The sequence below is a fragment of the Lonchura striata genome, chromosome 4A, assembly GCF_050655825.1.
Source record: "Lonchura striata isolate lonStrDom1 chromosome 4A, ASM5065582v1, whole genome shotgun sequence".
NCBI classification, from domain to species: domain Eukaryota; kingdom Metazoa; phylum Chordata; class Aves; order Passeriformes; family Estrildidae; genus Lonchura; species Lonchura striata.
The window spans coordinates 15820764-15956425 of record NC_140742.1 but is presented as its reverse complement, the minus strand read 5'-3'; the positions used below and the strand labels follow the sequence as shown (position 1 = coordinate 15956425).

At 52.0% G+C, this 135662-nt stretch overlaps 10 protein-coding genes across 15 annotated transcripts; 5 read left to right on the top strand and 5 right to left on the bottom strand.

The window, feature by feature from the left end:
- Positions 1-10955: 10955 nt before the first annotated feature.
- On the bottom strand, positions 10956-25103 carry LOC146763298 (uncharacterized). Of its 2 annotated transcripts, XM_085570811.1 has the most exons (4): positions 19257-25103; positions 16982-17104; positions 14691-14780; positions 10956-11747 (listed from the first exon to the last, which is right to left on the bottom strand). In XM_085570811.1, exons 1-4 carry the CDS (start codon positions 19543-19545, stop codon positions 11233-11235), a joined length of 1017 nt encoding a protein of 338 aa, XP_085426937.1. In that variant the 5' UTR covers positions 19546-25103; the 3' UTR covers positions 10956-11232. The 2 variants fall into 2 exon arrangements, with proteins under 2 accessions (XP_085426937.1, XP_085426938.1); XM_085570812.1 differs by having other exon boundaries at positions 16982-25103.
- Positions 25104-27910: 2807 nt separating this feature from the next.
- On the bottom strand, positions 27911-32695 carry LOC110477982 (BTB/POZ domain-containing protein KCTD12). The gene is made up of 2 exons (XM_021544256.4): positions 32619-32695; positions 27911-30987 (listed from the first exon to the last, which is right to left on the bottom strand). The coding sequence occupies exon 2, from the start codon at positions 30963-30965 to the stop codon at positions 30117-30119; it is 849 nt and encodes a 282-aa protein (XP_021399931.1). The 5' UTR covers positions 30966-30987; positions 32619-32695; the 3' UTR covers positions 27911-30116.
- On the top strand, positions 32357-66541 carry LOC110477959 (exocyst complex component 1). The gene is given in 19 exon segments (XM_085571030.1): positions 32357-32439; positions 32799-32868; positions 49884-49959; positions 49962-50025; positions 50275-50293; positions 51161-51370; positions 53795-54022; positions 54690-54822; positions 55135-55244; positions 55937-56077; positions 56344-56437; positions 59826-59935; positions 60734-60847; positions 61329-61399; positions 61498-61738; positions 62148-62331; positions 63048-63247; positions 65221-65415; positions 65724-66541. Coding segments are annotated over 19 exon segments (2499 nt in total). The 3' UTR covers positions 65880-66541.
- Positions 66542-66901: 360 nt separating this feature from the next.
- GLOD5 (glyoxalase domain containing 5) lies at positions 66902-69852 on the top strand. Of its 2 annotated transcripts, XM_085570828.1 has the most exons (4): positions 66902-67037; positions 68142-68299; positions 68427-68582; positions 68769-69852. In XM_085570828.1, exons 2-4 carry the CDS (start codon positions 68159-68161, stop codon positions 68919-68921), a joined length of 450 nt encoding a protein of 149 aa, XP_085426954.1. In that variant the 5' UTR covers positions 66902-67037; positions 68142-68158; the 3' UTR covers positions 68922-69852. The 2 variants fall into 2 exon arrangements, with proteins under 2 accessions (XP_085426954.1, XP_031360672.2); XM_031504812.3 differs by lacking the exon at positions 66902-67037 and having other exon boundaries at positions 68135-68299.
- Positions 69853-71335: 1483 nt separating this feature from the next.
- On the bottom strand, positions 71336-79543 carry LOC110477957 (cis-aconitate decarboxylase). Its single transcript, XM_021544219.3, has 6 exons — positions 79208-79543; positions 78594-78648; positions 76136-76323; positions 74979-75071; positions 74293-74498; positions 71336-73523 (listed from the first exon to the last, which is right to left on the bottom strand). Exons 1-6 carry the CDS (start codon positions 79388-79390, stop codon positions 72605-72607), a joined length of 1644 nt encoding a protein of 547 aa, XP_021399894.3. The 5' UTR covers positions 79391-79543; the 3' UTR covers positions 71336-72604.
- LOC110477985 (uncharacterized) lies at positions 79532-92747 on the top strand. 2 transcript variants are annotated; one of them, XM_085570753.1, is made up of 11 exons: positions 79533-79695; positions 83091-83251; positions 83678-85132; positions 85933-86025; positions 86609-86713; positions 87295-87404; positions 88212-88406; positions 89602-89764; positions 91285-91450; positions 91591-91685; positions 92266-92747. In XM_085570753.1, exons 2-11 carry the CDS (start codon positions 83095-83097, stop codon positions 92349-92351), a joined length of 2625 nt encoding a protein of 874 aa, XP_085426879.1. In that variant the 5' UTR covers positions 79533-79695; positions 83091-83094; the 3' UTR covers positions 92352-92747. The 2 variants fall into 2 exon arrangements, with proteins under 2 accessions (XP_085426878.1, XP_085426879.1); XM_085570752.1 differs by having other exon boundaries at positions 79532-83251.
- Positions 92748-101526: 8779 nt separating this feature from the next.
- LOC110477955 (uncharacterized) lies at positions 101527-111253 on the bottom strand. The gene is made up of 9 exons (XM_085570754.1): positions 111010-111253; positions 110006-110119; positions 107241-108926; positions 106495-106594; positions 105749-105897; positions 105476-105588; positions 104883-104972; positions 103734-103856; positions 101527-103227 (listed from the first exon to the last, which is right to left on the bottom strand). Exons 1-9 carry the CDS (start codon positions 111056-111058, stop codon positions 103045-103047), a joined length of 2607 nt encoding a protein of 868 aa, XP_085426880.1. The 5' UTR covers positions 111059-111253; the 3' UTR covers positions 101527-103044.
- Positions 111254-114123: 2870 nt separating this feature from the next.
- Positions 114124-118246, top strand: LOC110477981 (putative glutamine amidotransferase-like class 1 domain-containing protein 3B, mitochondrial). The gene is made up of 4 exons (XM_021544255.4): positions 114124-114276; positions 115860-116031; positions 116273-116474; positions 117548-118246. The coding sequence occupies exons 1-4, from the start codon at positions 114169-114171 to the stop codon at positions 117738-117740; spliced, it is 675 nt and encodes a 224-aa protein (XP_021399930.1). The 5' UTR covers positions 114124-114168; the 3' UTR covers positions 117741-118246.
- A 675-nt stretch (positions 118247-118921) lies between these two features.
- CETN2 (centrin 2) lies at positions 118922-122451 on the bottom strand. Of its 2 annotated transcripts, none has more exons than XM_085570827.1 (5): positions 122317-122451; positions 121656-121833; positions 120838-120966; positions 120057-120194; positions 118922-119657 (listed from the first exon to the last, which is right to left on the bottom strand). In XM_085570827.1, exons 1-5 carry the CDS (start codon positions 122334-122336, stop codon positions 119568-119570), a joined length of 555 nt encoding a protein of 184 aa, XP_085426953.1. In that variant the 5' UTR covers positions 122337-122451; the 3' UTR covers positions 118922-119567. The 2 variants fall into 2 exon arrangements, with proteins under 2 accessions (XP_085426953.1, XP_021399929.1); XM_021544254.4 differs by having other exon boundaries at positions 121656-121853; positions 122423-122451.
- Positions 122452-122773: 322 nt separating this feature from the next.
- Positions 122774-132743, top strand: NSDHL (NAD(P) dependent 3-beta-hydroxysteroid dehydrogenase NSDHL). Of its 2 annotated transcripts, none has more exons than XM_021544252.2 (8): positions 122774-122802; positions 123406-123456; positions 126001-126162; positions 126877-127023; positions 128132-128260; positions 130142-130284; positions 130759-130861; positions 131468-132743. In XM_021544252.2, the coding sequence occupies exons 2-8, from the start codon at positions 123436-123438 to the stop codon at positions 131801-131803; spliced, it is 1041 nt and encodes a 346-aa protein (XP_021399927.1). In that variant the 5' UTR covers positions 122774-122802; positions 123406-123435; the 3' UTR covers positions 131804-132743. The 2 variants fall into 2 exon arrangements, with proteins under 2 accessions (XP_021399927.1, XP_021399926.1); XM_021544251.4 differs by having other exon boundaries at positions 122774-122855.
- The last annotated feature ends 2919 nt before the right edge of the window (positions 132744-135662 follow it).

The window sequence follows — 135662 nt, the reverse complement described above, 5'->3', positions numbered from 1 at the left end:
GGAAATCCCTGGACGTGAACTCCTTTGTTCCCTCACACTTGGCACAGCCCCCAGAAAGAAATTTTCCTGTTCCATCATCCCAAAGAAGGTCAGGAATCGTTCCCAGCCCCGGGATAATGCATTCCCTGGGCAGGCAGAGGCCATCCATCACGGCAGGAGCCGTTAGCAGCCGTTTGCTCTCCTTGGGAAGCTCATTTCCACCCAGAACTGCACCTGCTGCAATATTGTCCCAGCAGTGATGGCTCAACGCCTCGGCTCCAGGGAACAGGCCAAAAAAAGGGAGGGAATTGATTGATCTGGATCTGTTAATTTGGGAACACCAAGCCCTGGGGGAAGGACAAGAACAGCAGGATTACACAGGAACACACTGGGGAAAGCTGAGGAACATGGAGCTGCTCCAGTGTCGGAGTCCAGCACATCCCCCTGGCTGCCCTGGCAGGCTCCAGACCCTGGCAGGGGGCTCAGGGACCCTGGCATGAAGTCAAAAACATCTGTGGCTTCAATTTTAGCCAGTGAGAAAAACTGCCAATTTTATATGAGGTATTACAAGCCACAAGGGGTTTGGTAGTGTGATATTTGAACTAACACAGGGTGGAAAAATAGAATTTTGGGGTTGTCGGAATCTGAGGTATTGATGATTCTGAGATTGTAGAAAGTCTCTGTCTCTCAGCCCCGCTGCCAAAGCAGAAGCCATAATTGGTCTGTGCTGGTTTCCAGGTTGTTTATTCTGTTTATCTCTCACATGTTCTGCTGCCCTGCCCAGCTCTGTCCTGCAGGGCAGCGTGTGGGGCTCTGCCCTCAGTGGGATGTTACAAACATTAAATACCAGAAACTCCCTGGGCTGGATTTACAAGAACGTGCCAATATCTGTCACCTACGTTGGACAGTGTGTCCCCAGCCTGAACCAACAGAAAAATGCCAACACCACAGTGACACATGGAGGGCATGGAGAAAGAGAAAAAGGACAAGGCACACCCAATTTACTCCATCTTGTCCCCTTTGAACCCCTAATCTATAATCCTGAAATTTTACTTTTGCACCCGTGCCACACTTAATTATTACTTATATCAAACACTCAGAGCTTGTAATTGATCCTGTAAGATTGAAAACTCTTTTCCATGGACAGAGATCACAGCCAGTGTCTCTGGGGGCTCTGTCCAGGGGGGTTCCTGACCCCTGCCAGGGTCCCAGGGCAGCCAGAGGGAAGCTCTGGACTCCCACATGCAGTTTTCAAGCTAAGAGGTTCAGGGGACAAGATGGAGGGATTTGGGCATGTCCTGACCTTCTTCTTGTTCTTCTTGTCCTCCATGTCTTGCTGTGATAGTGGCAATATTCTATTGGTTTAAGGTAGGGACACACTGTCTAACATAAATGTTAGATATTGGTAATAAATTGTAAATACAGTATATGTAACTTTTGATATAAAAGGTAAGCACCACCAAACAGGGGAGGGCAGATGGCCATGGTGGACTTGCTAGGCAGATCTCTGCAGGTCAGAGAAAGAATGTTTAGACAAGAAGAAATAAACAACCTTGACAGCACAATTGGAAGCATTCCAGGTCCTTTCCTCAGCTGCGTTCAGGCTGGGGAAGCAAAGACTCTTTACGATCTCTCTTGGGGTCATCCTGACCTAGGAACCCCGAGAGAGAAATCCACATTCCAGAGGCACTGGAAAATCCCTCCCTGCTCACACACAAACTATTCCAGGTGCCTGACCACTTCTTCCACTGGGATAAGGTGGAAGAGGGGCTGGGAAGGCCCAGGGATCTTGGAGCATCTTCTGGGGAGGGTGGAGCCGCTCGGAGCCGTGCGGAGCCCGCAGGGATCCCAAGCTCCGAGCTGGGCACGTCCTCCAGGGATGTGTTCATCCAGAAAACACCTCCAGGGAGCCCTGTCCTGCTGCCAGCACTCTCTGGGCCCTCACAGAATCACAGAGTCACTGGGTTGGAAGAGATCTTCAAGATCATCGAGTCCACCCCAGCCCCAACACCTCAACTCAACCCCGGCACCCAGTGCCACATCCAGGCTTTGTTAAACACACCCAGGGATGGGGACTGCACCACCTCCCCAGGCAGGACATTCCACAACTTTATCACATTTCTGTAAAAACTTTTCCCTAATATCCCACCTGTATCTCCCTTGGTGCAGCTTCACACTGTGTCCTCTGTCAGTGCTGCCTGGAGGAAGAGCCCAGCCCCAGCTGAGCACAGCCACCTTTCAGGAGCTGTGGGGAGTGCTGAGGTCACCCTTGAGTCTCCTTTTCTCCAGGCTGAGCACCCCCAGCTCCCTCAGAGGTTCCTCACAGGGTTTGTGGAAGCAGGGGATGGAATGGGAGGGTTTGGGGCAGCCTGGGGACAGCTGAGTTATTCCTGAGCACAGCCAGAGCCTCATCCTGCCGGCTGGAAGGGGAATTCTGCCTCTGCTGCAGCTGCTGGTTCTGGGAAGCAGGGACAGGATCTCTGGGATGTGGGATCATGTCAACACTTCACCCCTAACTCGTGTTTATAAGGGAAAGGCAGAGTTTCCAGGCTGCTCCCACACCTTCCCCTTCTCCCTGCTCCCTGCTCAGGGCAGAGGTGTCACCCACGGATCTTCTCCCATCCTTCAGCGCCTGGATCTCTCTGAGATGGGCAGAGGGTGAGGGACATCCGTCTGCCACCCCCTGATGCCCTCTTCAGCCACCACGGAGCCGGGAATGCTCCTCAGGAGCTCCGGGATGCGCAGCTCTGGGAGCTGTTTGTCTCCGGCTTAGGGAAGCGTGAAATCTGAGGTGGCAGCTTGACATGGAGCAGCAGGAGGGAACGACCTCCCTCCTTCCCTCCCCTCCCTCCTTCCTTCCTTCCTCTCTCGTTCCTTTCCTCCTTTTCTGTCTCCCCTTCCCTTCCCTTCCCTTCCCTTCCCTTCCCTTCCCTTCCCTTCCCTTCCCTTCCCTTCCCTTCCCTTCCCTTCCCTTCCCTTCCCTTCCCTTCCCTTCCCTTCCCTTCCCTTCCCTTCCCTTCCCTTCCCTTCCCTTCCCTTCCCTTCCCTTCCCTTCCCTTCCCTTCCCTTCCCTTCCCTTCCCTTCCCTTCCCTTCCCTTCCCTTCCCCTCTCCCCAGGGATGGATTTTTCCAGGAAATCCGTTGAATTTCATGGAATTTCACGGAATTTCACACATCTCTGCCGCAGGAGCTGATCCTGCTGGAGCTGTCACCAGTGCCAGGAAAGCTCCTGGATTCCTTCGGGAGCCTCTGGAGCAGGGGAGGGTTCCCAGACGAGCTCAGCTTTGGGAAGCAGCAGCCAAGGGGCTCAGGGGGGTTTGTCCCGTCCGGGATCAGCTCCGGTCCCTGCGGGATGGGAGGAACTCTCTGCTCCCATTTGTACCGCCAGGAATAAACCCACGCAGGAAATGTCCCGGGAAAACCTCTGCCCTGCTCCAGCACGAAGCAGGATGCAGAGCAGCAGCCATGGGAGGTTTTCCCCTGGCTGGTGTGGGGTTTTGGGCAGAGGGAGATCCATGGATCCTTCTCTTCTCCAGGCTGAACAGTCTCAGCGCTCTGGTCCTGCCTCCACGGACACCTCGGAGCCCCTGCAGGGCCTGAGGGGCTCCAGGAGAGCTGGAGAGGGGCTGGGGACAGGGGATGGAGGGACAGGACACAGGGAATGGCTCCCACTGCCACAGGGCAGGGATGGATGGGATTTGGGAATTGGGAATTGTCTCCTGGGAGGGTGGGCAGCCCTGGCACACATTCCCAGAGCAGCTGGGGCTGCCCCTGGATCCCTGGCAGTGCCCAAGGCCAGGCTGGACACTGGGGCTGGAGCAGCCTGGGACAGGGGAAGGTGTCCCTGCCATGGCAGGGGTGGGATGGGATGAGCTCTAAAGCCCCTCCCAACCCAAACCATTCCATGATCCCATCACACCCCACCTCTGCCCCGTGGGGAGATTGATCCCATCTTTTGCAGCCCAAATATTCCCCTGCAGATCCTTCCAGAGTCCCCAGTGTGATGATCCAGGGCAGCTCCCAAGGCACTGCAGAGCTCTGCAACATTTGCAGGGAATGCTTTCCATGGATGATGAATGTCCCCGAGGTTTGTCTGCTCTGAAGGGCACCTAAGGAGCTGATAAAGGATTTAATAGAGGAATTTTATCTCTCCTGATAAAATTCCCAGCTGGGCTCAATGTTCTGGCAATTCCTTGTGTCCTTCCCATGCTGTGACTTTCCCAAAGACCAAAAGGTGGTGACACTTTCGGCTCTTTCATCCCAAATTCTTGTGCCCTGTCCCACTATCCTGGATGGTGGCATGGCCCCATTGCTGCCCCACATCTCCAGACACCCCAATCCCAAATCCATCCTCTCCAGGCATCCCAGCTGTGCTCCCCAGGGGCTGGGAGTCTGTGATTCCATCTACCAGGTTCACCCCAATCTCTGCAATATCAGCTTTGTCCCCACCCCGATCAGTTTTGTCTCTGTCTGGGTCACTCCTGAAATAAACCCCAACCTTTTTTTCTCCTGAAAATCCCCTCTGTGCCTTTTCCCTCCTGCCCAGAGGATTCTCTGTGGGGCTCCTCTCTTGTTCCTGCTCCCACCATCTGCTCCATGCCCTTGCCAGGGCAGCTTCCTGCTGGAAAGCCGAAGGATCTTGGCTCTGGATCCTTCCCTGGCACACTCAGGGCTCCTCGTTCAGGACCCAAGCTCAGACATTCCCTGTTCCTACATTTTCCTGCAGTGTTGGTTATGCAAAATGTTCAGAGATTTCCTATTTTATCTTAAAAAAAAAAAACCAAAAACGCAATAAAATGATTTTCATTTCCCAGGAGACTGAAATTACATCTTTTCTTCATCTTTGAGCCCCACTGTTTCAGGGATAATCCAGAGCTTGATGGGATTTTTTTGGGAGATGCTCCAGACTCCAGGTCCCAATTTTCCTGCCAAACAGAGTTCTTTATCACTTTTGCCTGGATTTTGATTTCTTTCCATCATGGGTTGAGTTTCTACCCCAGGAGCTTCCCCCTGAGCTGATTTCTGGTGCTGAAAACTTCCTGGCAAGTTTTCCATGGCTGCTCCAGAAATGCTTCCTCACCTTCTGAGCAAGCGTTATTTAATTGCTCTGCAGTGGGGCTGTCCCTGCATTTTAATGGCAGCTGGATCCCTCTGCGCCTCCCCATCCTGATTTTCCTGCTTTTTTTTCCTGTGGGAGATGTGGAATTGCTGCAGAATTACACAGCATTAAGCAGGAAAACAATCAGGTCCAACCAGGATCCAGGGTTCTGTCCCTCCTCAATGGCTCTTTCCCCTGCAGGGATTTTTCCAGCAAGGAGACTCCTGACGAGCAGCCATGGGAAACTTTGGGATGGGGCTCCAGTGAGGCCTTTTCCCCAGAGAAATGGGGACAGCAAGGAGCAGGAATAAGGGAAGAGCAGGAAACCCTCTGGAGAAGCAGAGGGAAGCTTTGGCCTTGGCTTGGGGAGGCAAATCCCAGGAAAACAGGGCTATTTAGCACTAATAAAAAACCTTGGAAAAGCTACCAAAACAGTTTCATTTCCCTGCAGATTTGAACAGGGAGCGGGTGGGGGTTCATTATAACCCATAATAAGTTTTCCTTATGTAGGCAAAGTCCCAGTGGATTTTCTGGGTGATAATAAAGCAGGAATGAAGTGATTCAGTCCCTTCCATGCAGACAACAAATCCCTCTCTCCTCTGTCCTGATGAGCTCCATCCATCATTCCCAGAGCTGCCTGGAGCCACAGGGACCCTGCTCCTGCTGGGCTTCCCCTCCTGCCTGCAGGTGCTGCTGAAAATTTGGGAATATTTGGGAAATTTCTGTTCCCTGTCCATTTCTATGGCCTGGGCTCACTGGGTTTTTCTTCCCCTCCTCTGAGCCTTTTCCTGTCTGTCCGCACCACATCCAGACTTTCCCCTTTAACACAAATTCTGCCCTTATTTAGAGTTCCCAGAAAATCCATTGGCCCTGATCTTCATCTCCCAGTAATTGGAAAAGAGACGTAAATCAAACTAATTGCAGACGAGTTCAAAATGGCTTTGTTTGCCATAGCTCAGGCTGCAGATCCCCTCTGGGAGGACCTTGGGATCAATGAAACCCCGGATGTGTGAAAGCAGAGCAGGGATCCTTTCCTCCTCCTGGCTGCCCCAGGAATGAGCCCGAGCCCATCCTCTGCTGGGACATGAGAATAAAAAGTTCCCAGGTGCTGGAACATTGCAGTGATTCCCTCCCAAACCATCCCTGCTGTGGCTGTGGCTCAGGTGGCACCGTGGAGAGGAAGCTTGGAATGGTTTGGGTTAAAAGGGACTTTAAATCCCACCCAGTGCCACCCCTGCCATGGCAGGGACACCTCCCACGGTCCCAGGCTGCTCCAGCCCCAGTGTCCAGCCTGGCCTTGGGCACTGCCAGGGATCCAGGGGCAGCCACAGCTGTGCCAGGCCTGCCCACCCTCCCAGGGAACAATTCCCAATTCCCAGTGTCCCATCCATCCCTGCCCTGTGGCAGTGGGAGCCATTCCCTGTGTCCTGTCCCTCCATCCCCTGTCCCCAGCCCCTCTCCAGCTCTCCTGGAGCCCCTCAGGCCCTGCAGGGCTCTGAGCTCTCCCTGGAGCTTCTCCTCTCCAGGCTGGACATCCCCAGCTCTCCCAGCCTGGCTCCTGAGCAGAGAAGGACCCAAACAAACCCAATTTTTCCCCTGTCACCTCCATCCCCCTGCCAGCCTGCTGCCTTGGGCTGATTCCAGGAGCCAGGGAGAAACATCCTTGAGGAGGAGTCAGAGTGGGACACAAGCTGTGAGCCCAAACCTGCCCTCCCCAAGCCCCAGCCCCAACTTTTCCTTTTGAGGGATGCATTTCCCTGGAGCTTGCTGGAGCCTGAAGTAGAGATGGGAATCCACAGGCAGCCCTAAAGCAGAGATAAGAGATAAGAGATAAGAGGCAGGCGTTTGGCTCTGATGGAGCTGTTTGGAAACAGAAATATTTATCCAGGGGGATCCTTCGGGAGGATCAGAATTCCTTTTCCTATTCCACGCGGCCGTGTCTCCCCTCCCTGGAGCTGCTCCAGCCTTTCCTGCCGGCTGAAAATAAAATTTAATCCATTTGCAATCCCCGCTCCCGGCCATCAGGGCTCTCCGAGCACGGTTATTATCGCGCTTGGCTGGCCGAGCATCCCGAAGGATTTAACTCCTGCCGGGCTGGGCGGGAGCACCCCGGGATCCTCGGAGCAGCTGCGGCCAAGAGACCCCAGGGATGTCCTGTCCCCTCTCCCAGCCTTGTCCCAGTGCTGCCGTGAGGGGAGAGCCTGCAAATGTGCTGCTTGCAGGGAGGTTTTGTCCCACAATGCCCAAAAAAGATGGGAAAATTGGGTTTTATTCCAGTTGGGAAAGTAGAGCTCCTAAATGGAACAGAGGATCCAGCCTGTGGTGGTTTGGGGGGATTTGTCCTAAACCAGGAGATGATTGGGAAGCTCAAATCTGCTCCTGAAATTCATTAAGATCAGGAAGAAACAAAAAAACTCTGTTTTCCTGCATGAAAATCCCACCGAATATTTCACAGCCAAGTGATGCAACCAGTTCTTTCCCCATGGAACATCCCAATTCCTTTGTGGAATCCTGTGAAAGCAGCTCTGGGCTGCTGGGACATCTTAGCTTGGAATCCACAGGTGATGCCAGAGGGAAGCAGCTGAGGCCATGCTTGGGAGCAAAACCCCTCCAGCTTTCCTGCAGGGATTTGCTTGGAAGGGTTTTCTCCCCCAGCAGATCCCAAGGGAAATAAAATCCTTCTTGTTTCCTTTGCTGGCCAATTCCTGCTCATTATTATTTGGGCCATGTTGAAATTATTCTGTCTGCAGCAGCTGATGGCATTTGCTCCGCGCCATGCAATGTTCCAGGTAATTAATTGGTGTTTAATTAATTAAGGGGTAATGACATTCAATTAAGGGAACACTGTCACTGGGTAATTAATGGTTTCCTGCTGCTCCAGGAAAGCCAAGGAATTTGTGGGAAAACAACCCAGGGGGAAGCCGAGGGGTTCGTTCATTCCCCTGGGAAGGAGCTGTGTCCTGGGGATCTCCAATTCCTGCCCTTTTGGAACTCAAAATGTCCCTCAGATGTTTTTGGAGGTTCCAAGCCCCAGTCAGAAGCATTTAAAACCCTGGCAGGCAGCTGAAAAGAGATGTAATTTTAAGTTTAAACCGTAAAATGATTTACCAACTTTACAAGAAGAACAAGAAGTCACAAAAGTTGAAATATTATAGTAGAAGTAGTTACAAAGTATAGGGAAGAATTTTTTAGTGTTGTACAGGGGGGTTTTAACACCTGTACGGGGGGGGGGGGGTTAATTTACACATAAAGATCAAAAATTTTAAGATAAAGGGATTTTTAGCCAGTCCTGTCCTTCCTCTTTCTTCTTCCTTACCTCCATGTTTTTAGTAATGTTAGCACTCACAAATTAGTTTAGAATAGAAAAACACCATTTAATATAGGTAGTAAGTATTAAGGAAAAACTATAAACATTTATCACGTAATGTACCATATAAAAAATAGCAGCAGCCAAAGGCAAAAGAGAGAAGAAGCAGTCGGGGTCAGAGAGGATGTCAGGGTGTGTGTGTGCCTCTGCCTGAGCTGGGAGCAAACCACAGCAACCCCAGAAGAAAATCTTTTAAATAACTTACAATAGATAAGAGAATTAATGTTTATCCCAGTGCTGCCGTGAGGGGACAGCCTGCAAATGTGCTGCTTGCAGGGAGGTTTTGTCCCACAATGCCCAAAAAAGATGGGAAAATTGGGTTTTATTCCAGTTGGGAAAGCAGAGCTCCTAAATGGAGCACAAGATCCAGCCTGTGGTGGTTTGGGGGGATTTCTCCTAAACCAGGACATGATTGGGAAGCTCAAATCTGCTGCTCCTGGAGAGCAGAGGATCATCCAAGAAAGATTCCAAATGATTCCACAACTCCTCTCCAAGTGCCAGCTGTGTTGGCTGGTGCCTAGTTAAGGAGTTGTTATTTTCATTTTAATTTTCGTTGAATTTTAAAACCAAACAACAAGAGGCTGCTGAGCCTTTCTTTGGAAGCTCGGGTTAGAGGAGGGAATTTTCCACCATGGGGAATCCCTGAACCAGGCCTGGGCTCCATCACTGCCCCTTCCCAGGACCAAATTCATGGCAGGAAACTCTGCAAGGACCTGTCAGGAGCTGCTCCCAAACCCCCAGCAGTGGGAAACACAAGGGGAAATCTCGTGGAATTAGGAAAAGACCTGGAGGTGTGTCCAGCATCACACAGAGCAGGAATTCCCAGCTCCAAATGCCCTGCCCAGGCTGTGCCCAGGGGCAGCCCGGCTCTGCCTGAACTCGGGATTTCTCCCCCTAAACTCGGGATTCCCTTCCCTAAACTCGGGATTCCTCTCCCTAAACTCGGGATTCCCCTCCCTAAACTCGGGATTCCTCTCCCTAAACTCGGGATTTCTCCCCCTAAACTCGGGATTCCCCTCCCTTAACTCGAGATTCCTCTCCCTAAATTCGGGATTCCCCTCCCTAAACTCGGGATTCCCCTTTCTAAACTCGGGATTCCTCTCTCTAAACTCGGGATTCCCCTTTCTAAACTCGGGATTCCTCTCCCTAAACTCGGGATTCCCCTTTCTAAACTCGGGATTCCTCTCCCTGATGTCCAGCACCAAAGCCTGGGATCAGATGAGGCTCTGTGTCCTGTTGGCTTTGGAAGAGAGCACTGGGAAAAGCGGAATTTCCTGAGATGTGAGGATAAATGACAATAAATTCCCCAAATCAGAGGGAGCTGAGCCCTGTGCTGAGCGAAGCAGGACAAATATTGAAGGATGAACAGGAAAGAGTCGCTTCCCAGCTGCTCCTGCCTGTGGAATGAGCCCTGGATGTGGGTGTGACCATTCCAGGCACCTCTGGCAGCATCTGGAGGGGCTGAAGCAGCACAGGGCCCTGAGGAGGGGCAGCCCGAGGGGATCCTGCTGCTCCTGGAGAGCAGAGGATCATCCAAGAAAGATTCCAAACTATTCCACAACTCCTCTCCAAGTGCCAGCTGTGTTGGCTGGTGCCTAGTCGAGGAGTTGTTATTTTAATTTTAATTTTCGTTGAATTTTTGCGGGCGTGCAGCTTTCAGATGGTAAAATGCTTTTGAGCTCAGCGTTTGCCACCCTCAGGCACCATGGGCAGCATCCGGGAAGGAATCAGAAGGAATTCCAAGGCCTTCTGCCAGGAACATCCTCCTCCTCCTCCATCCCAAAATCCAGCCTGCCCCTGCAGAGCTGCCCCTTGCAGCTGGAGGTGATGCAGGCAGGGAGAGCCTGGAGCGTGTCCTTGGGTGGGAGAAGCTGTAATTCCCAAACCCTGAGGAGAACAGGGCTGCCTGCAGGTGCCAGATCCAGCTGGGAATGTTTGCCAGCTCCTTTTGGCACGGGCAGTGTCTCTGCAGCTCGTTCTGCTGAGGAGCCTCCAGAGAGCTGTGGAGAGATTCCAGCTCCAACTGCAGCTCTGGCTCAGCCCCTGCCCTGCTCCCTGAGCTCTGCCTGTCTCCCGGGAATTTGGGATCCTGTGCAGGGAATGATGTGGGATTAGAGCCTTTTCCTGGCTGCCAGCTCTGCCCAGGGTCATCTCACACTGTAGTGCTCTCCATGTCCCTGTCAACACTTCCCTGAACAATTCCCCAAACATTTCCCTAAAAGCTTCCCCAAACATTTCCCCAAACATTTCCCTAAAAGCTTCCCCAAACATTTCCCCAAACATTTCCCTAAAAGTTTCCCCAAACATTTCCCTAAAAGCTTCCCCAGACATTTCCCCAAGCAGGTTACTGACCTGGCTCCATATAAAAGGAATAAAAATGTGGATCTGGTCGCCCCCTCCACAGCCCCAAAGCCCAAGCAATTCAGGGAACTCCATCTCCCAGCGACTTGTAGGGTTCTGAAGAGCCAAATTCCCACATCTGCTCCGAAGCCATGAGGAGACTGGAGCTCATTTCGGACACCAACTCGATTTTATTGTTTGAAATGCCAGGGAAATTCAGAAATGTGGGGATTCCTGCTGGCCCTGGACATCGTTCCTTGTCTTACCCCCTCCAGCTGTACCTGTCCCCTCCGTGACCGTGGTGGGGACAGGCTTGTGACCCTTCCAACATCTGCATGGGCTTCACGAGCCACCTCCGCTCCTTGTTTTGGGAGCATGGACAGCCCGTGCCACTGCTGGAACAGCCACCCACCAGCTCCTTCCGCGGGGTGGGAGCTGGGATCTGCTCTCAGAGCTGGTACTTCCTCAGCAGCTCGCTCTGCCACTGCCTCTTTTTGTTGGGAAAGGCGGCCGGGATCCTGATCCTGCGGAATTCCTCGATGCACTTGCCCAGCTCCGACTGCAGGGCCTGGCGCTCCTCGCTGCTGGCCGTGGCCGTGCTGGTGGCCCGAGTGGCCGTGCTGGTGGCCGTGCTGGTGGCCATGGTGGTGGCCGTGGCGGTGGCCGGGGTGGCGGTGGCCGGGGTGGTCTCCAGGCCATTCTCGGTGGCCGCTGCCCGGTCCGTGCCCCGCTGCTGCCCCTCCGGCAGCTTCCTTGGGGAGCTGTGCCAGCGCAGGGTGCTGGGCCGGGCCGGGCACTGCTCGGGAGCTTCTGGCCACGGTGGGGATTTGGGGGGGCTGGGGACCTCCCCGTCCCGAGCATCCCTGCTGGGGCTGGGCTCCTCAGGGCCGGCGGCCCCGGCAGCGTTCCCGGGGTCACCCCGGTCCTGCCGCATCCCGGGGCTCTGCCTCGGCTCCTGCAGGGCTGGGGAGGAAAGCAGAGAGGAGTGTGAGGAGCAGGACACGAGGGACCCGCTGGGAATTCTTTTAAAAATACACCTGGTGGCAGAGATACAAACAGGGAATGAGCTATTATGTGGCAAGCACGTTTCTCTCCCTCTCAGGATTTTTCATAGAGGTGCATAGAGAGAAATGAAAGAGAAAACAATTTCTATTTCTGCTCCTTGTTTTTCCTATGTGGAATGTGTTTGGAGAATTGTTTACCTGGAGTGAGTGCTTGGTTGGATTCTGGTGAGGATTGTTTGAGCCTGATGGCAAATCCAACCCACCTGGGGCTGGAGTCTCAGAGAGGGTCACGAGTTGTGTTAGAGATAGAGAAAGCAGTATGTAGTTTTAGTATCCTCCTTTTCTATAGTATATTAATGTATTTCAGCATAGTTATAATAAAGAAATAATTCAGCCTTCTGAATTGAGTCAGACATCGTAATTTCTTCCCATTGGGTTCGCCTGCATTTACAATACTATTCCTATTTAAAATCCCCCACCCTCCACTTTGCCTCCTGCACAGAAGCAGAAAATGTCAAGGGGGATCTTCTTTTTCCTTGAAAACTTCTGTAAGGACAGAGTCAGATTTTTTCCCCCTTTTCCTTCCTCTCTTTTTTTCCCCAGTTTGACATTTGCTGAACAGCTCCAGCTCGGCAGTTGCTGGAGGTGGGAAGCAGGGATGTCATCCATCAGCGAGCAGAACCCTTGAAGGATGGATTTTCTTTGGCAAATCTCTCTGGGAAGTTACAGGAATGAATCTTTGCCCCAAATTCTTTGAGTGACGGCATGAAGCCTCAAAGCTGCTTTAATCATCTTATCTGTGAACCTGGGAGCTGCTTCTGGGAAACGTGGAGCTGAGGCTGGGGAATTTAAGCACCCAAATTCCCAGAGGGAGCCTCTGGCTGAGCTGGGGAATGAATTCAAATCCTTCAGTTCCTCTCCAGCATCTCAGCTCCCAGAGCATCCCATGACTGTGGCTGCTTCAGGATAACATTTATTTTCCAAAGTTTTCAATTTTACATCCCATTATTTCCATCTGAGGCACTGCTCAGGTCACCAGGCTGAGAGCAAATCCAGGTTTCCAGGGAATGGCTCCTGAATATTCCTCCTACCCTGATGTCCTTTGGGTGGTCTGGCAGGGCTGGTGCCAGGCTACAAACTCACATCCCTACAACTTCCCTGCTCCTAATCGCAGAATCCCAGACTGGTTTGGGTTGGAAGGACCTGAAAGCCCCTCCAGTGTCACCCCTGCCATGGCAGGGACACCTCCCACTGTCCCAGGCTGCTCCAGCCCCAGTGTCCAGCCTGGCCTTGGACACTGCCAGGGATCCAGGGGCAGCCACAGCTGCTCTGGGCACCTGTGCCAGGGCTGCCCACCCTCCCAGGGGACAATTCCCAATTCCCAAATCCCATCTATCCCTGCCCTTTGGCAGTGGGAGCCATTCCCTGTGTCCTGTCCCTCCATCCCCTGTCCCCAGCCCCTCTCCAGCTCTCCTGGAGCCCCTCAGGCCCTGCAGGGCTCTGAGCTCTCCCTGGAGCTTCTCCTCTCCAGGGGAGCACCCCCAGCTCTCCCAGCCTGGAGCAGCTCCGTGGCCTCCTCTTTCCTGTGGCTTTGGACATCCCATTTAAGATCTTCCTCAGGTTTATCTTTCTCCCACTGCAGCCCATCTGGCATTTAGGGGGTGCGACCCTCGGCTGCTCCAAGGACACCCCACAATCCCAGCTGCCGCTCTGGCAGAAGGGACCAGCCTGGCTGATTTGTCTGATCTTTCCTCCCACACATTTTCCTTCCCCGGTGCCACTTGTGCTTTAGAGCCGCAATTAAATTCAGCAGCGGCGCTTCCGAGCAGCCCCGCGGAGCCGCTGGGATCCCGCTGGGGCAATTACCGGCTCCTGGCGGAGGTTTTGTGGGAAGCACACCCCGTCCCCACCCCGCGGCTCCACGAATCCAATTTGTTATTCCAGAGGCTGTGGCAGGGACGGGAGGTCGGGGCCAGGCTCCCAGCGCTGCCCTTGCTGCTCTCCCAGCGCTGCTTCCATCCCCAGGGATGTTGGAAGGTCCCGGCATGGATGGGGGGGAATAGAACATTCCTGGGTGATCCCAAATGAGGGGTCTTCAAATTCCTTCCAACCTCTTAAACTTGGGTGATGCGGGCAGAAAAAAGAGATGGATAAAAGTTTCCAAACGAGCACGCTGGGTTTGGGAAGTGTGGGAAAGGGGGTACCAGGGTGCATCCTCAACATCCCAAACAGCTGCTCCCGTGCCAGCTGCTGGAGCCCATCAATCTCAGGACTTGACTCTGCACAAATTGTTCTGTTTTATGGGATTAATCCAGCTGGGAACAGCATTGGGAGCTTCCCTGGCCAATGTGCTTTGGTGCCCTGGCACAGGTCCTGGCAGTGCCAGTGGTGCCAGCTGGATCACCAGGGAATCCTGATCCCTTGGCAGGGGGCACCAAGCTCAGGTGCAGAGAGTTGTTGGAGCCCCAAACTCGTGACACAAATGGCAGAAAACCCAACTCGACTATCTCTGGATTCTCCTTCTGTAATCCATTCCGGCTGCTGGAAAAGCTCAGCAAGAAGCTGGGGAAAAAAAATCCAAACAAAACAACAACAAAAAAACCAAAACCAAAACAAACAACAAAAAAAACACACACACAAAAAAATCATCCAAACAAACAAACAAAAAAAAAACCCAAACCAAACCAAACGAACAAAAAAAAATTAACAAAAAAAGCCACTTCCAAACAGCAAAAAGGCAGCTCCTGAACGACCTTGGAACCCTGGGAGGGTAATGCAGATTTTCCTCTGTCCCACAGGTGCTGCCAGGAGGAGGCAAGGTGGGGTCAGGGATTTCAGGGATTTTCCTGAGGGCTGAGTTTTGGGGAGGTTCCTGGGCTGGAGGGGAGGTGGACACTGGTACCTGCTGCTTCCGTGTGTTCCAGGGCTTGTCCACTCCCTGGAGGGTCCCGTGGTGGGCAGAAGCTCTGCTCCCCTGTTCCTCCCAGGTTCTCTGTGAGAACAAGAATTGCATAAATTGTGGAGATGTGCTCACAAACATCACCCTGTGGGTATGGAGCTCACAGTTCCACCTTCTGTAGGAATCTTGGGAGTCCTGGAATGATTTGGGTTGGGAGGGACCTTAAAGCTCATCCTGTTCCACCCCTGCCATGGCAGGGACACCTTCCACTGTCCCAGGCTGCTCCAAGCCCCATCCAGCCTGGCCTGGGACACTTCCAAGGATCCAGGGGCAGCCCCAGCTGCTCTGGGAATGTGTGCCAGTTTTATAAGGATGTTTGACTGCAGGATCTCAGTCCATGTTGGGATAATGTGATTGCAGGAAATGCCCTGGAGATCCTTTATCTAAATTAAATCAGCGTTTGCCGAGTGCTTGTGGATGTCCACAGGCTGTAGGAATGGCTGGAATGTGGGAATGCCTCCAGCCTGGAGTCCAGGGCTGCATTGCCTCATCCCTGGAGGAGTCCCAGGCCAGGCTGGACAGGGCCTGGAGCCCCCTGGGACAGTGGATGATGTCCCTGCCCATGGCAGGGGGGGTTAGGTGACCTTTAAAGTCCCTTCCAACCCAAGCCAGTCTGGGATTCTGTTCCAGGACTCCCGAGCATGGGATGCTGTACAATTCTGACCCTTTTAGCCTTTAAATCCGCGTGTCTGTCAGGACTGACAGATGGAGATCTAACTCCAGGCACCTTTTGTTACCCAGGACTTCAATCCCTCGGAGCTGGAACAAACCCGTCCGAGGTTTTTGTGCCTTTAATTCCCAGCCAGCTCCCGCCGGGATCTAAATCAGCCCTGGCCACTCCACCCCCTGAGCGAGCCGATATCCATCAGCACCTAATTACTGTTCCCGATCATCCCACGGCGCCTTTCATCTCCAATTCCTCCTGATTCTCCTGATTTCCTGCCCTCCCTGGAGCTGGCAGGGCCCACGCCCAAGAGCTGAGCGAGGGGAGCAGTGTTTGGGGCTGGAATTTTGGCTGCCCTCATCACAGTTGATTCCTGCAATTCAATCCGTCCCCTGTACAGCTGTTCTTGTTTCCAAAACATTCCCTTTTTTGTTTTTTTGGGAGCTCTGCTGTCGGTGTTAGGCTGTTTCCTGTGGATCTGTGCAGTCCAAGTATTTTTTTCCTGCTTATTTTTATCCATATTTATAAAATAGACCCATTTAGCAGTGGATATTCCCTGTCACTGCTTAATTTAACATCTGCTCTAATCTGCTCCAGTTCTGGCATTCCCAGGAAAACTGAGAAAAGAACAACAAATCCCCTCTCCAAAGGTCTCCCAAATTCCCTCTCCAAAGGTCTCCCAATTCCATGTCCAAAGGTCTCCCAAATTCTCTCTCCAAAGGTGTCCCAATCTCCTCTCCAAGGGTCTCCCAGCTCTCGCTGCCTTCTCTCCATGGGCAGAAGTTTTGCTTTTCCCAGAGCTGGGACGCTGCCGCTCCTCGCCAAATCCTTTGGGATAACATGGATGGGATGAGCAGGAGGAGCTGTGGGGCTCCCCTGGAAGTGCAGCCAGCTGAGGGGGAGTGAAGGACAGCAGCTGTCCCACAGCAGGACTTTGGGCGACTCCCAATCACTTTTCCAGAGCAGCCACTGCAGCTTTATGGCCGGGGTGGGAATTATGACGGATTCAGACACCAGAGGTCAAATTCCGGTGGCGGCGCAGAGGCCTGGGCTGATGGGAGCCAACGGAGCCATCCTGCTTTCCATCAGCACAACATCTGCCTGGGCTTGGGACCACGTGCAGCAAAAACAGCTTTCCCTCCTTGCCAAGCCCATCCATTTGGATAACCTTTTATTCCCCAAAAAGTTCTTCCAGGCCTGGCACAGCTGCCCAGGGCAGGACTTCCCATTCCTGGAGGGATTTAAAATCCCTGGGGATGGGCATTTGGGGTGTTGCCACACTTGGGAATGGCTGGGCTATGGTCTTAGGGGGTCTTTCCCCATATAAATAATTCCATGATTCTAAGACCTGCCTTTTTATTGGGATTAGTGATCTGTAGTGTGGATGGCAAAGATTGCCAAGAATTTTTCCAAGAGGAGCAGCTCCTAGTGAGCCTGAGCTGCATCCAACCTGGAATTGCTGATCTCCACTTGGAATTGTTGGTTCTCACCTGGAGGTGCTGATCCCCACCTGAAAGAGCTGTTTCCCACCTGGAATTGCTTATCCCCACCTGGAATTGTTGGTTCTCACCTGGAAGTGCTTCCACCGTGTCTCCCTTGAGGTCCAGGATGGGCTCGGAGGAGGACATGGGCTTTTTGGGGCTCTGCTCCGGTTCTGAAGGCTCAGGGACGGGAAGGCTGAGCCAGGAGCTTCCTAAAAATCAACACCCAAAGGAGAAAATCTGACAAGGGAAATGATGCACAGGGAATGTGGGAAGACTGGTGGATGGGAATAGAATCCAAAGCACCTCCCAGAGCACCACGCTGGGTTTCCAGGGTGAGAAATGATCAGGAAAACTCCCAGTGCCTCCCAAACCCTTCTTATGGTGATCCCAGAGCTTTGGGCAATGCCTGTAACCACATCCCACATTTTCCACCAGGAATTGCTGCCCCTTACTTTGGTCCTGCTCTCCTGCCTTTTCCCTAAACCTTTCTATCCCTGCCTTTCCATACATCGCCTCATTTCCATGGATTTACAAACAGGGAGGAATACAAAGTGTTTGTCCTACACTGGGATTAGTGCTTCAGCTTTCCATCGTTTTCTTCCCTGACATTTCCACACAGACGCTTCCATTTGCCACCAGCCCAGATGAGCCTTTGGATCCAGCTGCAGTTCCTGCCCCATCCAAGGGATTTTCCATTTTCCTCTCCATGAGTTGGAGCAGGATCATCCCATTGGCACAGAGAGCAGTAAATCCCCTGAACGCTCCAGTTCCACAGCTCCTCCCACCAGGCAGACAGGGAATCTTGGAATCATCACCCAGGAAGATCACCCAGGACACTTCCATTGTCCCAGGCTCTCCAAGCCCCATGTCCAGCCTGGCCTTGGACACTTCCAGGGATACAGGGACAGCCACAGGTTCTCTGGGCATCCTCCCAGCCAGGAATTCCTTCCCAATATCCCACCTAACCCTGCTCTTCCAGAGGAGGATGAAGACTTTCACCAAGGCCACCCTGATTTGGGATAAAGGCAATCCTGCTCCACCTGGCTATGGGAAGCAGGGGATGCTCCAGCTCCCCAGACATCCAGAGCTGAGCAGGATTCTGTGTTCAGTGGCTGCCAGAAACCAGGATAGCAGGAATTTGCCCAGACACAGCCTGGCCAGGCTGGACCTCCAGGGTCCACTATGATCCAGAAGAAGGAGCAGCCTCCAGGAGATGGCAGCAGGATCCCCTGTGCCCATGGCTTCCCTCATTAATTGTGGTTCCCGAGACAATTCCTGGCTCCTCCCAGGCATCCTGCTTCCCAGGACCACCAGCTTCATCCAGAGGCTCTGTGGTCACCACCAGTGCAGCTGGAAAGGTTCCATTCCCAATTCCAATTAATATCCCAGAGCAGCTGGCTTTGCATCCAGTTAAGTCCCAAAGTCCTGAGTTAAGTCCCAAAGTCCTGGAGGAGGGAATCTGAGCTGAGCTCCATTCCAGTGGAGCATTCCAAAGCCTTTTGGGCAGAACAGCACCTGGACAGGACACAGGGACGTGGCTTGGAGTGGAATTCCTGGCACAAAAGTGGAAGGGCAAAGGTTTTCTGTGGAGTAAGAACAGTTCTGAATTTCATTCATTTCATTCATTAAATTAATTTCATTTGCATGGCTGAGCTTCTCCAGGTGTTCCCAAACATTCCAGCAGAGCTCCAGGGCGCTGCATTCCCACTTCCACGTGCTGACCTGCAGCCCGTGCTTATGAAAGATTTAAAGGCCAAGCTGTCAGCGCTGCTCTGGGGATGGACTTTTCCTCTTATAGCTCTGTCCCTCTAATTCTAATAGGATTGGGAAGAGGAGGCGGAGGCTGGAGCAGCGCCAGGAGCCAAGGGAGGGTTTGTTCCTTCCAGAGGCTTTGCACTCTTTGCTGGAGCTTTCCAGAAGTTTGTTCCTCTTCCAGCGTCTCCCGTCATCTCTCTGGGATTTTGGGTTAATCCCTGGGACAGTGGGAGCAGAGGAGCTGCTCTGTCCTGGTTTTCCCTCATCCCAGGGATAACAAAATCCTCTCCATGTGCTGGCTGTCCGTGCTTGCTCTGCCAGAAAATCTGCATTAATCCCATTTTATTTCAGATTTCAGATGGGCACTCACTGCTTCCTGGAGTTTGGGAAGATTTCAAAGCCACCACTGGGAAGTGTTGGCTCAAATCCATGTTGTCCAACAAGCACCACGGCTTTGGGATATTCCGTGGATGTGGTGAAGGGATGGAAGTCACCAAGCGCTGGGACCCTCGGGAATCACAGTCACTGCTGAAACTCAAATGTTTGGGACTCTTCCTTCCCCCACTCCCAGGTTTTTTCCCAGGACAGCCTTTCCCATGGATTTACCTGGAAGGCTGCAGTGCCTGGAGAGCTGCCTGGAGAGTTGGCCTCGCACAACGGGACCTGGAAACAAAGGAGAAGGTTTGGATCTGGATCCATGCTCCAAGATCATGGAATTCTGGTGACCTCCCTCCACACTTACCCACCCACGTGTGGGTCTGGGTCCTGCTCCAAAATCAGGAATTCTGCTCTTCCACATCCACACCCCCACTGGAGAGGGATGCAAGGAAAATAAGCACTGTGGTTGTGTCCCGTGAAAAATCATTCCCTGGGATTTTCCCCTTGGATGTGCCATGAGCCCAGCCAGGTTTTATGGTGCTTTTCCAAAATATCTGGGCTCCTCCCAATTTTTCCTGCATTTTGGAAGCTGGGAGTAACCTGACCCCCCCCCCCCTTAATCCATGGGAAAGTTCTCCAGCTCAACCTCATCCCAATTTCAGCAAGAGTTGCCCCTGCATCAGCAAAAACCTGGAGGTTTTGGAAAGGGAATTTTGATCCCAGATATCCTGTAGGAGCAGGGCCAAAGCAGTGTCCTGGTGCATCCCCTTCCCCGGGATTTGGGATCAGATCAAGCCTGGGCATCGCAGCAGCCCAAGATTTTTCCACTGGAAAAAGGAAAGAGCCACCCTTGTGCTCCTTGGAAGCCTGAGGAATATTCCCTGCTCTCCATCCAAGAAATCCTCAGCTGTGAACTGGGATCAACAACTTGTTTTCCACTCTGAGGGAAGGAGGGGAAGTCTGGAGTCACTCCCAAATGCTTTATGAATTCCATGGCTTTTGCTGGAAGCAAAGGGGGCTGGAATGAGGCAACTCTGCCTGGCTGGAGCCAGTTACTATTGGAGTTTTCCCTGGAAACCCATTAACACAACCTGGAGAGGGAGGTGAAAATCACCCTTAATACCAAAATATTGTTGGAAAGGGGGAAATTGGGATATTCCATGTGGGAGCTGAAGGAATAAACACATTTTTGACCAAAAAAGGGATTTTCTGCACTGTTTCCAGCCCTTCCTGAGAAATTTGCACCTGGTTCTAATTAACCCTAAAGCTTCATTAATGATCAGTTTGGCACCAGTCATAATTAATACCAAATGTGCATTTCCCCATGGAATAAAAGGTTTACCTGAGCACATTTGCAAATTCCATTTAGGAATTGTGGCTGTGTGTTAATTAAACTGAAATCATAATTAAAAGCAGAATTAAAAGCCTTCTAATAAACGGGGGGTTGGGGGGGGGGAAATCCTTTGGTTTTATGTTCAGTCCACAAATGTGTGGATAATGGAGAGCAGTTATTCCATTTTCCTGAGGGCTCTTGGATAAAGGCCATCCAAGAGGCTTTTAAGGAAACTCTGAAGCCAAGGGGGGATTGTTGAACTTCCAGCATGGATTAAAAGCTTATTAAGGGAGAGAAAAAAGGGATGGAATCAAGATTTTTGCTCCCAACATATAAATAATGGAATAATGGAATGTTCCCAAGAGGCCATCTCGGGATGAAGGGCTTTTATTACCCAGGGAAGGGGGAAAGGGGAAAGAGCCAAGAGGAGAACAGAGGAAATGGAATCATGGAGTGGTGGAGGTTGGTGGGAAAGGACCTTGGGATCAGCTCTGATGGTGAATCTTCCATTGGGATGGATGGAACAACAAACAGGACACAGGAATGTGCCTTGGGAACGTCCCATAAACCTTGGTGGGGTTACGTCAACTTCAGAGACTCAGGAGAGAGCTGGGAATGTTCACCTGGGAAGGGAAGGGTCCAGGGAGAGCAGGGGCAAGGCCAGGAGGGGTTTTAGCCTTGGTGTTGTTTTTTTTTTTTTTTTAAGAATTAATCAGGAAATTGCAGCTTTAAGGTTGGAATTAAATCCCTTTCAATCAGTGGCTCCAAGCTCCTCCTATTATTTAAATAATGGATTGGGATTTTTGTTTGATTCTAGTCTTCAGGATAAAAAGAGAAAAAAGAAACTCCACAAACAAAATAAACCAACCAAAAGAAACCTCCATGGATCAGCACAAAGGAGCTGCTCTGAGCACACCCGAGGTGCTCCAGCTGTTCCCAGCCTCCTCCAATGCTTTCATCCAAGATCCAATTAATTATCACGGAGCTGAGATCTCATCTGGGACATCCACGAGCACGGGAGGTCGCAGTGACCACTCCGAGCCCCAGATGTTGGATAGTGGGAAGGAAATCCTGGCTGGGAAGGTGGGGAGGTGCTGGGATGGAATTCCCAGAGCAGCTGTGGCTGCCCTGGATCCCTGGCAGTGCCCAAGGCCAGGTTCAGGGGTTTGGAGCAGCCTGGCACAGTGGGAGGTGTCCCTGCCATGGCAGGGGTGGCACTGGAGGGGCTTTGAGGTCTCTCCCAATCCAAAACATTCCATAATTCCAGGCGTGCTGCTGCTGCAGGATCCTTGGGGGCACGAGCAGGGCAGGTGGGATCAGCCCCAGCTTGGAAGGGGCAGATCCCAGGGGGAGAAGGAGGGAAGGGAGGAAGGTTCCTCCCCCAGGAGGAGCCAGCCCCTCTGGGATATCTGCCAGCAAACCTGGGAACAGAGCTGGGAACAGAGCAGGGAATAAACCTGGGAACAAAGCTGGGAACAGAGATGGGAATAGAGCTGGGAACAGAGATGAGAACAGAGCTGGGAATAAACCCAGGAAGAAACCTGGGAATAGAGCTGGGAACAGAGCTGGGAATAAACCTGGGAACAGAGCTGGGAACAGAACTGGGAACAAACCTGGGAACAGAGATGGGAACAGAGATGAGAACAGAACTGGGAACAAACCTGGGAACAGCGCAGGGAATTGTTGGAAAGGATGAACAGCACAGCATTCCCTACAGGGAATAAACCTGGGAACAGAGCTGGGAACAAACCTGGGAGCAGAGCTGAGAATAAACCTGGGAACAGAGCTGGGGACAGAGTTGGGAATAAATCTGGGAACAATCCCAGGAACAGAGCTGGGAATAAACCTGGAAAAAACCCTAGGAACAAACCTGGGAATAAACCTGGGAACAAACCTGGGAACAAACCTGGGAACAGAACTGGGAACAAACCTGGGAACAGATCTGGGAACAAACCTGGGAACAGAGCTGGGAATAGAGCTGGGAACAGAGCTGGGAATAGAGCTGGGAACAGAACTGGGAACAAACCTGGGAACAAACCTGGGAACAAAAGTCATTCCCAAGCTGGGAACAGACCCGGGAACAAACCTGGGAACAAAAGTCATTCCCAAGCTGGGAGAGACCCGGGAGCACGCCTGGGAGCACGGGGAGGGTCCCTGGCCCTGCCAGGCTCGGTGGCAGCAGCCAGGACAGTTTGTCCTTCATTTCCCTGACACTGCTGGATGACCTCAGCTCCGGAGGGACAGGAACCGCTCACGGTGGAGATCCCTGGTGCCAAAACCTCATTCCTCATCCAAATACAAATGAATCCCGCTGGAAGGAAGCAGCTGCGCTTTCCAGCGGCAGCGGTTTGCCGGAGGGGGATTGAAACCACTGGGAAATGTCAGGAATTGGGAGGAGTGTTTAACATCAGCACCTCATCGCAGCCCCTCGTTGCCTGCTCCGCTTTCCAGCCTGCTGGAAGTGCTTTCCCGGCCCCTTTTGCTGGCTTTGGGAAGACCGGGAATCCTTCCAAACCAGGACCTGGGGATTTCAGTTCCCCCGGAGCCAAATTCCAGTCAAAAGCTGCGGAGTTAATTTTTTTTTTTTTTTTTTTTTTTTTCCCCTGGGGGTTGCGTTAAATCCCCTCCAGGCACGCAAAGGACAATGATAATTTGGGAATAAAATGGGAAGCGTTGGCTGCGCCCTCGCTTCCCTGGGATTTGGAGCTGCTCCGTTGAAGGGACCGAAGGCGGTGACAGGGACAGGGATGAGGAGCTGGGAAAGCAGCTGGGGATTTAAAAGGTGCAAGAGCCGCAGGAAAAATCGGGAGTCCCGAAGGTCAGGGAGGCTCTGCCTGCTCCGAAATCCCTGCTGGGATCTCTTGGAGCGATGGAAGCTGTGGCTCTGGGGGAGCAGCCGGGATCCCCTCCCCGGACAATGGCATTTTTAGGGTGCCAGGTTTGCTGCTGCACCCCCCAGACGCCAAGAGGATCCCGTGGGAGCCAAAGCATCCCAAGATCCAGGGAAAAACCCCTTTCCTGGGATGCCCTTGGGGTCTGTGGCGGCGGAGAGGAGCAGGGGAGGCTTTAGTGGAGGGAGGTTGCGAAACAATTTCCTGTTTACTTCTCTCTTTTCTCAGTTAAATGCAGAAATGCTCCCCAAGTGTCACTTGTGCCCTCTCCCCGTCCCCTGTCATCCCTTTCCTTCAGCCTCAAGCCCTGCTCTCCGCACCCATCCCAGCTCAGGATCCCTGCCCTGGAAAAGACCGCTCCCCCGGCTCCTCATGGCATTTAATCCTCGGAGTTGATTAAAGCGGGCCATTAAAAGCAAATTAGGGACTAATGGGAATAATGGCTGTGCTCAGGGAGCGATTCTGGGAGAGGGGACGGCACTGAGCGAGCTCTAATCCCATGTTCTGCCGGAGAGGGGAAGGATTTGGGTTTATCCTGGGATTTTTTGGAAGTCTCGTGTCTAAGGAGCTGATCCCCAGGTGGGGCCAAGCAGGGTTTGGTTTATCCTGCCCGGTGAAAAGCAGCTGGAGTGAGCCAGGGAAGTGTTGGGGGTGTTTGGAACACCTGGGATAGTGCCCATGGAACTGGATCAGCTCTCAGGTCCTTTCCAATCCAAACCATTCCATGACTGCAGGACAATATTCCATGGTTCTCTCAGTGCTTGGGGGTCCAGATGTGGGCAGGCTGTGCTTCACCAGAGCGAGGATTTCCCCACATCCCAGAGGGGAGGGAACTCCTGGAATATCCTTTCCACGGCTCCCAGCAGAGCTCTGCTCTCTGGGACACCCAATGAGGACCTCAAAGGACCCATTTCCTCACACTGTGCCTGGGGAAACTGAGGCAGGACAGGCTGGGCGAGGCACAAGCCCCAGTCTGAGGTTGTTTTGTTGTCTCTTTGGGTTGTCCAGGTCCCCAAAGCTTCCTGTGCACTCCTCATCTGATCCCAAGAAATGTTCCCTGTCCGGCCAATCCCACAGCTCAGGGCTGGCCTAAGGAAAACTTGATTTTTTTTCCACTTTCTTTTATTTATTCTTTTCATCTTTGAGCCTTAAACATTTGGGCTTTGTTTGGGTTTTCGGGGCTGGGCCCTCCCTAGTCCCAGAAAGGGCCCCAAACCAAAGCCAAACAAACCTCAATCCCTGCAGGGGCCATTCCTGAGAAGTTGGGCTGGATGATCCCCGTGGGTCCTTTCCAATCTGGAATATTCCATGGTTCTAACTGGATGGGAACTCAAAAGCTGAATTTTGAGGGAAAAATCTGATTTTTTCAGGCAGTTTTCCTTGTGAAATGGCCCCAAAATCTGCAGCCCCTCATGCCTGCTCCTGGTGGGAAGGGGCCGTTGCTCCCTGGGAAGAACATTCCAGAGATTTTATTCCAGGGAACAATCTGCTCCTCCTGCCTGCTTCCCACAGGGATCTTTGGAATGATGGCACAGATCCATGACAAGGCCAGGCTCCATCTCCCTTCAGAATTCCAGATCCCAGAATCCCAGACTGGTTTGGGTGGGAAGGGACCTTAAATTTATCCCTGATGGGAGTTTTTAGGGGTGTGGGGGTGAAGGAAGGATTCATCCTTTAGGATGCTGGTGGCTCTGCATGCCAGTGGGTTTATCCCACTGGGATTTATCCCGGAGAAGGGAAAGGAGGGACAGCAAACATTTGGGATGCAGAGGTTGTGCTTTGGCTCCAAAGAGATTCAGCTGGGATCTGGTTTAGGTTCCTTGAAGGAACATCTTTCCCTCAGATCCTGCCCAGCTCTCCTGGAGCAGGAGGGGAAAATTCCCAGCCATCCATCACCCGGAATGAAGGAAAACATTTTGGACTGCCAGAGCCTTTGAAGGAAACCACCTGGACATCCCCAAGTCCAGCCTGCTTAAACTCAGCACAAACTGTCAGTGCAGGTTGAACGAGATTTATTTGGCAAATTCTCCGGCACTCACCAGAATCCAACACATCCAACGGCTCCCAAAACTTCCAAGAGACCCAGACACTCCTCTGCCTTCCCCCTCCTGCTCCTCACAGCCCTGGGAAGGAGGCCCAGAGGTCTCTCTGTGGTCAGCAGCTGCTAAACTGAGCCCAAACCCTTGCTTAGTTAAACCCCTCCTAAACAAAGCATCCAGGCTGCAGTTTCTGCACCTGGAATTGAGAAATCCCCCCACTCTCCGGTGGTTTTTCCCTGTGCTGGATGCCCTTGTTGTTAAAGGGAGTTTTTGGGGGTTTGTTTTTAAAATAAATAATATTTTGGTCAGGATAGGGGGAGCTTGGAGCAGCCTGGGATGGTGGAAGTTGGTCCTTTCCAAGGCAAACCATTGCCTGGTTATTTGGAAGAGGAAGAGGTTGGTTCCAACTTCCAGCTGCTCCTCCCCTCTCTGTGCTCCTCCATCACCAAATCCTTTCTATTTCAACATTCCATCAAATCCCTTGGATTTTTGTGGCAGGATGGGATTTCAGGACTGGGACTGGGATTTCTGTGTCCCCCTCTAAGCCCCACAGGATCCTCCTTGTCCTCTTTCCCACCCCATGGGATTGAGCTGCTCCACGAGGATGGGGGAGCTCAGCTTTGGGACTCCTCTGCCTCCCAAGGGTGCCCCTGGAGAGGGGCTGGAGCCAGGCCGAGCACACAAAGTGTTTCCAGATGTTCTCCAGGAGTGGCAGAAGTGCCTGATGGAGACAGATGGGATTTGGCTTTTCCTTAAGTTCAGTTTTTGTGAAGAGCAACCGGCAATTTGTGGGCAGGTGCCTGCCTGGGAAGGCAGAGCCAGCCCCAGCTCCTGCTCTGCCTCCCTCCCACCAGGGTTTTATTTTGGGATGGAAGATTTTCCAGGAATCTCGAAAGGAGAGGCTGGGTTGTGCTCCCCCTGGGAGGGAAGCACCCTTGGGAAGCCGGGAGCTCTTTAGGGGAGCGTTCCTTCCTCGGTGTGTGCTGAGCTCTGCACTGAGGGACCCACATGGGATCTGCTGCCTGGACACCCCTGGGACCTCACTACCTTAAAACCCATCCCAAACCCATCCCAAACTCATCCCAAACCCATCCCAAACCCATCCCAAACCCCATCCCAAACTCATCCCAAACCCATCCCAAACCCCATCCCAAACCCCATCCCAAACTCATCCCAAACCCATCCCAAACCCCATCCCAAACTCATCCCAAACTCATCCCAAACCCCATCCCAAACCCATCCCAAACCCATCCCAAACCCCATCCCAAACTCATCCCAAACTCATCCCAAACCCATCCCAGACCCATCCCAAACCCATCCCAAACCCATCCCAAACCCATCCCAAACCCCATCCCACACCCATCCCAAACCCATCCCAAACCCATCCCAAACCCCATCCCAAACCCATTCCAGCCCTCAGCTCTCATTCCCAGCAGGATGAGAAAAGCTGCTGAGTTTTGAAATCCAATAATCCCAGGAATCCCTCCCGGCCCCGGTTTTCCCACCAAGGTGGATAATCCCCCCTGGCACATGCCAGCCATCCCTGCCCCAGGTGTGCTCTGCCCACGTGCCCACCCTCGGGCTGCCAGCATTCCCAGGGATGAGCTGGGGCATCCCAAACCTCTTCCCAGCCCTGGAAATGCAGTGGGTGGGATCTCGGGATGGAGCTCCTGGAAAAGAGCAGGATGCTGCCACGGCACCTCCAGCAGCACCTGGAGCTTGGCTTAACCCAGCTTGCCCTGGCAGAAAGCTGAGGAGCAGCATCCCATCCTCTTGGTGGGGAGGAAGAACCACCTCCAAGTCCAAATCCAGCAGGGAAGGAGCTGGACAAGGCTGGAGTTTCCCTAGGGACAGCCTGGGGGTGGGAGGTGCTGGGGGGAGCACAAGGCCAGAAGCAGTAGAGCAGCTCTGGGTGGTTTGGACAAGCCCAAGGGATGGCCCAGCAGGAGCTCAGGGTCTGGGAATCACAGAAATATGGGAATATTCCCAGGAAACCCAGGCAGCATCAGGGAATTGGTTCTCCACTGTCCCCCTGAGGCCCTGAGAGCTCCCAGCTCACTCCAATCATTCCCTGCCTGGTTCTTCCCAGCTTGCCAGGATTGTTCAGAGGAGGAGACCTCCCTGAGATGCTTTTCCATGCCACCATTTCCCAGCAAATTTGATCTGTTTGATCCAAGATCTTTCCTGGGGATCAAATGAGCCAGGTTCTCCTCCCATGACAAGGACACTTTTCCTATAAATAAATACATGCAAGGAAAAGAAACAACCCCAAAGCGTGTGCATTTTTGTGGAGATGGATCTCAACCAAAGGATTTTTTCATGAAGTCTCAGTTTCCAGGAAAACCATTAGGCTCTGGAAGGATTCAGGAATAACTCCTGCTCGTGTTTCCTGTGGGGGTCAGCCCCGATCCCAGAACCTGCCACATCAAAACCCCCGGAATGGTGACTCTGCCATTCTGGTTTCTCCCTCAGGCAAAAATTTCTCCTCCCAAGAGATCAATTTTTCAGCCCAGTTCCAGTGGGGATAAACATCAAAAGAGCCCCATTTCCCACAAGGCAGCAATTTCTTTTCCCAATCCTACTTAGGAAAACCTTGAGTTCAAAAAGATAAAGCAAATATGGAATGCAGCTCCCCTCCCCCTTTATTGAAAGGTTTTCTTTGTGTGCACACAGAGCTCAAGTTCCTTTTTCTTGTCTTTTTTAAAGCCTGTTGTCATTTCCTCTTCCAGAGGTTGTTGGAATGAGGAACAGGACCATGAAAAATGTCAAAATACCGTTTTTTTGCCTTCCCCTCCTTCAGGAGAGAGGGAGAACCTGGTTTGAAACTTCTGCTGGCCCCAGAGCCCTCCCTCCTCTCCAGGAACAAGCTGCAAACCTTCCTCCCACATGAATGCCAAGCAGGAGCAGCCCCTTGGAGGCTGTCCAGCCGGGGAGGAGATCTGCAGTTCCCACTCCAGGAGCTTCACAGGGGCTGGGGTGGGTGGTGGAGGAGCAGGGATGGAGGGTGGGAACAGGAATGGAGGGTGGGAGCAGGGATGGAGGATGGAGGAGCAGGGATGGAGGGTGGAGGAGCAGGGATGGGTGGTGGAGCAGGGATGGGTGGAGGAGGAGCAGGGATGGAGGGTGGGAACAGGGATAGAGGGTGGAAGAGCAGGGATGGGTGGTGGAGGAGCAGAAATTGGTGGTGGGAGCAGGGATGGAGGATGGAGGAGCAGGGATGGAGGAGCAGGGATGGGTGATGGGAGCAGGGATCGGTGGTGGGAGCAGGGATGGAGGAGCAGGGATGGGTGGTGGGAGCAGGGATGGAGGATGGAGGAGCAGGGATGGAGGAGCAGGGATGGGTGATGGGAGCAGGGATGGGTGGTGGGAGCAGGGATGGGTGGAGGAGGAGCAAGGATGGAGGAGCAGGGATGGGTGGTGGGAGCAGGAATGGAGGGTGGAGGAGCAGGGTGGATGGTGGAAGAGCAGGGATGGGTGGAGGAGGAGCAGGGATGGGTGGTAGGTGCCTTAGGTGAATGGTGGATGTCAGGAATGGGTGGCAGAGAACCAGAGGACAGGCACAGGCAGCAGACAGGGACATCAGGGACATCAGGCTCACCTCCCCTGCGGGCTGAGGCCATGTGCCAGAGCTGGGGCTGGGCATCACCCAGCGCTGGGCTTGGGGATGTGCTGCCCTGGGATCCTGCCCAGCAAGGACAGGAGGGGCACAGCAGTTCACAGAGGCTCTGGTAACTTTGTGTTCCTTCCTTCCATCTCCCCTTGGAGCCCCCTCAGCAAACCTCCCCTGTCCTGTGCCAGCTGGACATGTGGACACACGGTCACTCCGGGCTGTCCCTTTATTCCGCATCAGCCAGTGGGGGAGAGCAGCAGCAGCTCCAGCCCCAGGTGGGCCTGGAGGGCTGAGATTGGAGACACCTCATGGGAGATCACCAAAATGGCCAAAATTCCCTTTGCTGGGTGAAGCTGTGGCCTGGACACCACTGGAGCATTCCAACCTCATCCCCGTGATTCCCATTGTCCTCCCCAGAAAAACATGAAGGGACTTTTTGGCTGATAAGACTCCAAGGAGTTGGAGAGCTGTATAAGCATTTTACACCCCCAAGAACATCAAGCCTTCCCTGCTCCCCCCCACCTCCTTCACAGAACATCTGGCCCTCCCACCCTCCCCAAAATCCCCCCCAAAATCCCGCCCGAAGCATCCCGGAGCCGCGGCCATGTCTCAGCTCAGAGCTGCGAGCACAGGGGGAGCCTCTCCCCTTCCCAAGCGCTGCCAGTCTCCGGCTAAGCTGCTTACAGAGCTCCTGCCAATCCAGCCGTGCTGCCAGGCTGCCACTTCCCAACCCCCACCCCCTCCCCGGCTCTGCTTCCCACCTTTCCCATGTCTTTATCCCAACGATTCCTCTCCGAACCCCCTTGGCAGGTCCCAGTGTGTGCAGCAGGATCCCGTGGAGCTGCACGGGACAGAGAGCCCAGTCCAGTGTCCGAGCCCATCCATGAGCAGGAATTCCAGCCCAGAGCAGTGTCCAGCGTGTCCCACCCCTCCCACCCAACAGCAGTGTCCGAGTCCACACATCCAGGGAGGGTTGGGAGCGACTGCAGCAGTCACAGAGAGGGAGGAAGGTCGGTGCTCAGCAGCTGCTACAAGGAAGAGCTGGGCAGGATTCAACTTGGAGCAAGGAGGAGGGAAAAAACTCAAGAACCAACTGAAAAGGAGGCAGAGGGAGGACGCCGGGATTCAGGGACGGATGTCTACCTTCTAGGACACAGCCAGCAAGGGACGGGAAAAGGACGGTCAGCGGTCGGTTGGCGGAGGGTTGGATTTGTGTCACTCACGATAGAAAACATATTCGGTGTAAGAGGTCCAGATCCTGTCGTCCGTCTGCTCGTGGGCGAAGGCACAGGTGCCCGTGGAGTTGCAGGCCACCATGTGGAAGCCGGCATCGGCCAGTTTGTCAAAGGCTTGCTCCAGGAAGGTGAATTTGAGGTAGTACCTGGACGTGTACCTCTCCGGGGGCCTGTCCGGGTCCCTGCTCTCGTTCAAGGTGTCCCCAAAGACCTCCTTGGCCAGCGAGGTCTTGCCGCACACCATGATCCGGGCCACCCTGCGGAACTTGGCGTCCGTCTGGCTGTCCCTGCCCAGCGTGTAGGAGCCGCGGTAGCCGATGGTGATGAAGCCCGCCCTGCGGCCCTCGGTGCTGGCAGCGCCGGGCAGCGCGGCGGCGGCCGGGCTCAGGCCGCGCGCGGCGTCCGCGCCGGGGGACGGCTCCTCGGGGTCGCTCTGGCAGGGATCGTCCCCCAGCGAGTTCTGCTGGCTGAGCTTGGGCACCAGCAGCTTCACCAGCTCCGGCAGCATGAAGTACTCGGCCTCGCGCTGCAGCCGGCCGCGCTCCGGGAAGTGCTCGGGCAGCACCAGCTGCTGGTCCCTCATGTAATCCAGGATGTAGCGGAACAGGAACCCGTCCCGGTCCACGAAGAAGCGGCCCTTGCTGTCGCGGGCCAGTGAGCGAGCGTTCTTCTGGGTGAACATCTCCCAGAGCAGCGAGCCGGGCACGCTGACCAGCGTGGGGTGCCGGGTGATGTACACCTGTCCCCCCACATTCAGCTCGATGATGTCAGGGAAGGGGTTGCTGTCCTCGCTGCCTTTGGCACAGCTCGCGGGGTCTGCCAGGGCCATGGTGAGCTCCTGTTGCTCCCACCTGCAGCACAAACGGGTCAGAACCGTGTTAAAGCTGCCGGGAAACACAGCCCACTGCCCTGATCCCAACTGACTGCAGGGCATCCCAAGCCACTGCCCCAGTCCCAGGTGACTGGAAATGATCCCAAGCCAGATCGCACATGGAATCACAGAATTGTTTAGATTGGAAAAGCTCTCTACAATCATGGAGTCCAACCCAGCACTGCCAAGCCACCACTCAATGTCTAGTTTTGTTCAGCAGGCAGGGCAGGAGCAGATCCTGTCTCTCCAGGAGTCTGGAAGTCATCTCTCTTCCCCAGTCCCTGACTTTTGGAAGAAGCAGCATTATCCAAAGCCACCTCCCCTGCCGTGGCACACTGCCCGTGGTCTGACCGTGCCACCTCCACCTGAGCTCTCCAGGCAGCACAGGGGCTCGGCCCCTCTGCCCAGGAAGGTGCAGGGACGTGGAGCTGCTGTCAACAACAGGAAAGGCAGGGCTGTCACACCCTGGGGACCCGCCAGCCCGGCATCCTGCGGGCAGGAGCAGCTGCCGAGGGAGGAGTTCCTGGTGCAGGGGCCCTGCAGAGCTGGGGCTGGAGGGGTTGTGGTGCCACACAAGGAGCACTCCGGGGCTGGGGAGAAGCTCCCTGAAGGACAGAGGGAATGGGGAACAAAGCCTTTTGGCACTCCCGCTCTGTCCTTGCTCCTGGAGAGCGCTCAACACGGACTCGCAGCCAAGCTGGGAGACGGCAGAACCTCTCCAAGGGGCTGGGACCAAGACAAATCCTGGGCTGCTGCTACAGCGATTGTTCCGAGGCAGATGCCACGGAATTATACATTTTCCAAAGGCAAGCCGGTTCTTGGATGTCTCTTGACACTGCAAATCAGCAGCTTACATAAACCTGGCTCAGCAGCCAGAGCCTGGATCCATGCCGTGCTCTGTGCAGGCATTTGGGAGACCATGGAGAGAAGGGGTTCCCTGGGCTGACCTCCAGCTCTGCCCCCTCCCTGGGTGGTCTCAGTGCTGCCCTGGGTCTGCTCGGAGGCTGGCACCCCCCAGGACTGGTCCCACACCCAAGGATTAGCCCAAGGGCTCGCCCCGTCCCCATGTCCTGCCGCAAAAACTGCCAGGAGCTGCTCCAAAGGATCCCAGCACAAATTTCGGAGCAACTAAAGGACAAAGATAGAACTCTGTGGGCACTTTCGGGCACGGGGGCAGAGCTGAGCCAACGTTTCACGGCCACACTCCTCCCGGCTCACAGGGAGAATCGTCGTTGAACAAGGAGTGACTTGGGCAAGGAAGAGCCGGAAGGATGGAAAGAGGATCAGCGCGGTCCCGGCTCCCCGCTCCCCTCCCGCAGTGGCTCTGGGTCCCTTTTCCTGGCGATTCCATGCCCACGGCACAGCCCAGCGGGCAGAAGCCGCCCGTGCCCGGAGCTCGCATCCCTTTATCAGGCTCGGGGGGCTGCCCATGGTGGGCTGGGGGCTCGGGGGGGACGGGCAGAGCGGCGCCGCTGTCCCCTCTGCCCATCCCAGGCGCGGACCCGGCGGGGACAGCGGCGGGGACAGCCCGGCTCAGCCCAGCCCGGCTCAGCCCCGCAGCCGTGCCGGCGCTCTCCGGCCGGGGGACCCCGACCCCTCGGCCCCCGTTACCTGGGCAGGGCGGCCCGGCCGCTCCGCTGCGCTCCCGCCGCGCCGCTCCGGCCGCGCCGCTCCCGCCGCTCCTCTCCGCCCGCCCAGCCCTGGCCCCGCCGTTTTATGGCCGGGAAGGCGGCGAGGGCCGTCCCCTGCTGTCCCCAGGACCGCCTTTCCCCCGCCTCCCTCCGCCTCCAGCCGACCAGCCCCCACCGTCCCCGCATCCCCCGTGCCCGCGTCCCCCATCCCCGCATCCTGCCCGCTCTGGGTACCGGCCGGGACTCACCGGGGAATCCCTTGCCATCGACTGGGGATGCCGCGGGGCTGGTAAAAAAGGAGGGAGAGGGACTTGTAACGCAGCCAGATGGTGCCAGGACAAGGGGAAGAGTTTTAAGTGAAAAGAATGGGGATTTAGGTGGGGTACTGGGAAGAAACTCACCCCTCTGAGGGTGGGCAGGCACAGGGTGCACAGAGAAACTGTGGCTGCCCCTGGATCCCTGGGAATATCCAAGGCCAGGCTGGGGCTTGGAGCATCCTGGGATGGTGAAAGGTCTCCCTGCCCATGGCTGGGGGTCAGATGGCTTTGAGGTTCCTTCCAACCCAAACCATTCAATGGTTCCACAATTCCAAACCCAGCCAAACAGCTGGGTTACAGCAGCCAAACTCTTGCTATTCCTTGGATGATTTTATATTGTTGAGCTGGAGGGACTGGAATGCCCTTTCCCAAGGTAGGAATGACACCAGTGGGATCATAAGGAGCTTAGGCTGCTGTGGCAGCCTTTTTGTCCAGGCTGGAAAAACCAAGCAAGGAAAGAGAATTCAGCTCTTTTTAGTTTACTTGAAAATTCCAGTTCATGTAAACTCAGGAAAGTATGACAACTCCAAACAGCATCCCAATATTTACACGTTTCCTGGAATCCTTTCCATCGGAAGTCCAGTGAAGCTTAAATTCCAACATTCTCTGACAGCAGAGCTGGCCTGAGTTCATCCACGAATTTTTGTCGGTGTTAAATTTTTTACGAGCAGAAGATGCGATTTCTTCTTCTCCTACAAATTAAATCCCTGAGTCTGGGCACCCACGTCCAAGGAATTTTTCTGTTTGGGTTTCTCCGTGTTGTTTTCTTGTATCTCAGGGCTGTTCGATTATTTTCCCATAAATTGCAGGAACTGTGCCTGGATATTTTGTGGGATATATTTATAGAGGGAGGAGAGTTATAAATGAGACCAGTTTGTTGGATGGATGGATGGATGGATGGATGGATGGGGGATGGATGGATGGATGGATGGATGGATGGATGGATGGATGGATGGATGAGTGGATGGATGGATGGATGGATGGATGGATGGATGGATGGATAGATTACAGAGATTGGCTCAAAAGATACTTGAAGTATCTTTTAAATTGGCCTGGGGGGAAAATTTAGCCACCATGAGCCTGTTTGATTTTTGGGATTGGGATGAAATCCAGTATGGTTTTGACCCACTTTTCTGGAGGTCCGATCCAATGTAGCTGCAAGTTCATCAAAGAATTCCCAGGGAATTTTCAGCTCTGTTGGCTCACAACTCCCTGTCTCGGGGAGACACCGTCACCCAGCCATGATCCAAGTTACTGCTCCAGCCCAGGGCCTCCATCCTGGGCAGCTGTGCCAGGGCTCAGCAATGAAGACATTTTTCCTCAAATCCAATTTAAACTGATTTACTCTGTAGGCGGTGCTGGGAGAGTTGGGATGGGAGCCCAGGACAGGCCCAGTGACAGGAGCAATGATGGCACTTCCCGTTCTTTTTTCCCTTTCCCTTTTCCCAGTTGCCTCTGTGCTTTTTCCTCACATGCCTGAGGCTCAGCGGGGACAAAAATTGCACCCAAATTGGTGCAAATCCTCCCATGAGCTGATGTGGAAATCATGGAAACCACCTGGGCCAATGCTAATGTGTCCAAAGGCAACAGGGAATGGGATCTCCAGGGAAGGGGAAGATGTTTGGCACCATGGAAGCGACCAGGGGGCCTGGAAACTCAAGAGAAGTTGCCAGGAGGTTTTATAAAGCAGCTTTTGCAAGTTCTTCCAAGAAGACTGGAGCAGGAATTTGGGTCCCTCTCTGGCTTTAAAGACTTTATCAACCACAAGAGTGGCAGATGATTCATCCCCATCCCAAGAGAAGGCAGGGAAGGGTTTTATGAGAGTTTGTTTGTGTCCACTCTGAGATTCCACAGAGCGATTGTGAGCAAGGCCCTGGAGTCACTTCCTGGCTGCTATTCCCATGTTTTCCAAGCTTGGACACAAATCCCTTCACCCCACAGTGCCTCATCCTCCTCATGCCCCTCCAGAGAGTCCAGCCCGCTCCCCAGCACTGCTAAAACCCACTTGTGCTGCCCCAAAACTCCTTGAAATATCCTTAAATTTGCATTTTTAAGGATCGAGGAGTGTCAGCTGGAAGTGAGATGCAAATGTTTCCATTGCCTGATTTTTCCTCAGCTAAAAAAGTCCAAAATATAATAAATCAACTGTAAGCCATGCTGGGATGAGTATCCTGTGGCACATCACATTGCAGGGATGTTATCCCAGAGCACTGATGCTGCTCCATCCATTCCTTGTCCAGAGATAACCAAGGGAATTGCCTGTGGAGGCAGGAATATTTACCAGAGGGAAAAAACCCTCATTCCTGGATGTCAGAAGGGTCCACACTGAGGTTCAGATTCCTCGGTGCCACGGCCATGATTCACGAGCCAGGACTGGAGGCAGGAATCTTTCATCCTTAAACAAAGTGGAGCTAAAAAGTCCTAAAAAGGCAACAGAATCCCTGAGTGCCAGGCTCCTGTGGGGCACAGAATTATTTTTAGGACATTTGGGGCACTGAATTATTTTTAGGACATTTGGGGCACTGAATTATTTTTAATCCCTTCAGGGTCTTCTGGCTGTATGTCCATCAGTGGGAAAATCCCCCTTTGCAGCATCCATGCTCCTCTTGGTGCTCCCAGCTCTGTCTCCCTCTTCCCCATCCTTCATTCTCCGCCCGTGCAGGGTTTTCCTCTCTGGGGTTAATTAAAACCCGACTGTGTGCAGGGTTTTCCTCTCTGGGGTTAATTAAAACCCCACTGTGTGCAGGGTTTTCCTCTGTGGGGTTAATAAAACCCCACTGTTGGGTTTGGGGTGAGAAGAGCTCACGCCTGAAGGGGCTCTCAGCCTTGAATGAGCGCCGTGCAGGGTCCCAACTTCCCAAAATTCAGCAGGAAACTCCCCCCAGCATCCCTAAAGCCCATCTTTTTCTCTTTTCCACCCGGAGCTGCCAGGTCTGCCGGCAGCACGGAGCTGTGAGCTCCTGAGGCTGAGGAGAGGCGACAGGAGCGATGTCCCCAGTGTGGCTGTGCCACCCCCGTGCTCTCCCTGCGCCTCCACGAAGCTCCTGCAAGCTCCAGCTGCTGCCAGCTTCTATAAAAGGGGTTAATCTGCTTCTGCCCGGAGCTCGGGTGGCTTTGCAGCCCTGGGGACGCAGTGGCCACACCGGTGTGACCCCAGCAGAGTCGGGACTCCTTCAATAATTCAGCCACACGTCGGGTCTGGGCCGCTTTTAGCAGCGGCCGCCGCCTCGCGCCGCGGTTGTTGCGGCCTTTTGGTGACAGATCGGGTTGGACAAGGCAGGAAAAAGGCTCTGATCAGTGGTGCTCTTTAATTGGCTCCTCATTAGGGGGGTTCAGCCGGCCGAGATGCCCAGGAGAGCGCAGGGAGGTGAGGGTATCGCCGGCCAGGGGCTATGTACAAATCACGAACGGGACAGGACTGCTGTGGCATGCAGTCTCATTCCATGGTTATGACAATGGGAAGATGCCAGCAGCTCACATCCAGGCAACAGACCAAGAACTTAATGTTACAACTTACTTTATAAGCTTTTTGACCAGTCACACAAAGCAAAAGCACATTGACAGTAGTTCTATCCAATCACTGTAAGCACACGTACCTTTGGTTAAAACAACGCTGGCTTTTTTTGAATACAATACTTGCTTGTAAGCCTCAAGATACAATGCACAGAGCTCCATTACTAAGCTTAGACCTTCCTAACATCACACCAGATGTACTTTTCTGCAACTTAGGAAGTTATTCTACCCAAGCGTTAATACACAGACCATTGTTCTATTTGTCCTTTCTTTCTACTTCTTGTATAGTTTTTCTACTGACAAATCTCATAGCTACTGCTTAGCTCTAATCACCATCCTGCTGTCTCTGAGGCCTGCCTTTTGCAAGGTGCCCAAACCCCTCTGATTTTAAGGAATCCCACAGAGGTCAGGGCTGGAAACCCCTCCTGAAGGAGCCACAGCTTGAGGGCATCACCACGGGAGGGTTTCCTGGCATGCTCTGATGGGACTGGAACTGTCACCACCAGGATGATGGAAATGCTGTGTCAGGGACCTGCTTCCATCCTGGATTTGCCCAGAGAAACAAAGGAGTGTCCATCCATCTCATCTCATCTCATCCCTGGATGGACACTTTGGAACTGCTCGTCCCTGAAGCAGAGATGTCTCACCCAGACACTTCCTTGTGGCCTCTTCCAAGTTGGGCAATTAAAATCCTGATTAAGGAGCACAGACACCTCTGGATTTCAGGCCAGAACTGTCAGCTGGAGCAGGGTTGGGAATATTTCAGCCCCAGAAGGAAAGGGGTGAGGAATGGCCTGGCCAGAGCAGGAACATCTCCTGAAGAGCAGCGCGGAGCCAGAGGGACGAGGGGCACCAAGGCCTCCCAGTTTCTCTGCCAGCATTCTGGAGGATTTTATTCCTCCAAGGGAATTCTCCCAGGAGGAGAATTCTGAATTCTGAATTCTCTTCCCAGAACAGGAGAACCCAGTGATCCAACCTTTCCCTGAAGCAGGTCCCATGGTCTTTTCCTTCTCACTCCCACATGGATCCTTGGGTCCTCTGCAGGATCCAGGGAAAGCTCCAGCAAACAAAAATCAATGGGTTAAAAAAAATCTTGTGAAAATCCCAGAGGATTTCTGGGATGTGGATCATCCACACAGTGAGCTGGGAACAGCCCAGCTCCCAGGCTCCCCACAAACACTCGGGTTTCCACTCAGGGAGGATTTATTCCGGTGCTGTTCAGTAAGACCCAGCTGAGATGGGATAAGAAGAAGGGAGGAGGTGGCAGGTGGGTGACAGGAGGGACCTGTGGGGGCCTGGTGCAGCCAGTCTGTTCCTCAGGCTCTGCCAAGGCACTGCCCTGGCACGAAGGTGCCAGCTGGCTGCCAGAGCCAGCCTGGGAATGCTGCTGGGGCAGGACAGGGAGCAGGGGGATCTGGCTGGGCAGCAAGGAATCCCCCAGAGCAAAGCCAGGCGTGCCCTCCCCTCGCTCTCCTGCAAATGGGAGGGATTCAGCTTCCTGGATTCCAGATTTCCCAGTTTCAGGAGAGTGCTGGGATCCTTCTCTTCTTCACTCATTTCCCCCCAGGAAGGGTTTCCCAGCATTGGAAAGGTCATTCCAGGGCGGTGGTGGAGTCACATCCCTGGGGGGATTTCGAGGCCCTGTGGATGTGGCACTTGGGGACGTGGGTCAGAGCTGGAGGAATGGTTGGGTTTGATGGTCCCAGAGAGCTTTTGCAGGCTCAGGGATTCTGTGATGTCCAGCCCAAATGGGTCCATGGCTTGTCCTTCCCACTCCTTCCCATGCCACCCTCACCCTCCAGCGCAGAGTCCCTGTCCCTGTGTCCCCTGGAGCTCTTTCCCAGTGTCCCAGCAGGTCAAGGACGAGTCCAAGGCCACCTCCAGCTGGGGCCAGCCCAGCCAGAACTGGAGCTGTGCTGGGAACATCAATTCCAGCCCTGCTGGCCCTGCAGGGAGGGGGTCACTGCCCGCATCTGCAGCTGGCCAGGGACAGGCCCAGGAGCACCAGTGTCACTTTGCCAGCCAGGGGTGGATTTTGGAAGGCACATCCCTACCCCAGCACTGTGCCAGGGAAATTTGCTGGCCCATTTCCCTGGCCATGAGCCCCATGTGCCTCATGACTCGGAGAGATCCAGCCGTGCCAGCGCTCCCAGGGACACAGGGCTGGGGAGGGAGCATTCCTTGTGCTTGGAAGGGGCTTTGGAGCACAGCCCCCATCTCCCTGGATCAGCTCCTCAGACCCCGGCCCAGTTTGGGATAACTCTTCCCCTGAGGGTGGTTTGGAAGAGCAGAGCCCTGCTGAACCTGGCACAGGGATGGAGCTCTGGAGCTTCCTGAATCTGGGAGTACAGAGCTTCCCTCTGGCTGCTCTGGCAGGTCTGGGACCCTGGCAGGGGTCAGGAACCTCCCTGGACAGAGCCCCCAGAGACACTGGCTGTGATCTCTGGCCATGGAAAAGAGTTTTCAATCTTACAGGATTAATTACAAGCTCTGAGTGTTTGATATCAGTAATAATTAAATGCGCCACAGGTGCAAAAGTAAAATTTAGGATTCTAGATTAGGGGTCCAGAGGGGACAAGATGGAGGAAATTGGGTGTGCCTTGTCCTTTTTCTCCTTCTTCATGCCCTCCATGTTTCACTGTGGTGTTGGCATTTTTCTGTTGGTTCAGGCTGGGGACACACTGTCCAACGTAGGTGACAGATATTGGCACGTTCTTGTAAATGCAGCCCAGGGAGTTTCTGGTATTTAATGTTTGTAACATCCCACTGAGGGCAGAGCCCCACACGCTGCCCTGCAGGACAGAGCTGGGCAGGGCAGCAGAACATATTATAAATAAGCAAAAATAAACAACCTTAAAAACGAACACAGACAATTTACAACTTCTTCTTTGGCAGTGGGACTAAAAAACAAAAGCTTTCTACAATCTCAGAATCATCAATACCACAAATTCCAACAACTGAATGGACAATTTATCCTGTCAAACTTGAGAGAAGGATCAAAAATCCTCAAATCCTGGTTGGGAGGGGGCCTTAAAGCCCATCTCATTCCAAGGGACCCCCCTTGGAAGGTTGGAGGTGACAGTGACTGAGCTGTGCTGCTGTCCCCGAGTGGCTCCAGGCCAGTGCCAGGAGGGGTCAGGGACTTCAGCCCTGCCCTGAGTGACAAAGTGACATTTCACACGTGCTGGGCACTCCCAGGGGAGTTCTCTGCCAGTTCTTCCTGGCCCCCAGCTCCCTGAGCCTGCCTGGCTCCCCCTTCTCCTGCCAGGAGTGTTTGGAAGTGGGGCAAGGAATAATTTTTGGAGAAATGTCTCCCAACTTCCCTCCCTAGTGTTTCCCTCCACCGGGAGGAGCAGTGCAGGGATTTGGGATCTTGGTGGATGTGGAGTCTTCCCAAGGGCTTTCATTCCCAGCAGAGCTTGGATTTGGCCCTGGATGAGTTTTCCTGGAGGATCTGCAGCATCTCCCCCGGCAGGCTGTGCTCCCTCCATCCTGCCAGTGCCAGTGGTGTCTGTGACAAGGGACAGGATGAGAGGAAACAGCCTCAGGTTGTGCCAGAGGAGCTCCAGCTTGGATATGAGAGAGGATTTCTCCAAGAAAAGCTCGTCCAGCCCCGGCGTTCCCATCCCTTCAGGGATTTCACAGCCCTGCGGGTGTGGCACTTGGGGACAGGGCTTAGGGGTGGCCTTGGCAGAGTTAATGGCTGAAGCTGGAGCCATCATTCCAATTTATCTAAAGAGTCAAGGAGCAAAACCCATGGAATTCCAGCTGATCAGCTCCTGTGGGATTCCCAGATGACAGGAAAATTCAGATGAGTCCCACTTTTCCCTGTGTCCAATTGTCTTTCCCCTTCCCCCCAGATATAATTAAATTCAATTAATCTGATTATCTGTACAGTCTATCAGAAAAAGAAATCTTAATAGCCTGCTCAATGTGATGAATTAATAGATATTAATTAGAATTCATTGCATTTATCACCATCTCACTGGGCTGGAACTCTGAAAACATTGGGGGAAAGAGGGAAAATTCTCATTTTTAGTTTATAATTCATGTTGGAGCAAACCTTTATCTCATCTGGACGTGTGTCACACAAAGTTCTAACCCTTGTGACACCCAGGTGAGGACACACACCCACACCAAAAAGAGGGCCATAAATGGCTGTGGGGTCACCTGGAAGGGGTCACCTGGAAGTGGTCACAGGACCTGGCAGGGATGGCCCAGGAGCAGGCAGAGCCTTTCCGTGATTCCCAGCACCCTCTAGTGGGATCTCCACCTCTGGAGCATCCCAAAAAACCACCGAGCATCCCAAAAAACCAACGAGCATCCCAAAAACCACCGAGCATCCCAAAAACCTGGCACAGACGGGAGGATGAGGGTGTGTGGCCCTGTCACCCACCAGTGGCTCGGGATCCACTCCAGGGCTGCTCACACAGGAAGGGGAAGGTCCCTGCGGCCTCAGGAGCTTTTCCAGAAGAAGGGATAGCCCTGGAATTGTCCACACTGCAAAAATCAGGGCCCCACGGTGCCCCAGGAGCCAAATCCCTCCTGTCCCCTCTGCCTCTGCTCCCTGGGATGGTCAATGGAGACAGGGATCAGATCAGAGCACCCCAGGAATGCTCTGGGATCAAAGAGCCCCCCAAAATCTGGGGTGGAGCCAGGGTAGTTCTCCAGACAGTACAGGGGATCAGCCACAGGGTTCCAGGGTGGGAGATCCCAAATGTTGCAGCTTCCCTGCATCCCTGGGTACGTTTCCTTTCTGGCTGCAGAGTAAAAAACCTGGGGGAATGGAAAATCATCCTGTGGGAATTTGCCATTAAAGGATGCGAGGCAAAACTCGTTCCTACTCTTCCCCCTGAAACAAAGCAGTGCCTTCTTGGCCTGATTTATTTTAGAATGGAAAATGGAATTGTGGAATGGTTGGGATGGGAAGGGACTTAGGTTAGAGACTGGCAGGGGTGTGTGTTCAATTCCCATCTGCCAGAGCTGGGGCAGTTCTCTGCTGTTCTTTGGGCAGTTTTCTTCATCTCTCCCACAGCCAATCCTGCCTCCAGGAGATCTCTTCTGCTTATGGGCCATTAATTATTAATTATCTCCTGTTCATGGCCACTGAGTGTCCCTGCATGGCTGAGAAAATTCCATCATCCCATGGGGAGATGCTGCACCCAGGGGAGGAGCCAAACATTCCTACCTGGATCCAATCTGACCTGGGAACAGCACAGCAGCCTTTGCCCCCTGCATTCCCAGAGGAGCAGCTTCCTTCCCCCTGCATTCCCAGAGGAGCCCAGGCCCATCTCCCCCAGCCCTGGAGCTCCAGAGGAAAACTCCCCCCTTGTGCAGATCCTGCTCCAGCAGAAGCACAGCTGGCACTGCAGGAGGCTGAGCCCCCCTGGGATGGGGCTGAGCCACCTCCCTGACCCACAGGGGACAGGGCATGTTCTGATTCTGTCAGGGGTTTGTTCTCTTTTTTTTCTTCTATTGCATTTGTATTTTTCATTTTCCTAATAAAGAACTGTCATTCCCACTCCCATATCTTTGCCTGAGAGCCCCTTAATTTCAAAATTATAATAATTCAGAGGGAGGGACTTTACATTTTCCATTTCAAGGGAGGCTCCTGCTTTCCTTAGCAGAACCTGTCTGTTCAAACCAAGACAGGACTTTAGAGCTCATCCCATCCCTCCCCTGCCATGGCAGGGACTCCTCCTGCTCTCCCAGGCTGCTCCAAGCCCCAGTGTCCAGCCCCTGCCAGGGATCCAGGGGCAGCCCCAGCCCATTTTCCTGACTAGACCTGGATGTGATCTTCCAGAGCAGAGCCCTCCTGGGTTATCCTTTGGAACACTCCAGCCAGTTTTCCTAAACTGTTGGAGCCATTTTTTCAGCTGGAATCCTGAGGCTGTGGCTTCCCCAGGGCAATTCCACTTGACCTAAAAAGCTGCTGCTTTGTGTGTTTTAAAGCTTTGCCTCTTCATTTGCAGAGTGTCTTTTGTCCCCAAGCCCTGAGTCGGGGGACAAATAATGCCTGGGGACTTTATGGGATATGGAACAGAACAAACGGCTGCTCCTAAAATATTTTCTACTTTCCATAAATCTTCCTTCTGCTGCTGTATCCTTTCCTAACATGAAGCACCTCAGAACCCAGGGGAAAAAAAAAAATGATTGGTGAGGTTTTATAATCCCAGGTGTGATTCCTGTGTGGCAAAGATGAGAGGGAAAAATTTTTTTCTAGGTCTGCACATCCAGATGCCACTGGGCTGCTGCCTCCAGCCCTCATCTCCAGGAGAAGGGATGGGAGAGGAGCAAGGCCAGGTCACGCCTCATCCATCTCCTGGCAGGGAGCTGCTTCCTGACCCGATTCCCATTTCCAGCTGCCTCCAGGCTGTTGCTCCACAGCCTGGGAGGAATCCCCCACCAGTGGCTTCTCTGCAGTCCTGCTCCTCACGGAGGGATGGGCAGGAGAGCTGCAGGGCTTGGGAATCCGGGAATGTCAGGAGAAGTTAATGGGAGCCTTTGTGCTATCCCAGTTTGAGTTTGTGGATCTTATGATCATGGAAAGGTTTGGCTTTGGGAAGGTGTGGGAATCCAGAGCTTCCCTCTGGCTGCCCTGGCAGGTCTGGGACCCTGGCAGGGGTCAGGAACCCCCCTGGACAGAGCCCCCAGAGACACTGGCTGTGATCTCTGTCCATGGAAAAGAGTTTTCAATCGCACAGGATCAATTACAAGCTCTGAGTGTTTGATATCAGTAATAATTAAATGCGCCACAGGTGCAAAAGTAAAATTTAGGATTCTAGATGAGGGGTCCAAAGGGGACAAGATGGAGGAAATTGGGTGTGCCTTGTCCTTTTTCTCCTTCTTCATGCCCTCCATGTGTCACTGTGGTGTTGGCATTTTTCTGTTGGTTCAGGCTGGGGACACACTGTCCAACGTAGGTGACAGATATTGGCACGTTCTTGTAAATGCAGCTCAGGGAGTTTCTGGTATTTAATGTTTGTCACATCCCACTGAGGGCAGAGCCCCACACGCTGCCCTGCAGGACAGAGCTGGGCAGGGCAGCAGAACATGTTAGAGAGAAACAGAATGAACAACCTGGAAACCAGCACAGACCAATTATGGCTTCTGCTTTGGCAGCGGGACTGACAGACAGAGACTTTCTACAATCTCAAAATCATCAATAGCACAGATTCCGACAGGAAGGAACCTTAAATCTAATCTATTTAATCTGTTTCCACCCTCCCAACTTTTCAGAGCTCTCTGCAAGGTGGTTTCACCCAGAAAAGGCCATTTCTCCATGTTCCCATGGGTTCTACAAATTTCTCCCTAGAAAAATGAAGCGGGAACACCTCCAATCCCAAACTCTGCTCACTGCCAGCGGGGAAGAGGGGAGAAATCATCTTTCCTGGGATGCAGCTCCAGCACAGGGCCTGGGTGTGTCTCTGTGTGCAGGAAAGCAGATGGAGAGCTGAGAACAAAGAGCCCCCCTTGAACTCAGTGAGGCTCAGAGCACGCGAGCAGAGCAAGAAAATCTTCATGAAAAATGAACGAAGAGCAGGCGGCTGCCAGGAGATGAAGCTCCCGGAGTTATCTGGGGCATGAAGAAACCCAGCAGGCCAGAAAAATGTGAGTGGAGAGCAGCGGAGGTGAAAAGCGAGGCTTTATGTTTAATTAATCACCCTGGAATGGAGGAGTCCTGCTGGGGACAGCGGGGACGTGCCAGGCCTGGCTGTGCCACCGGGTCCCCACTGGTGCCACTGGCTCCTGATGTCCTGTTGGAACCCTGGGTGCTGAGAATTTCGGATTTTCTGTGCTGCCAGGCACTGACCCCCAGGAGAACTCTGCATTGACCTGAGGCCATGGAGAAGGCTTCCAAAATGGAATGACAGAACTGGGATTGTGGGGGTGGAGTTTGAATAGAAGTGTGTGACATCACAGGGTGGGAAACTTAGAGTTTAAGGGCTTAGAATATAGAAATATATATAAGGCAAGATGGAGGTTTTAGGGCAGAGGCTGCTCCTTCTTCTCCTTCTCCTTCTCCTTCTCCTTCTCCTTCTCCTTCTCCTTCTCCTTCTCCTTCTCCTTCTCCTTCTCCTTCTCCTTCTCCTTCTCCTTCTCCTTCTCCTTCTCCTTCTCCTTCTCCTTCTCCTTCTCCTTCTCCTTCTCCTTCTCCTTCTCCTTCTCCTTCTCCTTCTCTTCTCCTTCTCCTTCTCCTTCTCCTTCTCCATGGGTTTGGGTGGTTTTGTGTAATTGGATAAAAAAGTCCACATTGTGGGCCATGGGTGGTTGGTTATTGGGTTAAAAGTAAAAAGAATTTAAGTGCAATTTGTTAATTAGACAGTTTATCCTTAAAAGGTAGAGATAGAGATAGGGCTCCATTTTTAGGTTGTTAGAGTGAAGTGCTGTAGAACTCACAGCGTGTGAAAGCATAATATAGATAAAAATTAATAAGCATTGAGTCTGAACAAAAAATACCATCTTGTGCATTTAATATAGATATAATATATATATTTCATGCATGTAGTATAGATACATAAGTATAATATAGATAAAAACTAATAAGCATCTGAGTGAGTCCAAACAAAAAATACCATTTTGTGCATTTAATATAGATATATTTTAATATATATATTTCATGCATGTAATATAGGTATATAAGTATAATATAGATAAAAACTAATAAGCATCTGAGTGAGTCCAAACAAAAAATACCATCTCGTGCATTTAATCCCAACCCTAGCAAAAAAAACAACAAACAAACAACAAAACAAACAAAAAACCCCCTAAAAAAAAAAAAAGAACACCGCCCCCCCCAAAAAAAGAAAGCCAACCAAAAACCAAAAACTCCACAATGTCCCATTCAGTTTTCCCTTTTCCCTGATTTTTTTGGATGATCTGGATCAGTGGAGTCTGTGCTTTTTAATGCTGAACATCCACACAAGAACCCACAGGAGGAGGCAGTGCCAGGGCTGGGGGGGTTGGCATGTCTGGGATTTTCCTGCCTTTGGCACCAGGAGGAGAATTTTAAAAGGAGGATAAAGAAAAAAAGAAAGAAAGAAAAATCCCAACCAAATCCCCCCTGGAGCTGCAGTTCTGTGCTTGTTGGGGGACAGGTGAGCTCAGATGGAGGAACCATTTCTCTCTGAAAAGATTGACAATTTTAAACCAAGAAGTAGGAAATAGAGGTGATTTAAACCCTGTTTCACTCTTTTTTAACAGAGAAATAAGAAATGGAGGTAATTTAACCCTGATGTTGACTGTTTTTAACAAAACAAGGAGGAAATGAAGGGGGATTTAACCCTGATTTTGACTCTTTACCCAAACAAAGAGGAAATGAAGGGAGATTTAACCCTGATTTTGACTCTTTACCCAAACAAAGAGGAAATGAAGGGGGATTTCACTTTGCTTTGCTTTTCTCCCTCTGCAGCTCTGATGCTCGTCCTGCACCTGGGGATTTCCTGCCCTGGCCTCAGCTCAGGGCTTTGCTCAGGTCCTTCAGGCTTCCTGTTTTGCTCTCAGGGCTTTCATTTCACCCACAAATCATTTCCTGTTCTGAGGCTCCCTGGGACTGATCCTCTCCATTTCTGCTCCTCTGGTAAATCTTTGCCCTCCCTTCCCTTTCCCAAAGTCCTTTTCCCTTTTCCCTTTTCCCTTTTCCCTTTTCCCTTTTCCCTTTTCCCTTTTCCCAGCAGCTGGGTGGGTGATGGGGGAAGCTCAGGAGCTTTCCCTGACATCTTTAAGTCTCTCAGGTTGTCTCTGGATGCTGGGGGGGTGTGGTGGGGGCTGTGATCCTGCTCTGCTGCCGACAGCTTTTCAATTCCAGCCACGGGAAGTGTCAAGCCTCCCGAATTAACTCATCCAGCAGCATGGAGCCCTCTATTACTCTGCCTTTCCATCATTTTCCTGGAGTTCAAGTGCTGCTCTAAATGAATTAGTGTTGGGAAATGGGGGTGTGGGGGGGAAATGCCTCTGGAGAGACTGAAAACCTGACAGGAATGGAGGAACCCGGGTAACCCAGAAAGGTTCAGAGAGATGTGGTGCTGACAGAATCATTTTAGCTGTAAATTACTTTTTATTTGGGGAGGTCACAGGCATGGTAGGAGTTTTTAATAATTGGGGATGTGATTCCAAGCTCGTTGAATGTGTGGCTGAGCTGAGGGATTAACCAGGAGGGAGCTTTTGAGGGGTTCATTGCTTTCAGTTCACTGCAGAGCCACAAATTCAACAACAGATTCCTCCTCCCAAACATTCCTAGTGCCTGTTATTATTATTATTATTATTATTATTATTATTATTATTATTATTATTATTATTATTTTCCTGCAGTCTGTATTTTTATTTACCACTGGTTGTCACTCAAATATTTGCAAAACCTGATATTGCAGTTGCAGCCACTGGGTTTTCCCCTCCCCATGCCGCTCAGAGGCTGTGAAAGGACGGCTGGGGGTCTCCAAGGGTTTATCCAGGACCTACAGGCCTTGGATTGCAGGGAATCCTGATATTGCTGGCTCTGCTGGGAATGGGGAAGCACCCCAATAACATCTCCCATGGTAGGGGTTTGGAAGGAGAGGAGCTTTAGGGTGTCTTCCAACCCATCTTCCTGAGACCTGGCAGCCACAGAATTCCAGAGCGGTTTGGTTGGGAAGGGACCTTAAAGCCCATCCCATTTCCCCCTTGCCAAGGGCAGGGAACCTTCCAGAGCCCAGGCTGCTCCAACACTTCCAGGGATGGGGCAGCCAGAGCTTGAATGGATCTCTCTCCATCCTGGTTGTGTTTGGCAGGGAGAAGCCCCCTGTGTCCAAGATGTTGAGGGGATGCTGAGGGGTTTCCTTCCCTCCTGGATCATCCATCTCTAATTTAGGAAAGTCAGGCTGCCCAAACACCTGACCTGGCCAAATACCTCAGCGTGGCTTAGAGGTCACAGTGGTGCTCACTCAAGGGCTGGGCTTGATTTTGGAGTGGTTTTCCAAGCCTATTCCATGATTCCCTGCTGAAGCATGGACACAGCTTCCATGGAAGGCCCAGGAGCTCTGGAGCTGTCTGCAGCAGCCCGGGGAGGCTGCAGAGCTCTGCTCCTCTCTGGCCACCAGCGCTGGCAGGACACAGCCAGGCCCATCTGGCCATGGGGAAAAAGCTCCTTGACAGACAACTCCATAAGGGATTTAAAGATTGGATTTACTGAAAGAGGGATTATGGAGGGCTGGAGTCAGTGGGAATTTGTGCCTTTAGGGTGACGTTAAGGTGTTGAGGAAATGCAGCTTGGATCAGGTTCTCTCTTTCTGCTGCTGGTGCTGGCAGAGCATCGTTGAAGTTGGGATAATGAGGGTTTTTATTAATGGGAATGTTCCAGAGGCTTTGGCAACACGCCTGGGGTTTCAGAAATGTGAAAATAAATGGGAAAAGGAGCAGCTTCCCAGTTTTACATCCAGAACAAATGAAGTACAGCATGGGTGGCAGGAAAAATCCCAATGCAGGCACCAGATCTGCTCCAATCCCTCATTATCTCACATTTCCCACACACAAGGAGATCAGGAGCTCCCACCACACCTGAGAAGTCCTTTATCAGGTGAACCTGGCTCCTGCAACTGCTTGGGCTCCTCAGGAATTCAGAGATACCTGCTGTATTTTCAGCCTTTCCCTCTCATTTGACATCCCATGGGATAAACCGATCATACTGATCTTAAATATTGGTGTGTTTTTGCCCACCTCCTGCTGGGAGGCAGAGAGAGAACCTGGTTCTCCTTCCTGTGATTCCCAGCCTGCATTCCTTCCCCCATTGCTCCTGTTGTGCTGTGATGTCCTTTAGCTCAGGCAGCTCTTTGCCTTCCCAGATGTATTTTTAGATTGCAGCCTCGTCTCCTTTCACCTTCCTGCTGGCAGGATGAGCAGGATGACCTCTCCACATCCTCCTCTGATGGTGCCAGGACACAGGAATGGCTCCCACTGCCAGGGGGCAGGGCTGGATGGGATATTGGGAATGAGGAATTGCTCCCTGGGAGGGTGGGCAGGCCCTGGCACAGGTGCCCAGAGCAGCTGGGGCTGCCCCTGGATCCCTGAAGTGCCCAAGGCTGAGTTGGACAGACCCTGGATAGTGGAAAGTGTTGGAACAAAATGGGCTTTAAGGTCCCTTCCATCCCAAACAATTCCTGGATTCTCTGATTGTCTCTTCCCCTCACCAGGCCTGGAGCCTCTTCCTCACCCATTCCTGTCTCCCTGCCAGCCAGAATGATTCCTCTCATCCCTCAAATGGGACCCCCTCAGCAGCTGGAATTCCAACCAGGATTTTCTTGGCACCAGCAAATGCTGACAGGTCTAGCCCTGCTAAAGCTCCAGCTGCCTTGACCAAAACATCATGAATATTCATGAGGTGATTAATTAATGCCTCCTTGCTTTAATAGCTCCTCATGAAATTCTGTGTCATCTCAGGGGCTGGCACCCGTGTGGAAGTGTCACTTGAAGGTATTTTGGAGCAACCTGGCCAGGGGTGAACACGTTTGAGGACTGCAGTGACCCCAATCAGCTCCCCACGGCTGTGACGGTGATTAGTACCCATAATTAGAAATTCTCCAGGAGGGTCAGGCAGTGCTGCAGAGCTGGGATGGTGCAGGAAGGAATTTCCAGCTGTGGGCTATTCCAAGTTCAGCATCCTCCATTGTTCTTTGCATTTACATGAAGTTTAGTGGCAAAACTGCACCTCCTGTGGCTGGAGATGCCCTCCAGGAGACAGCATCAAGAGGGAACAGGGAGATGGAAACATTTGTATGGATGGAAACAACATGGGAAATGCCAAGAGTGTTTCCTCCCCATCCATTTTCCTTCCCCTGCCAGAATACGGGATATCCAGATTATCCACACTGCCTCCAGAGGCATTCCAGGGCTGAGCTCGTGGCAGACTTCCTGGGGTTTCTTTGGGTATTTCCAGCCTGGAGTGAAGAGAGCTTTGAGATTCCAGTGGGATGGGGATTGCAGAGGGAATATCTGCAGTGGGGGTGGGGTGGGTGCTGGATTTATCCCAAATTTTTACCTCCAGTTGCTCACCCTTTCCCACTCAGCACTTCCAGCTCATTCCCGCAGGATGCTGGAAGTGCCAATGCTCTGAATTATCCCGAAAACCACCAGAGGAGAGCAGGGACAGCAGCTCCTTCAAGGGCTGTTAAACACAGGGCTGTGCATCCAACCTCCAGCTCAGGGAGCTGCTGGATCATGGGATCCTGGAAGCTGCCAGGGAATCCTGGAGGCACCAGAACTCCAGGCTTGCTTTTGATCCCAAACATCTGCCACTAGCCACTGTCAAAACTCATCACTCATCCCCCAGAACAGCAGGGAAAGGTGAAGGGGTTCTATAACGTGGAATTAGATGAGAAGTGCTTGACCAGGACTGGTTGAACCATGTTAATTGATGTGTTAATTACCTGTGGTATTAGGTATAGGCCAGCTTAGACTTTGAGCTTCACTCGGAGAAGTTTTACAAGTGGACCTCCAGCAGCTTGGAGAAGAAAACCTTCCTCAGTGCTTGTGGAAGCTGAACCAGCGCTGTCCCCGGTGTGAACATCCCCTCGGGTGCAGTGGAAGGTAATTAATGAATTAATTAATTAATTAATGGCCTTGTCACACTTGGAGCACTCTGAGCTTTTCGCAGTGTCCCCATTGGTGAAAAGTGAATAAATTCAGGCAGTGAATGAGGGTGGTGGGACAGGGTGAGGTGGTATCTGGAGAGGGGAGCAGCAGGAGCTGGGTTTGGTGCCTGGTGGCACAGCCATCAATTTATCCATGGGTACACAGAGCCAGGCTGGGAATAAAAACAATTTATCTCATTTCCAGGAGTCTCTGGTTTGGGGAGGTGAGGGTTGGTAACACCGGGGCAGGAGCCTGGTGACATCCCCTCATCAAGAAATAAATACATCTGTGAATACAAAGTGTATTTTTTATATGCATTATTTGTACGTATATTTAACTCTACAGCAGACGACTCTCAGTCCATTTCATAGAAAAACACGGGTTTGGGTTGGAAGAGGCCTCAAGGACCATGGACAGGATCAGCTCCCACTGTCCCAGGCTGCTCCGAGCCCCAGTGTCCAGCCTGGCCTTGGGCACTGCCAAGTTTCCATGGGAATGGGTGCCAGGGCATCCCCACCCTCAATATCAAACCCTTCTTCCTCATGTCTAATTTAAATCAGAGAAGTTCCTAATTTAAATTGAGCTGTTTCTTCACTTCTGGAATTTGTCCCAGCTTTGTGTGACACATCAGGATGGCTCAGCACAAAATCCTGGAGACATGAGCCAGGAAAATCCCAACCCAACCCAAACCAACCCAACCCAACCCAGACCAACCCAACCCAGACCAACCCAACCCAGACCAACTCAACCCAAACCAACCCAACACAACCCAACCCAACCCAGACCAAGCCAAGCCAAGCCAAGTCAAGCCAACCCAGACCAACCCAACCCAACCCAACCCAACCCAACCCAGACCAACCCAACCCAGACCAACCCAACACAACCCAACCCAACCCAACCCAGACCAAGCCAAGCCAAGCCAAGACAAGCCAAGCCAACCCAACCCAACCCCCATGTCTGTTTTGTCCCTCTTGCAAAGCTGACCCTTTATCCCACACTCATCTTTCTTTGCCCCATTCCGTGGTCTCATTCCACCTGTTGGGATTCACCCCTAATTTGAGCAGGGCTGCTGAAATGACCTCACCGAAAGGCTCTGGCCATGCCCACCCCCACAGGGATGCAGCGGCCCCAGGAGCACGGGCAGGAGGCCGAGCTGCAGGAGGGGCTGAGCGCGTTCCAGGAGGTGACCCCGGAGGAGGCCACGGCCGTGCTGGCGCTGCTGGAGGAGCACGAGCCCCTGCTGAACCACTCCGTGGCCTTCGCAGAGCACCTGGGCCAGGAGCTGCAGGGGCTGGAGGAGGTACGGAGCCACGGAGGTGCCTGGAAGGAGGGACTGAGCCCCTGGGAATCAGCAGCTCTTCCCTGCGCTCTGAGAGAAATTCCAGGAGGAATGGGAATAGGAAGGGTCTGACTGTGGGGCACTGGGGTGTGGGGTGCTCTGGGGCTGGCTGAGGAAAGGCAAGGGGCAAAAGGGGTCCCTAAAGAAGGAAAAGCAGGATCCAGGGGATTGAAAGGCAGGGGGGAAATGAAACAGAGGTGGAAGGAGAGTGAAAAGAAAAATATAAACCAGTAAGAAGGGGCAGTGGGAAAGGCACAGGATATTTCCAGAATTCCCTGTGAGGATGGGGAGACCCTGGCACAGGGTGCCCAGAGCAGTTGGGGCTGCCCCTGGATCCCTGGAATTGCCCAAGGCCAGGTTGGATGGGGCTTGGAGAAGCCTGGGATAGTGGGAGGTGGTGGAACAAAATGGGCTTTAAGGTCCCTTCCATCCCAAACCCTTCCAGGATTCTGTGGTTTTCCATAGATTTGGAAGGGAAAGGGAGGAAATGAAACCGAGGAGCTCAAGGGTCCTCTGGAAGAGGATCCTTCAGTATCCCTGGCTCCCATCACTGGGTGGATGGAACTGGATGGGCTTTAAGCTTCTTTCCAACCCCACCCATTCCATGACTTTTGAAGTCAGTAAAACTCAGTAGCTTTACTGACTCCATTTGTGTTGCTGTGATTTATTGCATTTCTGCAGAGGAAATTTCTCCTTTAAGTGCTGGAACAAAAAACCTGGGAAAGTTGCTCTGAGCATTTATCTTCTGCTAAAATATCTGGGTTTTTATGGTTGGTAGCTGAGGAAAAAGGGGGGAAAAAGAAGCCAAAGGAAATATCCTAAACCATACAAAAAACCACAAACCCTAAATTGAACCTCCTTTAGCTGCAGAGTTTGCAGTATTCCCATATATGATTTATTACAATTGGAAGTTAATCTGGAAGCCCAAACTCCTGAGGTTTGTTCCTGCCAGCTCCTGGCAAGGAATTCAGGCACTTTGTGACAGTTCCAATCTGTAAAACACCCTGGGAGAGCAACAAATACATCTTTATTAAGTTTCTTGAGATGAAAGGCACCGTTGAATACATTATTTTAATGCCCTCTAATGAATAAATGTGACTTCCCTCTAATACAAATTAATTAATGAGCATTTCCATTTCCGAGCCTTAATCTCCAATATTAAATGTTATTAATCCCAGCAAGTTAGACCAGCACATGCATCCATTTAAATGTTTTCCCCACATCCCAGTGATAGCACTTTGGCTTTCTCTCCCATATTAATCACCCTCCTCTAACCCAGCTGTTCTGGGAATCACAGAAATCCCTGCACTGGCAGCAAGGAAAAGTTGATTTCTCCAAAGGGAAGGACGGCACGGCCGGGACACCGGGAGGCCAAAAGCTCTTATTTGGACATTGATATTCCTCCAGAATTCCAGGATCCTAACATATGTGGAACTGCAGGCAGCTCCCAGCAGCCCTGTGCTGTAGCTGGATGATATTCCTGTTCCTGGAGCCTCTGGAGAGCCCTTTCCATCAGCACTGTCCCATCAGTGTCACCGGGGATGCTCCCCGTGGTGACAGCCTGAAGGAGGGGCAGAAACAGGCATGGGGGAGGCTGCTGGCTCTAATTAGAGAACAATTAATAAATGGGAAGCTCTGGGCAGAGCTGGTGGGATGGGATGGAGTCCCTGGGTGTGTCAGGGAAGCAGAATTTGGAGCATGGCTGGTGCTTTTGGAGATGAGAGTGCATAGTTAGAGAGGCTGGGAGACCTGGGGATGTCTCAGAGCCCTGCCAGGGCCTGAGGGAGTCTGGGAGAGCTGGAGAAGGGGCTGGGGACAGGGGATGGAGGGACAGGACACAGGGATGGAGTCAGAAACCTGACACCCTGAGGAGTCAGGGTGTTGGGAATAGTCCAGTTAAATGGTGGCAGCTCCTCCTGGAGTGGCAGATGAAATGCTGCTGGAGCAGGGATCTGGAGAAGGGTGGAGTTTTCTCTGAAGGTCTGGTGATGGAGGAGTTGGGCCTGGTCTTCCTCTGGGGATCCAGCAGAGAAGAAGCTGCTTCTCTGGGAATCCAGTGAAGTGGCTGCCAGTGTCCCAAAAAATGCTGATTTTATGCAGGTAGGAATGCTTGGCTCCTCCCTCTGGGTGGAGCATCTCACCATGGGATGATGGAACTCTACTGGTCATGCAGGGAGTCATTAATGGCCCATTAACAGAAGATATCTCCCCGAGGGAGACATTGTTCATGGAAGAGATAAGAAAGCTGCCCAACCTCCAACAGATGGCAATAGAACACATGCTTATCTTACCAGCCAGGACAGGGTGACAGACAGGACATTTGACCCCGGGATGGTGCCACATCCCCTGCCAAGCTCTGAATCCCTCTGCTCCTGCTTCCCACAGGCCAACCTCCGGGCCATCATCTCCTCGGAGCAGCAGGTGGCCCAGCTGCTGAGCGCCCTTGACGAGGCCCTGGCCGAGGTGGGCAGGGTGGAGGAGACCCTGCGGGTCTGTGATGAGCTGCTGGAGGCTGTGAGGCAGCAGATGGAGCACATCCACCGGGACAGCTCCCTGCTGCACCGCCTCGCTTCCAACAGGACCAGGCTGATGGATGAGATCGTGTTCCTCACGGTGCGTGGCTGTGCAAGGACATTAATCTTCAGCTGGTGAATCTGCTGGGAAAAACCTCCAGGGAATTTTAAACACTGAAAGCTCTAATTGTCTGCAAGGGTTACGGAGCTCCTCTGGCTGGGAAATGGGGGATGGAGATGTGAGGTAAGGATGGACAGAGAAGAGCTGGGATGTGCAGGACCCTCACCATGGCCCAGAGGGGTCTCTGAAAGTCCTTTTCCAGGGCAGGATTAGGAATGACAAAGCTGATTAGTGATTTAATAGCCAATAATAATGGCCTGGTAATAGTAAACCAGCAATTAATGAACTAATTAATTAGTTTGCAACACCAGGCCTACCTTGGCCACCACTGCAGCTGCTCCTGTGCAGAACATTGGTTTTCATGGGGATTTCCATGGATTTCCTGACAGACACAGCGGCTGCTGCCGAGGGCAGCCCTCGGCTGTTCCAGCCAGCAGCATTCCCAGAGGGAAGGGAAGGGAAGGGAAGGGAAGGGAAGGGAAGGGAAGGGAAGGGAAGGGAAGGGAAGGGAAGGGAAGGGAAGGGAAGGGAAGGGAAGGGAAGGGAAGGGAAGGGAAGGGAAGGGAAGGGAAGGGAAGGGAAGGGAAGGGAAGGGAAGGATGAGGGCTGGCTGTGTTTGCAGCTGCCCTCTCTGGCTGTGTTGCAGAGCCAGCTGCAGCTGAGCCAGGAGCACCACACCGCCCTGAGCCGGGCAGATCTGTCCAGCCCCGCCGCCATCAGAGCCTGCACGGCTGCAGCACAGGCTCTGTCCTCCTGCATGGACCTTCCCATCCATCCCAGTGAGTAGTTTCTGGATTCCTGGAAGTGTGCAGGGACTTGATCCTGGCAGGAAATCCCAAGTTTTCCTTGTGGTGGGACTGGGTGTGTCTCCTTGCTGAGGTCAGACTCACGGATTATTTTTATTTTTTAAATTTTATTTTCCACTCCTTGTCTGTATTTCCTTGGTACCACAGGAAAGCTTTTGCCCCTTCATCAGCTTTTGAGTAGATTTATCTCAGAGTTCTGTCTGAGTTCCCAGTTTTCTTATGGATGTGGGTCTGCAACTCCCTTGGATCCCCTCAAATCCCAAATTATCCTTTTCTCCCCCCAAGGCTACCGGAAGCTGCAGGCAGTGGCTGAGCAGCTGATCCTGTTTGAAACCCTCAAGCAGAACTTTGAGAGCGCCTTCATCCACCACATCACCAACATCTTCGAGCTGCAGGTGGGCTCCACTCTTCATGGTAGCCTTAAATCCTGGGAAATTGGAATCTTCTGGGGAAGTTGGGCCAGTGGTGCAGGGGATTCCGCTGGGGCAGGATTTTGCCAGATTGTCTCTTCAAAGACATCTTCCCCTTGCCATTGCCCCTCAGTCCTCAGGTTAATTTTTTGGGGATGTAGAAATCCATGTTCCCCAAATCCCTCTGGTGACATTCTTTAGGTCCTTAGGTCTGGAGATTTTTCACTTAGGTTTTCTTATTTTATTTTGGGGGTTGTTGATCTGTTTGTAAGCTAAAATCCCAGGGTAAACCCGAGTTCCGTGATCCTTTCATTAACACCTTCCAGTAATGATCTGGCAGTTTAAAAGATTTGATGGACAAGACCCCTGTGGGCAGCAATCCCAGAGATTTCCTTCCACGGAAAGGAGCAATTCCCAAATCCTTACTTCCTTACATCCTTAGTGTTTGGTTTCAAGCAGTGGTTCTGAGAAGGGAACTGGGAAGGAGCTGTGGGAGTTCCATCCATGGAGATTTGCAAACCTTGGCTGGGCACAGCCCTGAGCAAACTTTTCCTTCTGGATCTACTCCAAACCTGCCCCACTCCAATCCCACCTGCACAAGTCTGTGGGTGCAGTGTCCCAGCAGATTTTCCAGGCTGTTTTTTGTGATTCTTTTCCTGTCTTTTCTCTCCCTTTAGGGCAATTCCCAGGCCCCTGCTCTGGGTCACTCCGTGGCTGTCCCAAGCCATGGACCCCACCACGAGGAGCTGCTGCCCTACACCCCCCTGATGGCCTGGCTGAAGAACACCAGCCCTGCTCTGTTCTGGGACCTCCCCAAGGTATGGCTGAAACCCTCCACAAGCACTGCAAACCATTCCCTGGGGACAGGCAGCTCCAGCTGGGAGCTCCTGGTGGGACATGGCTCTCACCAAAGCTGTGAGGCACCTGAGCTTCCAGAGTTTTGTCCTTCTGGGAATGTCCAGCCAACCTGGAGCTCTGTGCCTGGCAGGAAGCTGGGGGGTGGCAGAGCTGTGTTGAAGTGAAAGGTCTGAAATGATCAAATTTGGATGTTTTGCCCTTTCCTGGCCTTTTCTCCCCATTCCAGGTCTATTCCCAGAACCTTGGCAGACTCTACGAGCGGGAAATCAAAGCTCTTTTTGAACAGGCCAAGATGTCCCTGTCAGGAAGAAGAAAAGGAAGTGAGTGATTCAAAATCTGCCCTCTGTGCTGCTGGGCAGGGTTTGTTGGCACCCAGGGATGGTGACAGTCACCTCCAGCACAGGTGGCTCCCCCAGGCTTGCCCCAGGACTTTATTTCTTGGGTCTGCAGGTGGCAGAGTGGGAAAAGCCAACTCTGCTCCACACCAGGCAGTGTTTGTGAGATGAATTCCCCACTTTTGTTCAGCTGCTTCTCAGGGCTGGAGCTTTTGTTCCCTTCCCTGTGCAGGGCTCAGGAATGATGCACTGGTGGCTGGGATTGTGTTCCAAGGAGCCACAGGGGAGACAGGGGGATGTAGCAGAGCCTGGAAAACAAAACCTGTTGTCAGCTCCCTTCTCCCTGCTCTCAAAGATTCCCACTCCACCATTATCTCCTAAAAAAGCCAACCAGGTTTTCTCTTCCCTTGCCTTCACCTGCTCCAAGGGCTGGAGCTCCTCTCCCGTGAGGACACACTGAGGGATCTGGGGTTGTTCAGCCTGGGGAAGGCTCCAGAAGACCCTTCCCCATCCCTGGAAGTGTTCCAGACCACGTCAGACAGGCTTGGAGCAACCTGGGATAGTGAGTGGAAGGTGTCCCTGCTGGTGGCAGGGGTGGAGTAAGGTGATTTTTTGGTCACCCCCAGCTCAGAGCATTCCGTGATTTTATGATGCTATAAAGCCTGGTCCTTATTTCAAGCAAGATTCCTCAGACTTTCCCCTGCAGGGGGAAGCCTGTCCCAGGAGACTGAGGGAATTCACAGCAATATTTCTGGAATGATTTCACAGTGAGCTGACTGCGAGGCCGTGTTGTCCCAAGGTGCTCGTTTCCACCAAAATCGCTGGGTCTGACTCAAAATATTCCAGTCAGGTGTTTCTGAAGATAAAAAGAGAAACTGATCTGTCTCCACTGAGATTTTTTTATGGCCCACAAGTCATATTTTCCCTCAGCAAAACAAAGGGCTGTAATGGAAATTTCCAGGCCAGTTTGGCCCAGTTTGAAGGTCAGGCTGTTGTGTTTTGTCCATCAGAGTCAGCACTTCCAGCTCTGCACTTCCTTCATCACTGATGTCTAGATCCCAAGCCAGGGGATGGCGCTGAAGGGAGGGAATGGGGTTGGTGGCTCTCACTTTTGGGGTTCCTCACACCCAAAACATCCCCACCACCCCCTCCAGCTCCTCCTGCCCAGCATCACTTCCCCTGGGAAAGTCACTCAGCTGCTGGGAAAACAGGGCACCTCAAAAGCCTGGCACCAAGGCAGGATGGGGAGTGCTGACACAAACACCTGCACAGCAGTCTGTGAAAAAAAAAAGGAGGGAAATTTCACCTAAATAGTCCTAATGGCACCTACATGGGCACCACTGGACCATTTATGGGAACAAAGTTGTTAAATGAAACAAAAGGTGGTGTAGGGCACGTGTGGCAGCCAGTCTGCTCCATCCCCTTCCATCAATGTTAAACTGGGATTTCCTTCCAGCATTTTATCCATCTTTAAATCCTACATGAGCCTGTAAACCAGGAGGGATTAAACCCCAGGAGAAAACCCTTGGAAGGCTACAAGGTGCTCCTGCTCTGGTAGAAATCATCCCAAAGTGTCTGTCCAGAGCTAGGGTTGCTCCACTGGCAGGACAGGGTGAATTTTGTTGTCCTGGGATGTCCCTGCTCCGCTCCAGAGGGTGAGGACAGGTCTGGGACAGACAGGAAGCCCCAGGCTGGGCTGGGATTGTTTAACACATCCTTGATGGGAGCACAACATTGGAACAACCTCACTGTTCGTGAGAAAAGGGGGAATTTTTAGCAAGTGGTGCCCACAGAGATCGTGGCACCTTCCCCGGGGCTGGTGGTGTCCCAGGCGAGCTCTCTGTGCCATCTCTGCAGCGCTGGGGGCAGAGCAGGGGAAGGTGACCCCTTCCCAGCCCCAGGCCCGGCCGAAATTCCCCGTGTGGCTCTCCAGGATGCTGCACACGTGTCCCGCTGCAGGAGGTTGGCACCAAGGGCTGTCCCTGCCATCCTCCTGCGGAGCTGGCTGCTCCCGGGGTGTTTCGCAGGGCAGCTTTGGCTTTGCTGAACTTCTGCAGGAACCTCAACCAAGGTTCTCCTGCTCATGGATGGAACCCCTGCCCCAAGACTTCCCTCATCCCTGCCCAAAACCACTCCTCATCCCTGCCCAAAGTATCCCTCATCCCTGCTGTCAAACCTCCCTCATCCCTGCTGGGAAATATCCCAGTCCAGGTCTCCAGGCCAACTTCCTTTCTCCTGATTATCCCAGTAAATTTTTTGGGCTGATTCCCTGCCCTCATAAAGGATTTTATTTATGGCACCACCTCCTGATTTCTTGCTTTATGTGATGGGAGATTTTAGAAGGCAACCTTGAGCTGTTTACAATTAATTAGAGGCCAGTAATTAAGTCCTTTCTTATTTTGCCATTCCGTTTTCCATAGGCTTGTTAAATTCTTTCCCATTTGCTGTTGGAAGATTTCTTTTTTCCTGGTTTTTTCACTTCCCAGCTGGTGAAATTATAATGTAATGGTGAGAAAAAGACTAGAAAACAGCTCCTTAATTTAGTCCCGGTTTTAGCAAGGCTGAGGTCGTGAGCAGGGCTGGCTCATCCCTCATCCCTGCTCAGCGCAGAGCTCACAAATCATTCCCAAAGGGAAAACTCTTCAGGGAGTGCCTCAGATAAGGATATTTGAGATACCATGGTGGATGGAGAGGTGACCTGACTCCCCCAGAACCTTTGGAATAGGGGAATGGTTCCCATTTTTAGAAATAATTAGGAAATAATCTAGATGTTTCCACACTGATTCCTTTCAGGGAGTAGAAAATTGGTTTTTAAGCACATTTCAAAGGGTTTTTTTTCAACTTTTCCAGTCAGGCCAAGCCCCCAGTGCTAAAACTGTCAATGTTGGAGAAATATATTTATTTCCAGGTGAAAGATTTTCATTTGAAAAGGGCATTTTTTGAGAAAAAGCCTTTCCCGCTTCCCCTGGATATTTTTTTATGGCAATTTACAATAAAAATTAAGCACCAAACAATTTACCAGAGACTTTTGCAGGTTTTTGTGCCAATCTGTTCTCTTATCCCCTGGGATTTTCCACAACCCAGCTTTAAGGACGAAGCACAAGGCAGCAAAGGGATAAACACCTCAATCAGTGAAATCAAAAGGCAGTTTAATGAAACAAAAATAACAAAAAAGAGGGAGAAACAGATGAGAAGGCAGAGAAAAAATGGGGACTTCATCTGAATTCCCCATTTATCTGAATGCAACAGGAAAAGATTAATTAATGCATCGGCTGAGATATAAAAAAGACATTTAAGACTTTCAATATCTAGGACGCCAGGAGCTGGAGAATCCCAGGGGGACGAGATTTCTGACATCCCACACCTCGTGCAGGTCTGCAGGAAACTTGGGAGAAGCCAACAGGGACCAGGCAGCCCCGGTGGAGCTTCCCCAGGAGCAGGGAAAGCCAGGAGGACACGCTGGCCAGGGGGAACATCGGCAGGGTGAGTGTCAGAATCCGTGGTATTGATGATTCCCAGATTGTAGAAAGTCTCTGTCTGTCAGCCCCGCTGCCAAAGCAGAAGCCATAATTGGTCTGTGCTGGTTTCCAGGTTGTTTATTCTGTTTATCTCTCACATGTTCTGCTGCCCTGCCCAGCTCTGTCCTGCAGGGCAGCGTGTGGGGCTCTGCCCTCAGTGGGATGTGACAAACATTAAATACCAGAAACTCCCTGGGCTGGATTTACAAGAACGTGCCAATATCTGTCACCTACGTTGGACAGTGTGTCCCCAGCCTGAACCAACAGAGAAATGCCAACACCACAGTGAGACATGGAGGGCATGAAGAAGGAGAAAAAGGACAAGGCACACCCAATTTACTCTGTCTTGTGCCCTTTGGACCCCCCATCTAGAATCCTAAAATTTTACTTTTGCACCTGTGCCACACTTAATTATTACTGATATCAAACACTCAGAGCTTGTAATTGATCCTGTAAGATTGAAAACTCTTTTCCATGGACAGAAATCACAGCCAGTGTCTCTGGGGGCTCTGTCCAGGGGGGTTCCTGACCCCTGCCAGGGTCCCAGACCTGCCAGGGCAGCCAGAGGGAAGCCCTGGACTCCCACAGGTGAGGAGCTGACGGTTCCTGAGGTGTTCCATGTCCCACCCACCCCGTGCTCCCTCCCTTGAGCAGAGCCTGAGGCACTCCCTGTGCTGCCCCACGTCCCCTCAGGTGGACACGGACCTGCTCCAGTGTCCCCAGTGAATCCCAGAGGGTTTCCAGACCAAAAGTGGTTTTTCAGCAGGTGTTGGAGCAGGTGCTGAGCGAGATACAGCCCCTTTGCACCTCGGAGCAGCAATTCCTGCAGGAATTCTTCTGGCTGGGATGCAACTCCATGGAGCTGCAGGCGCTGGAGGTGAGGGTGAGCACCGTGTCCTCTCCAGGCCTGTCACATCCATGGGGTACCTGGGCTCTCCTGGGCTCTCATCCTCCAGGAACCAGCAGTGGGGAAGCTTAAAGAGGAGAATTAAATGGAATTTAATTCACAGCTCCAGGAAAATCAGGGGTCTCCAAACATTCAGCAGGAGGCAGCAGAAATAAATCCAGAGCTCATTTTCCTGGCTGAGGGAGAGCAGACAAATCATCATTTGGTGGATTTTGCTGGGATATTGGGAAGGAATTCCTCCCTGTGAGGGAGGGAGGGAGGTGCTGGGATAGAATTCCCAGAGCAGCTGTGGCTGCCCCTGGATCCCTGGCAGTGCCCAAGGCCAGGCTGGACACTGGGGCTGGGAGCAGCCCGGGACAGTGGGAGGTGTCCCTGCCATGGCAGGGGGTTTGGGGTCCATCCCAAACCATTCCGAGATCCTTTGATAGTTTCCACTCTAATCTTTTTTCAGGGATCTGCCACTAAGGGAGGAGAGCCCATGGCACCTCCAGAGGACCCTCCTCACACCAAGACCCGGAGCCAGTACGTGGGTGATGGGATGCCCTGGGTGCTCTGACAGGCTGAAGTGTCCCCTCCCAGTTAATTCCTGACCTTTCCCATGGTTTGGTTTGGTTCTTAAGGCCAGAAGAAGCCACAACCCACCTGCTGAGTGAGATCTTCAGCTGCCTGGAGCCGGAGCTGAGGGCATTTCTGGATGTCTGCAGCACGCTTCACCCACTGGGCTGCCTGCAGGTCCTGGTGACCTTGAGTGATTCCGTGTTTGGGACCTGGGGCCCTTCCTCAGCTCCCCCCTTGTCCTTCCTCGACTCCCTCCTGGGGAATGTGCTGCTCCTGGCCAAGAGCAACTTCAACAAATGCATCGTGAGTGTCCATCGTGGGAGGGAGCCCGACAGACCCGAGCGATGTTTGACCTCTTCCAGAACCTTCCAAACAGAATCTCAGAACCGTGGAGGTTGGAGAAGACCTCCGTGATCACCGAGCCCAAGCTGTGCCTGACCCCCAGCTTGTCCCCAGCCCAGAGCTCTGAGTGCCACACCCTGGTGTTCCTTGGACACCTCCAGGGACGGGGACCCCAAACCTCCCTGGGCAGCCCCTGCCAATGGCACAGCTCCATGCCAGCCTCAAACAAGGACTATCACTTTCCTTGGATTATAGAAGACATTGTAAATGGCAGAAGCCTTCCCAACCTTTTTCCTTGCCTTGTTTCCTGGCCTGAAATCCACCACATGAGGTCAGATCTAAGGGTGCCACCTCTCTGTGTCATTCCCAGGGCACCTTGTGCAAGGAGATTGAGGAGGCCAGGCCACCCAGCAGGATGAGAGGGGGGGTCCTGCCCTGCGTCAGCCGCTTCCAGGAGCTCCTGGCCTCCTCCGAGGAGATGCTCCGGACATCCCAGCGCCGGGGCGAGCTGGACAAGGCCCAGCTCAGGCTGGCCAGCAGCGTCTTCAGCAGCAGTGAGTGCCAAGGCTGGGTGTTCTGGTCAGGAAATGTGCCTCTGTGGCTGCAGGAGGGACCAGCCGGGCCACCAGGGCACTGTGAGCTGCCTGTCCCTGGGTACCCAAATCTCTCTCCCCGAGCAAGGTCCTGGGAGCACCAGGCAAATTCCAGGTGCTCTGTCACAGCAGGACAGGCCCGGGGGTGACAGGGCTGATACACACAAGGGCTCAGCTTTGGCTCCAGTTCCAACATCCCCTGCCCCACGGGGAAGGCAGGGCTCCTCATGGATCAGACTCCTCTTACAAGGTCTTGGGAGACAGAAAAACTCCCCCAAAACCACCAAGGGGTGTTGGTAAGGAGAGAGGGGTTGGGAGAGCAGGATGGGGAGCTTCCAGTAGATCCCTGTGTTGTCCCAGTGGAATCCTCAGCTTCCTGTCAGTGGAAATATCCTGTTTTCCTCCCTGGAGAGGGCCTGAGGGGCTGCAGAATTCCCAGTGCTGACCATTGAGGTGGTGCAGAGCAGGTGACCCTGGGGAGACCCACTGATAAATCCATGGACACGGCCTGCCAGGCTCCAGGAATGTTTGCAGGGAAGCAGGTCAGGCAGGGAATCATGGACAGGGATCAGGATTTGTGTTATATTTACTCCCTGTGAAGTGAGGTGGTTCAAATGAGCCCTCCTGAGAGCCTGCAGGGGCTCCTCTCCACACCTGATTCCCTCCTTCCTTTCCAGTCAACAGCCTCTCCTCAGCAAACCTGAAGGTGAACACAGATATGGTGATGATGGAAAACTTCCACCACATCCACAACTTCCTGTGCCAAAGGAACATCCCCTGCTTGGAGAGCAAGAAGAGAGAAGCCAAGCAAAGATCCAGGGAGCACATGGAGAAATACGTCACCACGCACGTGGGCCAACCCCTGGAGAGGCTCAAGGTGAGTGCAGGACCCTGGCCTGGGTCTCCAAGGGCAAGGGCTCTTCCCAAAACTCTGGATTAACTGGTGTTCAAATCTCCCTGCCCTGAACCCAGTCTGGGATTATGTTACTTTGTTGTCACAGAATATGAGAACATTGGGATTTCATTCTGCTCAGGGATTCCCAAAATCCTGACGTGGCCTTCTCCAGCTCTCCCAGTCCGAGCATGGACACCAAGGGAAGGTGGAAAGAGGTGTAAATGGTGCAGAAGCCCATTCCTGTTTCTTGGAAACAGTCTGTACATTTGGGAACTCTAAATCCTTAGGATTTAGGGTATTTCTCCACAGCCAAACTGCAGCAGGAGCACCCAAACAGATTCTTGGGCTGTATGAAGAGACAGGAGGATGCAGGAAGGGATTATTCCCTTGTTTTACAGTAGATGTGGAATGCCCACAGTGTTCTCTTCCCTGACCAGTGCTGGGCTTGGCTGTGCAGTCCCACCTCAGCAGCATTACAGAATCCCAGGCTGGAAACGATCCCAAGGGATGACCCATTCCAGATTTCACTGGGAAGGCTGCTTGGATGAGATTCTGTAGCTCCCTGGCCAGTCACATCCTGAAAGCTCCAGTGGTGGGACTCTATCACATCCCTGGGCAGGTTTGATCGATCATCCCAGCTTGTTCTCACTGGAGACAGTTCCTTACATCCAGACAATGCGATCAGCCTGCTTTTCCCCCAAGGAAACCTTTCCCACTCCCTCTTCTGACAATCCAAACCATGTGTGGGTTTGTTCATTTTCCTGCTGCCTTGTCCTCGTGCCCATTTCCAAATGGTGGACCAAGATATTGGGGACAGAATTCCAAAGCATTGGTGGGGAGCTTGGTCCCAGTCTGTTCCCAGTCTGTTCCCAGTTTGTTCCCGTTCCCACTCCGGTTGCGTGCCGGCATCTGGCAGACCCCAGCTCTTTTTTCACAGCTGCCTGGGCTGATCCATCCAACGCTTCCCAAGTGGCTGCTTTGTTAACTGAGCTAAGAGCATCTGGCTCTGCTAACTCAAACAGACATTCCCTCCTTCCCGAGACTGCAGCTCTTCCGCTCCCTCCCTCTCCCTAAAATGTCTCGCAGATGGAGCTCAGCTGGAATTATTTATGGGACCTGTTACTTCCAATTAGTTTCCAGTTGTTGCTGTCAAACATTTGTTGGCTTGGCTGGAAAACCAGCTCCGTGCCTCGTGCTCTGCTATGGCTTCAAATCCTTCCTTTTCCAGGGGAAAGGATCATTTTATTGCTCATGACAAAATGAGTGGGATATGAGAGCACCTGGAAATCCTGGCGTGGCCTTCTCCAGCTCTCCCAGGTTCTTTTCACCAAGTGGAGGTGCAAAGAGGTTCAAGAAATGCAGAAGCCGATTCCTGGTTCTTGGAAACAGTTAATGCATTTAGGAACTCAAAATCCTTGGGATTTAGGGTATTTCTCCACAGCCAAGTTGCAGCTGGAATACTGAAACAGATTCTTGGGCTATATGAAGAGACAGGAAGATGAAGGAAGGGATTATTCCCTTGTTTTACAGCAGATGGGGGATGCCCTGTCCAGCTTTGGCAGAGATGGCAGGAGAATTGAGAAAATTCAGGTTTTGCTTTACACCTCTACAGGTTTTGGGATCCCCCTTCCCCACCTCTGGCTCCAGACTCTCTGTGACGAGAAAACTGGAGGGAGCGCCAAGGATCTGGAGGGATTTTCCAGCAGTCCCATTGCTCCATAGGTCTGCAACCCTTAGGGATGCTGCTTGTTGAGCAGGGAGGGGAGAGAACCATGAAATTCCCTAAGTTCTGCTTTCCTGGAGGATAAAAATATCCAACATTTTATTAAACATTCTTAAATTCTTCATTTCAACTGAATTAGACATGGGAACTGAGGACAGCACTCAGGTGTCAGCCCTGGTGCAGGAATCCAGCTCGGGATGGCTCCCCAGGGAATGTCTCCTTCCCTTCCCAGAATTTCTTTGAGGGGGTCAAAGCCCGCCTGGCTCAGGGGGTGAAGGAAGAGGAGGTCAGCTTCCAGCTGGCCTACAGCAAGCAGGAACTCCGGAAAGTCGTCGAAAAATATCCTGGCAAGGAAGTCAAAAGAGCCCTGGAGACCCTCTACAGGACAATCCACAAACATCTGTCCCCAGAGGAAAATCTTCTGCCGGTAACTGGAGTGGGATGGGTGTGACTGGGATGGCTGGGATTCAGGACTGCACTGCCTGTGTGGCTGCAGGGGCAGAGGAAGGAGCTGAAAGTTGCTTTTCCAGGTGGTGTGGCAGGCCATGGAGCAGGGGTTCTGCTTTTCCAGGTGGTGTGGCAGGCCATGGAGCAGGGGTTCTGCTTTTCCAGGTGGTGTGGCAGCCCATGGAGCAGGGGTTCTGCTTTTCCAGGTGGTGTGGCAGGCCATGGAGCAGGGGTTCTGCTTTTCCAGGTGGTGTGGCAGGCCATGGAGCAGGGGTTCTGCTTTTCCAGGTGGTGTGGCAGGCCATGGAGCAGGGATTCATCCGGCAGTACCGAGAGTTTGAGGATCTCATCCAACGCTGCTATGCAGGAGCAGGGATTGCCCTGGACTTCACCATGGAGGACTTGCTGAGTTACTTCAACTCCATCACCACATCCAACATGTAGGGAAATCCCTCTCTGGATGTCCAGAGCAGGAATCCTTGTCTGCAGCCACGTTCCCAAGGAGCTGAACACAAAACCATTCCCAAGTTGGATATTTGGGTTCTTACCCTGAACTTAATCCCAAAGTCCCTCTGACTTGTTGGTCCTGGACTAAATCTCTCTTGGGGAAGTGGAATTGTCAGACCCAAACCACAACTTCCCTGCTCCAGGAAATCATTTTGCCACCAGGAAATGACACTTCAAGCCTCATATTTCTCCCTAAGTGAGCGCTGGTGCCGCAGCTCCTCTGCAGAACATTCACAATGGAAAAATGTCTTCTCTCCAGGGACTTTCTCCTTTTCTGTGCTCGAATTTCAGTGAGCCTGTGCTAAACCAGAGGGTTAAACCACATGGAGACACTCTGAGTGTGAGGTGTTCCCACATCCAGGTGTCCCAACAGGTGCTTCTGCTCCACGGCTCTCCGCTGAAAGTCATCCAGCAGATGGAAGTCCAGAGCTGTAAATATTAATGTATTTATTGCTTTTAGCTCAGATTTACTCACACCTTAACTGAAGTGGAGAAATGTGCAGTCCTAGAGATCCAAACCAATCCTGCAGGGAATTTCCTGCTTGTAACCCATTTTTAGGAATCTTCCTACAGCAACTCACCAATATATTGTCATTCTTTAATTGTTGTCTCTGTTTCTTGGGATGATCATGGGGCTCACATGTTGTCCATCACAACCTTCTTCCTAAACAACTGAAGAGTTTGAACTCTTTGATACTTGCTTCACAGGACAAAGATTATTTTGTTTTGCATGTTAGAAAATAACCTTGGAGGCAAGATTCCCTGTGCATTTCCAGGGATGTGAGAGGCTGCTGTGGCTGCTTGGACAGCCCCTCTTCTCCAGGGACATCTTGGCTTCTTCACTGGGGACTTTAAGCCAACACATAAACCCAGCTTTCCCTTGTAAAGGGAAAAATCCAGAGTATTTTTCTGGGATTTTTCAAGCAGCTGGCCTTTGGGTCAAGGTCTACCTCTGCAGGGAGCAATGTTTAGAGCTCCCGTTTCCAATCTCATCATTCCCTCCCTTTGTCCCGTGACGTGGCTGCTCCCAGCAGGAAGAGGATGGTCATAGGAAATCATCCAGCGCTGCCTTCCCGGCTCCTCGTCCCTCTGCAGGTAACAGGGATTTTGCAGCCCCGTTTCCTTCCTGGTTTTGGCTCAGGGGCTCACCTGAGAGGAGAGGGCAGGAGTTGGGGGCTGTAGGTGGGATTTGCAATTTGGGAGCGCCTGGGGTGAAGGGATTTGCAGAAGGGTTGGGTCAGGTGGCTCCGAGGTTGTTGAACACCAAACACGAGCATGGAGGGGCAGGGTGATGGCTCCCCATCACTGGTGCAGTCACTGGGCACAGCCATGCCCAGTGCCACGGACTGGGATGATGGGATCTTGCTCCAAATGGGCTCCTCTGGCTGCAGTGAGCAGATATCCCAGTGAAACTGCACCTGGCTTTACACTGACCCTGCTCCTGTGCCAGTGGGGCTGTGGGATCTCTCCTCACCAACCACTTCCCATGCAGAATCATGGAATCATTTAGGCTGGAAAAGCCCTCTGAGATCATTGAGTCCCACCATCACTCCTGGCCTGCCAGCACCCTAACCCATGTCCCCAAAAACCAAGGGCAGTGCCAGAGGATGTGAGCCCAACCTAAGCCTCCAGGAACCTCTGTGACCCCAGCCCGGTGAGTCCCCACACCCTGGTTCCCCATCACCCTGAGGCCCTGGCCTCACCCTCTGCCTGGTGGTGACATCTGGCAGCTTAAAGACAAATGACAAGAAACGTCCCCAGATGTTTCCTGCTGCTGTACCAGACCCCAGTTTGTCTCCACTCTCTGGCTTGGCTCCGCCTGGGTGAGTGCCCACACCTGGGAGGACCCAGAGGGGGCTGGAGGAAGGATCACACACATGGTCCCTTCCTTGGTGCACACGGGTTTTGTGTGTTGGGAGCTTGGCATTTTGGTGACACCAGCCCTCAGCGATGTCACCCAGCTGGTCCCCCACACCTGGCCCACCCAAGGGCTCTGACAGGCTCGAGTACCACCAGGTGCAGAGCAGAGTCCGAGGCTCGTGCAGGGAGGAGGATTTATTGCTTCTGTACTTCTGCCACCTGCAGGACAGAGGAAAACCTGGGCGATCCCCACTCAGCCCTCAGCTCCCTGGACCGTTTTCCATTTCCCTGCATAGCTGGATGCTCCTAACTTCCATATTCTCTGTTTTTCCATGCCAGTTCCCAGCCCTGAGAGCATGGCTTGGAAGGAAGAGGGCACAAGCCCACCCTCGTGTTTCATCCAGCGCCTGGACCACCTTGTGCTGACTGTGAAGAGCATTGAGGACACTGTGGCCTTTTATTCCAAAGTCGTGGGCATGGAGGTGGTGACTTTCAAGGTAGCCCTGACCTGAGTTAGCAGGACCCCACCAGCCCTCAGGGTGTCCAGGATGTCCGGGGGGGTGGGTGCTGAAGATGTCCAGCCCAGGAAGCTTCCCTTACTCTGGCCTTTTCCTCTGGGAGCAGGGGAATCGCAAAGCTTTGCGTTTTGGCCAGCAGAAGTTCAACCTGCACGAGGCTGGGCAGGAGCTTGAGCCCAAGGCTTGGCGTCCCGTTCCTGGCTCTGCGGATTTTTGCCTGATCACAGAGGTGCCCCTGGAGCAGCTGCTGGAGCATCTGCAGGTGAGGCAGGCCCAGAGTGTCCCCAGGGCAGTGTCACCCCAGGAGACACAAATCCAGAGCCTCTAATTGACACTTTCCTGGGGAATGTCAGGGTTGCCTCATCCAGCAGTTCACGCTGTCAAGGCTGGGGGAGGAGGGCACAGTGATGATGTGAGCATCAAACCCCTGCTCTCCTGTGTCCTCCAGGCCTGTGGGGTGGCCATTGAAGAAGGTCCAGTGGCCAGAACTGGTGCTGTGGGTCCAATAACCTCCGTCTACTTCCGAGACCCCAACGAGAACCTGGTTGAGGTTTCCAGGTACTGCACAGATGTGGCTGCAGGCACTGAAGGGGAGCCCTGACCACAGCCCATCCCAGCAGGAGTTGGGCTGCAGAGGCCACGTTTGGCTGGCCCATTTAAAGGTTCAAGCTTTAATTGTATAAACCTGGGACAAGCCTCAAATCATAGCCACAAAGTAGGGCTGCAAGGATGTTGGGAGTTTTCCCAAAGAAGCCTGCTCTGCTCTGGGTGTGAATCCTGCTTTTATGCATCTCCATCATGGAGATTTCATGGTCTTTTGGGAAGATTTGGCCTGCTGCTGCTGCACTGCAATTGCTGGGACATTTTCCCTAATTCCTGCTATTCCTTTTGCTACACTGTCCACCTGTCACTCCTCTCCAGAGTCACTATTCCACAGTTGGACATTTCTGTCTCTCTCCCTCTCATCCTCCTGCTTCTTGTCTCAAGCTGCCTGGTGCTGGTGGCTCTCCCACCAAGCCTGAGGTTTAAATCCAGCTGTGGCTGTCCAAACACATTCCTCTCCTGGGGTTTGGGAATTTGGCCTTGGTGTGACACTCAAACACTCCTGAAACTGAAGATCCAAGTTTCATCCTCAGCTCTGTATCAATGATTGTGGGATTTCTGTCACTCAGGAATGGAAAAAGCAGGGATGAGGAGCCTACATGAAGGGCAGAGTGTCCGAAGTCCAGGAGTTCACCTGGATTTACACAGGGATTGAGGACGGTCTGACGCAGAGGAGTCTGACTCTGATGGCCCCTGGTTATTTGTGGGACTGTCCTGAGTTTTCTTCTTCCCTTAGTTATTTAAAAAGCCATTTCAAAGTAATCTAAAAAGTATAAAACTATGAAGGACCTGGGGATTCTCAAGCAGAGCAGTTCCGAGGCTGGCCACACTGAGGTAGCATCGATATCCTCACGGGAACAGCGCTGGAAAGGAGGGAGGACTCTTCTGACCTCTACAGTGCAAATCCTCCATAAAATTGAAACAACCTATGAATCGTGCTCATTTTTTCTTTGCTGGAATTTTGTGGGAAATCCAAAATTCTTCATGGTGCGAAAAAAGGCAAGGTTACAAGACAATTCAGTGCTTTGGATGCTCAGCGGGGATGAGCCGGTTTCCATTGAGTCGTTTGTGGGAACTATAGACAGGAATTCCATGGGAGAAAGCCACGGGCATGTCCTCGAATGGAGATCTGGGATGGCATCCCAAGATGTCCCTTGGAGTCTCCTCGTTCCCGGCGCCCGCGGAGCAGCCGGTGGCTGCTCTCCAGGGTGCTGATGTCCCCCGGCCGTGTCCGGCTGCGGTGGGATCCCTCTGAGGGTCCTGCTCCCGGGAGAGGGTCAAAGCCCATGGGGGAGGGTTAATCCCCATGGATCAGAGTTGGTTCCCACAGGGGAGGGTCGAATCCCATGGGAGAGGGTCAAATCCCATGGGAGAGAGTCAAAGCCATGAGAGAGGGTCAGTACCCATGGGAGAAGGTCGGTACCCATGGGAGAAGGTCAGTACTCATGGGAGACGGTTGGTATCCATGGGAGAGGGTCAAATCCCATGGGAGAGGGTCGGTACCCATGGGAGAGGGTCAAAGCCATGAGAGAGGGTCGGTACCCATGGGAGAAGGTCGGTACCCATGGGAAAGAGTCAAATCCCATGGGAGAGGGTCGGTACCCATGGGAGAGGGTCGGTACCCATGGGAGAGGGTCAAATCCCATGGGAGAGGGTCGGTACACATGGGAGAGGGTCAAATCCCATGGGAGAGGGTCGGTACACATGGGAGAAGGTCGGTACCCATGGGAGAGAGTCAAATCCCATGGGAGAGGGTCGGTACCCATGGGAGAGGGTCGGTACCCATGGGAGAGGGTCAAATCCCATGGGAGAGGGTCGGTACCCATGGGAGAGGGTCAATGCCCATGGGAGAGGATCAGCACCCATGGGAGAGCGTCAAAGCCCATGGGACAGGGTCAGCACCCATGGGAGAGGGTCAATGCCCATGGGAGAGGGTTTTGTTCCTTCCACTGGAGCCCATCTTGGTTCTGTCCCACACATCAATCCCTTTAAGTGCTGGCTGGCCTGGAGGACCTGCCTGGCTCCGTGGCTTTCCTGTTCACCGCAGGGTGAAACATGGAGTGACACTTTTGGGGATCTCACACCTGACCCAAACCATGGGAAACTCAAAACTTGTCATGGAAATTTGGCAAGTATTTGGAATGTGTGGATGATGGAGGAACTTCTCTTGGAGTGATGGTGTTGGAGCACTGGAGGCTTTGCTGGCTGATGGTTGTAGTTGTCTCTGGGAGAAAGAGAGAGTGGGGCTCAAGGTTTTTCCCTGGAGGAACCACTGGCCACAGGCAGCATTGCAGCTGTCCCTGTCCCAACCTCTGCTGGGCTCCCCATCTATTGGAAAAGCCTCTGTATTGTGAGTATTCCAATTAAAATGGATGTTTTCCATAATGCAGCATTAAAGCTTTATGGAGAAAATGAATTTAATTCCATTCTTTATTCAGCAAGATTCATTGTGAATATTGGACAGTGGGAGAGAGAGGATGAACAGAGGTGGGAAAGCAGTTTTCTTCTGGATGGTTCATTCCCTGCACAAACCACAACCAGCAAGAGAAAAGGATCTTCCTTCTTGTTTGCTCCCATCTCATCCCTCTTGAATACTGATTCCCACAGCAGATTCCACAATTTTATCACAATCATATTGGAAAGGAGCTCTTTGGATCAGCAACCCCAGTGTTTAATGTAAAGAAGTGTTGAGTTCTCCATCTCACCACTCAGGGAGGGTGCAGGGGAAAGGGCCTTCCAGGGAATGGCTGCTCAGGAGCACAGATTCCAGATTTCATCCATTTTCATGGAAAGATGAGTTAAGAACCAAGTCTCAATGAGCTTCCCCTCCCCTCACAGGGGGGAAACAAGAGTTTCCCAATGGGAGTCACAGTCTATGTGCCCAAGTCACCTCACAGAGAAGCCCATGGGCCAGCTGGTGGGCCAGCTCAGAACAGGCACCTGGGAAAGCCTAGGAAAGCCAGGAGGGATGGTGTGGAACAGCCTTGGGATGGGCAGGGATCACCCTCAGGGTGTAGGACTGATGTAGGATTCCTCACCTACCAACTGTCTCCCCTTCACAAAAGACATCCAAGTCTCAATGGTCCACAAACCATCCTTTGTACACAGAGAAGTGGCAAACAGTGCCCACAGGTTGCAGAAATAGGAGGCTTTCACTGGGAAGGAAAATAATCCCTCTGTGCTGGAGAGTTCTGCAGGCAGGGCTGTTTGCAGCAAGGATGGATTTCTCCTGTGGCCAGTGGGACTGCCTGACCCCAACCCCAAAAGTGCCCAGAGGAGCACTAAGAAAAGCACAGGCTCTGCAGCTGAACTTCATCCTCTTCCCGGGCTCGGCAGTCAGGCATTCTGCACAGAAAAGGTTTGGAATCCAGCTGTAAGAAATGCACAAGCACCATTCCTTCTGGAGAACTGGATGATAACCCAGGATTCTCAGAGATTTCCATGGGAATTTTTTTATACTTGTGGTGGCCTTTGAGCTTCTCAGCCAGCACCAACCAGGAGTTGAAGTTTACTCCATGTGCTAACCCAGACACAACTCCTGGCTCGTGGGTTCCTTTGGAATTATCTACTGGAAGGGGTGGGAACTTGCCTGTCTTTGGGAATCAGTAGGAAAGCACCAATGAAGAAAGGAATTGCAGCTTCACCAGGACAAGCCCTTCACCAAGCCCCCATGCTGTCCCCTCACAGGCTGCAGGCCAGCTGGGAGCTGTCTGACAGGTTCTCCAGGTTGTCCACCAGAGTGATGATGGCTTCTATTTTTTCTTCTGGAAGAACATGGGAGGCATTGGATCGAAACTTCTTCAGGAGCGACTCTTTGCTCAGGGGGTTCCTCCAGTGCCCATAGAAAGTGTCACATTTGCCAGTCAGGATGTCCCCGCTGTGCAGGAGCAGGGCCACCTCTCCGTACATCTTGTCAAAGTTGGCCACATTGTCTTCAGGGTGCTCCACCACCACCTTGTCCAGCAGCTCCCTGAGCTCCTGCCGCTGGATGCTGCTCTCAGAGAAGGAGCCCAGGCCCACCTCGCCGTCCAGCAGGGCAGCACAGGCGTTGAACTGGAAGGAGTGCCTCGCCTGGTGCTCCGAGCTGGGGAAAGGCCGGTTGATGTACTTGGACACTGGGATCTTCAGCATAATGCTGCGGATCAGAGAGGGGGAGAAGGACCCCGCGTAGTTGATGAAGAGGTTCCGGACGGACAAGGCAGCATCCACCACCCAGTGCATGCCCAGGTGGGCTGGGAATCGCTTGAAGGCAATGTCCTGCTTCTCCAGGAGGAACTCGTGGTGCTCGCCAGGCGCGGACAGCGGCTTGGGCTGGTAGACGCTGTAGAAGGCGCTGAACCCCGAGCAGCCGGGGATGTCATCCAGGATCAAGGGGTTGGCCTCCATCCCTCGGCCCGCCAGCAGAGCGGCCTCCAGGCCCAGGCGGGTGGCGTTCCCCACGTGCAGCGGCTTGGCCTGGGTGGCAGCGTTGGCCATGGGTGCCCCGGCCAGGGACGCGGCGATGCCCAGGGCGTGGCAGCACTGGGCAGAGCTGAGCGACAGCAGCTTGGCCGTGGCTGCGGCACTGCCCAGGGTGCCCACCACCGAGGGAGGGTGGAACCTGCAGGGGGACGGCAGGAATGAGCAGCCCTGGCTGCCTGGCACAGGGAGAACCAAAGGACCCCTCCCACGGAAAAATTAACGGGAAATGAGGGACCCGTCAGCCAGTGGAACTCCCTCGTGGTTTTGGTGCGGGTGGGATTCACCTGACTCAGAATTTAACCATAAATTTTAGCTAATAATTTAACTTTAAAATCAGAGTTTTACTTCAGCTTAGTTTAACTCTGAATTTAGAGTTAATTAACATAAATTTAGTCTGAAAACGGAGTTTCTCCTTGAAACCTCTTCAGGAACACCAGGGTGAGCTCAGTATCTCCAAAAAGCAATTTGAACTTTCTCCAGGGGATACCATGGTTTGTGTCCACACAGCCAAACTTTCTATCCCTCAAACTAATAATTCGGCCTCAAACACACCCAAGGGAACAGTTCCTGGTTGATTCCATTGCTTGGATCTCACCAGTGGCAGCTGGCCTAGGGCCAGTGTCCACCACCAAACTCTGCTTGGTTCTGGGATCCTGCCCTGGCTGGGTCAGACAGTGGCACTGCAGACTCCCTGGGAGTCCTCCTGAGGGCTATTTTTGAGGCAAAATCTCTGGAAATCACCAAATAAATGCACGGTGCAATCACCTCTGGCATTTGGCTCTCATTAAGACTTTACCCTGGGGTAAAGCTAAATTAAACTGGACTTAAACTTGGCTTAACCTAAACAAATATTTTAAAACCCAGACTCACAAACCCTCTTCATCCTCAGTGAAGAACACGAGCTTTACCTTTTGGGAATATCGTGAGCCTCCGTGGAGAAGTGCATGAGCCTCCCTTGCACTTCCAGGCCCACGTTGAAAGCCAGCAGGAAATCCAGGCCGTTGGGTTTGGTGTTGGGTGGGACCATCTGGGAAGCTGCCAGGAGAGCTGGCAGGACAGCCCCAGAGGGGTGAGTGGCAGGGTGCCAGGTGTCATCAAAATCCATGGAATGAGTCTGCCAGGGAAAAAGAGGTGAGAACGTGCTGGTCGGACGCTGAGGGAATGAAGGCTCCCTGCTGCTGTTCCTGAGGAAATTCTGCCAAAGCTTCCACTCGGTGTCCCCACGGGGTGGTTTGGCTCCTGTAAAAGCCAGGAGATTCCCGGCTTTTATTCCCCACCACTGAGTACTCTGCTTCCAGGAATGCTAATTCCTAGCACCACAGATTCCCCTGGGAGAGCAAGGAACACAGAATCCCCTGGAGGAGCCAGAAGCACAAATTTCCCTGGGAAAGCCAGGAGAACAGATTACCCTGGGAAAGCTGCGAGCAAAAACCCCCCTTGGAAAAGCCAGGAGCAAAGATTCCCCTGGAAGGGCCAGGAGCACAAATTCCCCTGGGAAGATCCAGGAGCACAAATCTCCCTTGGAAAATCCAGGAGTACAAATCCCCCTTGGAAAATCCGGGCGCACAGATCCCCTGGGAAGATCCAGCCTCACCGCCACGCCGTTGGTGAAGGCAGCCAGTGTCGGGGAGAGCTTCACTCCTGGCTTTCCATAGACTGAGCTCACGGCCACGGAGGAGTACAGCTCCTGTGGAAAGGAGGGAATGTCAGGAGAGCCCTGGGGGTGATGCCTCAGGTTTCAGCTTTTATATTTTTCAGATTCTGAGCTGCTTTAGTGTGTGGGTCTGGGCTTCATATTAGGGCATGGTGAGCTCTCTTCACAAAGTAGGGAGACAAAACAATTCCTTCTCTAGCTGGGGACCAAGGACAAATGATCCAAATCTCAGGCCCAAGAGCATAAACAATGTGTAATGAAGAAAGAAAACAGGAAAGGTGGGACTTTGTAGGCTGGGACTGTAGTTGGGCAATTAAGTCCAGTGTGCTGGTGGACCAAGGCTTACAATGGTGTGGGACCCCGTGAGCGCTCGTGCATTTTGTGACTGTTTTGGGTTCACCTGGGGTGTAGCCCTGGCTGGTCTCTTGTGCTGCCCAAGGTGAATCCATTGAGACCTCCTAACAAGCCCCTACTTTATTCTTTAGCTCCATCCAGCCTCTGTTCTAGGGCAGCCTTCACGAGGCAGCAGAGGGAACGGGGATGGTGCCAGCCACCCCCAGCCCCAGCAGCCACCAGGATTAGCCCCGGCTGTGGTGGTGGCAGTGGCGGTGGCAGTGGCGGTGGGGCTGGCAGTGGCAGTGGCAGTGGTGGTGGCAGTGGGGATGGCAGTGGCAGTGGCGGTGGCAGTGAGGCTGGCAGTGGCACTGGTGGTGGCAGAGGTGGTGGAGGTGGCAGTGGGGATGGCAGTGGCGGTGGCAGTGACAGTGGGGCTGGTGGTGGCAGTGGGGATGGCAGTGGCAGTGGCAGTGGCGGTGGCAGTGGCAGTGGGGTTGGCAGTGGGGATGGCAGTGGCAAGTGGTGGTGGCAGTGGCAGTGGGGATGGCAATGGGGATGGCAGTGGCACTGGCGGTGGCACTAGGGGTGGCAGTGGTGGTGGTGGCAGTGGCGGTGGCACTGGCGGTGGCACAGGCGGTGGCAGTGGGGGTGGCAGTGGAACTGGCAGTGGCACCGGCAGTGGCAGTGGGGGTGGCAGTGGCGGTGGCAGTGAGGCTGGCAGTGGCAGTGGCGGTGGCAGGGCTGTCCCTGCCTGTCCCTACCCGGCAGTAGCGCAGGGCGATGTCGAAGACGCGCGTGGTGCTGCCCACGAGCCCCACGCCGATGCTGTCCAGGATCATCCTCTTGCTGCGCTGCCGCACGGTCGGGGACAGGTGCTCGGGCCGCGCCGCGCGGATGAACGAGGCGAAGCTGCTGGTCACGGTGTCCTCGGGAGCGCTCCGGGCGGCCACTGCAGCGCCGGGACACCGCGAGGGGACAAGGACAGCGGTGAGCCCTGTGCTGGCGGCCGCAGCCCCGTGCCCCCGGTGTCACCAGGCTCAGGGAACTGCACCTGCCCGAGCCAGGTGGGTGAGTTTGGGGAGCAAGGGCAGGGAGCTGGGATTCATCATCCCCGTGGCTCCCTTCCAGCTTGGGATACTCTCTGGTTCCGTATGTTCTATACATAAAGTTTCATATTCCACAGGTGCTCTGGGCTCCTCCTGGGGTGGCTTCCAGAAGGTTCAGGTGAAGAAACTTCAGAGCTCAGCCCCATCCCCTCACCTTGGGGTTCCAACAAGCATTTTTATGGGGAGTATCAACACAAATTATGTCCCTTTATCCAGAGGAAAGCCAAATATGAACAGACCACAGAAATCCAAAACTTCCATAATTTTTTTGGAAAGCGGGACTAGCCCCAAAACCTGGATTTATCCAGATGTTTCATCCTACAAGACACTGAAGTGTCTTGACTCAGCCACCAAAACTCATAAGCCCTATGTACTCCATAGGATGTTAATCATTAAAAGTAAGTTAAAATTCTGTGGAAAATACCCAGTTTATGTATATTGTATATTTTAATTTCAGAGACAAATTGTTTAGATTATATCTATCTCATTATTATATATTAATTTTAAATAATAACTTTTATAATTCATATAGTAATTTATAATTTATAAAATTATTCTTAATACTATAATTAAAATACAGAATACTATGAATATAATTATATTTATAACTTGCAGAATGAAAATTGTTATGGCCTGTTACAATTTATATTTTTAATTTGAGAGTGCACAGGAGAGCAGGAAAAATAAAATTCCACGTGGACAACATTTGCAGGATGGCAAATCTAAAAATTTACTCACGGGTGGATGTGGGGGTGCACACAGAGATGGGGATAAAAGATGAATTAATGTTCAAATTAAATGAATCACAGGTAAAAAAGAAATACTTTGCTCCAAGAGGAAAGCTCATCCAGATCGGCAGGTACACAAGAGGCTTTGGTTTTGGAACAGCAAACACGGCAATTAATGAAACGACCATTCCCTAATATCCCTCGTTTGGATTCATCCCGAAATGTCGCATCGGTGACTCACGGAGCGCTGGCTCACGCTCGGGCTCACCTGGAGCCCGGCCTGCGGCTCCTGTAAACACAGCTGGGAATGCCATCACCGCCTGACTCACCCGGGAACATTCCCCTCCGATCCCGCAGCAATCGCGGCTCTCAGCGCTCCGGGACCCCCGCAGCATCCCCCGCTCCCCCCGCACCCTCCGCAGCGGGAGCCCAGATGTCAGGGAACATCTGCCCCCGTCACCCAGCACCCAGAACAGCTGGACTGCTTCCTCCCCGGCTTCAAATGCTCTTTGTCACCTCAGCAGGCAGCGGGGTTTTTAACCCTTCAGCTAAAAGCATTCCATGACTCCGGGGTTTTCCTCTTGGTATGGCAGGACTTCATAAAAAAATTAAATTGGATGCAAGACCAAATAAATCCCTCTGGATTACTATTTCTCTTGTCCTCAGGTCTCTTTAAGCAATATTCCTTGCATTTATTGTGTTAATAACTCATTTTAAAATAAATTGAGGCAATAGACTAAGAATATATTTTAAAATGCGTTAATAAACCTATCATAAACTTACAATAAGCCAAGAGCTCTTTTTAAAATAAATCAATAAACTTATAATAAACTTATACTAAACCAAGAAAACCTTTAGAAATAAGTTTATAAGCATAATAAACCATGGTATAGTTTAAGATCAGTTAATAGACTAAGTTAAGAGACAAAATAGACCAAGTGTCTACATGGCCAAAGTGTATTTAATTTATCCAAAGCTGGGCAGTGCTGGAGCCACAGAAAGAGATCCATGAATGTCTGCAGGCAATGCCCAGGGTAGGATCAGGTGTAAGAAGGAAGCAGTGACAAGCGGAGGAGTTAAGGATCTGAGCCACCTTTTCAACATCTTACATTTGTGGTTAAAGAATTTGGAAAGTCTGGTTCTAAACCAGTTAAAGATCTGGTTTAGCACAGGACTAACAATCCACATTTTTACTCTTTGCTGCTTTTCTCCTGTTCCTTTATCCCCGAGGGCAAGAAGCACCAGAGTACCCCTAAACTTTTGGAAGCTTTTCCTTCCAAGAATTTGAGGATTTCTCTGGGTGTGCTCAGCCCAGCACCTCCTTTTCCAGCAATTATTTAGGGATGCCCGCTAGGAAAGGATGGGGAATGCTGACAGATACAAACCGTGGGCAGCAGTTTTGTGGACTTGCCGAGAGCTTGCCAAGAACTTCTGGGATTTCTAGAGGAGAGACACAGAGAGGGAATTTGTCATTGGAGCTGCTGGAAGCTTTCTCAGAGCAGTTTTCCTGGTTGTGCCTCTCCTCGTGAGACACTCACAGATCAAACGAGCACGTAAAAGTAACAGTATATTTAAAGGAGGGAGAAAAATGTTTTCCGAAGCTGCATCCAGCAGGGATGCCAAGAACATCCAGGGAAATAAAGGCACACAGCTGAAGGGGCAGCAGAGCCTTTGCAGCCCTGCCACCAGATCCTGCAGCGAGTGGGACCAGCTCAGAGTGGGCACAAGGAGCAGAACCCACGGAGCACATCCCAACAACAACAATCCCCACATGGCACGGTCCAGGGGATGTTTGGGACACATGAAAGGAGCAGGATGGCAGGAAAAGGTCAGTAGCTGAATTAAGTGACTGTGAAAACCATTGGAACTTGTTAATTTTGGGGCAGGTGCCCGTTTAATGCCACAATCAGGTAGACCAGTGGAGGAACTGCCCGGAAAGCAACATTTCCTCCTTAAAGTGCAAAAGGTGAGCTCAGGGATAGGGAGGGAAGAGTTTTACCTGGAAGGTGGAGTAGAGCATGCTGGTGGCTGCTTTTCCCAGTGCCTTTCCCGGCTCGGAGTGCTCGGTGCGAGGGATGGCAGAGGTGTGTGGCTGGAAGGTGCTGGTGGCAGGGTTTATATCTGCGTCCAAAAGGCAATTTGCTTTCTGTTTTGTGCAACTAAATTTCCAGGGGGATGACATCAGCCCCTGGGGAGCCAGAGGGTGGGGGGAATCTGTGAGGAGGGGTGGTTTGTCCCTGCTGGACAGAAGGGAAAACCCCCCCCCCCCCCACACACACACACCCGGTTTCAGGAAATAAATAAAGATTTCAGACAATAACTGACAAGTTTCAAGGAAACTCTTGTCTCCAAAGTGTCACAGGTGCCAATGGGTGAAGCAACTGGCTCCAGGCTCCTCCTCCCGAGGAGGACTATAAAAGTGGGATTTACCAGGAAATGAGAGGGACAAGAGCATCCTCCCATTGAGCTGAAGTGTCACCAAAGCAGGTAAATCCCAGCTGCAGAGGCAGAAGTGAGGCAGTGGTGGTTTTCTTGGATGCTTTTCTTGAATACCTTCAGTGTTTGGGTGTTTGGCTGAGTCTTTCCCAGCTCTCTTCCTTCTCCATCTCCAGCTCTGCTGGGTCACTGAACTGGGAGTGCAGCCTGGAGCTTCCAGGGAACACCGGGAGCCTCTGTTCCCAAAGCAATGTTTGGATTTTGGGGGAATACCACGGCTGTTAGCTTTGTTCAGCAGTGGAACCTGGGAACATTTATTATTTTGGGCAGAGTAACAGCCTGGTGGGACACGCCTTTATTTAAAATTGGATTTTTTACTAACTCCCATGCAGACCTTTGCTGCAGCAATGCATCCCTGGCAATTCCATCGTGGTCTGCACCAGAGGAGAGACAGGGCTGTGATGTGAAATCCAGCTGTGTGTTGTGGCTGTGCACTGTTCATCTCGCTGTGTGTTTATCCAAAATGAATTTGGTTCTCTCTCCGTGTTTATCTGGAGAGAAGCAGTGTTTCCTCAGAGCTCTGTAAATGTTTGTTATCACTAACTAGGTGGGATGGAAAACTAATGGCAAGGTGCTGCAGGAGATGAGTGAAAACGGAGTGGTTTAGTGTTTGCAGATGTGTCCATGGTGTGGGAAGCCTTGCTCCAGCCTCTTGGGGACAGAATGGCTGTGCCCTGGAATATTCGTGTTAATATTGGTCATGGAGAAGCAGCCGTTGGATGCACAGAGAAATTCCTGCAAAGCTGAGAGCCCCGTGGAAATGGGATGGGATGGGAATGACCTTTCCTGGAAGGGGGTGAAGGGAAGTTGCTGTGAGGACAGCAGGGAGGGAAGGAAGTGGTGTCCAGAGCCTGTCCCATGTGGCTCCGAGGTCAGCAGGGGCCAAGAGCCAGGAGAGAGGGAGGACCTCACACAGCATTCCTGCAACCCCAGGGTGAGGGATGTCGGGGGCAAGCAGGGAGAGGGAAGAAGGTGGAGGGGGCAGGATGAGGGAGGGTGTGGCTTTGGCTTTGCCCTCGCTGCACGAGGGATTTGAGCAAGGCAAGGATCATCCCGGGCTGCCCCATCCCTCCGGGAGATGCAGCTCTCAGGCAGCATCCCAGGTGTCCAGGTGCCTCCTCAGCACGGGGACATCTCCATCCCGTGCTTCCCTGGACTGTGGCTGTGCTGCTGGTGCCCTGGGCTGCAGAGAGCTGCTGATTCCACCCAGGAGAGAGGGATTTTCCACCTGCTCCCCTGCCTCCTGCACAGCCCCGCGTTATCCTGTCGCACCACCAGGGTTCTGTGGTGAAATGGCTCCTTAGGGACAGTGACAGCACCCATGGGTGGGGTTATCCCAGGCCATATTTGATCAGGGAACCCCTTGGGGGTTCCCCCGCTGGGCCTCGTTGTTCCAGCTCAGTGCAGCCCCCAGTGTTCGGGTGCTGCTGCTCCTGAGGCAGCACCAGGAGGATTTTCCCAGTCTGATGTGTCCTGGAATTGCAGCAGAGGTAGGGACAATGTCCAGGGCCATTGTGCCCAATGTCCTGGGGCAGGGACCACAAGCCTGGGTTGGTGTATGGGGGGTGGGTGTGAGCACTGGGTTCAACTGCAGCTGGTTCCAATCCCACTTTCCTCCTCCTTTTCCACATCTTGGGCTGGATCCTCTCACATCCTTCCCCTTAGCCTGACAGCGGTTCTGGTGTTTGTCTTCCTCCCTTCTCCCATGCCTGCAGTGGAAGAAGAGGAAAACATCCCTGTGAGTTGTGTCTCTCCTTCCCTCCCCATCCCCAGCTCTTTGTTGCAGGCCTGTTTTCAGAAAAAAAAAAACAACAAAATGAGCTTTGGCAGATTAAAAACCACTGCTGGGAGCCAAGGAGTCACCTGGCCAGCCCATCTCCCTCCCAAATCCTATCTCACCCTCTTCCTGGGACCCACTCCAAGCAGGGGCTCTGAGTGTGCCTTTGAGCCACTGCCTGGGCTGTTTCAGGGCAAAACATCTGGAGGAGCTTAACTTTGTGGCTCATTTCCAAGTATAACCATTTAAACCAAAGTCCTTCTTTATGTAGAAGTGTCATTTAAAACAATAAAAGAGATGAAATCATGAAATCCACTCAGCTCTGCCCAAGGACACAGAATTGCTTGGGACCTCCTTAAAGGCAGTGCCTTGATGGGAAAAGGGAGAAATCCTACCTGGGAGCTGGGATCTGGTGCATCTCCCTCGCTGAACCCAAAATCCCAGCCTTTAGCACAACTAAGTAATTGAATAATTCATTGTTCCCCAAGCTTTGCTTGGAGGTTTTTAGCCTTTCCTTATTTGATGAGAGTTGATGTTGCCAAAGCAGTTTGGAGCTGTCGGAGTCAATTTATCCTTCATCCTTCTTCCTTTGGGGAAGTGACATCCTCTAGAATAAATGGAGAGAGGAAAACACTGGGTTTTTAGCAGAATAAGAGAGTCCAGAGGGTACTGTTTGCAAAATGTAAATTTGGCCTGTGGATTTGTGTGATCCTGGGATTTAGGTTCATTATTATTCCCACATTATTTTTCTTTGGGTGGTGCTCCTTCCCTCCTCCTCACTCCCCCTAACAATAGTGGAGCTTTCCTCCCTTTCCAAAGGGTTCTTTGGAATGGCTGAGAACAGAATACATCACCTTCTCCCTTTCCAGCTTTTTTAGCTCACCAAATATTCTAAAAATACCTAAATAACAAGAACATTGCTGTTTTATTTTCATCTTTGTTTCCCAACAAAACCCTCCAGAGAGAAAACTTCAGCTCCTGGTACCCAGGAGTGCCGAGGAGTGGAAACGTGGGGGCTGCCTGCAAACAGACGAGTTCATGGGAGAAATATGAAGGGTTTGAAAATAGCCTGTTTAGTCACTGGGGTTTCAAGAAAGGGATGGAGCTGGAAAATTCCATCTGGAAGGGAGACAGTGTGTGTGCGCACCGTGCCTGCCCTGTTTGTCTGCAACAGTGGATAAGAAACGTCCTGGAACGGCTCAAAAATACCTTGTGGCTTTCGTCTGGATGTTTGTTGGTTTATGTTGGGCTATTCATGTGTCTCCATCTCCAGCAGCCTGGAGAAGAGGGGACAGCAACCATCACCACCACCTGCAGCGCTTTGGGGCACCTAAACATGTTTTTGCCAGGAATCCTGCTCGCCTAAATAGGCTGTGTGTGTTTTTTCTGGATAGGGCTGCGGAAAGTAGGCACCTCAAGTGGTGCTTTGAATCGAGCCTTTGTCTGCAGCGCGGAGCGGGGAGGAACGTGGAAACACCTGAGCCTGTCACCAGCCTGTCCCTGCTCAGGGCAGGGGCACGGCTCCGCAGGCTGGCCGGGCGCCCGAGCCCGGTGCAGAGGGCATGGCCGGGAGGCTGTGGGGGCAAAACTCTGCTGTTTTGTCTGGAAGGGCCATGGCGAGCGCCGAGGGTTTCGCCGCCGTCTTCTACAGCGAACCGGGGGTGCTGGGGCTGCTCGGCAACGTGGTCAGCGCCTTCCTCCTGTGCCTGCAGAACTTCGCCGTGGCCACCACCGGCCTCGGGCCTCGGGCAGCAGAGCAGGTCCTGGCAGGTGGGTGCTGCCGCTCAGGGTGGCGTGGGTGGGGCTGAACGTCCCCTGAGCTCTTTGAGGTCATCCCCGCGGGCCAGTGGGTACCACTGGTGGGATGGTGGGGAAATGTGGGCTGTGTCCATTGTGCAGGTCGGTGTGATCCTGGGGATGGCTGCTCCTCCTTCCCCAGACACTGGGCCAAATATTCCATGTGCCTTTCCCTGCTAGAGCCAAAGTGTCCTTGAGGCCTGCTCACCACACTGACCCAAGGGGCTTAGGGGGCACACAGAGAAGTTTCCCATAAAGGTGGGAAGAGAGGCAGGCAGAGGCCACAGGGCTGCTCACAGGAAGGCCAGGGGACCTGCCGTGGGGTGTGCCCTAGAGCTTCCTGCAGCTCCAGCATTTTTGTACTTGGCTTCACACCTGACCCCTTCCTGCATCCCTCAGGTGTCCACCTCATCCTGATTGGAGGCTTTGTCCAGCTCCTGGCCGGATTTCTTGCCTTCCGCAAGTATGACCACCTCGGAGGCGCAGCCTTCCTCACCTTCTCTGCTCTGTGGAGCAGCTACGGGGCCACAAAGGTCCTGTCTGCCACATATCCCTCCCTGGAGAACACAACGCTTCCCTCTGGGAACACCAGCCAGCTCCCAGCCGCCGGCACAGCCCTGCTCTCAGCCAGCCAGAGCGCCGTGGCTGGGCTGGTGGCCTACATTGCCATCTCCTTCATCCTGGCCTTCTGCTCAGCCACCGTCAACTACATCATGCCCTTCATCTTCGGGGCCATCGCGCTGGCCCTGGGCTTCGAGGCGGTCGCGCTCTTCGGGGACTGGGCCCTGGTGGTGTCCGGGGTCCTGGAGCTGGGCATTGTCGTGTGCGGGCTGTACGGAGCTGTGGCTCTGCTCCTGAAGGGCATCACCCAGAGGTACGTCCTGCCCGGCTTTGGGCACCCCCTCTTCAACGTCCTGCTGCTGGGATCGGCACAGAAAAGCTCCTCCAAGGCCCTCGGGGAAGAAAAGAAGAAGAACACCAAGTACGCGGAGCCGATGGCCCTGGGGAACATCTGCGACACCGTGTCACCCTTTATATTTGCCTTTTACTTCTTTGGGTACATGAAGACATTCTGTGTGGGAGCAGCGTGGATTTCCATCATCTCCAGCTGCCAGCTGCTCTCCAGCTTCTACAGCTACCTCAGAGGGGACGGCTACCACACCACCAAGTTTGGTGTCCACAGCCTCCTCTGGCTGGTGATGTCCTGGGAGGAGTTAGTGCTCACCGCCTTCCTCGGGCTGCCCGCGGCTCAGGACAGCCGGCTGGGAATGTTTGGAGCGTGGTTCTTCCTGGCCACTGCCTGCCTGCTGTTTCTGATGTCGATCCACAAAGACACCCTGGAGATGCTGCAGAACGCCTCCTTCATCCTCCTCACCTCGGCCTTCATCCACCAGATCCCTCTGCCCGGCGCCCGGCCCTTCCTGGGGGCCGCCTGCAGCCTGTGCACCGCGCTCTCCCTGTACGCCACCTTCGCCAGCCTCATCAACTCCATCGGGGAGAAGGCTCTGATTCCCGTGGGCGCCCAGGCCGTGCCCAGCTCAGCTCTCCAGGCCATGCTGGGAGCTGTCCACACCTGGCTCTCCAGGTCCAAGGACATCCCCAGCGGCACCGGCGCTGCCGTGCCGGACTCGTTGTTCTACATCTGCAACGGCCTGGCCGCGGCCGCCGCCGTGCAGGGCGGCGTGGGTGACCCGGGCAGGCAGCAGCTCTCCATCCCCTCTGTGCTCATCCCCGGAGCCCTGGGGCAGCTGTTCGTGTGCCGGATCCAGGTGCAGGGCGGGAAGAGGTTCGGGTCCGTGCTCCCCTTCTGCTACGCTGCCTTCTGGGCAGCCTGGACCTGGCTGCGCCTGGCAGGTAAAGCACAGGGTGGTTCCTGGTTTAAGGGGCGCTCCTAGGGAATTTCAGATTGCTTTCTCCGATGGAATTCCTTCTTTCAGGAGAGTTAATGACATCAGGTTTACTGGTATTCCTCCTTGGAAGAAGATAATTCTCCAATCACCCCAGTTTGCACTGGGTTGCCATTGCTGCAGGCACTTGGTGCTCTCAGTTCCCGGAGTCCAAGTTGTGTCTTCAACTCTGATAAAAGCCAAGATTTCCCTGCACAAACACTGTGAGACAGGGCTGGCTCTGGGCTGTTATCTCAGAATAACAACTCAGAAGATGCTTTTAGGCAGTGGGAGACTCCAGATTCTGGATTTCTCCTTCGGGAGCCTGGAGAAATCTATCCCAGCTGGTCACAGCTGTGAAAGAAGCTCCCAGAAGCTGAGCCTGGATTTTAAAAGCTGCATTTTGCTCCAGGTGGGCAGTGTTCACACAGCCTGCATGCCAGGCGCTCTTAAAATGAGCACCTGTGGGGATGATTAAAGCTGTGGCTTGGGACATGTGGCAGGAGCTGCTGAAGTGTCCAGCCAGGCCCTGAGTATTCCAAGCTGGAGGTAAAATCCAGAGCTTTTTTTGGATAACCCTCACCAGCCCCACAGTTAATACCTCAAATACTTTGCGTGGCAGATGCAGTGGGTGTCGGTGAGGGAGGGTTTTTGGGAGGCCACATCCAACAGCTGGAGCTGTGGTAATCCCAGCCGAGGCTCTGCCACTCTCCTGTCACGCTGCTCTTTGTGGTTTGCTCGTAACCAGATGTGCTGCTCCTGTTTCAGGTCACTTGCTGGACATCGGGGCGGGGAACACCGAGGGATTCACTGCTGGCTCTGTTGCGTTTTTGGTGCTCAATGCTTTTTTAATCATTTTGGGTAAGTCTCAGAACCACGTGGGATGTTTATTGAGGGGCGTCTGGGGTCAGATCATGAATTCTCCTGTGATTGCTCCGTGGTGGAGATGCACCAGTGAGGGAGGCTCAGCTCTGCCTGTTGCTCCGATTAAGCAAGAACGGAGATGTTTTGCCCACAGCCAGTAACAGAAGCTGAGCTGGGCTTAGGAGAAACAGCCCCGAGGGAATGGAAGAACATTTCAAAGAAAATAAAAGGATCAAATCAGGTGAAAGTGTTCGACCCACTGGGCCACTGGCACCAATCCACAGCCACACTCCAGCCCAGCTGGTGTAAATCAGAACCTGCTTGGCTGCCAGAGAAGTGTTTTCCGTGTGAGCACAGTGTCCTGGCAGATCAAGGGTTTGGCAGTGTGTCTGTGGAACCTGAGGGCTGAACAGACCCTGGCTGTGCCTCTTTGTTCCTCCACCGACAGGGAAATCAGAGCTGGGGCTTCTCGGTTTAATCAAACAAGCCTCAGTTGATTTAGGAACTCTTCTGCTGGTTCATGGACGTTTTATGGGCCGTGCTTGATGTGGGTCCCTCTTGTTTGTGTTTCTTTCCACAGCTTCCTCTTTTAACGTGGTGCTGCTCTGCCTGACCCTGGCCATGGAGCTCTTGATCATTTGTTTTCTACTCTTTACACTGGAGAACCTCCCTTTGCCATTTGAAAGTGAGTTTTAGGGGAACCTGGACATTAAACCCTCACCCACAGAGTGCCGGGAGTGGGTCCTGGGCTGAGGAGCAGTGTGGGAAAATAATGTAGAGTGTTCCTCTTTCCCTGGAAGTCTGGGGTGTGTGCAAGCGTGACTGGAGAAGGAAATATTTTATCCTACCACGTCTAGGGCCTTGAAGTTCCAAATAAACCCAGTACTGCTGGATCAGAGCACCTCTAGAGGTTCTGTCCAGCTCTACTTCCCACCGGATGTTCCCTGAGGTGTGGGATGGGCTGAATGTGCCACAGCTGTCAATGGCTGTAGTTCTGCTGAAGCCTTGGCTTTGCTGCAAGTGACAATTTAAGTTTTGATTCCATGGAGTGCTTTAGCAAGGGGATTATCAAGAGCTTTTCCACCAGGACTTTGTCACCACAGAATAGAATCACAGCACCATGAAATAAATCCAAGCGACTGAGTCCAAGCATCCCCACAGAACTGACAAAGCCTGTCCCCAGGTGCCGCATCCACACTGTTAAATCCTTCCAGGGACAAGGATTTAATCACCCTTCCTACCCCTGACTCTGGGATTTTTTTCCAGTTGTTGTGTTGAGCATCATCAGTGTCGTCTGCTTCTACGGAGCCACAGCCTCTCTCACCAACTGCATGTTCGGGAAGGACCTCCTGGTGATGGGACCTCCTCTGCTCACAGTAAGAGGTCTTGGCATGGTGGTCTAGCTTCCTTGCTCAGAGGGGATGTTCTGGGGCCTTCAGTGCAGACTTCTGTGGAATTTCCCTTCTGCTGAATCCTTCAGTGCCATTCAAAGTCCTGGCTCCTTTGTAGGGAGCTGTGAGCTGGAAATGAGCTCTCTTCCATTAGGAATAACATTGGAGAAAGGGCAAGGATGTTCACAAGAGTCATATCTTGACCCTGGGGAATCAGCCATCCCCAGTCTAAGAACTCCTCAGAGTTTTAAAGCCACAGTCTTGGGAGCAGGGAGATTAAAAAGTTTCCCAGACAGGACAGCAAGAATTCCCCATCTTTTCTTAACTTCAAACTCCTTCTGCCATTTGGTGCTTCTGACTAGGGCAATTCCCCCCATCCAGGGTGATGGATCTGCCAGCTCCAATTCCTGCTGCAGAGAAACATTTCCATTAAATCAGCGTTTCCTGGGAATCAGGCACTTGAAACTCCATCTTGGTCTGGATTTTGGATTCCCGAACACATTCCTTAGGTCACTTTGGAGAGCACCCGTTCCCCCGGGAAGCTGTGCTGGGTGGGATTCATCTCCTCTAACTTAAGGCATTGGCAGTTGAAATATGCACCCTGAGCTTCTGTCTTTGACTTTAATAATTGGAATTCTCTCCCCTGCTGTGGGAGAAGCATTCCTAGAGGTGCTGCCTGTGACCTTGGACACCCAAGAGATCACAGCATGGTGGATTCCTGTATTCAGGTGGATGCAATCCCACCCTCTGTCCCACATATTTGCTTATTCACTGCCTCCTGATTCCTGGCAGGTCCAGAGCTCCAGGAGGGACAGGGAGGATCCCCTGCCCTGTGTCTGCCCCAAGTCCCACCTCACGAGTGGCCTGAGAACCATCGCAGAGCTGCTGAACACAGGGGCCGTGTGTGGGGTCCCCACAGACACCGTCTATGCCCTGGCAGCCTCCTGCAAGCACCCTCAAGCCATCGAGAAGGTCTACAGGATCAAGGTGGGAATTCAGGGATGTCTCTGCTTGCCTGGCTCTGTGTCCTGTCCCTGAGTTTCTGCAGAAGCTAAAAGGGAGCCCCTGGATTCAGGTTGTCCCAGGACTCAGGAGGTGACCGTGGGCAGAGTTCATGATCAGCCACACCAGAACGTCAGGGACCATCTTCTGAGAAAGCCAGGGTACATCCCCTCTGCTCCAGGCTGGAGCCCTGGTAATTAGGCAGCGACATCCCTGGGGATGGACAAAGCACAGCCCCAAACAGGAACAGACACTCACAAGCGGGTCCAAACCTGTGTTTGTCCTCTGTGCCTCACGAAGTGCTGAATCAGAATCCCAGGGCTACATTCCCCCAGACTTTTGGAGCCATTCAGTGCTGGAACCAGCCCCAGAGTTGCACCTTCAATCCAGCTTTTGCAGCCTGGCCCTGTCTGCTGCCCATGAGGCAATTTCCTGGCTAGCCTGGAGAAATAACCATAACAGACGATCTCAGCTGGCCCCAGCGCGAGCAGCGGCACAAAGGCCGTCTCTTCTGCGCTGCCCTGGTGCCAGTGCTGACCTTCCCTGCCGATGAGAGAATACAAACAGAATGTAAATACATGCCCAGTTCCTGAGTCATTTGGCCCCACTGAAGCTGATGTCAGTTGAGGACTGAAATGACACCTCTTTGCGAGCTTGTTTTATTTCCCCTCCATCTCAACTCATGGTTTTACACCGAATTTACTTCACCAAGCTTCTTTCAAAGCTCTGGAGGGGTGATAGTGGAGATTGTGGTTTGCAAGGGGTTGAGCTCTCCATCCCTTATCCCATCAAAAATTGGTGGGTTTGACCTTGGTTTATACCAGCAGAAGTTTGGAAAAAATCAGGCCCCTGGTGTGCAGCATCCCAAAAATGCTGATACTGAGTGGAGCATCCCTGTCCCTGTGATGGATGTGCTTCAAGATGGATGTGCCCAATTCAAAGGAATTGAATGCATCCCAGAGATTCCCAAGGGCAGGCTGCTGCTCCGTCTCTTCTTTAATTTTCACGTGCAGATCTGAGCTGGTGCATCCATCACAGCTCAGCATTTGTGCAGACACAGCATCTTCCTTGCCCGGAGCTCCTGCTCCCTGGGAAACACACAAACCAGGATCCCAGCAGGCTTCGAGGTCCTCCAGGCAAACTTTCCCTCTTCATCTATTTTCCCCCTCTGTTTTTTCAGGACAGGCCTCAAGAGAAGCCCATCTGCATCTTTATTTCCAACCTGGAGCAGTTGCGAGCAGCTGCCCCGCCCATCAGCCCCCTGCTCTGGGAATTCATGGAAAACGTTTATCCCGGCGGCATTGGCTGCATTATCCAGAAGGGAGAGTGGCTGAAGAAGTTGGGTGAGATGAGCAGATGACAACCCTTCTGTCCCCCTTTCATGTTTTCATCATGGCAGGTCTGCAATCCCAACACCCTTTGGGATGTGATGGGGAGAGATTCCCATCGCTTTCTGCCAAGTCCCCTCTGGAGCTCCCAGATGCTTTGGGGATGTTTAGCAGAGGGTGTTAATCAGCTGGAATGACTCACCAGAGTGGGAGCCAGCAGGATGAGCTCTTTAACCAGAGGCAGGGGAGGCTCCTCAGCCTGGGAGGGTCCCCTCTGCCGGGCCCCCCCTGTTCACTGGGGATGAGCAAACCAGGGTGGAGCACCCAGGAGATGAGAGGGTTCCGATGGTCATCCCTGCTCATCACCTCTGCCTTCCCACCACGTGGACACAGGCAGGCACTGGGAGCACTGGGATGATTCACCTCAGCCCTGGCTCCTGTGGAAATAGCAGGGAGCGAGGGAACTGGAGGAGTTGGAACGCCAGTCCTGTGAGGAGCAGCTGAGGGAGCTGGGAAGGGGCTCAGCCTGGAGCAGAGGAGGCTCAGGGGGGCCCTTGTGGCTCTGCACAGCTCCTGACAGGAGGGGACAGCCGGGGGGTCGGGCTGTGCTCCAGGAACAGGGACAGGAGGAGAGGACACAGCCTTAATCTGCACCGGGGGAGGTTTAGGTTGGACATTAGGAAAAAAAAACTTCACAGAAAGGGTGATTGGGCATTGGAAGGGGCTGCCCAGGGAGGTGTTGGAGCTCCCATCCCTGGAGGGGCCCAAGGAAAGCCTGGATGTGGCACTTGGTGGCATGGTCTGGGTGACAAGGCGGTGTTGGATCATAGGCTGGACTCGAAGATCTCAAGGGTCTTTTCCAACTCTGTGGATTCAGTGATTCTGAGTTAACCACATTTAACAGGCAGAGGAAGGTGGTGGAGGATGGGAGGGTGGGCAGCGGTCACAGGAATTCTTTGGGCTTTGGGATACAAGGATGTCAGTCTCAGATTCAGTCAAAGAGAGAAACGGAAAGTTTCTGACCAGGCAGGAGCCTGGGAATCTGTTAGAAAAGAATGTAAATAAGAGTTTTATCTCCTTGTTGTTCACATTGTTCATAGTTAAGTTCTTTCACTGTGCGTCATGCACTCTGCACCAATGGTGTGGGTTGTTTTCACTTCGGAACCAATGGAATTGGTTCTCACAAAGCTCTGCATAAAGAGCAGTGCATTTGAATAAACCAGAGTTCTACTCTCACAGCCTTCTGAGTCAGAGTGTCCTCATACCCGTCCTGCCTCAACAGTGACACAAGTCACTGTGTCCCGTGTCCATGGAAATGGCTGTGATATCTCCAGTAGTGAATAATTTCCTTTTTACCCAGCTGGACCCCAAACTGTTCCTCTGCTCTCACAGCTTTCTGCCCAGGAATGGACATCCACAAAGGCACATTTAGTTGGGTGCATGGAGCCGGGTCACTTCCAAAGGCAGCAGGAGATCCCCCCTGGTGCCACGACAGGAGCTGTGCCCCTGCCAACATCCTCTGCCTGTCCTTGCAGGGGTCGGAGCAGGATACAGCAGGGTGGGAACCCAGGACAGCATCATGATCCGAGTCCCTGACCTGACGGTCCTGGTGCACCTCATCGACATGACCGGACCCTTGGCCATCACCTCGGCCAACCCCAGCGGGGAGGTGGACAGCACCCACCACGACATGGTCATCTCGTGAGTACCTGGTCACTGGCAGTGCCACCCTCCTGCTTCAGGGGTGGCAGCCCTGGGGTTGGTGTCCTGCACTGAGGGGAAGCTCAGCACGAGGTCACAGCCAGGTCTGTGAAGGGTTGTTGCTATTTTCTGCCCCACAGGCGCCTTGGCCATAAGCTGGAGGGTGTTCTCTGTGATGGAGAGTCTGATGAGGTGGTGGCATCCACTGTGGTCAACTGCACAAAGATTGATGAAAGTGAGTGTGAGACCCGCCCTTCATCAGCCACGGCGTTTTCCTGGGAGGCTTCCATGCCTTTCCCAGTATCAGTCTGGCAGCACAGAGTGCTCCAAGAGTAACAGCTCTTGAGTGCCTGGACATTTGCAAACATGTTGATGAAGGGAAACAAACAAAAGATGTCCTGGGAGGACCTCTGTGTTGACAGGGAACAAGGCAGGAGGACAAACGCAGTTGTGCAAGGAAAATCTGCCTCCTCAGGGTGGAAATGCTCTGAGTGGGAGGGTGGGTGCTGCTAGAAGGAGGGGTGGGTGCTGCCTCGGCCCACCACCACGAGGGTGGGACAGGAGCTTGCCCACAGTGATGCAGCAGCACACGCTGAGGTGTCCAGGGTGGCTCTGGGCTGACATTTCAGAGATTCATTAGTGGAAAACCAAACCCTTGAACAAAGTGTGATGTCAGTGTTCATCGGTGGTTTCACTTTCTGGTGCTTCCACACAAGTTTATTTTGAGTGGCTTTGCTGGTGCAAGATGTTCCTTTGTATTCCTTTCTGTGCCACTCTGGGGATTGCCCTGACTTGTTCCTTCTCCCTCTGGAAAGGTGGCATCACCATCGTGCGGGAAGGCTGCATCCCAGCAGGAAAAGTGATGCAGATCTTTGAAAGGGTGAAGAACAGAGTGGTCTGAACTGAAGGAATCTTCCCTGAGCAAAGGAACAAAGTCTGCTCTCCTTAAAAACATGATGTGTCCCACGTTTTTCTGGAGCACATGGCCTTGGGAGAGCCATTCCGTCTCTGATCCGCTCTTACCTCCTTGGGAACAGCAGCACTTTGCCACTTGGGGCCTCTCCTGGGACCTTTCTGCAGTGATTTGTTGTTTATCCCCAGTAAGGGCCTGGAATCTCCAGGAGAGCTGCCCAGGAGCTGATGATTTACTGCAGGAACTCCCAGAGCTCCTGTGCTTCTGGAGTGCACTGGACTGTGAACACAATGTTTGTGCATCCCCCTCCACAGTACTCAGAACTGTGTATTTTAAAATCCTAAAACCCACTAAATAAATCTTCTTTTTGGAACATAAGGAAAAGTCTTTGTGTTTTGTTTGATCTCCACCAAGCTCTTCATCCTCCCAAAATGCAAAGCTCCGTGACTAAATGCCAGAGGAAGGAGTCAATATGGGGAGGTGCAATTCTGACAGAGGGTTTGCAGCAAGCAGCTCACCCCATTCCTTCCCTGCCACCTTCCAAGCCACTCCCAGCTCATCCCAGGGCACTCAGCTCCTGGAAATGCAAAGGGACATCCATGGCCAAGCTGGGGGCTGCCAAGGGTTCAGAATCATGGGTTGGCTTGGGTTGGAAAGGATCCTCAGGATCATGTCGCTCCAACACCTTGCCCCTGGGCTGAGTGCTGCTGTCCCAGAGCTGTCCTCACACAAGTCCTCAGGGCTATCCCCACCCCTGTCCCTGTGTCAGGCGCTGTGGAGGGGCAGAAGTTTCTGCCAAGGGCAGAGAACAGAACTTCCCTCTCTCCCAAAGCAAACAAGCCTCAGAGGGAGCCAGCGATGAGGGAATTCAATCACTAAAGACAAACCTCAACAAAGGAAACAATGAGTTAGACCCAAAGGCTTCAAAACACTGCGAGGTGCGTGACAGATTGGAGGTTTTCTGTAATGTTTTTCCCATCCTGGAGGCAGTGTCCAAGTGGGAGACCTCTGCCAGTTCCCTATTGCTGTTTCCTCTCCTCCCTCCTGCTCTGGGCAGGGAGGTCATTCATTCCCCTGGCACAGCCACAGTCCCACCTCCCACCGCCCAGGGGACAGGACCCTTCCCTTCCATTTGCTCCTTATCATTGTTTTGGAGCATCTTGCTCATGGAATTCTCCCTCAGGCCACATCTCACCTGCTCACCCAATGCTGCTGTGGGAGCTGGGCAGGAAAATCTGGGAGCCCTGGGGCCGGATTCCTCCTGCTGCTGTGGGAGCTGGGCAGGAAAATCTGGGAGCCTTGGGTCTGGATTCCAGTTGCTGACATGTCAACACCAACTCCAGCCTCGAGTGTGCTCGATTGCTTTGGCGCAGCCGTTGTTGTCCAGCTGGTGCTGCCGTTCCATTTGCACTCAGAAGTCACCATAAATAGCAGCTCTTACTCTTCCTCCAGGTCATGGATGTTGTTTCATTCCTGCAGCTCCCCAAACTCCCGGTCAGAGATCCTTGCCAGCCGTTCCTGAGATGGAACTTGGGCTCCCCTTCACCCCGCAGCCTCCTGACCCTGCAAACCCACTCGGGCACAGCTGGGCATTCCCAGCCTCCTGTGGTTTCCCAGCTGGTGCCAGCATCTGGAAGTGGAACTTAGTCAGGCTCTCCTCCCTGCACATGCCTTAGGACAGTTCAACAACCTGGGCTGGTGGAAGGGGATGAGCTTCCAGGTCCCTTCCAAGCCAAACTATTCCACGGTTGTGTGATAAACACTTATTCAATAAACGGATGTAAGTGCCAGCTGAGGTTCATCACCACCCAGCAGAGGCTTAACTTTAAGGCATGTGGTGAAGTCCCACAACACGGGACTCCTCTCATGTTTAAACACCTTAATGCTTGAAAAACGACTTGAACTTCCTGAGCAAGCGAGGTTTGTTAATATTGGCTATAAACTGCTGGAACAGCAGAAAAACCCCAAGAAAATAGAAAAGGAGAAGGTCCCTTTTTGATTCATGATTTGGGACTGTGTTAGACCATCTCCATGTTGGTGCCATGGGAGGTGTCAGCTCCAGGGAAGGGTGTGGAGTTCTCCAGCTGCCCCTTTGCTGCTCACACCAAATGGCCAGGATTTGGTAAATCCAGGCAAGGATGGAAAAGTTACCTCTGGAGCTCTGCAGTGGGAAAAGGGAGTCTGGGATGTGTCAGGCCTTGAGAAAAGCACTGGATTGGAAATCAGGGGTGATAATAGAAACAGATTCCAACCAGAGCTACAAAAAAATCCAGAATTCATTTTATAAGTGGGGCAACATAAGAAAATTACAAAAGTTTAAGACCTCTTTACATACATTTCAGGGAGAACCAGGATTAGTATTTCCTTATAAAATGTATGTAAAGAGTCCCTTCCCAGCAGAGCACAATGAAATCAATAAACTGTCTGCACTTACGGGCAGCTGAGACAGGGGTGTAAAATTTTATGCAGTAACGGAGTTTTTATAATTTACTGAGTGAGGAAACAAACAAGTTTTGTTAGAGGAAAAAAAACCCCAAACAGTCACCATAGTCTGGGCTGCTCACTTTGGCATTTGCATCTCATGAGTGTTCTGGTGACTCAGGAGTAATTATGGGTCAGAGGTGTTTGCTCTGCACCTGTTTTCCACCATCAGGTGATAAAGAAGAAAACCAGGGGATTTTTAATTAACACAATAAACGGAACAATCAGTTTGTGCCAGGAACAAGCTCTCACCTCTCTTTGCTGCAAAGAAGGAAATAAATTTGATTTTTCAGTGGTGCTGCTAAGTAAAGGGAAGTATTTCCTTAAAAAAAAAACATGTTTAGGGGAATCAGATCATAAAATGGTTTGGGTCAGGAGGGACCTTAAGGATCACCCTTTTTCAAGTCCCTGCCATGGGATTCCTTCCACTGGACTAGCTCATTTGTGCCTTGCACACACAGCTGGGAATTTCTGACCAACATCATGGAGGTTGTGGAGCAATGATTTTCTGGGTTTGCTGATAAATCTCAGATAAATGGCAAGGAAATGATTTATTGTGAAATGTAATTGATTTATTGTGAAATGTAATTCACAGCATTTTAACAAAATGGTAGTGATATACTGGAGATGCTCCATCCCTGGAAGTGTCCCAGGCTGGGCTGGATGGGGCTTGGAGCAACCTGGGATAGTGGAAGGTGTTCCTGCCCATGGAACGAGATGATCCCTAAGTTCCCAGATATTTGAACCCAAACAATTCTGGGGTTCTTTGATTGTGTTGTTGGTTCTGCCACTTTAGCCAAATATATGATGGAAGTGGTTACTGGGCTCTGAGCAGTTCCCAGGACAAACTAGGCTGGAAAATGTCTTAGACCCCATGCCCCACAGGAATGAGCAGCACCAGGCTGGGGCTCTGACACATAAACCCAGCACAAGAACGTTGGGGCCTGGAACGAGGTCCCCATCATCACACTCCTGCAATTCTTCCAAAGGAAATTCCCCCACTCTCCACAGCCTCTGAGGGTGTTTCTGCGAGTTTAGAGGGAAACAAACACACCTCCCTTAGATCAACAACGGGAGCCCTCAATTCATTTAGTCAGGCTCTCTAAACACAAGGGCCTTTCATCAGAGCTGTTGCTGATTTTTAACACCTCTTGTTGTGTTTTCCATTCTGCTGCACCCTGGAGAAGGCTCATTCCCAATGGGAAGGCTCATCCCCCAATGGAAACAGCAATGTCAACCAGAGTTAGGGGTAAAGGATGCAAACCTTGTCCTATGGGTCCCTAAATCTCTCTTGTGGATGGTTTCAATCATTTCTACCCCCTTCTCACCTTGGTGTTTGCTCCAAAGTGAGCTGAGCTCCAGTGAAATAATTTTCAGGGATGGGGACCAGGTTTGGCAGAGAGGAGCAGCCCAGAGTGTATGCAGGGAGAGGGAAAGAGAGGCAGGGATGGGAGAGGAGGCTTTAGGTAGCAGGGCATTATTTTATTAATTCTTTTATTAAAAGAAACACTGGTGGAAAGCGCTGGTACAAAACTGAGTGTTCATGTTGTCAAGGAATTAAATTGCACCAATGCCAGTGGTGGTGCAGGACATTCCATCTGTGCTCCAGGAGACTGTGAAGGGAATATTGAGGAGTGACCATGGCCAGGCCTTTTCCTGGACCGAGGGACCAATGCCAGGGGGGTGGCAGCACATTTGGGCACCACCAGGGCTCCCGTGCCTCAGAAGGGGTTTCTTTCTCAGGAAAGCAGGATTTGGTCACCTCAGCTTCCCAGAGAACTGGATTTCCACCTCTGTCTTAGCACAGAGAACCAACTCATCCTCATGCCTGGACTCTCTTACAGCAACTTTTACCAACTCATGGTTTAGCCTAAAAATAAGGAAGTTCTTCTTAGGACTAGTCCTTCCTAGTCCTTTCTTCCAGGAGTTGGTGACTTCCTTCCCAGAGCTGCCCCACATCAAAGCTGGTTTTGGTTCTGCCCTGCCCATACCTGTCTCCTTCCTTCTTCTTGGGTTTTTTTCACTGATTGATCAAAGAATTCTATTTGTCAGATAATTTTATGAGTCAGGAAAATGCATCTTCCTGGTGGCAGTTAGGTCACACCTGTGTGAATTTGCATTTTATCAATTTCAATGTAATTTCGTGCAGAGTAGGAGGAAGAAACAACCTGTGAAGACACGTACACAACCAACTCCTATCCTTCCACCAGAGACCTGGTGGGACTCACTTCCTCAATGGACAGGAGGAATTGTTCTGCACAAAGCACATCCAGAAAGTTAAAAAATCTCCAGAATCTGTAGCACCACAACAAGGCAACCTCAAAGGTTCCACACACAGCTGAGCATAACCCATTTCAGTAATCCCAAAACTCCAGACTGGTTTGGGACAGGAGGGACGTTATACCCATCTCATTTGGCTCCCATGGGCAGGGACAGCTCCATTGGGCCAGGCTGCTCAGATAGGAACCCCCCAGAGCTGCTGTTTCATGTTAAGATTTAGCAATGAAGAGACCTGGACAAGGCCTCCACCTTCCCTTGATTCACATCTCAGGTCTTTGAGTGAGAGCTTGGAAGTGAGCTGGAGAACAGGATCACCATGAAATATCCGTGGAAAGCCCAGCCCAGCTGTTCCTGTGGCCAAGGAGTCCATACCCCATGTCCCAGCAGTCATGGAGTCATGGACCCGTTGGGGTTGGTAAGATCATTAGTCCAACCGTCTGGACTTGGTTTCTTTTTTCACTTCCAAAACAGCAGTGAGCTTCCATGTCTGCACCTCCCTTATCCCTTCCTTATTCCTCGCTTGTTTTCCCATTTCTAATTCCCACGAGAGAATCCTGTGCTTCCAATTAGGACTCAGCTGGTTTTGCAAGGGAAGGAGGGCCTGGAGCAGTGGTAGGGTTGGGAATGAGGGGGAGAGGGGTCTATGAGACCCCTTGGGTCATGTAGGATCTGATAACCCAGTGTGGGACAATAGGGACCTTGGGCAGGCTGCAGGCACAGGATGCCAGAGGTGGTTTGGGGACTTTTGGGAATTTTGAGGAGATAAGGTGGGGGTAGTTGGGGTAGGCTCGGTGCTGCTGATAACCTGCCCTCCAGGTTCTAAAGAACTCCTGAGGAAACCAGGGCATGTCCTGGTCCTTTAGGGAGTCTTCACTGAGTGATGCTGGGTCACTGGGTCATGCAGGAACCCACAGCAGTGGGAATGATCACCTGAATCCACGTTGATTCAGTGGATAAGAGAGTGATTGTGTGGTGTAAACCAGCAGAGATACACAGGAGATCAAAGGAGGAAGGGGTTGTAGCACTTCAGGAACTGGTGCTGTGTCAGGAGAGGAGTGTGGGGCTGGATATTTACTGAAACTCCTCATGGAACAAAAACACTTCACAAAAGGCCCATGTTACTTCCTGCTGGGTGGATCACATGAAAAATGGGGTGTGAGAATGGAGGTGCTCACATGGGGAATCCCCCTTTGATGAGATGATCACCTGAGTGAACAAGGAATGCCAGCTATGTCTAAATTTGGGATGGGCCCATGAGAACTGCACAGAGCCAAGGCAGAGAGATGGTCAAAGAATCTTCTTCTGCAGCAGGATGTGAGAACATGAGGTTCCTCAGAGGTGCCTTGGAGGGACCTCAGTTACTGTTCCACAGCTGCTGGGACAGCAGAACCTCTCTCAGGACAACCGTCCCAACCCTGACATCCATCTCATGGCCAGAGCAGAAGAATTTGCTGAAATTCCTGGGTTTTGCTATCTAGAACAAGATAATAACATAAGTGAGATCTCTTCATGTTTTGCAGGAAAGAATGAAAAGCTCTCACAAGAACTGACTGTGTTGACCCTTTAACACGAGATTTTCACTCGAGGTATTTATTGGAGCTGCTGAACTCGATGTTCAGGGCAGACCTCCCCATCCAGCCCACATGACCCCCTGCCCTGACTGCTCTGTTATCCCCTGGGATCCGCTGGCACTGGGATCATCAGTCCAACTGTCTGGACTTAGATTCTTCTTCACTTCCAAAACAGCAGTGAGCTTCCATGTCTGTTCCTTCCTTATCCCTTCCTTATTCCTCACTTCTTTTGCCATTCCTAATTTCCACAATAGAATCCTGTGCTTCCAATTAGGACTCAGTTGGTTTTGCAAGGGAAGGAGGGCCTGGAGCGATTGTAGGGTTGGGAAGGAGGGGGAGAAGGGTAGCACCCATGGGGATGGAGCAGGGGAATCCAGTGATCCCATAAACTCAGCAGTGTCTGCCCAAGGATGCAGCTCCCACAGAGCCTTTCCTCCCTCAGCCCCAGCTGGCAGTGTCCTGCAGAAAGAGGGGATGGAAATCTTCAAATCAGAGGGGAAGCAAAAAGAAAGAACATGATGGAGTCACAAGTGGATTTTATTAATCCCATTAATTGTTGTTAAGTCTGAAAAGCTTGATTTCCAGAAAGCTGTTTTTTCCTCCAAGGTTTTGTACACAATCCATCAATTCCCTTGGGAGATAAATTCTCTGCTGCTGTTCCACAGCAGGCTGCTCCAGGAGCACCAGTCACAACATGGGAGATGGACATCAAAGGACAAAATGTCCAAGGCCAGGTTGGACACTGGGGCTTGGAGCAACCTAGGATAGTGGAAGATGCCACTGCCATGGCAGGGGTTGGAATGAGATGGGCTTTGAGGTCCTTTCCAACCCCAGGCAGTCTGGGATTCTGAGATTTAGCAGTTATTCTTTGCTTTGGTTGAGGGCCCAGTTGCTGTCACCTGAAAACCTGTCCCAGGATTTTGAACAATGGTGTTCCTCTGTTGCTGACAGAGCTGATTATCTGGTGCTTTTGCAGGAATAACCCCAGGCTGCTGCTGGGAAATGGAGGAGCAGAGGGAAGAACGCAACAAAGTGAGTGTGACAAGAACCCACCATGGGCCATGTTTGCAGAAGCTGTGCCCTCAACCCTGCCAAGACCACTGGGCTTGGCTTTGACTGAAGATGACCCAGTCAAGCTTTTCCTCCACCCCATAACCCATCCCAAGCCACAGGCAGACTTTGCCTCTTCAGGAGAAAGAACCCAAGAGAAAAGTCATAAAACCATAGAACCAATAAGGTTGGAAAAGATCTCCAAGAACATCAGTTCTGATGCCCCCATCCCCACCAAGCTCCTAGTTCGTGTAGGTTAGAAGTGGCCAAGGGACATTCCTGCCCATGTCCCAAGGCTTCTGCCGGGCTGGTGTGGCCCCAGCCGTGGTTGGGAAGCCGCCCTTGGGGAAGGAAGCGCTCTGCCCACCCCACCGACATGTCCTGGGCGATGGCACTGACTCAGTTCCTGTCCCCATGGCACTGCTCTATTCTCGAAGGGTGAGCTGGCTTTTTCCTGCCACTGGAAAATACACTTCTTTTACATCCTTATTTAATCTTTTTTCCATTGACACGGATGTCTAGACTCCACAAAGGGCAGAAGGAAGGTGGGACAGCCCTTCTTCCCGGGTTGTTTCCAACCCCAGTGGGATTGCAGAGTTGGCTGGTTCACAAAGAACCCCATTCATGAGGTTGTTTTGTCTCCCAGGGTGACCTTTCAGGCCTAAAGATCTCCAAGACATTGACAATGCAACCAAAATTGGTTTCAGAGGAGTCTCTTCTGGTTTTCCTCCTCCTGTGGTGGAGGTCTGCGGACCTCACACTCCCTTCTGTCCCTCTTATCCAGAACACAGGAGTGGTTCCTTCCCCTGGAGCAGGACAGAAGGGCTCAGTGAGGCTTTCCCTTGAAGAGGCCTGGACAACCTTTTTTCACCATAACCTCCAGTTTTAGTGATGAAAATATTCTTGTTGATAGCCCAAAATAGATTTGATCTGTGATTTTTCAGCACATGTACCCAAATATTCAAATGTTTATCTCAGCTCTTTCTGGCTGGATTTGCCACATAAACCAGCAACATTTTTCTTCTCTCCACTTCTCCTCAAAAATGTTTTGCTTCCCCTTAAATGCTGGGAAACTGTGGAAATAGTAGAAGGTTTTTTTTGCCTTGACTTAAGTGAAAGATCCCATTTAAATCCCCTTTTCCCTAAACAGTTCCTTTCTGATTTGCTGGTACAGGGGAGAGCTGTGGGTGGGGCAAAATCACGCCTGAAATGAAACCTCTCCTTGTCTCACTTCAGCAAAGTGAGAAATGCTTCCCTCAGTGTCCCAAGACTGAAACTAACCTTTCCCGTGAATAAAAACAAACAAACAAAAAAAATGGAGACAAAGAGGAAAAATGGATCCCAACAAAGCCTCAAGAGAAGAACACAGGGTTTTGAGCCACTTTTAACCAGTGCCATACTAAAAAATCATTATTTGCAGCACAGGGCAGCAGCACCCCTGGTATATTTTAAGCCAGGGCAGTTTTCCCTCACCAAACAGCTTTGTGAAGTCTCAGCACCTCTCCAAATTCCCACTTCTTACCTCAGATTCCCTCAGATTTTGGTGCTGATGGGGTTTTTCTAGTGATTAAGGGGTGAAATTCAGCCTTGGCATTTTTGAGCTGGTACCAGGAACTGCTGTGAGGAGTTATCTTCTCCCCTCCTCTTCTTCCCCACCCTGGAAGTGTCACAATTTGATTTTCTCCTGAGATCCTGCTTGGATCCTGCATGTCCAGGAACACCAACATCTGGAACCCGTTGCCACACAAGGTTTTGTCACAATTGCACATCCCTGCATGGTATCTGTTTATTGAAAATATTTTATTGCTTTCTAAAAATCAGTTTTGATAAACTCCAAGGAGATACATGAAGTAGACCAGCAAAATTATTGAACACACTTAATTCTCTGGAATTTTCTCTGCAGGAAGAGAGCCAGCTCTGTGAGGACAAGTTGAGGAGAGCCCATTTTGGCAGAGTTTGTGGAGGTTGAGCTCCTCTGACTGCACCACTTTTATCATTAAATTCCAGCACAGCTTCAGGTGAAATAAATGATCAATGGATTAGTTTCAGCTGCAGTTTGATCAGCACCTTGCACCTGAGTCAGGTAAGACTAAGATCAGCAGTTCTTGGAGATGGAACAAGCCATAACTGCAGTGTTTGCCAAGGAAAACTCCTCACAAAGGTTTGAAACTCCTTCCCAACTCTTCCTGCTCAGCAGCCACCACTCCACACCACCTGTCCTTCCTAAAAAGTCCACATCCTCCCATTGCTGCACTCCAGGAGCCATCCCACCACATCCCAGTGATGCCAGTAAGGTTATGGGTGAGCTCCAACTCCTTCCCTGTATTTCAGCAGCTTGCAGAGAAGCTGGAGAAGACAAATGACTGCCTGGAGTGGCTGGAATTCCTTCCTCTGATCCTATGGAATTTGCACTCTGGAGGAAACGTACCATGAGACAGGAAGAGTTGGGCTGTAAGGCAAGAGACCAGCTCCTGGCTTCCTCAAACACTTGGAGATTGCCCTCCTGAAATTCCTAACACGGGAAGGGAGGGTCTTCCCTAAAGCTCCAGCACCTTTAAGGATATAACATTGGAGTCATCCAGATGGGAATTCCACCCTGACACTGAGTGTGAAATACAGAAATGGCACCTCAAGTCATGGCATTTCTTTGGAGTGTTGGGTTCTCCCAAGAGAGGAAAGACCTCCCAAGTAGGGTCAAACATGGGTGACCTCTCTCTGAAGAAAGCACAGCAGGAGACACCCCCTGCTCCCAGCCCAGACTTTGCCAAGTCCCACCAGCAAAGCACCTGGACACACCTCCCCTCCTCCTTCTCCACGTGGTGTGGCACTTGGGGACACGGTCAGCGGTGGCATTGGCAGTGCTGGGGGGACAGCTGGACTCAAGGACTGGAGAGGTCTTTTCCCACCGAAAGGATTCTGTGTGATTCAAGTTTCATGCAGTGTTTTTCCCCCACCAGGTAATTCTGCACCGCTTCGCCTCACTCCATGCCCCAAATCCAAGGAATTCCCTCCCAGTGTCAGGGATAAAGCTCTGTAACTTTGGGGCCAGCTTATCACCAAAGGAAAGCCTGCTTTGGCCGTGACTGATCTCCAGGGAAAGCTGGCAGTGTCCCTAAGGGAAGATGTTCCTGCTGGGTGCCTGTGGTTTGCGAGGCAGCACCGCACCGGGATAATTGAGCAGTGTCCACAGAAAGACAAATGAGTCACCCCTGCAGCTGGGAAGCCTCTCCCGTTCCCCAGTTTGGCCGAAATGGCATTTTCCAGCAGCCGACGTCGCGGTGAGCACGGAGCTGTGGGAGTCAGAAGCGGGTGTGATGCTCGGGATTGGGATCCGGCCCTGGCTCCACCAAGGCAGCTCTGCCCACCCCGTTGGGCACAGCGTGGCCACGACTCTGGAGCTCTTCCCAGCCTTTTGTGGGGCAAGGGCCACTGCTAGGGACCACCAGGTGTTTCTTCTGCACCTGCTCCAGGATCTGAAGCACCTGGAATGAGGAGACACAGCTGGGAGTAGGTTAGGAATTAGGGGAGAACACTGATTTATTCTCCAGCTGTTGAAATAATCAAATAATTATAAAACAATGAGTTGGAAGTGACCTTTAAATGTCCCCCATAGGCAGGGACACCTTCCACAAGATCTCTTTCAAGTGTCTGGCTCAGTTTTGGGATGACACAAGTAATTTCTGTGCTCAGAGGTGTCTGGGATGGCTGAATATGGAGAGCCTGCCCCATAAAGGTCCGTGACCTTGGATCTCAGAGCCCTTTCCATGGATAAATCAGCCCCACATTTCCCATTCCCCAGTTCCACAGAGGTGCTCTGGAGCAGGGTCAGGACAGAAGCACAGAACTCTGCTCTTGTCCCTCACACCAGCCTGGGATAACTCCTCATGCTACCACAGACTTCTTTGTCTCCTTACTGAATTAGGAAGCCCCAGGTTGAAACTCATTCAATGGAGAAAGGGAATGGAAATTAAATCCAGCTGAACTTCACCTGAGACTTGGGGATGATGCCGACTCGGAAGAATCCAATGTTCCCACTGTCGATCTTGGTGCAGTCCACCACGGTGGAGGCAATGTTCTCTGGAGAAGGCCCACCACAAAGAACTGCATCCACCTAAAACCAGCAAATTTCCACACCAAATTCCTCTTGGAAAGGGAGAGTTTTCCCCTCTCAACAGCAAATAGTTCTCATCAAAGACAATGCTGCTCCTTCCTGCCCCGCTGCAGTGACACCAGGGTTAGATTTGGAGTGAATGAACCTCAAAGCAAGGACAGGGAGAGCTCTGCAGGGTGCAGGTCAGCAGCACAGCACAGCACAGGCAGGTTTACAGCAGCTGAGGAGCTCTGGAGAAGTCCCACCCACAAAGAAAATGTGTATGAAGTTTTGATTTTTGAGGAGCTAGAGGTGGAAGATTTGCACCACCTCTTGTTTAAAGCTGCTGCGATGACACAAAATGTAAACCCCTCAGAATTCAGCAGTGAAATCTTAGAATCATAGAATCATCCGGAACTGGAAGGATCCAGAGGCACCATCAATCCAACCCCTGGCCCTGCACAGGACACCCCAACAACTCCACCCTTCCAAAGGCTCCTGAAGCTTTGGCAGCCTTGGAGCTGTGCCCATTCCCTGGGGAGCCTGGGCAGTGCCAGCACCCTCTGGGGAAAGAACCTTTCCTGATCTCCCACCTAAACCGATGAAAGGCCGTGACCATGGCACTTCCATGAAAGCTCTAACAGCCAGGAGTATTTTGGAGCTTGGTACCAGTTTTAGACCAGCCCCAACCTTAGATGGGAATCCCAGAGTTCTCACAGCCCAATGCCAGCTGGAGCCCTGGCACATCCAGGCACCAGGATTTGCTTGCTTGTAAGCAAGAATTAATTTTTTATTGCTCCCATCATCCCATGTTGGAATATGAACCCACTCACGTTGCCAAGCCATAACTACACTGTGTAAAGCAGAGAGTTTTAGTTTCACACCAAGACCTGTGCTTTAAAATCTTCTTTCTCTTTGACACCAGCATAAGAAGCATCCACGAGATTTTTTTAATTAGAGGCTTTCCCAGATTCCTGATACCATCTATTGATTTGCCTTCTGGAAACAAAGTGGTTGCACTTTCCCATCCCCACATCTCTTGGTTACCTTATCTCCCAGCTTGGCATACACTTGGTTGTGGTGGGTTGTGTCAGCCTCTCCCGTTGGGTTGGCTGATGTGACCACAATGGGGCCAACCTGGAGACAAAAAAATGACAGTCAAAGCTCTGAGCAGGACTTTTGCGACAGAACAGGTGATTTGAGCTCTAAACTTCATCTGTTACTCTGAAGAGAGCTCAGTGTGGCTCACCCAGGTTGAGGCACTTTTTTTTGCAGTCAACCACAGCCCCACCAAACTGTGTGTGAGTGACCAGCACTGACAAATTTGGGCTTAGTGATGATGGCCATGAAATGACATCTTGTTTTCCGGCAAGAGCACTTGCTTAGACCTAGCACACTCAGGGTATCACACTCCTGTGGCCACTTTCTGCACCTTCTGAAGTTATTCTGGCCTCAGAGAAGTCCCTGCTTCCAACAGTGTTCTATGTTGGAAATGAAACTGTGTCTGTTAAGGGCATTCTGATTTCCTGACCTGGAGGTTGCTCCTTTTCCCCTCTTTGCTGCCATAAGATCCCTCCCAGCTGCCTGCAGGCCCCATCCCTTCTCAAAGAAGGGGTCAGGGCTGAGGTGCTCTGACTCACCAGGTCGATGAGGTGTGTGGTGACAGAGCAGTCGGGAATGCGGATGGCCACACTCTGGGGTGTCCCAACGTACTTAGCAGAGTCCTTCATTCCCAGGAAATCCACCCATTCACCTGCACCAAGCAGAGCCACTCAGAGATTTACATCAGCCCAAACACAATGATTGCAACAGAAATATCCCTATGGAACATGTGGTGTTGCAGGCGTTCACAGTTTTAGGAATTTCAAACCCAAAGCTCTCCAGAGAGCTTGGCATTAACAGCATTTCCTCACCTCTGGGAATGACCAAGCTAATGGGAGATGGCCAGGCAGCCTCCATGAAGTCCCACAGGAGGGGAGTGAACAAATGCTTGGCAGGTTCCAGTTGCTTTAGGCTGGAAATCCAGAGGGACATGGGGCGATCCTGAGCCTGGCGTTTGGACCTGGAATGAGGGAAGAAAAGGTGAGGCTGGAAGTAAGATGAGGATTTAAATTCAAGGAAAGGAAACTATTGGAGACGTCCAGAGCTAAGAGAAGGTGTGTGTCCAGAAGCCAGTCTGGAGAAGAAGTAGGACTGTTCAACCACTGACTGGATGGGAAGGAACTTTACTGGCTACTGCCAATCAGGAATATCTGTTTCCAAATCAAGGCTTTAATTAACTTCTTGTGTAGTAATGGGTAAAGCTCCCAACAGCCCAAGTCCTGAAGAAAACCCCACCAATTTGAGGGGCTCCAGCTCACACCAGAGGGGTTTTGTTGTGACAACACATACCTCCAAGTAAGAACAATAAACCCCCTGCCCCATTTGCCACTGGTTTGGGCTTCTTGTGGTGTTTAAGTTACCTGGCTCCATCAGCCTTCAGTGTCCCAGAACAGAACTGCAGCTCAATTCCCTCCTTGCCTTACCTGGATCTTCTTCCCCCCTTGCTGTTCCCACCAAGGCTGAGCTGCCTTGCTCTCAGTGGGTGCTGTAGCCAGCACTCAGTAGCAGCTCTGAGTTCTGGAAGGTTCCTGAGCCCAGCCCGGGTGCCAGGACTCACCGGTGAGCTTTCTCCACGGCGTCAGGCCGGCTGCAGGCAGCCACCAGCACATACACGGTGTCCGTGGGGATGCCACAGGTGCCGCCGTTCCTCAGGATATCTGTTGGCATGGGAGCAGGGCAGGAGCCCTTGAGTGACAGGAGGTGTGTGATTCCCGTGGCACAGTTGTCACACAATGTGGTGCTCTCCTCTCCTTGTCCCTGCTCTGGCAGTGCATTTTCCCACATTCCTCCAAGGGGGTATCTGGCATTTAGGGGGGTTCTGGGACAGAGTGGAGAGAGCAAGGACCAAGCATTGGCTCTGCTGTCTCTGTGTAAAGCTTTGGGTGTTAGCCCCAGTCTGGAGTATTCCTGGGTCTCAGAGCAGATGAGGACACAGGGAAATGATGCAGGAGACACAGCAGGGAATTTGCTGCTCTACTCAGCTCATGACTCCTGTAACTTGGCCTACTTTACCAAAACATCACCACATCATCCAGCTTTCCACATCAAGGCCAGGCTGGATGGGGCTTGGAGTAACCTGGTCCAGTGGCAGTGTCCCTGCCCATGGAACAAGATGGGTTTTAAGGTCCTTTCCCTTAAAACCATTTCCATCAACCATTCCCTCAAAACCATTCTGTGGTTCCTTTCCCTTAAACCATTCTGTGATTCTCTGATTGGGACAATGTCCTTTTAAGAGTGTTCTGCTACAAAACCTCACAGAATATCCCATCCATCCCCACATTGTGCCCTCTGTTTTTCCCTTACCTGCAATTCTCTTGACTGAGGAAGCTTTCCTGGCAGGCAGATGAAGGCACTTGGTCGTTCCTGCCCCAACACCACTGAGCTGTACCATGGGCCTCCCCATGGGCAAGCAGCAACCCTCAAAGGTGCTGCTGGCCAGGGCAGCCAGGAAGCAGTAAAAGCTGACCAGCCCAAAGATAAGGGTGGCGGCGATGTCATATCCAGTGGGAAGAACATGGATGGCATCCAGGAGGAAGCTGACAGCGATGAGTGTGAAGGTGAGGGAGTAGAAGAACCAGGCCATGTTTAAGAAGAGCGAGCAGAAGACAATGAAGCTGTTGAAGAGCATGAAGGAAATGATGCCCACGGCTGCATGAAAGCTTCTGGCAGTGCCATAGAGGCCACCATACCTTGTCAGGCCCCAGATGATCCACATGACAGAGTAGAGGATAAAGGCACTGCTCTCCAGGGTTTTACCCCGGGCAAAAGCCACTGAGCCACCAAGGAGCTTCAGGATCCCACCAGCTACCACCACCCATGGAATGACAACAGTGGCAAGAGGAGCCTGGGGGTCTCCTGTGGCTGTTAGAGCAAAAGAAGCCAGGACACTGCAGGCATAGGTAAGGACTTCTGCATCGGCATACTTGGAATAGCCCAGGTAGGGAGCGTGGAGGTCTGGCCCCTCCCGGAGCTTCAGGAGGTTGCTGCGAGCAAGGAGAGCCTTCACAGCACCCTTCCCTGTTGGGATCTTGGCCCTGGCCCTCACATTGTACAGGTGAATCAGAGCCACCAAGGCTGAGGCCACAAAAATGGCCACAACCACGCCTTGGGGGCCACCTGCAAAAAACCCCCTGGGACTGCAAGCCAAGGCAATGCAGTAGGTGACAAAAACCAGCAGGTACAGGCCATCCACAGGGCTCTGAAGGGACAGAAAAAGAGCCAAGACAGCAAAAAGGATGGAGAACACCACCAGGAATGGTGTCGGGAGAGACGGCTCCTCTGGCTGCCAGGTGGGGTACAGGAGGCAGTAACCGCCAGCGAATTTGAGGATGGAAGTGAATCCAAAGGCTGTGGCCATGAGAACGTCCATTGCACGGTAGGACAACACACAGATGCCAATCTGGTAGATGCCAGCTGCCCACAGCCAGGGCACGTGGCCCAGGAAGAGTCTGTGGGTGACTCCCAGGAGCCTGCAGCAGAAGACACTGGCTGACAGCATGTTCAGGAGCAGCCCGGGGGCTGCGAAGGGGTTGGTGCTGCCAGCGCTGCCCCGGTCCTGCTCCTGGGCCTTTTTCTCTGCAAGATCCGTGCCAGGGAGGGCAACTTTCCCTTTGGTCAGGAGGTAGAGGATCCTCCCCAGAGCAAAGTAGCCCCCGACCAAGCAGACACTGAGGTGACTGCACGCCACGGCCGAGGGGCCGAGCGAGGAGCTGAAGTGCAGGGCCACCTCATGGGCACTGGCCAGGGACATGGCAGCAGCCACCAGGGCCAGGAGGGGCTCTCCGCAGAGAAAGCCCACCACGGCCAGCAGGAGCAGGGCCAGGGTGAAGGTGGCCAGGCCTGGCAGCAGGGCATCGCGGGCATCCCCCGGGCCGGGCAGCACTCCCTGCCCTGCCAGGATGAGGATCACTCCATAGCCACTCCAGAGGGCTGACAGGGTCAGGCACAGGGACACCAGCAGGGAGGCGTTCCTGAGGCTTCTCCGGATCCCTGCGGAACAAACGGAGACAGGGCTGTGGTTTCAGACAGCACGGTGTGGGAAGCAGGGGTTAGGAAAGGAGTGAAGCAGGATCACTACAGGGCAAGGATCAGCACAGGTCCTGCCTGATGATTGATTTGTCCTGGAGAAAAGAAGGATCAGGAGGAGCCTTATCCCACTCTACAACTACCTGGAAGGAGGTTGTAGTGAGGGTGAGGGCTCTTCTCCCAGGGAACAAGAGTCAGGACAAGAGAAAATGGCCTCAGGTTGTGCTGGGGGAGGTTTAGATTGAGCATCAGAGAAAATTTCTCATGGAAAGGATTGTCCAGCCCTGGCAGAGCTGCCCAGGGAAGTGGTGGAGTCCCCATCCCTGGAAGTGTTCAAAAGACACATGGATGTGGCACCTGAGGACATTGCAAATGGTGACCATGGTGGTGGTGGTGGTTGATGGTTGGGTTTGACAGTCTTCAAGGTCTTTTCCAACCTGAACAATTCCATGATTTGATGATTCTGTGATTTCATGTTGCTATGAGTTACAAAGAATAAATAATTCAACATTCCTTCTAGAAAGTCTGGGGTTTGTTCTAGGCAGTGATTTTTTCTCTCAGATAAGTAGAGCGCTGTCTCTTGGCATTTACCCATGCACATTTCAATCCATGCCTGCTGAAAGCACTCTCAGAAAGCCTGGGAGATAAATATGTATTCAGTGTGTTAAAACTCCAAAATACTGGTAGAGCATTTGTTTAAGACAAACATTGATTTCTTTTCTTGCCTATAGGGGGAAAATTTGCTGTGCTGACACAGAGCCATGGGATGGTTTGGGTTGGGAGAGGCCTCAAAGCTCATCCCATTCCACCTCTGCCATGGGCAGGGGCACCTTCCACCATCCCAGGGTCCTCCAAGCCTCATCCATCCTGGCTTTGGACACTTCCAGGGATCCAGGGGCAGCCACAGCTGCTCTGGACAACACGCTCCTCTGGGAGAAGGGATGAGTGCTGCAGTGAGGCTGCTGTGGTTTGTATCCTGCTGGCAGATGAATGTGCAGAGCCGTGGGAGGGAGGCTGTGGGGCTGGCCAGCCCCAGGTCTTACCTGCATACGCCAGGAGAGCCGACACAATGAGCAGCAGCACTCCCAGAGCCGTGCTGGGGATCAGCGGCGCGGCGCGGCCGGAGCTGTACAAATGCACGGCCAGCAGGAGAGATCCTGTGGGATAGAGGGGGAAGCACACACAGCTTGTAAACCTGGCCCAAAAGCCATGAGAAAATAGGCTGGACAGAGCAGGGAATAGAGGGAAAATAACAGTGCAGGATCTGCAAATAGGAATGCCTAAGGAGCTGGGGGAGTGTGACTCGGTTTGTGCCCAAGGTCTCACTTCTCTCTGGGTGCCTGGTTTGAAAAAGCTTGGAATTAGTCATTTGAAGTTGTCCAGAGAGGTTGTGGATGTCCCATCCCATCAAGGTCAGGTTAGATATTGGGGTTTGAAGCAGCTGGGTCAAGGGGAAGGTGTCCCTGCCCATGGCAGGGGATGGAACTGGATCATCTTTAAGGTCCCTTCCAGCCCAAACCATCCTAGGAATGTATGAAAGAGTCTGAAAGTGCTCCCATGTTGCCAGATAAAGGTAAAAATCCACAATTCCAGTTATACAAAAGGCAGGCAGCCACACACACCCTGCAGCTGATCCCTCCAGCCTTGTACTGATGGAAAACCAGCTGAAACAGTCCGGGAAGATGGAACACAAAGGAGGAGCAAGTGAAAGGGAGTGAACACAGAAAACAGAGAAGGGTTGGAGAAGGAAAGGGGAGGAAACTGCATCCAAACCAAGATGATTTACTACAGTGACTATGAAAAAGTTTGGATTTGCTTCCCACCCAACGTGGAACGAGTACAAAACTTCAGGCCAGCCCTTGGAAGCCAACACAAATATTTTGTTGGCCGCCAAAGCAGGCGCAGGGATCTCTGGATAGAAAAGCTAACCCCAGGCAGAGAAGCCTGTGGATAAACAGCCTCTTTAGCCCCCTCGGAAAAGGAGGGTGTCCCGGAAAGCTCGTCCCAAGCCCGTGCCCCGTGCCAGGATGCCAGGAGCGGTCCCTACCTGCGGAAATGCCCAGGAGCCCGATGCAGGAATGCAGTGACTCGCCCATCCCTGCGCGCCGCAGCCCCGGCCGAGGGCTGCACTGCTGCCTCTCTTTCCTCCCATGCTCTTTATAACCAAACCATCGCCGCTGCCGCCGGTCCTCCCTGCTCTCCACCCCTTTTCCCTACAAACCTCTTCTGTTCCTGCTCCTCTCTGCATGCGGGAGGAAATGCAAATGAAGTTCTGGCTGCAGTAAATTTGGGGCTGTGAGTCAGCGTGGGCTGCTGGTAGCTCCCTCCAGGGGCCTCTTAATTTTACTGTTGATTAACCCTTGTTCAAAAAGACACTTGAAAAATAAGGCTGAGGGTTTATTGCTGTTGCTGCCTTTTTTTTTTGCTCCTGCCAGTGAGGAAATTACACTGGTTAAAATGAAGGTTTTTGCAAGCATCCACCTTGATGGAGCAAACAAGCGCTCTGCAAGCCCAGCAGCTCCTTGGGGACCACTTGTTTCTCCTCACACTGGCCATGGGCCTGCTGTTTGTCCCTGTCACAGCTCTGAATGCCTGGCACCAACCCCCTGAGCTGGGCAAACCCAGGGCAGACCCAGTGCCATTCCCTTAAAGGTGACTTCTGTCCATCTGTCACTCCACATCCAGCTCCTCCAGCCCAGAGGAGCCTCGCTGGCTTTCCAGGTCAGGAGTGAGTGTCCAACATTGCCAGGATTGTGTCCCCAAGGGGACATGAAGGACCTGTGGGCAGCTTCCTGCTGCTCCCCATGGGGAACATGTGGTCAGGGCAAAAAGGTGTTTATGGATGGAGGGGAGGCTGCAGAAAGCACAGACTTGGGGATCGTGTTGAGTCATGGCTCAGGTGGGAATTGTCAGAGAACTGTTCTGTGAGAGCTGACAGAGCTTGGTTCCTCTGTTGTGTTGTTTGTGGGGATGGAGCAGTGTAGGGACTGTTCCCTTGAGGGACTCAGCTCCAGTTAAAGCAATTCCCACTCTCCTGACAAGGTAAAAGGTGCAAGGGATGGCTCTGCAGAGCTCCTCCAGCAGCCAGCTCTGATGTTCCCCTGAGCAGATCCTGCTCTGTGATCCCCCATAAATCCTGTTCCACAGCCAGGGCAGCAGGACAGCAAAGCTGCTGGGAATGGGGCTGGGAGCTGCACTGGCTGGAGCTCACATCAGGCCTGTGGGATCATCCAGGGGGTGTTGGAGCTGTGACAGCATCCAGAATGACCCCAGAGCACTGGGCACTCTGCTCATCAGGACCCTGCTCCTCCTGCCCCTGAGCCAGCCGCAGCATGATGGCAGCTGGATCCAGCTGGATCCCCTTCACTGCTCCCAAACTTTCCTGGTATCTCTAACTGTGCCCACCCTGCAGGAAGAGGATCCCTTCCCACCCCTCCTCACTAGAACCTTAATGCAGATTAAAGCCACTTGTCAACACCAATGCCCACAACAAATCTGTACAGCCAAGGCCACCCAGGCTGGAATAACCCAGCTGAGAAATGTCATTTATCATTCATCTTTTCGTTGCAGAGAGATCTTTAGGGCTGGCATGTCTGTTGTGACAGATATTTTTCCAGGGGGAGGAAACAAGCCTGGCTGGTCCAGTTGCACCAATCACCCCAGTGAGGGGAACCAGCCCAGCCAGTTTACAACAGGGTGACTGATGGGGTTTGCAGCAGAAATCCTCAGCCTCTGGCTACTTTGTTCCATGGCTAGTGGGACTGCTCCTGAAGCAGCTGCAGGAAGGAGAAATTACCTGTTCAGGTTGCAACATCATTTGGCTGTTTTTCTATGCAAGAGGAAATAATACACCCCTAAACCATAGTTAGGATTCCTTAGATAGCGAAACAAAGCAGCAGAGAAAAGGCTTTGGATGTTTTTTATGCATATCTCAACTTAATTCCTGTTCTGGGCAATAAAAGTAACTGAGAGGCACAGTCTGGGTTGGCTTAGTGGGACTGCAAGGCCTCTGCCACACATTTCTTGTTCCTGCTTGTTCAGGTAGCAGCTGGGTGCCTGAAATACCTCATTTTGGTAGAAACATGTCATAAATGAAGTCCCAAACAGCAGCAGTGAGCCTCCTCCTCAGGCCTGCCCTGACCAAACACTCTGCCAAGCCACGAATTCATTACCCACAGGATGTGCTTCACGTCTCTCCCAAAAATGACAGAGCCCCAAGGAACACGTCTTATAAATAACCCCTGAAAAACACCTTGCAGCCATGTTCTGGGAGGTTTTTTGTTCTCTCAGCCTCCACAGGGCACAGTTATTTCACCAGGGCCGGGCTGAAATAGAGAGGTACAGGATCATCTCCACGAGAGCAGAGCCAGGGTGGGAGGAACAAGCTCCAGACACTGAATCTGGCTGCCAGGGCCCCTCCAGAGCTCAAGGCTCCCCCAATTCCCAGTGCCACTTCCCTGGAATTAAATAAATGGAGAGATGGTGCTGTTGATGAAGAATCCCATTATTCCAGAGATGAAGAAGTGCTTGGACAATGCCCTCAGGCAGAGGGTGGGATTGTTGGGGTGCCTATGCAGGGCCAGGAGTTGGACATTGTGGGGTCCCTTCCAACTCTATGACTTCATTAACATCTTAACTCAGGGTGCAAAAGCCAGCAAACAACTGCAGCAAAGTGTAAAATATCCACTTTTGAGAGATGAGATCTGAGGGAGGGAACATTCAGGAGCCGAAAATGAAATGTTGGTGTTAGAAGTCTAAAGCAGCCTATGCAGTGCAGGGTTCAAAGAATGGGTCAGAGAGGGGAATGCACGGGCTGAAATCCTGGTTCTGGGCAGGCTCCCTTTGATACCATCTCCTGTGCAAAGGTTTTGGTCCTTCAGTCTGAACTGGAGTGGAAAATCAACAGCCAAGGAGGAAAAACACAGCTGCTCTGTTGAGCAGGGCATGTCAGCTGGGGCTGCCCTGCAGACAACGTGCTGGGAGGAAGATCTGTAAGGCAGCAGCCAGTTGAGGAAACAAATAATATTTATATGCCCTGCCTGCCTGTGGAACTGGAAATAAAACCTCCTTGCCAGTAAGAAACTCAGCCCAACCCTCGCGGCCCCACCTGCTCCCGGGGAGGGCTGGCGCTATAAAGAGCTGCGGGCGGCCAGCAGAGCTCACAGCGGCTGCGGCTCTCCGGGGAACCCTCGGCTCCCGGGGGACCATGGCAAAGAGGGTGGCCGTGGTGCTGGCTGGCTGCGGGGTGTTCGATGGCAGCGAGATCCACGAGGCCTCGGCGGTGCTGGTGCATCTCAGCCGGGAGGGGGCTCAGGTAAGAGGCACCCGCCGGGTCCTGCCCGGGCTCCTTTTCCCGGCTCTCGCTCCCTTTCCCGGCTCTGCTCCTCAGCCTCTCCCCTCCTTGTTTCTGGGACAAACTCCCCAAAATCCAAGCAGCGGTGCCTGGAGTCACTGGGAACGGTGTGGAGAACTCCCTGCTCAGCTCTGCTGTACAAAGGGATTGGTGTGGGGCTCTGTATCCAAAGTCTCCAACAGACTTTGCTAAATGCCTTCGCTTCTGGCTTCACATCCTCTTCTCTCTCCTGGTATCTCTGTTTAAAAGACAGTTTGGGCTGTTTGAAGTTCATCTTTTTAAAATCTTCAAAGAGTAAAAGTGAAAATAGAATCAGAGAATCCCAGAATGGTTTGGATTGGGAAGGACTTCAAAGCTCATCCATTCCCATCCCCTGCCATGGGCAGGGACACCTTCCACTGTCCCAGGGTGCTCCAAAGCCCGTCCAGCCAGACCTGGGACACTTTCAGGGATAAGAGAACAGATAGGGGTTTGTGAGTTAACTTGAGGAGTAAAAAAGGTGCAGCTGCTCTAAAAGTCGGGAGAGCTGCTCCGTGAGACTGGGGAAGGAGGGACAGAAAACCTCTGGAGCATCACCCTCAGCTGTGGGCCACCCACGTGTCTGGGTCGGAGCCGTCCCCTGGGAATGGGAATTGCTCAGTGGAACACAGAGGCACAGGGGTGACCTACCTGTGCCAGCCCCCCCAGTTCCAAACCATTCCAACCCTGCCCTCGCTGTTTGGCTCCAGGATGAGACTTGGCCAGGCGTTTTCTCCACGGTGTGTAATTTTGCCTTTTCCTCTCCTGGAGCTCTGGAGCTGCTGCAGTCCTTCCATCCTGCCATAGCCCAACCTAGCAGGCTCGGAGCCCGTCCCTCCCTCAACCCTGGATCGGCAGGGGCCTCTAGTGGAGGAAACTCGGGCGTCATTTCAATCACAGCACAGAATGGAATATTTCAGCTGGAAGGGAGCGGAGCTCAGTACTTCCCTCTCCACGGGAAGCTGCCATGAGGTTGCCCCTCAGCTTCTTTTGTCTCCCTCCTAGATAATTCCGGAGTCCTCAGCTGTTCCTCACAAGGACATTCCTTCCAGCCCTGCCCTCCCTGGGACACCTTGTTGTTCCTTAAATCCTTCTTAAATTGTGCGGCCCAGAACTGCACAGGCGGGACAGTCCCAAAATCTGTTCACCACCCTCCACTCTTAATTTCAGAATATGAGCTTGAAAGTGCTAAAGGAAGGGAAAGCATTTTCCAGAAATGGCTTTGGGAAAACACTTGGCAGGGAGAGGAAACCCCAAGTCCTGTCCTGGTGGGAGATGGGGTGGGTCAGCAGCTCTCTGGGTTGTCACCCAGCAAAAGAGATTTATTGGGATATGGATGGACTCTTCAGCCCCCCAGACAAGCAGTTCTGGGCACAAACTACTGGAAGTTTCCTTCCTCCCTTCCCTTCTTCCTCCATGCCAGCTCTTTCCCAAGAAAGCCCCGCAGCATTCCCTCTCACTGCCTGTGCCTTTCCCACATTTCTCCATCATTCCTGAAGGATAACAGCCCTTTCCCCTCACTCCAGGCTGAGGTTTATGCTCCCAACATCCCCCAGATGCACGTGGTGGACCACGTGAAGGGGCAGCCAACTCCAGAGCAGCGCAATGTCCTGGTGGAAAGTGCCAGGATAGCCAGAGGCAACATCAAGGACCTGGCTACGCTGGATGTCAAGGGGCTGGATGCCCTCATCATTCCAGGTGGGATTGTGTGGGGTCTGCCTGTCCACAGCTTGGATATTCCATAGGTCTGGAATGATGTGGGAGTCGTGGGATGGAGAGGGACAGGCTGGAGCAGGGCTTGGAAGGAGAGACAATTTAAATTCTTTTCTTGATTCTGGACAAATGCTGCCAACCATCCAATGCACCTGAGCATTCCACCACCTGGCAAAAGTCCTGCCCTGGGCATAATCTCCAGCCTAAACGCTTTCTCTTTCCTCAGGTGGCTTCGGGGTGGCAAAAAACCTGAGCACTTGGGCCACGCAGGGCAAGAACTGCAGCGTCTCCAAAGAGGTGGAGGATGTCCTGAGGGCATTCCACGCTGCCCACAAACCCATCGGGCTGTGCTGCATCTCCCCAGTGCTGGCAGCCAAAATCTTCCCGGGCTGTGAGGTGACTGTGGGACATGACACGGAGTGTGAGCAGTGAGTATCAACCCCCGGGGCAGGGGGGGGGTTGGTGACAGCCACACGAGGGTCCCCCCAAAGTCCCCAGGAATCCTGGCCAGGTGGTGGAAGTCTCACAAGGAGCTGAACGCTATTGCTGAGAACCCAACTCTGCTGCCTCCAGTGGGGCCTTCAGCAACTCCAGCCCTCTTGGGGACTTAACAGGGAAAAGTAGAAACTCTGGAAGACTGATTTTATCATTTCCCTGCACAGCAGAAGGAATGATGTAACACCTGATCTGTTTGCATTTTTGTGACTTGTTTCCACAATTCTTTGTGTCTTTGTTTCCACAACTCTAAAGTGTCTTTGAATAAGACACTATAATTAATTTAAATGTAATGTATTATTATTTTAAATTAAATATTTGCTCCCCTGAAGCCTCACAGACCTAGGGTAGGAAAAGCCTTTGCTGAGTCCAAGCCAAGCAGATCCAAGGCAGGAACAAGATGGTTACCCAAGGCTTGGGGTGGGAAGAGAGGGAGGGAATGAAACTGTCTTCAGTCCTACAGGGAAGCTGTGCTTGGATTCTCCCAAGGGCAGGCAAGGAACGTTGATGGGTTTTGCTAGGAAGGGATTTTGTCACCAGCTCGGAGGAAATTGGTGGAAAAAACCCACCCCAAACCTAAATCTAATTGTTGCCCAGGGAAGCTGTGGCTGCTCCATTCCTGGCAGTGTCCAAGGCCAGGCTGGATGGGGCTTGGAGCAGCCTGGGACAGTGGGAGGTGTCCTTGGGCACTGGGTGGGCTTTGAAGTCCCTTTTCACCCAAATCTTCCCAGGCTTCTATTAACATGAACACTGGAGTGGGCAGAATTAGGTAGTGGAGCATCCAAAGTGGAACTTCAGGCCTCATTTTGGCTTTACTTCAGATTTTTAACTCATGTGAACAGGAGGTTTTCCTGTTGCATAGTCCTGGAGAAACTCGAGCAGGAAAAGCTTTGGATCCTGCTGAACAGGTTTTGTGCAGTGACCAGAGAATCTTACCTCTGGCCCTTCCAGTGCAGGAGTGTAGAAGATTCCCCACTCCATGTTTTCATTCCCCATTCCCTTGCAGGTGGCCTTATGCCAAGACTGCTGAGGCCATGAGGGAGCTGGGCTGCAGGCACGTGAACAGCCAGGTCAGCGAGGTCCACGTGGACGCCAGGAACCGCCTGGTGAGCACCAGCGCCTTCATGTGCAACGCCCCCATCCACCAGGTCCACGACGGCATCGGGAAAATGGTGCGGGAAGTGCTCAGGCTGGCCTGAGCTCCCCCGGGCACCCAGCTCCTCTCCGTGGATCATGTCCTTCCCCTCACACAGCAACAGCAGAAGTGATACTCAGGAGCTCTGCCCCAGCCCTCTGGTGGGTGATGAGGAGGGGGAATCTTGGAGTTGTGTTCTGCCAAGGACACGTCGCTCACTGGCAGGAGCTGGGCTGGGAGCTGCCATGGGATCGTGGGATGGTTTGGGTTGGGAGGGACCTTAAAGCTCATCTTGTTCCAATCTCCCCTTCCACTATCCCAAGCTGCTCCAGCCTGGTCTTGGACACTTCCAGGGGAAGCTACAGCAGCTCTGGGCACCTTGTGCCATGGCCTGCCCACCCTCACAGGGAGGAATTCCATCCCAATATCCCACCTATCCCTGCCACAGGCTCCCACAGGGCCCAGGGTCGGCTGCTCCCAACCCCTCCCTCAGAGTAATGAATTGTGGCCAAAGGAAGGAACCCAGTTCTGCTCCCAAATAAAAACCTGATGCTTCTACTGAATTCTGAACTCTGCTCCTGTCTCTGCTTTTCCCTCTGGATCAGGTCAAGCTCTGGGTCATTTGGGAAAATGATACAGGAAGAAATCCCCAGCACCATTCCCCACCTTGTTTTTCTGGGATTTGTCAGAACTCAGACAGGAGCAGGAATGTGACACTGGTTAGAGCAGGACCAGCCCCACCAGCCAGCTCTGGTGGGAAGAGGTGAAATTCTTCTCCTGCATTAACAGAACCAGAGAATTCCAGGTTGGAAGGATCTCAAGGGTCACCTGGTTCTACCTTTCTTGGTAAAAATATTGTCTAGAGATGTCCCAGCAGTCTGTCCTGATGGATCCCAAAGTGCCCAAACTCAGGGAACCCACCACTTCCAGCAGCTGATTTTCTCATGGGGAAAAACTGTCCTATGGTGTCCATTCAGAATCGCCCCAGGAGTATCCTGTACAGATTATCCCTTGTCCTTTCCATGATTCCTCATAAAAAGGGAGTTTCCTTCTCCTTGTAGCCACCCTTCAAATACCAAACATGGTGACAAGATCTCCCCTAAATCTCAGTTTCCCAAGGCTAAGCAAGCTCAGGTGTCTCAGCCTCTCCTCACATGGGAACTTCACAGGCTTTGGATCATCTCTAGCCTGGCCACATGTTTTTTTTTGGCAAAGTGGGTATCAAAACTCTTTCCACAATTCAGGTGGCTTAAAATAAGATTTTATTTGAAATCCAATCCCATCTGCAGCCTCTGAGCGTTCCTGCAAGCACAGAGCCCTCAGCAGCATCACTGGGACTATCCTTCTGCAAAAATTTCCTTAGCCATGTGAACTGAACACAAGGTAAATTGCAGCAGTTTATTTTAGTTTGAGTTTAAAGAATGCCCTAGAGAAGGGGGAATAGAATAATCCCATAAAACAGGTTCTGAAAAGGTGGATCCTGCAAATATGTCATAGAAAGAGTTCACTGTAGGGCCCAAACCAAGACATAAACCCAAAATAGATTTACACTGAGCAATAGATTGACACTGTCTGGTTTGGAGTCAACTGGAATAGTTTGGACCCATTTTTTAGTCAGAAAAGGATCTGAATTTGGTCCCAAAAATGTGATTTGTGTATTTAAAGCAGTGTAAACATCATAACCAGCAACCACATTGCTGCCTGAAAACAGTGGTGCAAACTGCTCCCAAATACCTTTAGAACTTCTAAACAAAAATATTCAACACCAAAACCTTCTAACAGAACTGACCTGTATTTTCTGCTGCCTCCAAAGAACTCAAGACACTACAAAAGTGAGGCTCTCATTCCCTAAGGAATGTACCCAAGTGCCAAGGAATAAATCCACTGAGCTTCAGTAAAGGCCAGTCTTCTTCATGATCCTCAGGAATTCCTTCTCGCTCACTTGCCCATCCCCATCCCGATCTGCCTCATCAATCATCTCCTGCAAGAGATTTGGGGTCAGGATTTAGGTGTGGGCTTTATTGGGAATCACTGGATTCATGCAGAATTCCAGCCACTCCTTAGCTGTGTTGGCTCAAGCACAGACAAAGTATTTCCTGAAATCTGTTTTGTTGGGTGTATTTATAGAGAAATCTGACCAGGCAATATTACAGGAGAAGTCCTGGGGGGAAACAAAGTGCTTGGAGCAGAGTCATTCCTTTCACATCATTGCTACTGGACAAAACTGCAGCTGGATGATCCCATTCCTACATCCATTTGGGCTCAAACCCATCCTCGACCTCAAAATCCACAGGTTCCAGAAATCCCTCCCTTCCTACCAGCACAGAGAGGATTTTCCTCCCAGCTCCAGCACAAAGACCCCAAAATCACAGGTCCAAACCTGCAGCTCCTCATCAGTGACGTTCTCCCCCAGCACTTTGGCCACACGTTTGAGGTTTTGGAAAGAGATTTTTCCAGTTTCATCATCATCAAAGAGTTTGAAAGCTTTGAGAATCTCCTCCTTGGAATCTTTTTCAGCCTTGAAGAAGAAAGAATAAGTTTAAGGTAAAACAGGAGTGGTTGTGTTATAGGTGACACTCAAAATAATGTTATAAAAGATTTGATAGACTGAGAAACCCTTGGGAATAAATAAAGGAGCCCAGTCAGCAGGAACTACACATAAAATTCAGATAAAGAGACACAACCAGAATTCCAGAATTTCAGGGATTTTTTTTCTGTCCTTGCCAGCCACATATATTTGGGATTTCACTATCAGGGTGTTCTGCTATTAATCATCGGGATTTTGAAAAGATTTTTCAAACCAGAGATTTAACTTATAAATTAGAATTCAAGGAAAGAAAACACCTTCATGCCAGACATCAACCCTCCAAAAGCTTTTTACAGGCCTGAGCTGGTTTCCATCTGTCGGAAAAGCTTTTTTCCCTTTTTTCAAGCACAAAATTCACCCCTGGTTGTTAAAGAAACCTGTTAATGATATCATGATTTTAACTTTTCCCTGAAAAATAAAGAGAATCCAGGATAGGGATTACCTCAACTTTTATACATCTAATTGTTAGGTTTAAAATATATAGTGCTTTAATATCCCTGTAAACCCAAAAGGAGATAAAGTTTCCTCATCCACCTTGAAATTCCCTTTGTTTGGAGCTGTGAAACATCCATACCATTCTCTGTGACATTGCTGCCAGGAAGTCACTGAAGCTGATTTTTCCTGTCCCTTCCTTATCGATGTCTGAGATAATTTTCTTGATCTCTTCTTTCTTAGGTTCAAACCCCAGGGCCCTCATGGCTACCTGGAAGGACAAAATAAGTTACAAATCCTACAAAATTATCACCAAAACCACAGGAGAGGGAGAAAAAGTGAACTTCCTGTAAAAAAATCTGTGTCTTCTGGAAAACAGGGGCAGGCTGAGAGTGAGGCTGCTCTGCACTCTCATCAGGATGCAGAAAACAGGGATAGAAACATTCCTGTTCTGGAATTGTCCTTCAGCTAATCCAGAAATTTCCTACAGACACTCTCACCATCTTTAAATGGTCAAGCACAGGGAATTTAAATAAGTTTATTTTACATTCTGGTGATAAAAATCTTGCTGGGAAAACATTTTGCTTCTTTGATAAAAGGCCAGATAATAGCAACAACAATAATAACAAAGCATTAAATCCTCAACAAGAAGGGAACCCCCCCACACACCTTTTTAATGGGCACAACCCCTTTTTTTGATAATTTATGAACAGAGAAGGAGTTGGGATACAAAGCACAGCATTATACATGAATTTTGGGCAGCCCGGCCCTAAACACACTGGGTAAGAGCAGGAAAGAGCTGCAATTAAGGAGAAAACCGTGCCTTTTGCCCACCAGGTTTTCTGCTGGAGGGAGGAGGGAGAAAACCCACGAAGCTCCTGTGCTTTTTGAGGTTATTTGAACATTTATGGCCCTGTTCCCTTATAGCCTCGGCGATTGCAGCCGCAGGAAAAGCCCGACCTTCAGCTCCTTGACATCGATGCTGCCGCTGCCGTCGGCATCGAAGAGCTCGAAGGCGCTGCGGATCTCCCGCTGCTGCTCCTCCGGCAGCTCCAGCCTGGGGCTCCCCTTCTTCCTCTGCGCCGCGGCTCCCAGCGACGCCTTCTTAAAGCCGCAGGCCTCGGCAAGGCACGGCCGGCTCGGGGGGGAACGGGAAACCTGGGGGACTCGGCGCTGTCACTGCCCCTGAGCCCCATCACAGCCCCTGAGCTCCATCACTGCCCCTAAATCCCGAGTCCCCCTCAGTGCCCTGAGCACCTTCACTGTCCCTGAGTCCCCCACAGCCCCTGAGCCCCCTCAGAACCCCTGAGCCCCCATCACTACCCCTGAGCCCCATAACAGCCCAGAGCCCCATGATTGCCCGAGCCCCCTCAGTGCCCTGAGCCCCAACCACAGCCCCTGAACCCCCTCACAACTCCTGACCCAAACCACAGCTTCTCAGCCCCCCTCAGTGCCCTCAAGCCCCCCTCCCAGCCCCTGAGCCCCATCACAGCCCCTGAGCCCCCTCACTGCCCCTGAACTCCATCACAGCCCGAGTCCCCATTACAGACCCTGAGCCTCCCTCAGTGCCCCTGAGCCCCCTCACTGCCCCTGAGCTCCCATCACAGCCTCTGAGCCCCACCACGGCCCCTGAGCCCCCATCACAGTTCCGGAGCCCCCTGCCAGCTCCCGAGTCTCCTCAGTGCCCTCCCAGCCCCTTCTCGCCCCCGGCCGCTCCCCGCCCTCACCATCCCTCCGGTTACGGCCGGCCAGCCGCAATATCGTGCCCTCCCATTGGCTGTCGCCCCCACGCTGCTGCTATGGCAACGCGCGCTCCCATTGGCTGGCGTGATGGCGGAGATAAAGCTGAATGAGCGCGTGGGGGAAATCTCCTCCTTCCTTCAACGCGATTGGCCGGAGTGAGGAGGGGATAGACCAATCAGCGAGCGGAAGCGGACTGGCGCGATGCTCGCCCCAGGGAAAGAGGCGGGAACAGGGTGAGGGGGGCGTGGTCTGTGCTAAAGCGCGGCGCTGATTGGCGGAGAGCAGGTAGGGGCGGGGCCTGGGCGTGGCCGGAGCTCCCTGAGGGCGGCGGTGGCGAGAGAGGGACCGGGAGGCACCGGGAAAGGTGCTGGGAACGGCGGGCTGAGCTCTGGGACAAGCTCTGGGGGAGCGGGAAAGGTGCTGAGAGCGGGCTGGGCTGTGGGACAGGCCCTGTGGGAACGGGGAAGGAGCTGGGAGCTGTGCCGGGAGCAGGTCCCGGGGCCGTGGGGAGGGTCCCGGGGACTGTGGGTGAGGTCCTGAAGGCCGAGTGGGGAAGGATGGGCGGCTCTGCGACGGGGCTGAAAAATCTGAGGGGAACTGGAGATGCAGCAGCGTGTAAAGTGCATTTTGGAGAGGGATGAGGTGCTGGGGGGCAGGGGGTGGAAGAGGGAACAGGTGGAGGGCGATTGCTCTGTGCCCCTGCTTTAAAGCAGCTCGGTGCTGCAGGTGGGCAGGCACGGATCCCGCCTCTTCTTGGCTTTTTCCTTGGAATTTCAAAGGGGTTTCAGAAAAATCAGTGCCAAAGAGCCAGCCCAGCACCTGTAGTTGGTGATCTAGTTTAGAAGAACAGGGAGAATGAACTCCCTCTCTTCATCCTTCTTCAGCATAGTGGCTTCAAAGCTTGATTTCTGTAACTAGAAATGTGTTATTTTATTGGAAATAAAAGAATATTCTCCCTTTTTTCAAGGATTCTGGTGGACAGTGCCTTACCCAAGCCATGGCCACACGCCTCAGATCGGTGAGTTGGGGCCTCAAATAGTGCTTGGGGAAGTTTTGTATTGCAGAAGCAAATCCATAAACATTCTGCACATCACTAGGGAAGGCATGAGGCTGATCCTGCATTAGTGGTAATTCTGAGGAGAAAACATGATTTTCCAAGGTATAATTTGGATAGGTTGAATTGATACCTTAAAATCAATATAGACGTTTAGCTTGGCTTGCCATAAATATTATGCTGTGCAATATCAAATTATAGAAAGTTTATAATCAAATTATATATAATTGTGGATCCCCTGGCAGTGTCCAAGGCCAGGTTGGATGTGGCTTGGAGCAATGTGGGACAGTGGAAGGTGTCCCTGCCCATGGCAGAGGTGGAATAAGATGAGCTTTAAAATCCCTCCCAACCCAAACCAGTCTGGGATTCTGGGATTCCTTTGGAGCCTCTGCAGTGCTCTGGAGCTCAGAGGCAGAGGGCAGCATTCTGCTGCAGTAAAACTTTACTTCAAGCACATCTCAGAGCAGTTTGGGTGCTCTTGGTTCCTGGAGAGTGCAGGGCAATCGGGGAATGGCAGAACAGTGTGGGGTGGAAGGGACCTAATGGGAAAGAGTGCAGGGAAAAGGAAAATGTCAGTGGAAGGGAGTGGCTGCCTTTGAGGAGAGGCTGAAACAGTTTCTGGCTCCTCAGCAGCCATTCCCCCTCTGATTGAATCCCCTCATCTTCTCCAAAGCATATCCCAGAATGCCACACCTGCTTGTTGGCTGAACACCTCCAGGGCTGGGGACTCCAAACCTCCCTGGGCAGCCCCTTCCAGGGTTTGGCCTCTCTTGGAGTGAAGGAATTTCCCCACTCTCCACTCTGCCTCTCCCCTGGCCCAGCCTGGGGCCGTTCCCTCTCCTCCTGTCCCTGTTCCCTGGAGCAGAGCCCGGCCCTTATAGTAAATGCAGGTGAACCCAAATGTCTGACTCAATTCAGAAGGCTGAATTATTTCCTTATTATAACTATGCTAAAATACATTAATATACTATATAAAAGGAGGATACTAAAACTACATACTACTTTCTCTGACTCTAACACAACTCATGACCCTCTCTGAGAATCCAGCCCCAGGTGGGTTGGATTGGCCATCAGGCTCAAACAATCCTCACCAGATTCCAATCAAGCATTCACTTCAGGTAAACAATTCTCCAAACACATTCCACATAGGAAAAACAAGGAGCAGAAATAGAAATTGTTTTCTCTTTCATTTCTCTCTGTGCACCTCTTTGAAAATCCTGAGAGGGAAGTGTGTTTGCCAAGACCCTCCCCTCCTGTCAGGAGCTGTGCAGAGCCAGAAGGGCCCCCTGAGCCTCCTTTTTTCCAGGCTGAACCCCTTTCCCAGCTGCTCCTCACAGGAGCTCCAGACCCTGATCAGACTGTCCTTTGCATGGCCCATCCCAAATAACTGCTTCAGCTTTGATATAACTCAGGGAATTCCTCACATTTCTCTTGTGGATCACCCAACACTTGGCACAGAACCTTTGTTTGAGGATGTGGCCTTCAGAGAGTTGTGAACAATCATTGTCTTTGTGTGAGAGCTCTCTGCTGAGGGGGGGTTGTGTTACAACCAGGAGGAAAACTCTTTCCAGCAGCACAGAGCATTCTTTGTGTAACTCCCTCAACTGATCCTATAGAAAATAGGATCCCTCAGACTCAGGGCCTGGATGTTCTGTGGTGGCAGTAAGGTCATTGGTCTCAGTCCAGTCAGACGAGTGGCCAGACTGAACTCTGTCAATTAGTGACACCAATCAATGATTTACAAAGCTTAAAGAAAAAGAAAGGAAGAACTAATGGCTCTAAAGGACAGCCCCTGCCTTTACCTGGTTGCTTTCTTGGCTGTGAGTGTCACAGCTTCTGATAACGGTGATGGTTTTAATGTTTGAGTCAGCTTTGGCAGGAGGCTGAAGCAAATCACAGAATCATCCCAGAGTCCCAAACTGCTCTGGGTTCGGAGGGACCTTAAATCTCATCCAGTGCCACCCCTGCAGAGACAGGGACACCTCCCACTGCCCCAGGCTGCTCCAGCCTGGCCCTGGGCACTGCCAGGGATCATGGGGCAGCCCCAGCTGCTCTGGGCACCTGTGCCAGGGCCTGCGCACCCTCCCAGGGGATAATTCCTGCCCAGTATCCCAATATCCCATCCATCCCTGCCCTCTGGCACTGGAAGCCTTTCCCTGAGTCCTGCCTCTCAGTGCTCCTGTAAATCATCTCTCTCCATCTTCCATGCAGGCTCCCTTCAAATTCTGCTTTGCTATCCAAGCAGAGTTCATGGGGGCCAATCTTCTTTTCCTTCCCTCCTTCCTCAGCCTCTTGGTTGTGAGCGTGAGGCAGAGTCCTTCCAAAATCCCAAAATCACAGTGTCTGCACTCATACCTCCCTGGGACTGCACAGAGCATTGATGTCCCAGTTCAGATCCCTCTGGTGGAGCTGCTGAGCAGAATTCCAGCTCACTGAGCCCCAGGGAAGCTCAGGCCAGTGTGCTGTGTGTGCTAGGGAGGTTCTCCCTGTCCTGTCCTGTCCCTGCAGGCTGGCAGGAGCTGCACCGTGATCGGGGGCTCGGGGTTCCTGGGGCGGCACATGGTGGAGCAGCTGCTGGCCAAGGGCTACAGTGTCAACGTCTTCGACATCCAGCAGAGCTTTGAGAGTGAGCAGGTGACCTTCTTCCTGGGAGACCTGTGTGACAAGGAGGTGAGGAAGGACTGGCTGCAAATTAACAATGGCAAATGCAGGCCTTGCACTTTGCCTTGCACTTTTCCTTGGAAACCTCTGAAGGAAACAGAGCCGGTGTCTGATGTCTGGATTCTGCTGAGAGCTGAAGAGAGCAGGACTGCTTTGTGCCTGGTGCTTTGCATTACTGTTAGCTGAGATTTATAGGGTAATTATAGCCCCTGGGCTAATTGTAGGAGGCTCTCCCAGCTCTTCTCAGCTCCCTGAGAATGGCACGACTCATATTCCCAACAGTCAGGGTGGGATGAGTGGAAGCCTTGGCCAAGGCTTGTGTGAGCCATGTGGGAGTTGACTTTGGGACAGTCACCTGCACTCAGCCAGTGCCATGGGGAGCTTTAAACTTGCTGCTTCCTCAGTGTCTCACCTCCAGGTAGTCCTGAGCCTGGTACCTGCACCTGGGGATTGCAGGGAGCACAGCCTGGAGGGCCTCCAGCTCTGGGGAAGCTCCCAGGATTTCTCTGGGGGGAAGACAGGATGTGCTGTGTGCTGAGGACAGGACATTGTGGAGATCCTGGTTGCTAATCCCATTCCTGGTGCCCACCTTTATGGAGGGAACATGACTTGAAATGCAGCTGTTCCCATGAAAAAAGAGCTGCTTTATTTCCCTGCTGTTATTTTTTCCTGATACCTGCCATGGCTGTTGTTCCATTCCCTTCTCCCCCTGGTTTCCTGCAGGCTCTGCTGCCAGCCCTGCAAGGAGTGTCTGTGGTGTTCCACTGTGCCTCACCAGCCCCTTCCAGTGACAACAGGGAACTGTTCTACAAGGTGAATTTTATGGGAACCAAGGCAGTCATTGAAGCCTGCAGAGAAGCTGGAGTGCAGGTAAAGCTGGAAAAGCCCTGGAGACCAGGAGGGGCTGATGGACTTTGTACCACTGGCAGCACAGGCCAGTGTCAGCCTTGTCTGAGAGGGGGACAAAGGGCTCTGTGATACTGAATTCCCACTTGGTCCGTGAAAAACAGTGGAAGAGAAACTCTGTGGGACTTTGTACCACTGGCAGCACAGGCCAGTGTCAGCCTTGTCTGAGAGGGGGACAAAGGGCTCTGTGATACTGAATTCCCACTTGGTCCGTGAAAACCAGTGGAAGAGAAACTCTGTGGGTCTCCTGCTTAGTGTAAGCTCAATCCCTGCTTGCCACAGAAAACCACATTGTGATTGGAATGGAAAAGCATCCAGTAAAATCTGTCCACCCTGGGAGAACACCACCTCACAGGTGGCTTCTTTCCTGCTCTCCTAAGGGGACAGCCCCAGAGATGGCTTTTCCAGCAGTGGGAATATTCATGGCATTGATTCCCTCCCTGAGTTCCTCACCATGGAATGAGGAGGAACACACTTGTGCCAAAATCTCAGTGCCATTTGGTTTAGAATGCCCACAAAAGAAAGAGCCTGAGGAAGCCAGCCTGGAATTGGAGACTGAATTTTCTCCTTAAATTACTTTGATATCCCCTAAGGTTTCATTTAAATTAATTTATTTCATTTCTTTTAAATGTATTACTTACATTCATTTAATTTCATTTATTTAATTTAAATCACCAAACAAACAAAAACATCCAAGGTTGTTTTTTGTTGTTGTTGTTGTTTTTTGGGTTTTTTTTAATCCACTGTGATCTGTTACTGCTAAGACGAGCAAATCTGTCTTTAAAACACTGGGTGTGTGTTAAGTGTTCCAAGCCTCTGATTTTCCTGGAGATGTTTCCCCTGGATTGACTGCTTTGGGGGTTTGTTGGAATGTTTTAATTTCCTTTAGGTAGCACTAAATGATAGGACAGAATAATTAAAAAGGGGGACTTCTCTTACCTGCAGTTTCTATTAATTTTCTGTTAGGTTATTTTCTGTAGGATCAGTTGGTTAAATATTATTATCATTATTATCTTTACTCAGCCTTTTATTTTAGGCTTTAAACAACTCTTTTCTCCCCTATCTCCTGCAGAAATTGGTGTTAACCAGCAGTGCCAGTGTAGTTTTTGAGGGCACAGACATAAAAAATGGCTCAGAAGATCTCCCCTATGCACAAAAACCTATTGATTACTACACAGAGACCAAGATCCTGCAGGAGAAGGTATTTGCCAATGGTTAAATTGTTGTTTTTTGATGTATTGACTTATAAGAAGAGAATAAAATCAAGCTGTGGCATGAATTGCCACAGAGGCTGCATTAAATGCTGTGTGACACTGCAGAGGTGGTCCCAGAAGTGCCAGAGGTGTCACTGCCATGGCAGAGCAAAGGGATAATCCCACTTCTCACCTGCCACACCTTTGGTTTAACAGCAGTCAAGGGAGGTTTTTGTCCTCTCTGCTGCTTTTCCTGACTTGCAGCCTGAATTTAGAGTTGGGAATGTGAAAAAAGGCACTGAGTCAGGAGGAGAGGAGGTGGGAATGTGGCCTGAGCTAAGGGGCACAGGCCATTACTGAACATATTAATGTTAAAAGAAGATCTCCAAACATCTGAGAGTTCAGTGCTTTGGACACTTGCACAGCACCAGTATCTGCTCTTCTCATGTTCTTACTGCTGCAGCATCTGTGGTTTAAATATGGGAAAACAATGTTTTCAATCAAAGGTAACAGATCTTTTTTGGATCCTTTTCCCATGGCTTGCATTTCAGCTGTGGGAAGAATCTGTGCTTTTTGTGCCAGAAGAATTAAGAGTCCTTTCCATGCTGATAGTGTGAGAGGCTGGAAGGAATTTCCTCCACAAGTGCTTAATTAATTTTAATTGTGCAAACATCTGTTTCTTCCCCAGCACTTTGCAGTAACTGATAAAGGGGAAGCTGAGGAGCAGCAATCAGGGGTAGCCCCAGTGCTGGTGATTATGGCTTTGTTTTGGGGGAGCTGAAAAGATTTTTCTGTGCCTCCATAGAAATTCCAGCAGCTGGTGGAAATGGAAACACATTTAGGAACTTCCAGGAGGATGAAATCTGCTCCAGAGCTGCTGAATGTGCTGCTGGAGCTCCAGGGAGATGGGATCACTCCCTCCTGAGGCTGACCCAGGAGGGCTGGGGTGTGTACAGCTGCTGGGAGGGACAGAAATGGAATTCTGAGTGTCCTCTGCTCCAGCTCATGCACAGAGGTCATGGAGTGAAGGAGCTTGGAAAGCTCCTCTGGCTTCTGGGGTGTTCAAAGAAAACAGCAAAGCCTTCCCTTCCTTTGTCAATTCATTAGTGCTCAACCATAAAAACCAGGTTTTGTCTGGTTTTCTTGTCAAGAACTGGGAAAAGAGGTGGGAACAAAGGAAGGATCACTTGGAAAACAGGAGGGGATAATAATTCTTCCACTGGTTCCTTCCCAAAGACATGGGGAGCCCCCAGCCCCTTCAGTGATGATCATGGGATGTTGGAGCCTGGTTCCTGAGAATTTCAGATTCTCTGTGCTGCCAGGCACTGACCCCCAGGAGAACACTGCACTGACCTGGGACCATGGAGAAGCTTCCAAAATGGAATGACAGAACTGGGATTGTGGGTTTGGAGTTTGGGTAGAAGTGTGTGATATCACAGGGTGGAAAACTTAGAGTTAAAGGTCTTAAAATATATAGAGCTAAGATGGAGGTTTCAGTGTGGAGTCTGGTCCTTCTTCTTCACCTTCTTCTCCATGGGTGGTTTTGTGTAATTGGATAAAAAAGTCTGCATTGCAGGCCATAGGTGGTTGGTTATTGGGTTAAAACTAAAAATTATTTACATGTCATTTCTTAGTTGGAGAGTTTAGCCTTAAAAGGCCTTGTAGGGAGAGAGACAGGGCTCCATTTGCAGTTTGTTAGAGTGAAGTGCTGTAGAACTCAGGGTTTGTGAGACTGTAACACAGATAAAAACTAATAAACATCTGAGTCCCAACAAGAAATACTATCTCAGACATTTAATCCCAGCCTTGGCAGAAAAGAAGTTAAGACTCCACAGTGGGTTGCATTGCTGAGCTCTGTTTTCCTTCTTGATTTTCTTCTCCTCTTACAGGAGGTGCTCAGTGCAAACGACCCAGACAACAATTTCTTCACCACTGCAATCCGTCCCCACGGAATATTTGGTCCCAGAGACCCTCAGCTGGTTCCCATCCTCATCCAGGCAGCTCGGAGTGGCAAAATGAAGTTCATCATTGGGTGAGCAAGGCCCAGGCACTGGGCAAAGTCGATGCTGGATCTACAAAGCCCTTTTGGAATGGAGCAAAAGGAAATCAGTTGTGTTGTTTCTTTTATTTTTCACTTTCCAATTTTTTTTTCCCTTAAAAATCCTTTCTTAGGGGCTCACTTCCTGCCATGGTGAGTGTTCATAATGCCAGAGGAATATCCATGAGGAAAGCTGGCATGGCTTCAGCTGTTAAAGAGCTATGCCATTAATATGAGGCAGCTCAGATTACTTGCAGTTAATTTATACCACTTGTGGTATTTGAGGTTCTGGCAATTAAAACTCCTATTAAATGTGAAATACTAAAAGTATGGCCTGAAATTGCAGCACCAGAGAGTGGGGGAAGGGGAAATTTGGGATGAATTTATCCTGGTGGAAGTCCTTCCTTCTGCCACAAGCAGATTCTCAGCCCAGCTTGCCCTGGGGCTAAATTCCTTTTCTGTGTGCAGGGATGGAAAGAACTTGGTGGATTTTACCTACGTGGAGAACGTGGTGCATGGGCACATCCTGGCTGCAGAAAAGCTGCACAAAGGCTCTCCCCTGTGTGGAAAGGTGAGGAAGGAGGGGAGGGAAGGGATCCCCACCCTCTGCTGCAGGATCCATGCTGACTCCTGAGGGTCACGGGCATCCATCCTCTAGGCCGGCAGCTCCAAGTTTTCCACCTGTGGTGAGCATTGTGTGCTCACAATGTCAGCTCACCAGGGCTAAGCTGGATGGATATCCTGGAATTTCCAGCTCCAAAACTCCTTGTGAAGGGCAAGCCAAGCAGAACTGGGGGCAGCCAGGAGGCACCCGTGGAAACACAGCAGCTTTTGGGACACAGTTCAGAACAGGAGGAGCTTTTCCAGCTTTTCCTGGTCCTGCCATGCTCTGGGCACACTGGGGTGTTTTAACCTGTCTGCTCTGTGCTGTGGCAGCCAGTTGGGTTGACATTTATGAGGAATCTTGGCCTCTGGAGTGTTGGAAGTAGGGGAAAAGCACGGATTCCCCCCTCTTCACACAGAGGTGGGCAATGCAAAGCAGTTTATCAGGTCAATGTGCTGTGGCCTAGGTCAGGGGGTTCATGTCCTCAGCATGAGCAGGAGAGGGGCCAGCACAGAGCCAAACCTGGGAAATCCACCATGATTTTAAGCCCTGGCTTCTCTCCCTCTCTTCCAGGCCTTTCACATCACCAACGATGAACCAATTCCCTTCTGGACGTTCATGTCCCGGATCCTGACCGGCCTGGACTACGACCCTCCCAAGTACCACATTCCCTACTGGCTGGCCTATTACCTGGCCCTGCTGCTGTCCCTGCTGCTGGCCCTGCTCAGGCCCCTGGTGACCATCAAAGCCACCTTCACACCCATGAGGGTGGCCCTGGCTGGGACCTTCCACTACTACAGCTGTGAGAGGGCCAAGAGGGCCATGGGCTACAGGCCCGTGGTCAGCCTGGACGAGGCCATTGCCAGGACTGTGCAGAGCTACCCCGGCCTGCGCCGGGCCAGGGCCTGACAGCCCTGCCTGGAGCCTCTCCCACCTGACTGCCACCATTCCTGATACTTAATATGGAGCAAACATCACCAGTTCCCAGGAAAGAGGACTTTTCCTGAGATCTCTGCTCCTCCTCCTCCTCACAGTGTGGGAGCTGTGCTGGCAGTTTGTTTCTTGGATGTGACCTCTTGTTTGGAGACAGCTGCTGAACTCTCTGGGCTGTGAATGCACACCCTGCTGTGCCCTCTTCACTCCCGAGCAGGCACACCAGCATTCCTGCTCTGCTCCCTCCACCCCTGCCCCGTGTTTTGTTGCTCTGGTGACAGCAGCCATCCCTTCCCAGAGCTGCAAGCTGGGTCACAAACACTTCCTGTGGCTGCCTCCCCTCTGTGTTTTGGCTTTGCTCTCCACAGAAGAGCCCCATGCCAAAAAGGACTTCTGCCACCGTCTCTTAAATCATTGCAGCTCTTCTGGTTTTCCCTCTATGATCAGGGCATGGTTTGTCCTCTCCCTGAGGCAGCAGAAGGAGCCCATAAGGAATGTGTTCCTTTGTCCATGCAGGATTTATTTCTGTTCCAAAAGAACCCAAATGAATCACACAGAGATGACTTTGCAGCTTTGTGTCCCATGTCTGAGAGGGCAGATCCCACTCTCAGCACAAACAGGATGTTAATGATTTCATTTTAGGGGCAGAGATCTTTGCAGCTGCCTGACAGCAGCCCCAGCACTGTTTTACCACAGCTCCCTTCCCACCAGGTCTGCAGTGCTGGGGAGATCCTGCAGCACCAAGCTCCTCCTCCCTGCCCTGCCAGTGCTGGTCATGGGGATTTTTGGTGCTCTGACCACTTAGTCCATGAAAAAACCTCTTTTCCACAAGGAAATGGATACAAAGCAACTGTCCCCAAGCTATTTCCACTGACTTGTATATTAAATGTTCTTTGCCCTCTAATCTTTCTAAGCACTTCAGTTCTGGTTTGGTTTTAAATGAGGGGTTTAGGTTAGAGCTGGAATTTTGCCCTGTGTGAATTCCTGGATCCCTGGGAGTTCTGGTGTTTCAAATTTCAGAAGGATCGGATGTGCCTCAGTCACAGAATTATGGAATCCCAGGATGGTTTGGGGTGGCAGGGACCTTAAAGCTCACCCCATTCCACCCCCAGGGACACTTTCCACTATCCCAGGTTGCTCCAATCCCCCTCCAGCCTGGCCCTGGACACTGCCAGGGATCCAGGGGAAGCCACAACCTCAGGCACAATGAGCCTTAACCTCAGTGTGCTCCTATAATCTGATTAAATGTCTGATTAAATTGGTTTTATTTTAATTTCTGGCTGTTTTCTGGGAAAAAAAAAAAAACAACCAAACAAAAACATATTGGCCTTTTTTTCCTGTGAATTTTGATTAGCTGGTTAACAGCTGGTTTTACCAACTTTGGCCTTGCTTGATCTTGCAGCAAATACTGGTGCAGCAAAAAGCTGCCACTGTTCTGATGGGCCCTGGTCAGTCCCCTGGGCACTGCCCTCCCACAGGCAGGGAATGGTGTCAGCTGGAAGTGGAAGGATCCAGGATTCCCCAAAGGCAAACCAGAGGTAAATCACTACATCCCTGTCAGATTATGCCCTTTTATGACTTAGAGATGGGGCATGTGAGAGGAGTTTTGAAAACTTTTATTCTATTTTCAGTCTCATGTAAAGGGTGAGACAATACAGATGTTAAAATTCACGCTATTGCAATCAGAAGATTTCTATCAAACTTTAAAAATTCTCTACAAATTCATTTCCCACACATCACCTTCAGCCTTCAGGTGGCATTTCCCAGCCTGGTAGCTCCAGTCCACCCCAGAAATGCCATGGGTGTGCTTGGACACAGGGCAGGGCCACTCCTCTCCCTGTCCTCGGGAGCCTGGCAGGGGGAGCTGAAGGGGCTCCTGGAGCAGAAAGCCCTGGAAGCTGAGCTCAGCTGGATCAGAGCAGGGTAGGGGGGGTTCCCTCTGCCAGGAAGGGACCCAGAGCTCTGCTGGGCTGGGAGCAGGGGCCAGGGGGCACCCAGGGCAGGGCTGTGCACACCTGGGCTGGCAGCTCTCCCAGTGCAATCAGGGAGCTGCCAGGTTCCTCTGGCTCTGAGTGCTGTTGTTTCCCAAGCCCAAGTAAACGGGGAGTGCTGGAGCGTGGCTGTGGCTCCATCCCTGGCCACAACACAGCAGAGCCTTGCTCAATCCACAGCCTCTTCCAGCCCTGCTCCAGCCTCCTCCTCTCATTTTCCAATTCTAATCAGCATAAATTCTGTCTTGTGTTTTTTTGGGCAGTGATGAGATCTTTCTGTTCTCTCCTGCCTGGATATATTTTTGTGCCACCTCTTCAGCTCTGGGAGGACCTGGAGCTACTGGAGCAAGTCCAGAGGAGGCAGCAGGACGGGCAGAGGGATGGAGCAGCTCTGCTGGGAGGAAAGGCTGAGGGAATGAGGATGGTTCAGCCTGGAGAGGAGAAGCTTTGGGGTGACTTCACTGTGGCCTTGCAGGGCCTGAAGGAGCCAACTGGAAACATGGAGAAACATGGAGAGAGACAATTTACAAGGGAGGAAGGGATAGGACACAGGGAAGGGTTAGATGGGATATTGGGAAGGAATTGTTCCCTGGTGTCACCCTTGAGCCCAAAATGATAAAAACTCACAGGAGACTGAAGAAGGCATTTAATGCAAAAGCTCTTTCCCTTTTTATAGGCAAATTCAACACATTCTACTTGATTGGCCAATTAACAGAAACATCTTTCTCACAAACAGTCCTTGAGAAGAACAGAAAAACAGAGTAGAAAAGGCACCACCTGCAGGTTGTTCATACTAACAAGTCATCACCGTTCCTACAACTCCCTAAAGTTCTCACAAGCCACTGTGAGAAACAAATGTCGTTTCTGTCTCTCTGACCAGGCTGGCATCCATAGGTCCCCCTTTTTGTTTTAAGATGGAGGTGATGTTTGTAATCCTCTGCGGGGCCCCTTGCAGAAAGGAGAACAAACATGGTCCCTCAATCAGATGCCAATTAAAATGGCCAGAGAGATTTGATCTTGTGATTCCCTCTTACAAAAATGCACTATCAATCCTAAATAATGTACTTATTCTAATACAAAACAGTCCTTTTCAGAAACAGGATGAACTGTTCACTCCCCACTCGTGGAAGGCCCATCTGATGGTTGTCATCTTGGTCATCAGTCGGAGGCTGCCTGTTGGCCACATTCCGGTTCTGGTGTTGCAAGTCAGGGCGGACACACCTCGCAGGTACCCATCACACGCCTGGATCTGTGGAAACACATGCACACCCAGACCCCCAGTGACAAGGTCGGACGGACCTGCCCACTTATTAGTGGTTAGATCCCATATCCAAACCTTTGCTCGAGGCAGGTGTGCCTCACCTGAGGAATGCAATGAAAGAAAGTGATTTAGAATGACAGGGTTCTCCGAATCACTGTCAGATGGTTGATTGCATATAGAGCTTTTTCCAGTCGACTGTATGGTGTCTCTCCAGGAATTCCCCTTTTCTATCTGCCCAGAACACGCTTCAAGGTACCACGAGCACGTTTGACAATGGCCTGGCCCATTGGAGAGTGAGGGATACCGAGTTTATGTGACACTCCCCATAGGCGTAGGAACTGCTGCGTCTTCTGCGAGACACAGGCAAGGCCATTGTCGGTTTTCACAGAAGAAGGTATTCCCAAAACTGTAAAAGCCATCCTCCAATGGGCAATCACGTCACGACTCTTTTCCCCAGTGTGAGAGAGGCCCACATAGCAGAGGAAAAAGTGTCAATAGACACATGCACATACTTGAGTCAGCCAAATTCAGCGATGTCAGTGACATCTCTCTGCCAAAGCTGCAAAGCCTTTAAGCCTCTGGG

What these genes read in the sequence shown, in the direction of transcription:
- LOC110477955 (XM_085570754.1), bottom strand. Translation starts at nt 111,058, where the DNA reads ATGGGCGAGTCACTGCATTCCTGCATCGGGCTCCTGGGCATTTCCGCA. An exon ending in GGCTCTCCTGGCGTATGCAG is followed by an intron (nt 108,927 to 110,005) that starts GTAAGACCTGGG and finishes TTTGTTCCGCAG; the next exon opens with GGATCCGGAGAAGCCTCAGG. An exon ending in CTCAGTCAAGAGAATTGCAG is followed by an intron (nt 106,595 to 107,240) that starts GTAAGGGAAAAA and finishes CCATGCCAACAG; the next exon opens with ATATCCTGAGGAACGGCGGC.
- GLOD5 (XM_031504812.3), top strand. Translation starts at nt 68,135, where the DNA reads ATGCCAGTTCCCAGCCCTGAGAGCATGGCTTGGAAGGAAGAGGGCACA. An exon ending in TGGAGGTGGTGACTTTCAAG is followed by an intron (nt 68,300 to 68,426) that starts GTAGCCCTGACC and finishes CTCTGGGAGCAG; the next exon opens with GGGAATCGCAAAGCTTTGCG. An exon ending in AGCTGCTGGAGCATCTGCAG is followed by an intron (nt 68,583 to 68,768) that starts GTGAGGCAGGCC and finishes TGTGTCCTCCAG; the next exon opens with GCCTGTGGGGTGGCCATTGA.
- LOC110477957 (XM_021544219.3), bottom strand. Translation starts at nt 79,390, where the DNA reads ATGTCATCCCCCTGGAAATTTAGTTGCACAAAACAGAAAGCAAATTGC. An exon ending in TCGCCCTGCGCTACTGCCGG is followed by an intron (nt 75,072 to 76,135) that starts GTAGGGACAGGC and finishes TCCTTTCCACAG; the next exon opens with GAGCTGTACTCCTCCGTGGC. An exon ending in GCTCACGATATTCCCAAAAG is followed by an intron (nt 73,524 to 74,292) that starts GTAAAGCTCGTG and finishes GTCCCCCTGCAG; the next exon opens with GTTCCACCCTCCCTCGGTGG.
- LOC110477985 (XM_085570752.1), top strand. Translation starts at nt 83,044, where the DNA reads ATGGCCGGGAGGCTGTGGGGGCAAAACTCTGCTGTTTTGTCTGGAAGG. An exon ending in GACCTGGCTGCGCCTGGCAG is followed by an intron (nt 85,133 to 85,932) that starts GTAAAGCACAGG and finishes CTCCTGTTTCAG; the next exon opens with GTCACTTGCTGGACATCGGG. An exon ending in CCTCCCTTTGCCATTTGAAA is followed by an intron (nt 86,714 to 87,294) that starts GTGAGTTTTAGG and finishes ATTTTTTTCCAG; the next exon opens with TTGTTGTGTTGAGCATCATC.
- NSDHL (XM_021544252.2), top strand. Translation starts at nt 123,436, where the DNA reads ATGGCCACACGCCTCAGATCG. An exon ending in GAGACCTGTGTGACAAGGAG is followed by an intron (nt 126,163 to 126,876) that starts GTGAGGAAGGAC and finishes GGTTTCCTGCAG; the next exon opens with GCTCTGCTGCCAGCCCTGCA. An exon ending in CCAAGATCCTGCAGGAGAAG is followed by an intron (nt 128,261 to 130,141) that starts GTATTTGCCAAT and finishes CTCCTCTTACAG; the next exon opens with GAGGTGCTCAGTGCAAACGA.
- LOC146763298 (XM_085570811.1), bottom strand. Translation starts at nt 19,545, where the DNA reads ATGGCACATCCAAGGGGAAAATCCCAGGGAATGATTTTTCACGGGACA. An exon ending in CACGGTGGAAGCACTTCCAG is followed by an intron (nt 14,781 to 16,981) that starts GTGAGAACCAAC and finishes TTGTTCTCACAG; the next exon opens with AGAACCTGGGAGGAACAGGG. An exon ending in GGAACACACGGAAGCAGCAG is followed by an intron (nt 11,748 to 14,690) that starts GTACCAGTGTCC and finishes TTTCCTCCCCAG; the next exon opens with CCCTGCAGGAGCCGAGGCAG.
- LOC110477981 (XM_021544255.4), top strand. Translation starts at nt 114,169, where the DNA reads ATGGCAAAGAGGGTGGCCGTGGTGCTGGCTGGCTGCGGGGTGTTCGAT. An exon ending in TCAGCCGGGAGGGGGCTCAG is followed by an intron (nt 114,277 to 115,859) that starts GTAAGAGGCACC and finishes CCCTCACTCCAG; the next exon opens with GCTGAGGTTTATGCTCCCAA. An exon ending in CATGACACGGAGTGTGAGCA is followed by an intron (nt 116,475 to 117,547) that starts GTGAGTATCAAC and finishes ATTCCCTTGCAG; the next exon opens with GTGGCCTTATGCCAAGACTG.
- CETN2 (XM_021544254.4), bottom strand. An exon ending in TCGATGTCAAGGAGCTGAAG is followed by an intron (nt 120,967 to 121,655) that starts GTCGGGCTTTTC and finishes TTGTCCTTCCAG; the next exon opens with GTAGCCATGAGGGCCCTGGG. An exon ending in TCACTGATGAGGAGCTGCAG is followed by an intron (nt 119,658 to 120,056) that starts GTTTGGACCTGT and finishes AATCTCTTGCAG; the next exon opens with GAGATGATTGATGAGGCAGA.
- LOC110477982 (XM_021544256.4), bottom strand. Translation starts at nt 30,965, where the DNA reads ATGGCCCTGGCAGACCCCGCGAGCTGTGCCAAAGGCAGCGAGGACAGC.